Source organism: Bufo gargarizans, chromosome 1, assembly GCF_014858855.1.
Source record: "Bufo gargarizans isolate SCDJY-AF-19 chromosome 1, ASM1485885v1, whole genome shotgun sequence".
Taxonomy (NCBI): Eukaryota; Metazoa; Chordata; class Amphibia; order Anura; family Bufonidae; genus Bufo; species Bufo gargarizans.
The window spans coordinates 149,698,373-149,842,551 of NC_058080.1; positions in this window are offsets into that span (position 1 = coordinate 149,698,373).

A 144,179-nucleotide genomic window follows, 5' to 3' on the forward strand; every position below is an offset into this window, starting at 1 on the left:
CTCAGCTGCTTGACCTTCTCCCAAACCTTCCTCATCAGATGTCTGTGAAGGTTCTCATTTATCCAGGTCATGGTATATATCTGTAAAGAATAATTCAAGGCAACTGGACGTACTGTAGATTTCTTGAAAACGTTTCACTCGTTCTTCCAACGAGCTTTCTCAATTCTGAGTGATTGTACAAAAATTCTGGGAATAAATATGTAACTGAATCCACATCTGGTAATTATACCCAGCATTGGGTCAAAGGTGTTGATTCCATTATACAATGCTGTCTTGACACCTTTTTCTGGGAAGTCTTTATCACCTACTGACTCCAATTAGGATAATGGAATCAACACCTTTGACCCAATGCTGGGTATAATTACCAGATGTGGATTCAGTTACATATTTATTCCCAGAATTTTTGTACAATCACTCAGAATTGAGAAAGCTTGTTAGAAGAACGAGTGAAACGTTTTCAATAAATCTACAGTAAGTCCAGTTGCCTTGAATTATTCTTTACAGATATACTTCCTCATCAGACATACCAAATGTGAGCGATTATCTACAAAGGGTGCGCCTAAACTCTCCAGTATCCACAATAACTCCTTACCCCCCAATGCATGTTTCAGTATTTGACCTGTCATGTCCGTCATGTCACTTTCTATCCAGACCCTAAAGTGCAGACATTGTGCCACTGGGTAATATAACCATGGGTTGGGTAATGCCAGACCCCCTGCTGCTTTTGGATATTGTAAGGTCTCTAGTTTGATTCTGGGCTGACCTTTCTTCTATACCAGGTCCCTAAATATAGAATTAATTTTCCAAAATCTGTCCAGTGGGATCCACGTCGGGGCATTGTGTAGTACGTATAATAGCTGGGGCATCATGACCATCTTGATCAGGTTAACCCTGCCAATCACTGACAAAAACAGTTTGCACCATGTCGTGGAGCGAAGCCTGAATTTTGCCAGCATTGGGGACAAGTTCAACTCCTCAAAGTCTGACAGTTTAGGTGATATGTTGATCCCTAAGTATTTAATAGTTTTAACGCAGGGAATATTGTTTAATGTAGCTATTGCCGACGATACCTGCCCATCTAAAAACTTAAGAGCCGATTTTTGCCAGTTTATAGTCAGGCCTGATAGCCCTTCAAAGCGTCTAAGCAACGACATAGACTCAGCCAGAGATGTCGACGTGTCTCCCAGAAACAACAAGGTGTCATCAGCATACATAGCCACCTTATTGTGGACAGAGCCATATTTAAACCCCGTGATCACCTGTGAACACCTGATCGCAGCTGCTAGGGGCTCAATCGCAAGTGCAAACAGCAAAGGAGACAGTGGACATCCCTGCCGCGTCCCCCTAAACAGCTTGAAACTTGATGACAACTCCCCATTGACTCTAATACGCGCCCTTGGCATTCCCCAAAGCCCATTGTCCGCAGTGTACACCATAAATAACCCCACTCCATGCTATCAAACGCCTTGGCCGCGTCTAGTGATAGAATCGCTCTGTCTCCCTCATTATCTGCTGTACACTGTATACTAGCAAAGACTCTTATGTTAATGGAGGTGGATTTCTGAGGCTTGAACCCAGTCTGGTCAGGGTGCACTATTGTCAGAATCACCTTTGATAATTTCACTACCAAAACTTTAGCTAATAATTTAACATCCGACGCTAACAGTGAGATGAACCTATAGGAATCAGGTAACTTGGGGTCCTTTCCTATACCACTATAAGAGCATCTTGCATTGAAGCTGGAAGGGAACCTGCTTCTAAGGACTGTTGGAGAACCTTTAGCAACTCCGGGAGCAGAATCCCCCTACATTTTTAGTATATCTCCGCTGGGAGCCCATCTGAGCCCGGGGCCTTGTCATTTGCCATGGAATCTAGCGCTACATCCAGTTCCTCTAAGCTAATAGGGGCATCTAGCATTGTTCTGTTCTCAAGGGACAGCTTAGGGAGCTCAATGCCATGCAGGAAATCTCCACTTTCTGACTCCACACACCTCGTCTTGGATGTGTAGAGGTGAGAATAGAAATCCTCCATAACCTTCAAAATTTCCCCTGTAGTCCGTTTACTCTGACCCTGCTAATTTACTAACTCTGTTATACACGCTGATCCCTGTTGAGCTTTTTAAATAACCGAGAGTAGATGTCCCACACTTTCCCCTTCTGCAAAGAACTGTTGTTTGTAGAACTGCCTCTTCCTATCTGCCACCTGAATCAAATGGCATCTTAAATCTTCCTGAGCTAACTTTAAGTTCCGGCTTGCTACCTCTGACGGATCAAAAACAAATGTCGCTTCTGCATCTTTGACAGCTGCGTGCATACGAACATCAGTCTCCCTAGAGAGAGATTTATGTCTGTTAGGCCTCATGCACACAACAGTATTTTTTCACAGTCCGCAAAACGGGGTTCCGTTGGTCCGTGATCCGTGACCAGTTTTTTCTTCCGTGGGTCTTCCTTGATTTTTGGAGGATCCATGGACATGAAAAAAAAGTCGTTTTGGTGTCCGCCTGGCCTTGCGGAGCCAGACGGATCCGTCCTGAATTACAATGCAAGTCAATGGGGACGGATCCGTTTGACGTTGACACAATATGGTGCAATTGCAAACGGATCCGTCCCCATTGACTTTCAATGTAAAGTCAGGAGTCCCTTTTATACCATCGGATCAGAGTTTTCTCCAATCCGATGGTATATTGTAACTTGAAGCGTCCCCATCACCATGGGAACGCCTCTATGTTAGAATATACCATCGGATTTGAGTTACATCGTGAAAACTCATATCCGACAGTATATTCTAACACAGAGGCGTTCCCATGGTGATGGGGACGCTTCTAGTTAGAATATACTACAAACTGTGTACATGACTTCCCCCTGCTGCATTGCAGCACCCGATCTCTTACAGGGGGCTGTGATCAGCACAATTAACCCCTCAGGTGCCGCACCTGAAGGGGTTAATTGTGCGTATCATATCCCCCTGTAAGAGATCAGGGGCTGCCAGGCAGCAGGGGGCAGACCCCCCTCCCTCCCCAGATTGAATATCATTGGTGGCCAGTGTGCTGCCCCCCCCTCCCTCCCTCTATTGTATTTATATCATTGGTGGCACAGTGTGCGGCCCCCCTCTGGCCCCCCTCCCTCCCTCTATTGTATTTATAACATTGGTGGCACAGTGTGCGGCCCCCCTCCCTCCCTCTATTGTATTTATAACATTGGTGGCCAGTGTGCGGCCCCCCCTCCCTCCCTCTATTGTATTTATAACATTGGTGGCCAGTGTGCGGCCCCCCTCCCTCCCTCTATTGTATTTATAACATTGGTGGCACAGTGTGCGGCCCTCCCTCTATTGTATTTATAACATTGGTGGCCAGTGTGAGGCCCCCCTCCCTCCCTCTATTGTATTTATAACATTGGTGGCACAGTGTGCGGCCCCCCCCAGTCCCCCTCCCTCCCTCTACTGTATTTATAACATTGGTGGCACAGTGTGCGGCCTCCCCTCTCCCCCCCTGATCATTGGTGGCAGCGGAGTTCCGATCGGAGTCCCAGTTTAATCGCTGGAGCTCCGATCGGTAACCATGGCAACCAGGACGCTACTGCGGTCCTGGTTGCCATGGTGACTTAGCAATATTAGAAGCATCATACTTACCTGCTGGCTGCTGCGCTGTCTGTGACCGGCCGGGAGCTCCTTCTACTGGTAAGTGACAGATCATTAAGCAATGCGCCGCACAGACCTGTCACTTACCAGTAGGAGGAGCTCCCGGCCAGTCACAGACAGCGCAGCAGCCAGCAGGTAAGTATGATGCTTCTAATATTGCTAAGTAACCATGGCAACCAGGACTGCAGTAGCGTCCTGGTTGCCATGGTTACCGATCGGAGCCCCAGCCATTGAACTGGGACTCCGATCGGAACTCCGCTGCCACCAATCATCGGGGGGGGGGGAGAGGGGAGGCCGCACACTGTGCCACCAATGTTATAAATACAATAGAGGGAGGGGGGCCGCACACTGGCCACCAATGTTATAAATACAATAGAGGGAGGGAGGGGGGCCTGGGGGGTTGCACACTGGCCACCAATGTTATAAATACAATAGAGGGAGGGCTGGGGGGAGCGCACACTGGCACCAATGAAATTGAAACTGGGGAGGGAGGGGGATCTGCCCCCTGCTGCCTGGCAGCCCCGGATCTCTTACAGGGGGCTATGATACGCACAATTAACCCCTTCAGGTGCGGCACCTGAGGGGTTAATTGTACGGATCACAGCCCCCTGTAAGAGATCGGGTGCTGCCAGGCAGCAGGGGGCAGTCATGTACACAGTTCGTAGTATATTCTAACTAGAAGCGTCCCCATCTCTATGGGAACGCCTCTGTGTTAGAATATACTGTCGGATCTGAGTTTTCACGAAGTGAAAACTCAGCTCTGAAAAAGCTTTTATGCAGACGGATCTTCGGATCCGTCTGTATGAAAGTAACCTACGGCCACGGATCACGGATGCCAATCTTGTGTGCATCCGTGTTTTTTGACGGACCCATTGACTTGAATGACTTGACAGGTCCTATTTTTTTGACGGACAGGATACACGGATCACGGAGGCGGATGACAAACGGTGCATTTTCCGAGTTTTCCACGGACCCATTTAAAGTCAATGGATCCGCAGAAAATCACGGAAAACGGAACAACGGCCACGGGTGCACACAATGGTCGTGTGCATGAGGCCTTAATCTGTTGGATTAGTACATCTCGTAAGAAGCCCTTCATAGCGTCCCAGACAATGTGTGAAGGGGCTGTACCCGTGTTAAAGCTAAAATACTCCTGCAGCGCCCATTTCACATCCTCCAGCCCACCCAGCGTCTGCAGCCAAAAAGCATTACATTTCCACAGTTTGGAACCCATTCTAGTGTTTCTTACTAAAGCCAATTCTATTTTAAGAGGAGAATGATCTGAGAGGGATCTAGGGAGATACTCTGTGGAATGGACCAGAGGAAACGCAGCTGTGTTAATCAAGGCCCTGTATCCTCCAGATGTCCAGCAGTCCCACTTCCGCCATTATGTTATTAAGAGAAGACGCTCTCTGATACCTGCCACTGTCGTGAACTCTGCATCTATCTATTCGCTCATCCGGAACATTATTAAAATCCCCAATTATCAACCAAGGGACACCAGCATACTGCACTAAAATATCAAATATTTTCCTCAAAGGGACCACCGAAAATGGAGGGGGAATGTAGACTGATACCAGAACCATGCGCACTCCATCTATTTCGCAAAATAAACATATAAACCTGCCCTCCTCATCTACATGTTCCTGCAAACATAAGAAATGGATACTTCTATGCACCATTATGCTTACCCCCCTGGAATGTGAGGAGAACACTGCATGCGACGAAAACCCCGCCCAGGCCTTACTCACCGTGTGCAATGATTGTTTAGTCAAATGAGTTTCTTGTAAGCAGCATATAGCAGGGTGGAATTGCATCAGATAATTAAACACACATTGGCGTTTTTTCGCATCAGCTAGTCCCTTCACATTCCAACTAATTATTTTAGCCACTTGAGTCATTGACAATTATGTTTTTAGAACTATGCAACACATTTGTTTGAGCTTGTAGGTTCACTGGTGTCTCTCCTCGCCGCCATTGCCATTCAGTGCTGAACCTCGATAACCCCCCCTCCCCCACATGTTAACTCCCCATTCCAAAAACAGGTAAATTAATTTCTTATACTGAACATCATTTCCCGCCCTAAGTGGGCAGCTACAGCCAACACTGCCTTATTTGCGATGCAGCATAGCCTAGCTCTGCGTTAACGCTCACACAGGCTAGAGTCCTTAGTAAGGTTCTGCACGCTGCTCGTGCTCCTGCTATCAAAATGTCACCATCACCATAGAAAAAAAAATAAAATAAAAAATTTAACACTGAAACTGAACAGGATCCGCACTCCTTGATAACAATCTTCATACTCCCAGCGTATCAAGAAGAGTAGAGAGGGAAAAACTACAATCAGGCAGCGTGGGAGAAACAGAAAGAGACATATCAGAAGACTGTTCTCTCCATAGCAAGTACGGGTTCTCCCCAACCGTAGGGGAACAAGGAATGCAGGAAAGAAAAAAAAAGGAAGAGTTGGACAACATTACCACCATTCGCCGGCTTTTGCAAGCTTTTGAACATTGTCCCCGCGTTCTTACGGCTGTCACACCGCTGCAGAGCGTCGATATTTGCTTTATTGGTGACTTTTGTAGGATACCCGGCAGGAGCTCTTCACATGTGCGCCTTACTCCATGCCGCACTAGGCCACGCCCCGCTGGAATGGTTTTTGGACACCATGTCGTATTTGAAAACACCTTGAAGTATCCCTTCAGTCAAAACCTCTAATAAAGGACCTCATTTTGGAAACAATACCCTCAGTGAATTTATTGTGGGTTGTAGTGAGTGCTTTGACCTCACATGTGTTCCATAGAAATTAAAGACAATTGACTATGAAAATGAAAAATTACATTTTTTCCAGTAAAATGTTGCTTTAGACCCAAATTTTTTATTTTCATAGGGGTTACAGAAGAAAAAGATTCCCACAATTTTTTTACGCATTTTTTCCCCAGAATATAGCAACACGTCATATGTGGTCATAAACTGCTGTTTGGGCACAGCACAGAGCTCAGAAGGGAAAGAGCACAATGTGCATTTGAGGCCTAGTTTGGTAATTTATACAGCACTGGCAAATAACTGTAGTGGCTCTGAGGGGAAGTATAAAAGAGACCCCCAAGAAATGACCCCATTTTAGAAACAAGCCTTCACATAATTTGCCAAGCAGTGTAGTGAGCATTTTTACCCCACCAGTGTTTTGCAAAAATTAAATAATCATTGCAGACTCTATACTGACAGGGAATTTCCCACAGGATTGGCGCATAGCAAATGTGGTGCCAATATTCAAAAAGGGTCCAAAAACAGAGCCTGGAAACAATAGGCTGGTAAATTGAACATCTGTTGTGGGTAAACTGTTTGAAGGTTTTCTAGGAGATGCTATCTTAGAGCATCTCAACGGAAATAAGCAAATAACGCCATATCAGCATGGCTTTGTGAGGGATCGGTCATGCCAAACTAATTTAATCAGTTTCTATGAGGAGGTAAATTCTAGACTTGACAGCGGCGAATCAATGGATGTCGTATATCTGGACTTATCTGGAAAGCATTTGACACTGTACCACATAAAAGGTTAGTATATAAAATGAGAATGCTCGGACTGGGAGAAAATGTCTGTATGTGGGTAAGTAACTGGCTGAGTGATAGAATACAGAGGGTGGTTATAAACGGTACACACTCAAATTTGGTCACTGTCACTAGTGGGGTACCTCAGGGGTCAGTATTGGGCCCTACTCTTCAATATATTTATTAATGATCTTGTCGAAGGCTTGCATAGTAAAATATTAATTTTCACAGATGACACTAAACTGTGTAAAGTAATTAACACTGAAGAGGACAGTATACTACTACAGAGGGATCTGGATAGATTGGAGGCTTGGGCAGATAAGTGGCAGTTTAACACTGACAAATGTAAATTTATGCACATGGGAAGGAATAATGCAAGTCACCCGTACATACTAAATGGTAAAACACTTGGTAACACTGACATGGAAAAGGATCTAGGAATTTTAATAAACAGCAAACTAAGCTGCAAAAACCTGTGTCAGGCAGCTGCTTCCAAAATCAATAAGATAATGGGTTGCATCAAAGTGGCATAGATGCCCGTCATAAGAAAATAGTTCTACCACTTTACAAATCGCTAGTCAGACCACACATGGGGTACTGTGTACAGTTCTGGGCTGCTGTGAACAAGGCAGACATAGCAGAGCTGGAGAGGGTCCAGAGGAGGGCAACTACAGTACCCTGAAATATTATCAAAATTAGGGTTATTCACTGACTGAGGGGAGATCCTATTACTATGTATAAATATATCAGGCGTCAGTACAGAGATCTATCCCATCATCTGCTGTGACGAGGTGACATCCTCTGCGTCTGGAGATAAGAAGGTTTGTGCACAAACATAGAAGAGGATTCTTAAGGCTGAGTTCACACGGGCGAGATTTCCGCGCGGGTGCAATGCGGTAGGTGAACGTATTGCACCCGCACTGAATCCTGACCCATTCATTTCTATGGGGCTGTGCACATGAGCGATTTTTTTCACGCATCACTTCTGCAATGCTTTAAAATCGCAGCATGCTCTATATTCTGCGTTTGTAACGCAGGACAGGCCCCATAGAAATGAATGGGGCTGAGTGAAAATCGCAAGCATCCGCAAGCAAGTGCGGATGCGGTGCGATTTTCACTCATGGTTGCTAGGTGACAGTCTATTCACTGTATTATTTTCCCTTATAACATGGTTATAAGGGAAAATAATAGCATTCTGAATACAGAATGCTTAGTACAAGGTCAATTGAGGGTTAAAAAAAAATAAAAGAAATTAACTCACCTTGTCCTCTTCATCGCGCAGTTCCCGGTCTCTTCTGATGAGCTGTCGGCTAAAGGACCTTTGGTGACGTCAGCAGATCACATGCTCCAATCACATGGTACATCACCACGGTGATGTACCATGTGATTGGAGCATGTGATCTGACGTCACCAAAGGTCCTTTAGCCGACAGCTCATCAGAAGAGACCGGGAACTGCGCGATGAAGAGGACAAGGTGAGTTAATTTCTTTTATTTTTTTTTAACCCTCAATTGACCTTGTACTAAGCATTCTGTATTCAGAATGCTATTATTTTCCCTTATAACCATGTTATAAGGGAAAATAATACAATCTACACTACAACTAACCCAAACCTGAACTTCTGTGAAGAAGTTCGGGTCTGGGTACCACAGTCGGTTTTTATCACGCGAGTGCAAAACACATTGCACCCGCGTGATAAAAACTGAACATCGGAACGCAATCGCAGTCAAAACTGACTGCAATTGCGTACCTAATCGCGCGGGTTTGCCGCAATACACCGGGACGCATCCGGACCTAATCCGGACACGCCCGTGTGAACCCAGCCTAACAGTAAGAGCAGTGAGACTTTGGAACTCTCTGCCTGAGGAGGTGGTGATGGCGAGTACAATAAAGGAATTCAAGAGGGTCCTGGATGTATTTCTGGAGTGTAATAATATTGCAGGCTATAGCTACTAGAGCGGGGTCGTTGATCTAGGGAGTCATTCTGATTGCCTGATTGGAGTCGGGAAGGAATTTTTTATTCCCCTAAAGTGGGGGAAATTGGCTTCTACCTCACAGGTTTTTTTTTTGCGTTATGCAGCCAGCCAGTCGCAGGGGCAACACGTGAGGTGCACGGTGGACTGATGAGGGGCCAAATAATATAACACACAGTTCATCAGTTTACTCACGGTTAGCAGAAAGCCTCCCTGGGCTGGCAGCACAGTGTTGAGGTGGACAGCACGAAATCCTCCGGGGCACGCTCTGTGGTAGGGAAGCATCAGCCAAGATGGTGGTTGAGGTACCCTCAATGTTAGGGGTGCTTAGGGTGCTTGTTGCGGCTGAGTCCCTTGATGTTTTTTGTCGTGATGCCAGTACCGTTAATGGTGGTACAACCAATAGTGGTAATAAGGAGGTAGACAGTGGAAAGACGCAACTCACAACTTTTAATTTAGATATCTTTGGTTGCAGCAGTACAAATATGCAGTCTCTTGATGGTACAGAGTTAATTCTGCAAATCCACTGTGTCTAGGCTTTTCAGGTTTCTAGTTTTGGAAGCAGTGGGTTATCTTCAATTGCAGTGCAATTTGGTGAGGTTGCCGGAGGCTAGGGTATCCTTCACCTGAATATCTCAGAGGTCCTGGATGCCTGGTTCGCGGCTTTTATCCTTTGAATGTATATAAGTCATTTTTCTCTTGTCCCTTTCTGGACTAAAACTTTTCCTCAGAACTGAAGTGCTGGATCTGCACCTTTTCACTCTTTCAGCATCAGTCTACTTACTGATCTCCACACTGACTTGTCTCCACTAATCCGAACTCTGGTCCCAACTGGTCTGCACTGCCTCACTAGGCCTGACCTGTGTATATATATATAAGACCTGAACTATATCCCCATCTAGTTGTGGGATGTATAAATTACACCTAATCTGCCTGTTAACAGGGATTTTGCAGATACATAAATACAAAATCATACAATACAACATAAGGCATTGTTAAGAACAAAAAGTGCTTTTGTGCAGTGCCCACACACATGTAGTGGGACGCTGCACTTCCTCTGGATCAACTTGCAGGATGACAGGCCGAACTGGATGGACAAATGTCTTTTTTCGGCCTTATGTACTATGTTACTATGTTACTAATCTTATTGATTTTTTTGATTAGGTGACTAAAATAATAGATGGCGGAGGTGCAGTAGACATTGCTTATCTGGACTTTAGTAAGGCTTTTGATACTGTCCCACATAGAAGGCTTATCAATAAATTGCAGTCTTTGAGCTTGGACTCCCATATTGTTGAATGGATTAGGCAGTGGCTGAGGGACAGACAACAGAGGGTTGTAGTCAATGGAGTATATGCAGACCATGGTCTTGTTACCAGTGGGGTACCTCAGGGATCTGTTCTGGGACCCATATTGTTTAATAGCTTTATCAGTGAAATTGCAGAAGGCCTCGATGGTAAGGTGTGTCTTTTTGCTGATGACACAAAGATTTGTAACAGGGTTGATGTTCCTGGAGGGATACACCAAATGGAAAAGGACTAGAGGAATGGTCAAAAATCTGGCAACTAAAATTGAATGTTGATAAGTGCAAGATAATGCACCTGGGACATAAAAACCCAAGAGCAGAATATAAAATCAGTGATACAGTCCTAACCTCAGTATCTGAGGAAAGGGATTTAGGGGTCATTATTTCAGAAGACTTAAAGGTAGGCAGACAATGTCATAGAGCAGCAGGAAATGCTAGCAGAATGCTTGGGTGTATAGGGAGAGGCATTAACAGTAGAAAAAGGGAGGTGCTCATGCCGCTCTACAGAGCACTAGTGAGACCACATTCGGAGTATTGTGCTCAGTACTGGAGACCATATCTCCAGAAGGATATTAATACTTTGGAGAGAGTTCAGAGAAAAGCTACTAAACTAGTACATGGTTGGCAGGATAAAACTTACCAGGAAAGATGAAAGGACCTTAACATGTATAGCTTGGAAGAAAGACGAGACAGAGGGGATATGATAGAAACTTTTAAATATATAATCTTGCGGACCATGCGACTAGATCCGTCACAGCAAGCCACATTAAGGACACAACGTGGTTTACAGGTCCTGCATTCCTTTATCGTTCAACGTCTTGCAGTACCAGAGCCAACACGTTTGAATTTAAGAAATCCGACCTGAAGTATCTGTTCTACCTACTGTGACTTCGGACCACCAACTCAAATCCCATAATTTCAACAGGTTCTCCTCCTGGATGTTGCTAATTTTTGCTTTAGCCTGTGTAGTTTATATAACTCAATCTTAGTAAGTCGGCATTACCTGTGAGACAGAAGCCCTGCAAAGGTTGGCATCACTGCAAACACGCCTTTACTGCTGCTAATCTAGGAAAGGCCAAGCACATAATTTACACGATACAACGTGAATGTCATGCTAAAAAAATAGACTACTTCAGCTAAGGCCAAACAGTCTCCAAGGATAGTGCTTCGAAGAAGCTTGATCCCATCATTGACCAAAATCAGTTGCTAAAAGAGAAGGATTCATTAGTGGCATCTGTTGACGCCAGATGGGGAGTGTCCTGCCCAGCAGGGATAGGGAAAGTCATTACAGATCACGTCGGCCAGAGTTTTGGTATTTCTGTAGTGATTAGTGTGGTTATAGCACCATCTGGCAGTGTTAAGTTGTATTACACTTTCTTTTTCCTATTACAAAGACTGCTGCATTGTGGGTGGTGCAAAGCATTGTGGGAGCGCAAAGCATCCTGGGAAAGAGAGGTCTCCAGGACACAGTACAGAGCTGTCCTATGCATGTCTCCTTCTCAAACTCCACCATCCTTGTAAAAGCATATCTGTTTTACCAATCAAACAATCCTGTTTTGCCAATCAATTACACCTGTTTTGTCAATCAAATACTCCTGTTTTACCAACCAATCGATCAACTGTACAATCTCTTACTCATGCGCACCGCACAGAGAGTACAACCTGTTGACCAATAAACAAGTTAGACTACAAAGAACAGTCCTCTTATTTGGAAGACAGGAATGGTTTATACTGAATGTCAGACTGCACACTGTGCGAACGTGTATCAAGACAGAACAAGAAATGTGTTAATTTTACCCTTTGGCTCCTTCTTTTAAGAGCTGAAGAGGTTGGGAACATGATTGTGTGTGTAACTATCTGATGAAAAAGCAGTGAATTCTGAAAGCAAACGCTAGGAAACGGTATTTGACTAGCGTTATCATCAGTTGATTGAGGAAGAGATATTATTAGCTGAAGAAGGCACGGCTGACAAGTCAGAAGTGAAAGAATAATGTACTTATGAGGAGAAGAAGGCAGTTGTCAAAAAAGATGTATTGGACACAGTTGATTTCTTGAGCAACACTGATTACAGAAGAGTTGGTTAAAATCAGAAAAAGCTGTGACATAGTTGTTATTCTCAAGAATAAAGCAAACATCTCTGCAGGGTGTAGCATAGTATCTATGGGGCAAGTTTAACTTATTCTCCAACTAGAATAATCCACAGCCTAGGAAATAGTAGTTTTTAATATTCTTTTAAATGATGTAGTCTGGTTGAGAGATGACCGTGTAAGATTTGTGTGCTTATGTTAGTGCCTGCTACCTACTCATAACCCAGGACAGCAGAATCACTGAGGGTGACAATCATTCTTTTATTGCTAATGAGGTTTGTAGTAGGTTGAGTTCACATCATACCCTTTCCATCCTTTCTGTGAAGTGTTTTCTAATTGTGCCCTACTGTGTCTGCAACAAATATATCACTGTGGAATGCTAAAAGGGTTCTCCCATCTTAGACATTTATGTAATATTCAGAGAATATGCTCCACGACCTGCACCCTTCTCCAGAATAGGTGATGCTGTATTCCACTCTGAATGAAGAGTTGGTTGTGTATGTGCATCTCTCTCCATTCACTTCTATGTGAGTTCTGAAAACAGCCAAGCAGTTTTCAGAAATGAGGGACCTCTGTTTTCCAGATAGATCTGGGTCCCAGTGGTGGAAAACATGCCTATTAGACATTTACGGCTCATGCACACGAACATTATTATTTTTTCACTTTAATGGGGCCGCAAAATAACGGAAAGGACTTTCCGTTGTATGTCTGTTCGACTAAAAAATAGAACATGTCCTATTATTGTCTGGATTACGGAAAATGATACAACTGTTCTATTAGGGGCCAGCTGTTCCATTCCAAAAAATACAGAATGCACATGGCAGAGCCATAATTTGCGGACAGCAAAACATCCAACGGTCATGTGCATAAGCCCCTATCCTATTGATATGCTAAACATGTCTAAGATAGGAAACCCCTTTAATTGACCCTCAAGATATTTTAAAGAGAACCTGGCACCTTCACAAACCCTATTAAGTTCAGGAATACCTGAATAGTACTGCTGCTGATGATGATCTTAGGACATTGTATGTGTAAACTCACCACATATCCTGTGCCTGAGAATCCCCCCCCCCCCCCCCCCATGCACTCACAAACTGGCCCTGGAATGCATTGAAAGGACGTCATCATCATATATAGGCGTGCTCATGAGTCCTCTAAACACATTCCAAAGCCGACTCGGGTGAATATCCACATTTAAATTGCTAATCCAAAGTCACAAGCTGTTCATTTAGTATTGTACTTAGCTTTGGGCTACAATGCAACTTTTTGTAGCACAACTGATTGATTTTAACTATTGAACTACAGCTACAGTCCAAATAATTGCATTCAGTTGAATGCAATCTTGTGGACTTCAGCTGTTGTTCAATAATTAAAATCAATCAGTTGCGCTACAAAAAGTTGCAGTGTAGCTCAGGTCTTAAAGAGGACCTTTCACCTCCTGACATACTGTACCTGTTTTAATAGCTTAATGCATTCCCCATGTAATAAAAATTCTGGAACATCTATTCTTATGATTCAATGTTATTAAGATATTGGGGTTGTCCAAGATTTTTAATTATCTCAGACAACCACTTTAACCACTTCAACCCCCCTAGCTGAAACCCCCTTAATGACCAGGCCACTTTTTACACTTCTGCACTACACTACTTTCACCGTTTATTGCTCAGTCATGCAACTTACCACCCAAATGAATTTTACCTCCTTTTCTTCTCACTAATAGAGATTTCATTTGGTGGTATTTCATTGCTGCTGACATTTTAACTTTTTTGGTTATTAATCGAAATATAATGATTTTTTGCCAAAAAAATGAAATTTTTCACTTTCAGTTGTAAAATTTTCCAAAAAAAAACTACATCCATATATACATTTTTTGCGAAATTTATTGTTCTACATGTCTTTGATTAAAAAAATGTTTGGGCAAAAAAAAAGTTATAGCGTTTACAAACTATGGTACAAAAATGTGAATTTCCGCTTTTTGAAGCAGCTCTGACTTTCTGAGCACCTGTCATGTTTCCTGAGGTTCTACAATGCCCAGACAGTAGAAAACCTACACAAATGACCCCATTTCGGAAAGTAGTCACCCTAAGGTATTCGCTGATGGGCATAGTGAGTTCATAGAACTTTTTATTTTTTGTCACAAGTTAGCGGAAAATTATGATTTTTTATTTTATTTTTTTCTTACAAAGTCTCATATTCCACTAACTTGTGACAAAAAAATTAAAACTTCCATGAACTCACTATGCCCATCACAAAATACCTTGGGGTGTCTTCTTTCCAAAATGGGGTCACTTATGGGGTAGTTATACTGTCCTGGCATTTTAGGGGCCCGTATGCGTGAGAAGTAGTTTGCAATCAAAATCTGTAAAAAATGAAAGGTGAAATCCGAAAGGTGCACTTTGGAATGTGGGTCCCTTTGCCCACCTAGGCTGCAAAAAAGTGTCACACATCTGGTATCGCCGTACTCAGGAGAAGTTGGGGAATGTGTTTTGGGGTGTCATTTTACATATACCCATGCTGGGTGAGAGAAATATCTTGGCAAAAGACAACTTTTCCCATTTTTTTATACAAAGTTGGCATTTGACCAAGATATTTATCTCACCCAGCATGGGTATATGTAAAATGACACCCCAATACACATTCCCCAACTTCTCCTGAGTACGGCGATACCACATGTGTGACACTTTTTTGCAGCCAAGGTGGGCAAAGGGGCACACATTCCAAAGAGCACCTTTCAGGTTTTCACGGGCCATTTTTTACGCATTTTGATTGCAAACTACTTCTCGCACATATGGGCCCCTAAAATGCCCAAACAGTATAACTACCCCACAAGTGACCCCATTTTGGAAAGAAGACACCCCAAGGTATTCCGTGAGGGGCATGGCGAGTTCCTAGAATCTTTTATTTTTTGTCACAAGTTAGCGGAAAATGATGATTTTTTATTTATTTTTTTCTTACAAAGTGTCATATTCCACTAACTTGCGACAAAAAATAAAAAATTCTAGGAACTCGCCATGCCCCTCACGGAATACCTTGGGGTGTCTTCTTTCCAAAATGGGGTCACTTGTGGGGTAGTTATACTGCCCTGGCATTTTAGGGGCCCATATGCGTGAGAAGTAGTTTGCAATCAAAATCTGTAAAAAATGACCGGTGAAATCCGAAAGGTGCTCTTTGGAATGTGTGCCCCTTTGCCCACCTAGGCTGCAATAAAGTGTCACACATCTGGTATTGCCATACTCAGGAGAAGTTGGGGAATGTGTTTTGGGGTGTCATTTTACATATACCCATGCTGGGTGAGATAAATATCTTGGCTAAAGACAACTTTTCCTTTTTTTTTTATACAAAGTTGGCATTTGACCAAGATATTTATCTCACCCAGCATGGGTATATGTAAAATGACACCCCAAAACACATTCCCCAACTTCTCCTGAGTACGGCGATACCACATGTGTGACACTTTTTTGCAGCCTAGATGCGCAAAGGTGCCCAAATTCCTTTTAGGAGGGCATTTTTAGACATTTGGATCCCAGACTTCTTCTCACGCTTTAGGGCCCCTAAAAAGCCAGGGCAGTATAACCCCACATGTGACCCCACTTTGGAAAGAAGACACCCCAAGGTATTCAATGAGGGGCCTGGCGAGTTCATAGAAATTTTATTTTTTGGCATAAGTTAGCGTAAATAGTTTTTTTTTTTTCTCTCACAAAGTCTCACTTTCCGCTAACTTGGGACAAAAATGTCAATCTTTCATGGACTCAATATGCCCCTCAGCGAATACCTTGGGGTGTCTTCTTTCCAAAATGGGGTCATTTGTGGGGTGTTTGTACTGCCCTGGCATTTGAGGGTCTCCGCAATCATTACATGTATGGCCAGCATTAGGAGTTTCTGCTATTCTCCTTATATTGAGCATACAGGTAATGAGATTTTATTTTTCTCCGTTCAGCCTCTGGGCTGAAAGAAAAAAATGAACGGCACAGATTTCTTCATTCGCATCGATCAATGTGGATGAAAAAATCTCTGCCCAAAAAAAAAAAGGAGGGGAAAGGCATCTGCCAGGACATAGGAGCTCCGCCCAACATCCATACCCACTTAGCTCGTATGCCCCTGGCAAACCAGATTTCTCCATTCACATCAATCGATGTGGATGAATAAATCATTGGCGGGATTTTTTATTTATTTTTTTATATACAAAGTGTTTGCCAAAGCATAGGAACACCGCCTCCTCAGCTCATATGCCTCGGCAAACTTTTTTTTACTGCAGAGGAGAAATCTCGTCTTGCAGCGCCGCATACACCGACTTGTGTGTAATCTGACAGCAGCACAATGCTTCTGTCAGAATGCACATCAGTGCTGCGGCTAGTCGATCGGTTGGTCCACCTGGAAGGTAAAAAAAAAAAAAAGAAAAAACCAGGCCGCAACGCAATAATTTTATTAACTTTTGAACAGAACATATAAACTTTAACTTTTTGAACTGAACATTAACCTTTTTGCTTACTGGTGATTTATTTTTATTTTTTTACCTTTATAGGACAAACCTCTCCTTCCCCATGGGACAATGTGCAAAGCGCAAATCGCCCAAAGATGTGGCGAAGTGCGTTATGCACTTTGTCCCAGGTGAAAGGAGAGGTTTGCAGCAGCTCTGTGTGAATGGGCCCTAATAGCCCTGTGTGCCTGTCCTGGTGAGATGTGATCCCTATGCTAGTTGTACCTGTGTGTGGTACTTCCGGAAACACTCCCCTAAGCATAGGGCAGGGTGGTCAGGGCAGTCAGGACAGAAATAGCGGGTGTCATGCCTTATTCCACTCCTGCTACAGACACGACATCTTTTTCGGGGTGACGGTTGGGTTGAGGTACCGGCAACGACATTGGGGAAATGTCGCTCGTGTAGACGGCTAACTACACTGGTGGATGGGGCCACGTAACCTCCTGGGTACAGAAGGTTCTCGATGATCTCTTCCTGAAATTTGAGGAAGGATCGTGTTCTCCCAGCCTTACTGTAGAGAACAAAACTATTATACAGAGCCAATTGAATTAGGTATACAGACACCTTCTTATACCAGCATCTGGTTCTGCGGGACACTAAATACGGAGACAACATCTGGTCATTGAAGTCCACCCCTCCCATGTGAAGGTTATAGTCGTGGACTGAGAGGGGCTTTTCAATGACATGGGTTGCTCACTCAATTTGGATTGTCGTGTCTGCGTGAATGGAGGAGAGCATGTAAACGTCACGCTTGTCTCTCCATTTCACTGCGAGCAGTTCTTGGTTACACAAGACAGCCCTCTCCCCCCTTACAAGACGGGTGGTAACGAGCCGTTGGGGGAAGCCCGCGCGAACTAGTGCCACAGCAGCCAATCTGTTCTAGAAACAAATGCCTGAAGAGGGCCACACTTGTGTAGAAATTGTCCACATAAAGTTGGTACCCCTTGCCGAATAAGGGTGACACCAAGTCCCAGACTGTCTTCCCACTGCTCCCCAGGTAGTCAGGGCAACCGACCGGCTCCAGGGTCTGATCTTTTCCCTCATAGACACGAAATTTGTGGGTATAGCCTGTGGCCCTTTCACAGAGCTTATACAATTTGACCCCATACCGGGCGCGCTTGCTTGGAATGTATTGTTTGAAGCCAAGGCGCCCGGTAAAATGTATTAGGGACTCGTCTATGTAGATGTTTTGCTCTGGGGTATACAAATCTGCAAATTTCTGGTTGAAATGGTCTATGAGGGGCCGAATTTTGTGGAGCCGGTCAAAAGCTGGGTGGCCTCTTGGACGGGAGGTGGTGTTGTCGCTAAAGTGCAGGAAACGCAGGATGGTCTCAAATCGTGTCCTGGACATAGCAGCAGAGAACATGGGCATGTGATGAATTGGGTTCGTGGACCAATATGACCGCAATTCATGCTTTTTAGTTAGACCCATGTTGAGGAGAAGAAAATTTTTTATTTCGGAAACTTGGACTGGTTTCCACCGGAAAGGCTGGGCATAAAAGCTTCCCGGGTTAGCGGTTATAAATTGTGTGGCATACCGATTTGTTTCTGCCACAACTAAGTCTAAGAGCTCCGCAGTCAAGAACAGCTAAAAAAATCCCAGGGCCGAACCGATCTGAGCTGTCTCAACCCGAACTCCAGACTGGGCGGTGAAAGGGGGAACTACAGGTGCGGCTGAAGTTGGGGACTGCCAATCAGGGTTTGCCAGTACCTCAGGGATTCTAGGGGCTCTACGGGCCTGTCTGTGCGGTGGCTGCGACGGGGTAACTACTGCACGTGCCACCGTACCAGCTTCAACTGCCCTTCTGGTGCTCACCACTTCACCATGTTGTACGGCAGTGCTGGTACTAGGTCCAGGATGGGCTGCGCTGCTGGTGTATGCCTCACCACGTAATCCGACAGCGCCAGCCCCACTCTGCTGCCCTTGAAGCGGATCCTGCACAACCTGTGGTCTAGCGACAAGGGGCCGGGTACGCCTGGTGCTATCAGGGACCTCAGCCTCCTCGTCCGAACTTTGGGTCAGAGTGCCACTGCTTTCTACAGGTTCATATTCTGACCCGTTAGATTCATCAGATGAGGGTTCCCATTCCTCATCCGACTGGGTCAGAAGCCTGTAGGCCTCTTCAGAAGAATACCCCCTGTTTGACATTTGGGCAACTAAATTTAGGGGTATTCCCTGAGACTACCCAAGAAAAAAAGCAAGCCTGTCTTACAAATGGGAGGCTAGCGAAGTACCGGAGGCCGCTGCGGTTGATAAAAAATATCAAAACTGATTTTTTTATCGCCGCAGCGCTTGTAAAGTGATTGTGCAGTGATCAAAAAAATAATAATTTTTTGTCACTGCGGTGGGGCGGGCGTGGGCGAACGCACGTGTGGGCGACCGATCAGGCCTGATTTGGCAAACACTGCGTTTTGGGTGGAGGGCGAACTAAGGTGACACTAATACTATTATAGATCTGACTGTGATCAGTTTTGATCACTTACAGATACTATAAAAGTACAAATGCTGATTAGCGATACGCTAATCAGCGAATCAGTGACTGCGGTGCGGTGGGCTGGGCACTAAACAATCGCTAAACTACCTAACCAAGGGGCCTAAACTATCCTAAACCTAACAGTCAATACCAGTGAAAAAAAATGTGACAGTTTACACTGATCACTTTTTTCCCTTTCACTAGGTGATTGACAGGGGGCGATCAAGGGGTTAATTGGGGTGATGGGGGTGATGGAGGGTGATCTGGGGGCTAAGTGAAGTGTTGGTGGGTACTCACAGTGATGCCTGCTCCTTTGCTGAGACCAACCGACGAAAAGGACCAGCAGAGGAGCAGGGAAGCCATATAACAGATCATATTTACTAATATGATGTGTTAGCTGGCTTCTGATTCGATTTTTAAAAAATCAGCAACCTGCCAGCAACGATAATTGGCTGGCAGGTTGCTGACGAAATACTCCTTGAACTTTTGCCGGCCCGCGATGCGCATGCGCGGGCCGGCTCTGACCAAAATCTTGCGTCTCGCGAGATGACGCACGGATGCGTCCAGGAGGAATGAATCAACCACCTTCCGGATGCATCCGTGCGTTAGGTGGTCGGGAGGTGGTTAAAGACGAGCTTTCACCACTCCTGACATGCCTGCTTTAATAGCTTCATGCATTCCCTATGTAATAATAATTCTGGAACATCTATTATTATGACTATGTTGTGCCATTCCTGTGTTATTTCTACTAGAAGTTATGAATGAAATGCTGCAGTAAGGTCACAGAGGGGAGGTAACAAGTAAAAATGTAAAAGAAGAAGAAAAGACAGGAGGCAGCGCCTTGTGTGTGTTGCCGTTTGACAGAAAATCGCAATAAATAATAAGTTGCGCTTACCATTTGATGTTGTGATGAGTCACAACACCTTTGTCTCGCCTTGCTGGTATTTTCCCGGAATGTCTGCACTGTTGCCAATGTCTTTACCCGTCCCCTAGAAGTGTTTTTTGGGATGAAAACAATCGTAGAGTAGAGAAGAAAAAACAGGACCTTTGTAATGGCGCTAATGCAGGAGACGTGGGATCATAGTTCCGTGATAGCAGAGCACGCAGGCTGTCGACTCACGTGACCTAGGGATGTCACATAATATTGTTATTTCAAATTGGTATCTCTGTAATTGTGCTGACCATCAGAATAAAGATTAAATATCACTTTTCACACACAGAGTATGCAGTAATAACAAAACCCAAAATTCATGGGCAGACTTAAATACTCTTTTTTTATCCTGCTTCCCAATTTTTTTTTATAAAAAGTGATAAAAAAGTTGTACTTACCCCAAAATAATACCAATAATAATGGCAACTCATCCCACAAAAAAATAAGCCCTCGCACAGCTCCATCGAGAGTTAAAAATAAAAAAAAAGTATGGTTCTCAGAAAATGGTTGTACTGGTATCTCAGAGTCTGCTCAAAAGCAACATGGCACCTGTAAACCAATCCATCAAAATTTGTGCTACAAAAGCCAAATTACCCCCAAATAAATGCCAATAATAATGGTAACTCCTCCCGCAAAAAAATAAAATAAAAAAAAGTATGGTTCTCACAAAATGGTTGTGGTGTTACCCCAGAGGCTGTTCAAAAGCAAGATGGCCCCAGTAAACCAATCCATCAAAATTTGTGCTGCAAAAGCCAAAAGGTAGTCTTTCCCAAACCCTGCAGTGTACTGTACCCAATACAGCAGTTTACTTCCACATTTATGGCATTTCAGTACACAGGAAAACCTGCCTAACAATTTACAGGAAGTGGTGTGTATCAAGCCGGCAACCACATATTGGGCACTGAAATGCCATATATGTGAAAAAACTTAGCATTTTCACTTTGCACAGTCCGCTGCACATTCATTCCTGGAAAAAAAAAACTGTAACGTCAAAATGCTCACTCCCCCAGTAATACCTTGAGAGGCAGAGATTCCAAAACGTGGTCACTTCTCAGGCATTTCATTTATTATTTCACCCCAGAGCCTCTACAATTGTCAGCACAAGATGCACAAATCACCACTAGAGATGAGCAAATTTTTCAAAAATTCTATTCGCCGTTTCGCCTAAAAAAAACATTTTTTTATTGTTTTGATCCGAATATATTTGCCATGAATTACATTAAAAAACGTCTATTTCCTGGCTGCAGAGAGCATTTATAGTGGTGTTGAACATTGTGCTTAGCAGACACACACATAGGGAGCCTGCATTGGTAGCGAAATAAAACTGTGAGTCCATATGACATGCAGATGACAGGCGTCGCACTTAGAATCACTGCACACGTCACTTTTTTGCGCAGTCACGGGGCCAAAACTTACCCAAATAACTCAAGTATGAACTCAGCGTTACAGGTCGATGTTAGCGCCAAAAAGAAGTGCACTCCTTTTACACTGTCATCAGCTGATTCCACATAGATGTCTACAGACCCTGTTCTATTAAACGCTTATACAAGTAGAGCCCCCCAGACAGAGTGGAGAGGATGTCAGAAGTAATATTGTGTTGACGTCACTGATAATTTTGCCCTTCCTCTGATCCGTCAGAACAATAACCCACTAAAAACTGATCCCATCTGTGGAGCATTCGCCTTCACTCGGTCAGCATTGGGTCAGTAATCCATCAGTATTGCTAATGCCATAGAAAAAAAAAAACAGGAGTGAATCCAAAACAGAGATGATATGTGAATGGAATAGTTGCATGTCTTCTGTGTTTTGTACCCACTCCTGATTTTAGCTATTTAGCTGATTTTTGAACGGGGGGAAAAACTTTATTTAACAAACAGGACATTAAGACACATAAAATACAACACAGAAGGGGCAAAGCCACAAGATCTAAAAGACAAACTGGAAAAACAAAGTGCTTTATCAACAAAAATGGATTGACGACCAGTGTCGGGGTGACCACAAGGGTAATGCATATGGATCAAGAAATGTATAGGGTTATGGCTGACAACTGGAGGACAGTCCATCAAACAAGTCGACTGCAGCTCATTCCGTGACGAGCTCGGTTGCTGATAAGTGGATTCAAAATTTCTAAAGTGTCTAAATAAATGCTAGTAAAGACATTGAAATAAATTGTCCACTTCTTCCAACGTGACCTCGTCCTTTGATTTATGAATATCATTCCATAAAGTCTTGAAGTTCTGTCTGTGGATGGCATAAGAAATGTACATGCGAGGTTCGACGTGCACAGAGAAAACAAGCTCTGTGGCCGACACTGATCCAGACACGTCATACCCGGTCCACATCGCTGCTAGCCAAGTAAGGTCCTGAGAACTGATCACCAGCTTACCCAAACAACAGTCAAAGTTTCTTTGGAACCACGTCCCTACAATAGCCGTGAGCCCCTCGGAGCTCTTATACAGGAAGAGCGGGAGGCAAGAAAATGTCTTTGGTAAAACCTCCAATAGATCGTCCTCTGTACGTCCAGCAGAACCAACTTGTGCACACAATCTGATCCTCTGTGCTTGCCTTGGTGAGTGGAGGCTTTGATAAAATCTGTATGAGCACAGCCAGTTGATCTCTGTCCTTTGCTTAGTTAATTTGTCAACCAAAATTGTAACTGCAGTATTAACTGGTTGTATTTGACTGTGACAAATGTAGCAAAGGACCCAGATGTTGGGTCTTGCTCAAAATGGGTGTTTTTTTTAACCCAGACTATAACTGCAGTGTTTAAGGCTTGTATTGGACTGTCAGATATGCAGCAAAGGCCGCAAATGTATTATCTTGCAATAAAATGTGTGTTTTTTTATTACCAGAATTCAACAGCAGTATCTAACGCTTGTATTGGACTGTCAGAAGTTCAGCAAAGGACCCAAAATGTATCTTGCAAAAATTGGGTGTTTTTTTTAACCCAGAATATTACTGCAGTATTTAAATAATGTATTTGACTAAGACAAATGCAGCAAAGGCCCCAGATGTAGGGTCTGGCAAAAAAAATTGTGTTTTTTTAACCCAGAATATAACTGCAGTATTTAAAGCTTGTATTTCACTGTGACAAATGCAGCAAAGGCCCCAGATGTAGAATCTTGCAAAAAATTGGTGTTTTTTTTATACCAGAATATAACAGCGGTATCTAAAGCTTGTATTGGACTGTCAGAAATTCAGCAAAGAACACAAAATGTATTATCTTGCCAAAAATGGGTCTTTTTTTAAACCCACAATATAACTACAGTATTTAAAGTTTGTATTTGACTTTCACAAATGCAACAAAGACCGCAAATGTATTATCTTGCAAAAAAATTTATGTTTTTTTAAACCCAGAATATAACTGCAGTATTTAAAGCTTGTATTTCACCGTGTCAAATGCAGCAAAGGCCCCAGATGTAGGGTCTTGCAAAAAATCTGTTTTTTTAAAACCCAGAAAATAATTGCAGAATTTTAAGTTTGTATTTGACTGTCACAAATTCAGCAAAGCACCCAAAATGTATTATCTTGCAAAAAAATAGAGTTTTTTTTTCAAACCAAGAATATAATTGCGGTATTTAAAGCTTGTATTTCACTCTCACAAATGCAGCAAAGGCCCCAGATGTAGGGTCTTGCACAAAATGGGTGTTTTTTTTTTATCCAGAATATAACAGCAGCATTTAAAGCTTGTATTTCACAGTGACAAATGCAGCAAAGGCCCCAGAAGTAAGGTCTTGCACAAAATGGGTGTTTTTTTGTATTTGACTGTCACAAATGCAACAAACGCCGCAAATGTATTATATTGCAAAAAATTGGTGTTTTTTTTAAACCCAGAATTTAACTGCAGTATCTAATGCTTGTATTGGACTGTCAGAAATGCAGCAAAGGCCCCAGATGTATTATCTTGCAACAAAATGTGTGTTTTTTTTATTACCAGAATATAACAGCAGTATCTAACGCTTGTATTAGACTGTCAGTAGTTCAGCAAAGGACCCAAAATGTATTATCTTGCAAAAATTGGGTGTTTTTTTAAACCCAGAATATAACTGCAGTATTTAAATAATGTATTTGACTAAGACAAATTCAGCAAAGGACCCAAAATGTATTATCTTGCAAAAATTGGGTGTTTTTTTAAACCCAGAATATAACTGCAGTATTTAAAGTTTGTATTTCACTGTGAAAAATGCAGCAAATGCCCCAGATGTAGGGTCTTGCAAAAAATTGGCTTTTTTTAATACCAGAATATAACAGCAGTATATAAAGTTTGGAGAAAACTAGTGTGAATCAGTGACTCACCTATAGACCGAATAGATAAGGGTGCTCACCTCTCGGTCCACCCAGACCGCACAAATAGATCAGAGAAAATGGTAGGTAAACGAGGGGCACTCCGTATGAGGGAATATAAGCAGCAAGTTAATAATGGCTGGAATTTATTATTCCTATACACAAGCCAATGCATCAAACAATAACAATGTTAAAAACATCCATAAAATATGATAAAATACATAAAATAAAATAAATACCCAATGAACAGGGGCCCTGAGGAAAATTCGTCAGACAAGCATGAGAGTCCATAAATTCGTATTCACGAATAATCAGCAGTCCCCACAGTAGAAATAATGGCACCGGGTCTTTAGACACTTGAAAAATTCAAGCCTGTGTCAGGCTCCAAAGGGATCGCATCCACAATCTGACTATGTCAGAAAAATCGTATTCGGTACTGTCCGATTAAATGCTCCAGTAAATTTGAATAGTCAGATCTATTGATAATCGTGAGGGGAATCTCTTACCCTGTTCTGTCGCTGGCTCGATGTAATGGATCGCAAACTCAGCCGATCTTACCCAAACGCGGGTAATTCTTTTCTGTGTTTCTGTAATATATCTGGCCTCATGGTCCCGCAGAAGTCCCGCCGTCACTCCCTTCTCACAGAGCGTCCTCAATTCCCTATGGTATTCCTCTGTGGGATCACCTTTGAGTTTTCAATAAGTGATCTCATCACTCAGCTGTCTCAAACATTCTCCCCTATATGCTTCTGTATCTAAAATCACCACCGCTCCTCCCTTATTGGCAACAATATATGGTCAAATCTGGTCAAAATAAAGGCAAACTCCCCGAGATGCTATCTGGATCCCTTAGGAGGAGGATTTTAATATTTTGGGAAAAAAACGCATCAAAAACGCATGTGACCGCATGTGCGTTTTTTGTGCGTTTCTTACAACCATTACATCCTGATTGTTATTTATATGTTTTTAACATGTTCTTATTATTATTTTTGTTTATATGATGTTATATTGCATATTAGAATACTCTATGGACTAATGTTATAATATGGGAGCTGGAAGTGACTGTTGCTTTAAGAATTTGGCTCCTATATAGACATAAAGGACAATAGGATTCCATTTCGGACTTTCATGATGTTTCAATTAGATCAGTCCCACCCATGGCTGGTCTTTTGGGAAGGTATAAAATGCTGCAAAGTGCTCACTGTCTTTACCACTGATGAAGGGGTGTATACCCTGAAACGCGTCTGGGCCAGTTGGGACAGTGATGTCACGAACTATGGATCCGATCGCTCCGGATCCCACAGCTGTGACGTAGTGGTCTGTGACGGAGTCTGCGCACACAGAGACCTCACGTGACCGGGGTATTACCACTCGGCTAACACCCCCCCCCCCCACTATACTTCGGTAACTGCCACCACGTGGGTTCCCGGTCCACGAGCCGACTATCCGGGTCATTCACTATCACACAGATCAGTGGATGAACCGGATATCACTTACTGACCAACCGCAGTCAATCACCCCCAGCTACAATTCCTAAATGCAATTGAACTAACTACCTGGTAACGTCTCTTCAAAGGCAAGGTACGTTGTTCAGCAGCTTAGAATATGGAACACTTGGCCACTTAGATTTTATAACCTTTAATACGAGGTAAAAAGCAGTGCACACAAATCTAATGAAAATGACTATAAATCTACAGAATAATAATAACAATATAAATAATCACGACAGTTCAAATAAAAGGGAAAAAGATGAAAGAATACTTAGTTTCTCTGGAGGGTTTCAGATGGTCGTTCATATGTCCTTTTTGAATCCTTGCAAACCCCTTTTCAGTATGTATCAGGGGACACCCAAAGAAGTTCTTCTGATACAGGGATATGCCGTCAATGTCCAATTAAGTGTCTGGTGATGTTCCATGGGTCTCTCTCCTCTGTCCTTTTTATGAACTCTACCATGGGCAGGAGACTTACTCCTGTCAGCCAATGGCAGCAGAGTGACTGTGAAGCCTAGGAATGGCCTCCAAGTGTTTTATGACCCCATCAAAGTTCAGTTCCTACAATGAGGATTATACTTAAGCTCGTATCTCCCTGATACATCGGCATATTTTTATACAGAATACATATTTGCTATCCTTATTTATTTACATACTGAATGAGACCACACACGGTAATGCTGGGACCTGTAGTTCTTCTACCACCCATAGGTCAGCTACAGAATCACATCCTCTAGTCATATTTGATACCCAATTAACCACAATACTCTGTAGAGCCTGGATCTGGTGTCAGAAAGGGCATAAGTTGATTCATAAATGAAATATGAAAGTGGACTGGTTTTATGCCCAGAGCTAATTAAGAGCTATTAGCTCTCCTCAAACCAGACCTGGAAATTAATGACGTCACGCTCCAGCCAGGCTTGACAGCGAGCTGATCTTATCTTAAAGGACAGGATGAGCTGGGCCTGGTATAGCCTTTATGACCTTTTATAGCTGGCCTCACAGAGTAGTGGTAATAAAAGTGTCCATCTATATCATAGGTGACCCAGGCTTCAGGAAGATGAGAGTTCACAGTTTTTTTTTACATATGCCAGAAGCATATAAGATGGTTACCCAGAGGAATTATGTATGTATGCCGGCACACATCCCTCTTTTAAAAGGTTGCCTGGGGAAATGGCCACAAGCCTATTCCACAGCAACCCAGCCGTCTCCGGCCGATTCTCCCTGCCGCGACAACCCGTCAGCATTTCCATGTAAACTACCTTTTCTGTGCTGCACGGTGAAGTTGTACTGCTGCAAAATCAGGCTCCATCTCAGCAGTTTCGCATTGTCTCCTGCGAGACGTGCCAACCAGCTGAGGGGATTGTGATCAGTGATCACTGTGAAATTGCGTCCATACAGGTAGTGTTGTAGCTTTTGCAGGGACCACACAATAGCTAAACACTCCTTCTCTATTGTGGAGTAGCTGGTCTCCCTGGCCAGTAACTTACGGCTCAGGTATAGTACAGGATGCTCCTCCCCGGCCTGGTTCACCTCACTCAGGACTGCACCCAGACCAAAGGCGGAAGCATCCGTGTGGACCACAAACTTCCGAGTGAAATCTGGGGCCTGGAAGCCTTGCTTGCATTCCGGCTTCCATGACACCATCCTGGGCAGCTTCTTCTTGGTCAAGTCTGTCAGAGGCTTGGCCAGGGCGCTATAGTTCGGGATGAACTTCCTATAGTACCCGGCCGTTCCCAAGAAAGACATGACCTGCTTCTTGGTGAGAGGTGTTGGCCTGTCACGACCCCTGGTCATGGTCGTGACTCCTTGGGTGCCGCATGCTGTTGCCCGCGGTTTGGGAGTTCGTCAACCGCAGCTGGGGCACTTAGTTGTTTGCCTCAGGTGCGGTTGCCGCGGACAACAAGTGTGCGTGCGGTTGCCCTTGGCAACGTGTTTTATGTGCACTCCCTTTGTCGTTTGGTGGTGCACGAGGTTATGTATTATGTGCACTTCCCCTTATATGTGTGTTTTCCCTTCTGTGTGCTGGAAGGGTTAACTTCCTTCCCAGTGTGTGTGATGTCACTGGGTGTGGTTGATCGTTGGGTGGGGCCTCTTGGCCTATAAAGCCTCAGTCCCTGGCTGGGCTCAGTAGGTTGCTCTCAGCCATGCTGGCTGGAGCAGCCTCCTGTCTCCTCAATCTGCCTGGTGAGGACCATCCTTCTGGTCATAAAACCTGTGTTGGGAATTTCTATGTTTCTTGGTGTTATCTAGGTGTGTGTGGGGTTATCTTGTTAGTGCAGCTTATGGTTTCCTGGTTTCCCTTGTATGTCTGGTGTGTGCTGTGTCCTTTATGTTGCTGTGGACATCAGCACTTGTTCATGGGTTCCAGGTTTGTGTGTCTGTGGCAGGTAAGTGCAGGACTAGTCTTACTTACCTGTCATTTCCATATGTCTGTTGATGTTTCCCCTGTGTTGCTTGGCCGTTGAGACTCCTGCTCCCCCGTGCCTAGGAGGAGCAGGTCGTCTCACTCTGTCCCCTAGTACAGGGCCGACTTGAGGGCTCGTAGGGACTTTAAGGTTCCGGCGTATGAGTCCTCCTACCACCAAGGTCGGCTCATACAGATAGGAGACAGGGTCAGCGTTAGGGATGCAATAGGAGGTGACCTGCTCCCTAACTCTGTGGTCCCGGCCAAGGGGTAACCCTACCATTTCCTGGCACCGCACGGCTGGGGGTTTTCCCCACCGCCAGCCGTGACAGTATGACCAGAACTGGCACCTCACCTGGTCTCCCTCGAAAGAGGGTGAAGCATGCATCCATTGACCGTTGGGGTGCATGCGCGTTCTCCGGAGGGAGAGCGTTACGGGGTTCACCGTTAACGGCGCGGTTGGTGGCTTTTCCCCGCCACCTTGATAACCGTGTCCGTGTTGGTGACCCCTCGTCCCTCTCAGGGTTCCTATCTCTGGTCGTCTGCTGGCAGCATTCCTTCGGTGTTCCGGCAGGTGTGCTGGTTGGGGAGTGTCTGCTGGCAGCGACCTGGAGTAGGAACGTCCTCCTGAGTTGGACGCGGTGTCCTGTTTTCCTCCTCCAGACTGCTTTGTTGGCTGGCGACCTGGGGACTGTTGTGTACGGTCCAGGTCTGTTGGCGGCAGTTCTGGGGGGAGATGCGGGCATCGGTCTGGTGTCCTGTGTTCCTCCTCCGGACTGCTTTGTTGGCTGGCGACCTGGGGACTGTTGTGTACGGTCCAGGTCTGTTGGCGGCAGTTCCGGGGGGAGATACGGGCATCTATCTGGCAGTGCCTCTAGTGTTCTCTCTTCCAGTCTGCTCTGTTGGCTGGCGACCTGGGACTGTTGTGTACGGTCCAGGTCCGTTGGCGGCAGCTCTGGAGGGAGACACTGGTGGTTATCAGGCATTGCCCCTCCCCCCCTCCCTGTTGTTTTGGTCCCACCAGCTTCCCTTTTCGGTTGGAGGGGGCTTTGAGGGGAGGGAGTGTCACGACCCCTGGTCATGGTCGTGACTCCTTGGGTGCCGCATGCTGTTGCCCGCGGTTTGGGAGTTCGTCAACCGCAGCTGGGGCACTCAGTTGTTTGCCTCAGGTGCGGTTGCCGCGGACAACAAGTGTGCGTGCGGTTGCCCTTGGCAACGTGTTTTATGTGCACTCCCTTTGTCGTTTGGTGGTGCACGAGGTTATGTATTATGTGCACTTCCCCTTATATGTGTGTTTTCCCTTCTGTGTGCTGGAAGGGTTAACTTCCTTCCCAGTGTGTGTGATGTCACTGGGTGTGGTTGATCGTTGGGTGGGGCCTCTTGGCCTATAAAGCCTCAGTCCCTGGCTGGGCTCAGTAGGTTGCTCTCAGCCATGCTGGCTGGAGCAGCCTCCTGTCTCCTCCATCTGCCTGGTGAGGACCATCCTTCTGGTCATAAAACCTGTGTTGGGAATTTCTATGTTTCTTGGTGTTATCTAGGTGTGTGTGGGGTTATCTTGTTAGTGCAGCTTATGGTTTCCTGGTTTCCCTTGTATGTCTGGTGTGTGCTGTGTCCTTTATGTTGCTGTGGACATCAGCACTTGTTCATGGGTTCCAGGTTTGTGTGTCTGTGGCAGGTAAGTGCAGGACTAGTCTCACTTACCTGTCATTTCCATATGTCTGTTGATGTTTCCCCTGTGTTGCTTGGCCGTTGAGACTCCTGCTCCCCCGTGCCTAGGAGGAGCAGGTCGTCTCACTCTGTCCCCTAGTACAGGGCCGACTTGAGGGCTCGTAGGGACTTTAAGGTTCCGGCGTATGAGTCCTCCTACCACCAAGGTCGGCTCATACAGATAGGAGACAGGGTCAGCGTTAGGGATGCAATAGGAGGTGACCTGCTCCCTAACTCTGTGGTCCCGGCCAAGGGGTAACCCTACCATTTCCTGGCACCGCACGGCTGGGGGTTTTCCCCACCGCCAGCCGTGACATGGCCATCTCGTAATGGCTTTCACCTTCTCTATTTCAGGCCTCAGTGTGCCTCCTCCTACTCTGTGGCCTAAGTAAGTGACCTCATTCATGCCCAGCTGGCACTTGCTAGGCTTAACAGTTAGTCCAGCCGCAGCAAGTTTGTCCAGTACTTGCGACAGGTGCACCAGATGCTCCTTCCACGTGGGGCTATACACGGCAATGTCGTCTAAATAGGCGAATAGCACATTCTTCTAGTCCTTCCAGCAAGTCATTCACAAGCTTTTGAAAGGTGGCTGGCGCATTCTTCATCCCAAACGGCATTACAGTAAATTCGTATAAGCCGAAAGGGGTGATGAAGGCCGACTTCTCCTGAGCCTCCGAGGTCAGGGGAATCTGCCAATACCCCCTGCTCAGGTCCATGATTGTCAGGTAGCTGGCTCCTGCCAACTTATCTAACAGTTCATCAATCCTGGGCATGGGGTAAGCATCCGAGGTTGTGATGGCATTCAGTTTCCGATAATCCACACAGAACCTGGTTGTCTGATCTTTCTTCGGGACCAGAACCACCGGTGAGGCCCAAGCGCTGTGGGATTTCTGAATGACCCCGAGCTGCTTCATCTCCTCGATCTCCCTCCTGAGGTCTGCCTGGACCTCCATTGAGACACGGTAGGCGGACTGCTTTGTGGGAGCATGTGTACCTGTGTCCACATGATGGACTGCAAGGTGAGTTCTCCCGGGTTTCCCTGTAAAAGTGTCACGGTGAGCCGTCAACACTTCTAAGAGCTGAGATCTCTGCTGGGACGAGAGTTGAGGGTTGAGGGTTAAGTCCACCTCCAACTCTCGAGTGTCAGCTAGCAGATCTAGTAGGGGGTCGGCCTCCTCCCTTTCGGGCAGGCTGCAAACCGGCATAACATGTGCCGTTCTCTCGTGATGCTCCTTGAGCATGTTGACGTGAAACGTCTTCTGTCTCTTACCTCCCTCTCCAAGGCCCACCACATAATTTACCTTACTCAGACATTTGACAATGGGGTACGGCCCTTCCCATGCAGCTTGCAGTTTGTTTTGCCGCATTGGCAGCAGGACATAGACCTTTTGCCCCTCCTGGTAGATTCTCTCTCGGGCAGTGCGGTTATACCACTGCTTCTGTTTGCTTTGGGCCTGCACCATATTCTTCTGTACCAGACCTACAAGCGACTCCATTTTGTCTCGGAACCTGAGGACATAGTCTACTACAGAGACTTCAGTTCCGGCAACCTTGCCTTCCCAAGACTCTCTGATTAGGTCTAAGGGACCTCTTACTCGTCGACAATACTGGAGTTCAAAGGGCGAAAACGCGGTTGACTCCTGGGGAACCTCTCTGTAGGCAAATAGCAGGTGAGGTAGATATCGTTCCCAGTCCTTCCCTTGCGCCTCCACGAACGTCTTCAGCATCTGCTTCAACGTCCCCTTGAAGCGCTCACAGAGGCCGTTTGTTTGTGGGTGGTAAAGGCTGGCTACGATATGGTTCACCTGTATTTTCCTACAGAGCCCCTGCATTAGTTCAGACATGAACTGAGGTCCTTGGTCGCTGAGAAGCTCAGCTGGGAACCCCACTCTCGTGAAGATCCCCAGCAGGGCGTCCGCAACCTTGTCCGCCCTAATGGAGGATAACGCCACTGCTTCCGGGTAGCGCGTTGCGTAATCCACCAGGGTTAATATGAACCGTTTACCCTAACTGCTGGGGATGGCCAGTGGACCAATGATGTCCACGGCCACCCTCCTGAAGGGTTCATCAATTATCGGTAAGGGATTCAATGGAGCTCGGTGACGGTCTCCTGCTTTGCCAACTCGCTGACAGATGTCGCAGGACCTGCAGTACTTGGCGACATCTGCCCCGAGGCCAGGCCAGAAAAAATTCTGCATCACCCGGGGACTTTGTTTTGGTTATTCCCAGGTGACCAGCTAAGGGGATCTCATGAGCCACTTGCAGTAATTGTTCCCTGAACTGCACTAGTACAATGAGCTGCCTCTTGAGTGGCCCCACCCTACTGTCACTGTGGGAGATGTCCTCCTTATACAGTTTCCCATTGTCCCAACACACTCGGTATTTGTCTCCCTCAGTGGGAGGGCTGGCAGCTAACCCTCTTAGCTGCTCCAAGGTAGGGTCATCTCGCAGGGCCTGCTCAAAGGCGGCACTACAAGTCCCAGCCAGCTGTCCTGTGGCGAACAGGGACAGTGGCTGAGGCTCTGACGCGGTTAAGTCCACAGGGTCCGAACCGGTGGAAGGGGACACTTCCACTTGCTCTTCCCCAATGGAGCGTTCCGCTGCAGCTTTTGCAGCCCTGCGAGTGACGGGCAACACAGGCACAATAATGTCATCACATTTAACATTTGCACAACTTGAATCAGTTAAACACATGTCCGCTACCTGCGTACATACACCCGCCATACCCTCTACATATCCTGTCATAGGAGAACTGCTCCCACACACCCCACCTCCCGCGATCCATCCCCAAGGTTATCTGATGTTACGCAAACATCCTTGCACAGTACCTCGGTATGTCCAGGGACCTCCATAGGGACGGGTGAGTCCTGTGTGCTTCCAGGGGGCACGTAGCACGAGACCAATCGTCCTAGGTCAGTGCCTAATAAAACATTTGTGGGGATCTCCGCAGAGACTCCCACCTCCCTTACTCCACTCCCAGCCCCCCAATCAAGGAAAACATGAGCTAGGGGAACATTAGGGCTCACCCCCCCAACTCCCGTGATGGTGAGGCTTTTGCCGGGAATAAGGTCTGCGTCATCCACTAGTTCAGGCCGAACTAGTGTGACTTTGGCTCCTGTATTGCGGAAGCCTGTGGTGCACCGGTTGCCCACAGTAACCGACTGTAGGTTGTCTGCGGTGTGTCTTGCAGCTCCATTCACCAACAGCACAGATGATGGGTTGCGGGCAAGCTTGCCAGGGGGTGCTGTCTTCTTCTCCGGGCACGAGTGGCTGAGGTGTCCTGGCTTGCCGCACGCATAGCACTTGCGCACGTCTGTCGGTGCTGGCTTGACTCCTTAAGGTCTTTGTGCAGGCCTGTGAAAGGGTCGCTGGACAGGAACCGACAAAGCTGGCCAGGAGGAAGAAGCAGATGAAGAGGTTCCTCCCAGGCGGGACAGAGTGTCTTTGAATGCCCGAGTGCTGGGCATGGCGACGTATTCATCGGCTAGCTCGGCCACCTCTCGCGCACTCATCGGCTTGTGCTCACATACATATTTTTGCACATCCGTGGGGCAATTGGAGATAAACTGCTCTCGGACCATCAGATCTGCCAGGGATCCGCCAACTTGCCCAGATGGTCCATAAAAGTATCTCCGGGCCCTCTCCGCAGGGACCGGAACCGTAAACGGTAAGTCTCTGGAGTCAGCTGGTACTTGACCAGAATAGCCTTTTTGATGACCGCATAACTGGTACGCTCTGCTAATGGTAGTCCGACCAGGGCCTCCATAGCTTTGCCCTTCAGTGCGGACATTAGATGTCCCGCCCACTGTGGCTCTGGTACCTGGTACTGCTGGCATGAGGTTTCAAAAGCATGCAGGAAAAGATCAATGTCACAGTTCTCAGACTCCATCACAGGCAGTTTTGGCTTGACCATCAGGGATGGGCCTGTGGATGTGGCATGCCGGTCGGACCCCTGAAGCTGTACTCGGGCCATGTCCAGTTCATGCCTGCGGACAGCTTCCCGTTCTGCAGCCTCGCGCTCAGCCTGGCGCTCTGCCCGACGTGCCTCCAGCAGCCGAAAATATAAGTCCGGGTTACTGAGCATTAGTTGGTCCAGACCATTTTGGGATGGCATAGAGACAGAGTTATGTCCAGCTAGAGGACTGCAAGTCCCAGCAGGATGTCCTCCTCCCAGTTCATAATCCTCATTCTGGAAGGGGTCACCTGGCTCAGGGGCCCCTGAGTGTCCTCCATTCTCTGAATCCTGCAGGGATGACTCTTGACTCCTCCGTGCACATAACTCCTGGATAAGGACAGTCTTATTTTTCCCATATACTTGGATGCCTTTGTGCTCACACAGAGCTGTGATATCAGCCACGTTCATGACGTCATAATTCACGGATTCGGACAGTATTGCCAAATAAAAGATAGGACAGAAAACAAGAGAGAGGGGAGGGTACTGTCGTGAATTATTATTCTATCAAAACTAATGCACTGTGCTTTGTCTTCCAGAATTTTTCAATCCTTTAGTACAGAGTTATGGACATAACTTCATGCACTAATATTCTAAGCATACAGAATCCCGTAAACTGCCACCAGAAAATGTCACGAACTATGGATCCGATCGCTCCGGATCCCACAGCTGTGACGTAGTGGTCTGTGACGGAGTCTGCGCACACACAGAGACCTCACGTGACCGGGGTATTACCACTCGGCTAACACCCCCCCACTATACTTCGGTAACTGCCACCACGTGGGTTCCCGATCCACGAGCCGACTATCCGGGTCATTCACTATCACACAGATCAGTGGATGAACCGGATATCACTTACTGACCAACCGCAGTCAATCACCCCCAGCTACAATTCCTAAATGCAATTGAACTAACTACCTGGTAACGTCTCTTCAAAGGCAAGGTACGTTGTTCAGCAGCTTAGAATATGGAACACTTGGCCACTTAGATTTTATAACCTTTAATACGAGGTAAAAAGCAGTGCACACAAATCTAATGAAAATGACTATAAATCTACAGAATAATAATAACAATATAAATAATCACGACAGTTCAAATAAAAGGGAAAAAGAATACTTAGTTTCTCTGGAGGGTTTCAGATGGTCGTTCATATGTCCTTTTTGAATCCTTGCAAACCCCTTTTCAGTATGTATCAGGGGAGACCCTCAAAGTTCTTCTGATACAGGGATATGCCGTCAATGTCCAATTAAGTGTCTGGTGATGTTCCATGGGTCTCTCTCCTCTGTCCTTGTGCACAGATTTTTATGAACTCTACCATGGGCAGGAGACTTACTCCTGTCAGCCAATGGCAGCAGAGTGACTGTGAAGCCTAGGAAATGGCCTCCAAGTGTTTTATGACCCCATCAAAGTTCAGTTCCTACAATGAGGATTATACTTAAGCTCGTATCTCCCTGATACATCGGCATATTTTTATACAGAATACATATTTGCTATCCTTATTTATTTACATACTGAATGAGACCACACACGGTAATGCTGGGACCTGTAGTTCTTCTACCACCCATAGGTCAGCTACAGAATCACATCCTCTAGTCATATTTGATACCCAATTAACCACAATACTCTGTAGAGCCTGGATCTGGTGTCAGAAAGGGCATAAGTTGATTCATAAATGAAATATGAAAGTGGACTGGTTTTATGCCCAGAGCTAATTAAGAGCTATTAGCTCTCCTCAAACCAGACCTGGAAATTAATGACGTCACGCTCCAGCCAGGCTTGACAGCGAGCTGATCTTATCTTAAAGGACAGGATGAGCTGGGCCTGGTATAGCCTTTATGACCTTTTATAGCTGGCCTCACAGAGTAGTGGTAATAAAAGTGTCCATCTATATCATAGGTGACCCAGGCTTCAGGAAGATGAGAGTTCACAGTTTTTTTTTACATATGCCAGAAGCATATAAGATGGCTACCCAGAGGAATTATGTATGTATGCCGGCACAAGCCGTACCCCAGGATCTACGAGGGAGAAATAACCACTATCGGGTTGATCTTCGCATCTGGAGCACTACCCTGTCTCGAATTAAGAGACTGTATCTTTAAGAAGGATCGATTGCTTTACTACCTTTCCAGCCAAGGAGTCACGTCAGACGTGATGTTCGAAACTCCATACCACGTGGGACGCCGCATTTGGGTAAGATCGGCTGAGTTTGCGATCCATTACATCGAGCCAGCGACAGAACAGGGTAAGAGATTCCCCTCACGATTATCAATAGATCTGACTATTCGAATTTACTGGAGGATTTAATCGGACAGTACCGAATACGATTTTTCTGACATAGTCAGATTGTGGATGCGATCCCTTTGGAGCCTGACACAGGCTTGAATTTTTCAAGTGTCTAAAGACCCAGTGCGATTATTTCTACTGTGGGGACTGCTGATTATTCGTGAATACGAATTTATGGACTCATGCTTGTCTGACGAATTTTCCTCAGGGCCCCTGTTCATTGGGTATTTATTTTATTTTATGTATTTTATCATATTTTATGGATGTTTTTAACATTGTTATTATTTGATGCATTGGCTTGTGTATAGGAATAATAAATTCTAGCCATTATTCACTTGCTGCTTATATTCCCTTATACGGAGTGCCCCTCGTTTACCTACCATTTTTTCTAGTATATAAAGTTTATATTTGACTGTCACAAATGCAACAAAGGCCGCAAATGTATTATCTTGCAAAAAAGTGGGTGTTTTTTTAAACCCAGAATATAACTGCAGTATTTAAAGCTTGCATTTCACAGTAACAAATGCAGAAAAGGCCCCAGATGTAGGGTCTTGCAAAAAATTGGTGTTTTTTTAAAACCCAGAATATAATTGCAGAATTTAAAGTTTGTATTTCACTGTCACAAATTCAGCAAAGGACCCAAAATGTATTATCTTGCAAATAAATTGGTGTTTTTTTTAAACGCAGAATATAATTGCAGTAATTAAAGCTTGTATTTCACTCTTACAAATGCAGAAAAGGCCCCAGATGTAGGGTCTTGCAAAAAATGGGTGTTTTTTAAATATTAGAATATTATATTAAAATAACATAAATAAATTAATATACAGTTTGTATTGGACTGTCAGAAATTCTGCAAAGAAACCAAAATGTATTATCCTGGTAAAAATGGGTGTTTTTTTAAACCCAGAAGATAACTGCAGTATGTAACGCTTGTATTGGACTGTCAGAAATGCAGCAAAGGCCGCAAATGTATTATCTTACAACAAAAGGCGTGTTTTTTTATTACCAGAATATAACAGCAGTATCTAACGCTTGTATTAGACTGTCAGAAGTTCAGCAAAGGACCCAAAATGCATTATCTTTTTTAAACCCAGAATATAACTGCAGTATTTAAATAATGTATTTGAGTAAGACAAATGCAGCAAAGGCCCCAGATGTAGGGTCTTGCAAAAAATGGGTGTTTTTTTAATACCAGAATATAACAACAGTATCAAAAGCTTTTATTTCACTGTGAAAAATGCAGCAAAGGCCCCTGAAGGGTCTTGCAAGAAATTGGTGCTTCTTTAATACCAGAATATAACAGCAGTATCTAACGCTGGTATTGGACTGTCAGAAATTCAGCAAAGAACCCAAAATGTATTATCTTGCCAAAAATGGGTGTTTTTTTAAACTCAGAATATAACTGCAATATTTAAAGTTTATATTTGAGTGTCACAAATGCAGCAAAAGCCGCAAATGTATTATCTTGCAAAAAAAAATGTTTTTTTAAACCCAGAATAAAATTGCAGTATTTAAAAGCTTGTATTTCAGTTACAAATTCAGCAAATGACCCAAAATGTATTATCTTGCAAAAAATGGGTGATTTTTTTAAACCCAGAATATAATTGCAGTATTTAAAGCTTGTATTTCACTGTGACAAATGCAGCAAAGGCCACAGATGTAGGGTCTTGGAAAAAAATTGGTGTTTTTTTAATACCAGAATAAAACAGCAGTATCTAACGCTTGTATTTCACTGTCAGAAATTTAGCAAAGAACACAAAATGGATTATATTGCCAAAAATTTGTGTTTTTTAAACCCAGAATATAACTGCAGTATATAAAGCTTGTATTTCCCAGTAACAAATGTAGCAAAAGCCCCAGATGTAGAGTCTTGGAAAAAAATGGGTGTTTTTTTAATACTAGAATTTACCAGCCTAATTGAGTAGATATGAGGGGCACACCTACAAATGAAAATCACATGGACCGCCAGCCAATACATATGTATAATTAATTATTTATTAACACCACACTATAAAATAAGGTGAGGATCCTCAATGATTACAATAAAACATGCACATTTGTTTAAAACACATCGAATAACTTGTGAGTTATTAAGTTGCAATGTCACTGATGGATAGTGGCTTTATGTAGACTGGATCGTATCGTGTTGGTCTATGTATACAGACTTTAAAATGTTTCAGATGCGCAGGGTCTAATGCCCAATATCTCTATTAGGATCTGAAAGTTCAGGCCGTAGCCAGTATTTTTAAATGCATAGACAGTCTTGGTCATAGATTATCTTCACAGCATGTGTCACTTAGTCTGCTGCTAAACCGCACTGTGTGTGAACACACTACTCACTGTTCTGATGCGATGGAATGACCGATCACCCATGCTTGGTGTGGCGTCCCACGTGTTACAGCATCGGTGGTCTAGGCTCCGGTCCGTTCTTTTAAACAGGTGAGTAGATTGCCGAGACAGGAAAAACAATAGTTTAGACGCCGGGGTCGAAAGTAGTCAGGACCAGATATATTGTTCGGCGTTGCTTGGTGTCTTTTAATCGAGACACAACAAAGCTTATGTTTCTTTCTGTCCGCTCTGTGAGAAAGCGCTTCCGGAAATTCAAAGATGGTGGGCAGATAATCGGCTGCGGTTTCTTTCTTTACTCAAGACTTGTGTACACCAGACGCGTTTCGGAGTTGGCAGTGACTCCTTCCTCAGTGGTCAAGTCTCGTCTGTTGTATAGGGGTTTATATAGGGCTAAGTCCGTCCTCTCATTATGGATTGTTTCATCGTCACAGGGAAAGTTAGAAAATCTGGGTATGGATTCCCTGATTATTTACCCTTCAATCGTAACGATACAAGTATGTGCACATGTAAAATCCAAGGGTGTGCATAATAATATATATAATATAATAATAATAACAATTCTTAAAACATATGTATTGGCTGGATAAATAATTGTAAACTTTTGTTTAAAAACTATGCTTTACATAAATAAACTCCTGTATCAATAAGATATGGCTTTGTGTGTAATACGATTTGAGGCAGCATACATTTTCAAATTAGTTAATAAATCGTATATTGCATGTGCATGTGCATTTTTAACTTATATTCACATTTATGCTATTGCAGTATATGTGCGCCATTCTCTCGCTATGTGCGCATATGCAACTGTATGGAAATCGAATCTATATAGATAAAACGCATAATAACCGCACCTGATGGATATGCAGACATAGTGAAATAATACTTCAATAAAAATTGCATCAAGCGACATAAGGAATGGTGACTCAACACGCACATGCAATATACGATTTATTAACTAATTTGAAAATGTATGCTGCTTCAAATCATATTACACACAAAGCCATATCTTATTGATACAGGAGTTTATTTATGTAAAGCATAGTTTTTAAACAAAAGTTTACAATTATATACAATTATATATAACTTTATATAGAAAACTTTGCATAAAAAATAAATAAATAAATACTATACAAATAACAATATAAAATGCATATAAAAATACATATAAAAATACATGTAAAAATATCTAGTGGAATTCTACATTGAGATCGGATATCAATAACATAATGAAATATCATAGTAAAATGTCTTAAAAAATATCTATATATTATTCTGATTCTTCCTTCTTGATTTTTCATACAGAATATGTGATGAGCATAAATGACACCAGTAAAGTCAATATAAACACATTCATCGTAAATGGGTATGTATACATGAATTTAATTTTGTTGTATTAATGACATATATCTGTAAAAAATTGGGAGGCAGATTATTTGAATTTGATCTATCTCCACCATATTTATAAAAAACCCAAAATCTCCATTTCTGCATTTAAACCTCGAGGGAGGATGGAATCGAATTCCAAAAAATTTCTGGATTCAGTTCTAGACATCTTACTTATATGGTCTCCTCCTCTCCAATGTATATTAACTTTCTCTAAGGCTGCAAAAACCATTCCTTGCGGGTCTTGATTATGTGACATCTTAAAATGGAGTGACAAAGTATGTTTGTCATATCCCTTTTTAATATTTGAGATGTGCTCAGCAATACGTTTTTTCAAGGTTCTTTTAGTTCTGCCCACATATTGTTTCTTACATGGGCATTGACTAATGTATATGACACTCTCTGTATTGCATGTCATGAACTCTCTAATTTTATGTATATGGGTGTTGCTGGTAGATTTGACCTCAATGGTTTTTTGGGGGAATGTGGTAGATTTACATCCCATACACGAGCCACATCTATAAAAACCGGTTAAACCTATCCATTTTTGAATTGATGGTTTTTTCATGGATTTATTACTGATAGTAGGTGCTACCAGTAAGCCCAAATTAGGAGCCTTAGAGAAAGTGATTAGAGGTTTATTTGGTAAAATGTGGCCAATTGTCCTATCTTTGACAATATGGTGCCAATGTTTGTTGATTATGTATCTAATCTTTTTGTATTGGGAATTAAATGGCAATATTATTCTTACATTGTCATTTACGTCAGTTTTTGGTATTTCCAATTTATCTGAAAAGAAGGTGTTCTAATTTGCGCACTGTTTCCAGAGAAGATTCAAAAATTTGCAATGGATATTTCTTCTGTAAAAATTGATCCCTTAAATTTAAAGCTTCTTCTTCAAACGTTTCTTGTTTTGAGCAATTCCTTTTGATCCGTCTGAATTGCCCTGAAGGAATATTCACAAGCCATTGTGGCAAATGGCAGCTATCATATAATATATAGCTGTTTTTGGACGTGGGCTTCTGATAGGTACTACATAATATTTTTTCTTTCTCTATATTAATTTGCAGGTCTAAAAACTCAACGGAGAAAGTACTTGTGGTAGCTGTAAAGTGCAAGTTCAGTGAGTTATTATTGATATCTTCCAAAAAGAGATCAAGTGACGGTTGATCACTTCTCCATATAAACAGTATATCGTCTATATAGCGATTCCAGAGTACCAGGTCTGTCCCCAGTTTTGGGACAATTATATCCTGTTCCCACTGTGCCATAAAAAGATTGGCATAACTGGGGGCAAACCTGGTGCCCATGGCTGTACCTTGCACTTGTACATAAAACTCTGTGTCAAAATAAAAATAATTGTGGTCCAATATAAATCTCACTGCCTCCGTTATATATTCTATCTGCTGAATCGGTAGTTGTCTATCTTGTATCAATTGTTCTTTCATGGCTTGGATCCCCTGGTCATGGTGAATTATCGTGTATAGGGACTGTACATCTAATGTACCTATAATCCAAGTTGGGTCCCATTTAATATTTTCTATCGTTTTGATTATTTGGGTCATATCCTTAGTGTAGGATCTAGTTTTTTTCACTACAGGTTTTAGTAATCTGTCTATATATTGAGACAAATTCGCTGTAAGAGCATTTATGCCCGAAATAATGGGTCGTCCAGGTGGATCAGTATGGCTTTTTGGTGTAATTTTGGGATGCAATAAAAGACCGGTAATCTTTGTTGGGTGCTCAATATGTATTTGTGCTCCTCCTTTGTTAAAATTTCTTGTTCCAGACCCTTATTGCACAACATAGTTAATTCTAAATAGTAATCTTGTGTGGGGTCTGATTTTAATTTTTTATATGTTTTGATATCCGATAATTGTCTCTTACATTCATTATTGTACTTGTCTGCTTCTAAAATAACAATGGCCCCGCCTTTATCTGCGGGGAGTATTACTATGTTGTTGTCCTTCTGTAATTGTTTGACTGCTTGTATTTCCTGGCGGGATAAATTGTCATTATTCGCATTTTTTTTATAACAATTTATCCCGCCAGGAAATACAAGCAGTCAAACAATTACAGAAGGACAACAACATAGTAATACGCCCTGCAGATAAAGGCGGGGCCATTGTTATTTTAGAAGCAGACAAGTACAATAATGAATGTAAGAGACAATTATCGGATATCAAAACATATAAAAAATTAAAATCAGGTTTTTTATCTTCACATTTCTTCATCTAATTGCTATATGTCACTTTACATTTTCATAATTTTTCTCTTTTCACCACCACACTCACATTTTCATATTCATGTTTTTTCATACTTTCCTGCCTTTTTTTTCCTTGCCTTTTCTTTTATACACATTTTTTTGTGTTATTCTTTTGTGCTTTATTTATTTGTTGCCTCACATTTCACTCATTTCTATATAAGGGGTAACTCATGCTTGGTCTTATATTGAACTAATTATTGGAGTTTTGCCCTTCCCTTTTTTCAGTACTGGATCTGATACTGTTATAAATTTGGACCTCATTTTTATAATATTGTTATCATATAATCTTGTGGGTCTAAATGGATATTGTTTGTTTGGGCAAGACTTCCTTAAATATCCTGATGACATAATGTATCTTTAGTCATACCATAAATAAGATGGCCACCATGGTGCACATTGTTTTCAGCACATGCACCAGCTTCTAACGCACTCCGTGATTCTGTGATGACGCGTACTACGTTTATGACATGTGCACTCCGCATCTTCCAGATGCCGTGGGCTTGTTGGAGCAGCAGCTTGGACAGCAAAATCATATGTGCCATGTATGGAGCAGAGGTAATCATTGCTTTAGTGACTTCAGGTATGTGAAAACTTTAGTCATGTATGATAATACAGGTGACACAATCACTGTACTGTATACGAATGAAGTTGTGAGTTGCCCCCACGGTTACATTTTTTTGGTCTTTTTTTGTTCGATACCTTCAATTATCTATCTTTTTCCCACCCCTTAAACATGATATATATATATATATATATATATATATATATATAAAATAGAAAAATTCCACAGCACATCCAAATTGTAAAAAAGTTATAAAAACGGCTTTATTCACCAGACACGCAACGTTTCGATCCGCTTACTGGGATCTTTCTCAAGCAGTATCACTGAATGACGCGAATATTCGAATAGCAAAATATTAATTGCGAATATCGCAACTTCGCTGATTCTCAAATATTTTGAATATAGTGCTATATATTCGCTATTTCGAATATTCATCTTTTTTTAACATCTGAAAACATGATTCCTCCCTGCTTCTTTCATGTGGGTCAATGAGTCATTGGCCCACAAGCAATTTAAGCAGGAAGGAATTATGACATATGGCAAAAAAAAAAAAAAATATTCTAAATAACGAATATATTCGCTATATTGCTATAACTTTGCTTTTTAGAATATTCGTAATATTCTAAAACAAGAATATATTGCAATATAGTGAATATTTGTAAAATACACATATAGACTGCAATTTAGCTAATATAGTGCTATAGTATTTTGTTTTTAACAGGGTTAGTTTTTTCTAAATCTGAAGTTCAGAAGAGACAAAAAAATTAGACTATAAAAAAAAGATTTTAGCACTATATTAGTTAAATTGCAGTCTATATGTGTATTTTACGAATATTTGCTATATTGCTATAACTTAGTTTTTTAGAATATTCGTCATATTCTAAAACAAGAATAAATAGCAATATAGCGAATATTTGTAAAATACACATACAATTAGCAAACCAATAGGAAAGTTGCACTATACAGTTAAAAATCACAATACGCGAATAATTAAATCGCATATTAATCGCGATAAATAGAAAAATAACGAATATTCAATTTAGAAGAATATAAGACAAATATTCAATTGAATATTCGCGAAATATCGCGAAATCGAATATGGCACCTCACGCTCATCACTATGCAAATCTTGCCAAAGTGATGAAGTTTGGTGTATACAGTCAGAGGCCTGGAGCAGCTGGGGAGCTGAACAGCCTTATTAGTATTCACTTCAGGGAATATTAATTAAACTGTGCTGGATATTGGGTGGGGAGGGGGGGGGGGTCCTCTACAGCACATCGAATTTTACTAAAAATGTATTTACAGGCTTTGACAGGGACTTGAACCCCAGACCTTCTGTGTGATAGACAGAAGAGTTACCATTACACTACAGACCTGCCCCTTTTGCACTTAAAAAGCTATTTTCTTAACAGGCATCATATTAAACCCTTAAAGGGGTTACCCAAGACTATAAAATACTCCCCCATATGCCAGGCCCTTCACAGTGAATATACTTACCTGGCTCCCCACGCCGATTCTGGTCCCCGCACCGCCAGTGTTGCTTTTACCCGCGTGCGGATGAAAACATCAGGTGTCGGGGTGGGGTGGGAGCAGCTAACAGCAGGCGCTGACGGGAGTGAGCGTCCCTTGCGTCTTGTCTTGGATAACCCCCTTTAAGGACACACATGTATAGCAGAAGTCCATGCTTTACAAATCGTGCCTACTCCAGAACGCAGCGGGCACCATAGCAGCCGGGTTTCTGCTGTTTTAAAGAGTAGACATGCAGGGCTAATGTCTGTAATCAGCGACAATGCTGATCACAGATATTTAACCCTTCAGATACCTGTATGGGGCCCTTAAATTCCTGATAGCAGCCCTGCATACAGTTTACATGGACATCAGAGATATACTGGCCAAATGGTTCAGATACTGCCAACCTCCAAATGGAAAGGTGATTTCCAGGCTATACAGGTGAGGACAGATCCGCATAGTGATGAGGAGAATCACAATGCATAAGGTATAAGAAGCTCGACTGAGACACACTGGTAAAAATGTGAATGTAATTTAATTTAGAAAAAGACCATAAAAGATATTTCCATTCCAGTAACCTGGAAGAATAAATGTGAAAATGTCTACATGGAACATTAATAGCATAATGGTTGAGTGACGCTTGCATTACAATAAGCCCATTTTATGTTCCCTAATTTTCACAGTATTCCATGGTAATATTCACATCTTTTACCTGCTTCTATGTTTGTGGGGCAATAAACTTCAGATTACATTCTCTAAATCATAATTAAATAAAATCTAAATTATATTTAATTAGAATAAGCCCCCCATCCCCCCACAAATCTGTTTTATAACATTTGAGGGTAATTTGTAAAGTGGAGCAGTTGCTGATTTTAAACAAAAAAAGAATAAATCTGCCTACTATTAGAGATGAGAGAATTGATTCTATATTAGAGATGAGCGAAGTTTTGAAAAATTCGATTTAGCGATTTGAAATTTGATCGGTTACGAATTAATTAATCAAGTATTGCTATAAATCAGGTTTCCTGTACGTCATGGTGGCTGAAGGAATGTATGGCACGGGCTGCTGCAGCGAGCCTGGTCCATACGCGGCGGGTGCCAGCTGTACCATACAGCAGACATCTGGCCGCAATGACAGGGGATGGCGATCCCGACTAATTGTCATTTAACTCCTCAGATGCCACAATCAACACCGATCACAACATCCGTGAGGTAAGGCAGAGAGATGCAATTCCCTCTGCTTTCCTATCACAAAAATTGTACCAATAAAATATGATTTTCATCCTGCAAAAAAAAAGTTATGGCTAAATTTAGAATTTTTCAAAGGTTTTAATTTTTTTAAAGTAGTAAAACAAAATAAAACAAATATGCAATATGTATCGCCATATTCATATAGACCTGCAGAATAAGGATGTTCTGAATGGTGCCCTTAAATAGTACAACTTATCCCCGAAAAAATAAGCCCTCATATGACTATATTAATGGAAATTTAAAAAGTTATGGCTGTTGGAACGTTGGGAGGAAAATACGAAAATGAAAAACCAAAGAATAAATATAAATATGTACACATTAAAATTGTAAATGGCTCTTCTCTGTCAAATAGAGAACTACTGAAAGAACAGAAATTTGGGGGGGCGTGGCCGGATGCCGAGAGGAGAGGGCGCATAGTGTGAGAGCTCCGGCTGTGGAGTCTCGATAACGGCTCATAGCAGCATACCTACAGAGAATATACCTCATACTTACCTACCCCAGGACAGCCCTCGATACAGTAGTCCTGCCGATGATGACCAGGGGACGGAAGAAGGGATCGCAGCCTCAAAAGATGACGGCGTTTTTTCACCCAGCTCCTGGGTCTTCCCAAGATGGCGCCGGTTCCCGCCACACAGAGGGAGAGCCCTGTCCAGTCTCAGCAGCGGCACCCGTCCAGCGATCTTCTGGATCTCCCTCCTCAGCAGGATCCGGTTCTCCACCGCCACAGGAACCTAAAAAACAAAGAAGGGTGAGTGAGCAACAGCCATATAGCTCTCCCCTTGATACTTACCCTACCTCACCAGGCATAGATCCTGGGCTAACAGTCACTACTATGCAAGACATGCTGACAGATCTAAAAAGATCCATACATGGTGACTTTAAAGAGACAATCTCTATTATACATGCAGATATAGTCGCTATAGGGGAAAGAACCGCACACCTGGAGGATAAAATGGAGGAATTTGTCACAGCGCATAACTCGCTAGTAGATAATCATAATGCGGTTGAAGATGACATAGCTACCATGAAACTTAAAATTGCGGATCTGGAGGATCGCTCCAGAAGAAACAATATAAGATTCAGAAGCATCCCTGAAAGCGTTTTGGACTCTCAGTTACAAGATTTTATTACGGATCTTATAGCGTCATACTTACCAGACACTCCAGGGTCAGAATTAATCATAGACCGGGTACACCGGGTTCCTAAACCCAAAGCTTTACCAGCCTCTATTCCCAGAGACGTACTAGCTAGAATCCATTTCTACCATCTAAAGGAATCCCTGATGAGAGAAGCCCAAAAAAAGAGGACGGACATTCCTGACAGATTTTGTAATGTCCTTCTGTTTACCGACCTCTCACCAGCAACGCTGAGTAGAAGACGTGAATTTCAGAAGTACACTAAAGCACTAAGGGATAATAATATCCCTTATAAATGGGGCTTCCCTGTTAAACTGATTGTAAGATATCAAAACTCTTCAACTGTACTAGTTTCTCCTCAGGAAGCGTCAAATGCCTTTATCAAATGGAACATCACTGTGCCACCAGAGGGCGCCAAAGACAAAGACAAGGACAAAGCAATGAACTCTCCAACTCACAGGCCTTCCTCAGATAGAAGCCACCTGAACCTGACTCCAGAATGGACGAAAGTAGGAAGAAACCCTCCATGATTTATATTCTGGACAATATCTATATTGAATTAGGTATGCTTTCGTGCTACACTAATTTTTGCGGGGCTCCACACCCGCTGCTCTACCTCTCAGAACACATATTCCATCTCTGTGTTCACATTCTCTAATCCACTGTTTACTTAACGTCTCCTATACTAAGTGAGATACATCACAACTTGTGGTCATTGTTAGACCAGTGTTATGTTATTGTTATTTAATATTCAATTTATTATTTATGTTTTAATTTACTGTTTTACTAGGTTACACAAAAAGGGTCTATACCCACGTACTCAAATATTTGTCTCTAAAGGTATAATTCTACGATCCCCACAACCGAAATATAGTAACAATTGGGCACTTTACTACGTTATTCATATATGGTTAACCGATCATTTCAGATTGGGAACCCAAGCATGCTACCTTAAAATTCAAAATGTCCAGTAAAGGCATAAAAATTTTCTCTGCAAATGTTAAGGGTCTCAATAATCCCTTTAAGCGTTCAACATGTTGGAACGAGGTGCGGAAACAGGGAGCTGACATCATCTGTATTCAGGAATCCCACCTTAATGAGGAAGACTCATACAGATTTTCTCACCCCTCCTTCCCGCATATTTTCTTCTCCCCGGCCACGAAAAAAGAAAAGGTGTGATTTTGGGTTTCAGGAATTCTGTTGCTTTCCATTGTCATGACACAATTATAGATAAGGAGGGTAGATATATCATCGTAATATGTGATATAAACAATACCAGATACACAATAGTAAACCTGTATGCCCCTAATGCTGATCAGATTAGTTTTATTAAACGCACCATTAAATTAGCTCAAGATTCTAAGCAAGGATCCTTATTGATCTGCGGAGATTTTAATATGTGCCCTGACTCCTCAATTGATAAGCTTCCCCCTCCTATCCTGTCTCCCAAAAACTCACAATTTAGAGATTTTCTATTTCAGGAAGGACTCCTAGATATCTGGAGGGTGCATCATGCCAATGAAAAAGATTTTACTTTTTTTTCACATCCACACAATACTTATTCTAGGATCGACCTCTTTCTTTCAGATAAATGGCTTCTTCAAAAAGTGATAGAAGTAAAGATATCTAACATAACGTGGTCTGACCATGCATTTATTTCCCTTACACTAGATGACACATACAGCAATAGAATATATTCCCCGTGGAGACTTAACAATTCCCTACTCCAGAATGCTTCTATCCGCACAGACGTAGAAAATTCGTTACAAGAATATTTTAAGACAAATGACAATAATCTGGTATCAGATATTACAATATGGAGTGCGCACAAAGCATTTATAAGAGGTGTATTGCTAAAACATGCAGCTATTCAAAAGAAAAAAAGAAGGGAAGTTTTAGATAAACTATTAGCGAACATCAAGGATCTAGAGGAGTCTTCTAAGGCCTCTCTGGACCCAAAAGCCATTAACAAACTAAAAACAGCTAGACACCACTTATATCTTCACCTCCATGAAAAACATGAATTCCACCTTCGAAAACTAAAATCAGATCATTATTCTCAGGGCAACAAGGCATCAAAAATCTTAGCTAACAGAATTAAAAAGAGAGAAGTCAAATCCAGGATTCCCTTTTTATATGATAGCCAGAATCAAAAGTTGTATAACCCCAAACACATAGCAGAAGAATTTGCAAAATACTATGAAAACCTATATAATCTGGAAAAAACAATTGACATAGTTCAACCTACCCCTGAATATATTAATGACTTTCTCAAGGGCATCTCTCTTCCGTCCATAACCTCATCCCAAAACCAATCCCTTAACGCTAGAATCACACATCTAGAAATAACTGAAGCGATCCAATCCCTCAAAAACAATAAGTCCCCAGGCCCTGATGGACTCACAAATGAATACTACAAAAATTTCTCCCACATCTTAAGCCCCTTCTTGAATAGATCTTTCAATTTGATAGCAAAGCAAAATTCAATCCCCAAAGACATGCTAAATGCACTGATAATAACCCTTCCAAAACCTGGTAAACCCGCAGATAAACCGGCTAACTTCAGACCAATATCACTATTAAACTCTGATGTGAAGATATTTGCAAAAATTTTAGCAACAAGACTATCTAGCATTCTACCTTCCCTGATAGCTAATGATCAAATTGGGTTTGTCCCCAATAGACAATCTTCAGATGGTACTAGGAGATTCATAGATCTTCTGGATGTAGCATATTCCTCCCGAACGCCTTCTTTGCTCCTTTCCCTAGACGCAGAGAAGGCGTTCGATAGAATACACTGGAAATACATTCAAGCTACTTTGGAAAGGTTTGGATTTAAGGATTTCTTCTTATCAGCAGTAATGTCATTATATTCAAATCCATCTGCATCTATATATTCATCCAGCTTTCTGTCTGCTCCATTCAATATAAAGAATGGAACCAGGCAAGGATGCCCCATGTCACCCTTGATATTTGCCCTGGCAATGGAACCCTTTGCGGAACACATTAGATCCTCTCCTCTTATTAATGGGATAACAGTGGGTGATACAGATCATCGCATTGGTCTCTTTGCTGACGATGTACTAATATTGACATCAAATCCAACTACTGCTCTAAGTGCAATTAATGATATTATATCTAATTTTGGCAAAGCTTCCTTCTATAAAGTCAATATTAATAAATCCCAAATTCTTGATATGGGGCTATCTCAATCTACCAAACGCTCAATATCCAACTTGTATAAATATCCCTGGGCAGAGGAATCACTGACTTATTTAGGCATCCAGCTTGCCTTCCCTGCTAGTAAACTATTTAAAGTCAACTTTTGGCCTTTATACAATAAAATTAATGACTCCTTGAATAATCTAAGAATAGACTCACTTTCATGGTTAGGAAGAATTGCTGCAATAAAAATGGTAATTTTACCTAAAATTATTTATATGTTCCGCAATATTCCTATTATTATCCCCAAAGGATATATCACGAAATTACAGGCCTTAATCAACAAGCACATCTGGGGGAAATTTAAACCCAGAGTTAAAGGGCTTATCCTTAATAAATCACTTAGAACAGGAGGCCTTAATGTACCTTCTATTAAACATTACTATATATCCTCCATACTCGATCAAATGAGATATCTGATTAAAAATGACACTTCGAAAAAATGGGTTGCACTTGAAAAGAATATAATGGGTTCTTATGACTTAAGCTTGCGTCTCTCTGCAACAGCAGCCTTTGGAACCAAGAATACTACTCCACTCTCAACCCTAAAAGCAATTCATAACATTTGGTACTCCATTGCTAGAACAGAAAAATTAGTTTCCACCTCAATACTTTCTCTCCCCCTGAAAATTTGTGAGCTGGTAATACCAGACCTCAAGATTGATAATTGGATTTCCTTGGGTATCACTAATATTGATCAACTAAGGAAAGATGATGTTTTTGTGGACTTTGCTTACTTAAACAAAGAGTTCAATATTCCCAATACAGATTTTTATAAGTACCTAAGAATAAGACATTTACTACAATCCCCAAGGATTTTTCATTTCACTTCAATTAATCAATATTTAACAGAGTGGATACATATGTCACATAGATTAGATAAAGGTATTACTAAAGGGTATCAAATATTGAAGGAATCAAATACAAATCCCTTACAGCATATTTTAGATATGTGGAATGAAGATCTGGGTGTTGCTCTTTCAGACTCAGAATGGACTGAAGTCTTTACCTCTGTTTCTAAACTTTCTAAATGCTCTGATCACCTAGAGGGAGCAAGGAAAATACTGTACAGATGGTATAGAACACCTGTTTACTTGAATAAAATTTTTCCAGAGGTCTCCCCCGCTTGTTGGAGGTGCGGTCACGTTTGTGGATCGTACCTTCATATGTGGTGGAATTGCCCTACAGTAAAATCTCTGTGGAATTCAATCTTTAAGTACATTTCGACTCTGGCTTGCTATACTGTAGACCCTTCTCCCAAGATGGCCTTATTATCGGTAGGTCTCATAGATCTTCCTTATCATTTTAGGACTATTGCCAGTCATTTAATATTTGTCACCCGTCTGAAAATTGCTGCTTGCTGGAAAAATGGTTCTCTACCTAATATACATAGAATTTTTAGAACGCTTGATAATAATTGCTTATATGAGGGCCTTTGGGCATCGGCTAGGAATTCTAAATCCAGATTTCTAAAAAACTGGGAAGTTTGGCTAGCCAGCATTAAATGCAACATACCTCCCAATGCATCCATTAGAATGTAATATCACTTGCGCTTTCTTCTCTTACGCCAGTGTTTCCTTGTATTTCCTCTTACATCTACATACCTGTTTTGATTTTGTTTGATATTATTATATTTATAATATTAAGCTGTTTCGTATATGAAGTGTAAATTTCTTCCTCATTATCGGCTGTAATAAGTGCCTTAATTACTCCTCTATTATGACTTTTTACATGTGATTGAACTCATTCATTTGTAACCTACTATTTTTTTTATTTTTTTATTTCTTGAAATTATTAATAAAAACTATTGTTCAAAAAAAAAAAAAAAAAGAACAGAAATTTTTTTTTTAAGACTGTAGACATGAATCCCTTTAAAAAAAAAAAAATTAATGATTTTCATATTTCAAGTGTAAAATCAAAAACTATACAAATAAATACTATGAACTGGGTGTATTATTGATATAAGAAATAGGAGCCTGAAAGCTAGCAGCTGCTACATAATATGTTAGCCAAACAGGGGCTATTGCTGGTATGAGGTTTGTCTGGTTAGGTGCATGCTACAGTATGCAAATTATTGCTGTTCTGGACTGCAATCTCTTGAAATTACCCTTTTTTGTGTGAGAATTACATAAAGCGGCCACATGGGGCCAATAGTTGCCAATTTATATACATTTTACCTAATATTTAAAGTTACACTGACCTCTAACCATTAACCATTGCATCCGGGAACTAGATATGAAGAGTACCTCATGGTGCAGCAGGTGACTGGCAGTTGGATCCAACGATCGAATAAAAGAGGAGATAAATACAGTCATGGGGTATTGCAGGAGTGACATAAGAAAAAATGCTCCCCCCCCCCCCCCGTGAACCTACTTATCCAACCCCTATTGGTCTCCTGCCCTACAGATGGCAGACCCATCTTCTGCCATCTGCTTTTCCTCCTTTTCCACATTATCTATTACTGATGATAACGTTATCAGGAATATCCAGCTCCTCCTCTCTCTGAATCTTGCTGACTTTTCTCAGCCCCCTCTTCACCCGGCTCCCACGAGGGATTGGCTACATCATCTACATCTAACAGACGGAGTAGCAAAAGGAAGCAGAAGTTCCTGGGCCATGCCAACTAAGCGGGGTGTCTGACTGATTGCTGGCTGTGTGTATCTGTTGTAACTTGAGATGATTTTGAAGAGCAAGTCAACCATTAAATTTGGGTTATTCACTTTACAAAAAAGACGACTGAGAGGAGATCTAATTAATATGTATAAATATATCAGGGGTCAGTACAGAGATCTATCCCATCATCTATTCATTCCCAGGACGGTGACTGTGACGAGGGGACATCCTCTGCGTCTGGAGGAAAGAAGGTTTGCACACAAACATAGAAGAGGATTCTTTACGGTAAGAGCAGTGAGACTATGGAACTCTCTGCCTGAGGAGGTGGTGATGGTGAGTACAATAAAGGAATTCAAGAGGGGCCTGGATGTATTTCTGGAGCGTAATAATATTACAGGCTATAGCTACTAGAGAGAGATTGTTGATCCAGGGATTTATTCTGATTGCCTGACTGGAGTCGGGAAGGAATTTTTATTCCCCTAAAGTGAGGAAAATTGGCTTCTACCTCACAGGTTTTTTTTGCCTTCCTCTGGATCAACTTGCAGGATGACAGGCCGAACTGGATGGACAAATGTCTTTTTTCGGCCTTATGTACTATGTTACTATTAGTACACCTGGATTGTTGGTCAAAACACTACCGCTAGGTGACAGTGGCACCTCTAGCCTGTTGCTGCAACTGCTGCTACCACCACCCCTTCTTATGCTACTACTTGTGCTGGCTACACCATCATTTTGCCACTGCCCATTCCTTTGGAGGGCCCAGGCAACTGTCTGTTGGCTGTAGTGTATAACAACTGTATTGCTAACGGAAGGCATTCGCTATGATAACTGTCACTCCACTTCACACATGTACAGGACTAAATATTTAACCGTTTTGTCATAATGACGCTATGTAACGCAACGGCTAACAGAAGGCATTAGCTATAATCAATTTAGTTCCACTGCATGAATGTACATGGAGAAATATTTAACCATGGCCTAATACTCATACGATGTAACGCAACAGTCAACAGAAGGCATTCACTATAATCAATTTAGTTCCACTGCTCACATGTATAGGGCGAAATATTTAATCGTGACCTAATATTGACGCTGTGTAGCGCAACAGCTAACAAAAGGCATTTATTACAATTTATTTCATTCCATGCACACATTTACAGGGCAAAGTATATAGCCGTGGCATCATACTGACATCTATGTAACACAACTAACAGAAGGCATACGCTATAATCTTTTTAGTTCCACTGAACACATGTACAAGGCAAAGTATTTAACCGAGGTGTCATATTGACGCTATGTAATGCAACAGCTAACAGAAGGCATTCACTGTAATCATTTTCGCTCCACTGCACACATGTACAGGGCAAAGTTTTTAACCGTGGCATCATACTGACGCTATGGAATGCAACAGCTAACAGAAGGCATTTGCTATAATCAATTTAGTTCCACTGCACACATGTACATGGGAATGTATTTAACCATGGTGTCATACTGATGTTACGTAAATAAACAGCCAACAGAAGCATTCTCTGTAATCAATTTAGTTCTGCTGCTCACATGTACAGGGCAAAATATTTAACTGTGGCCTAATACTAATGCATAGATAAATTTCGCTACACTGCACACATCTACAGGGCAAAAGATTACAACGTCCTAGAATACAGAAGCAACGTAACTGTATCACAAATAAGGGATTAACTCTGAATGTATGTGCACTAGTGATGTACGTGATGTACATGGCAGTTACACTCAACTTGCAGTCTCCCTTTGCTCTCCCTACGATCTCCCTGCACTTTCCCTGCACTCTGCCTCTCCAATATTCCTTTCTAAAACGGTTTTCTGCAACACTGTACCTACTGTATGAGCGCCATGTCTCTCCCGATGCTAGCTCACAGTGAAATTGCAGCGACCGCACAGGTTCAGGGTTTTATAGGAGGATCACTATTTGCAGCTTTGCTGGCTGCACGGTATTATGGGTGATCTCGCATGGCTTATTACTTTTGCTTTGTAACACGTGCAGCCGACGTTTTAAGAAAACCTGATTCGTTACCACAAAGCACATTGTGAATCGAAAGTTTCTTGAACTTCGGACCGAATTCAACTTCAAATACTTTGCTTCACTCAATACTATTCTACATTAATCAAATTTGTTCTGAATTTGCCAAATGATTCAAATTTTAATGCATCTGAAACTTGTTATTGGTTTCGCTTGAAATGCTTAAAACAATGGCCACCTGTTACAGATGAGAAGACAAAGAAGTCGGTATCTGCCACCTAAAAGGTCTAATTTTAGGACTGGTTTAAATAAAATAAAAAAAATTGTTACCACCCGCTACCATCCACTTACCAATAGCCATATAGCCTGCTGTCACTTTGTCATTACTAAGGCTGTCTTGGCATTAAAGAGCTTGTAAGGGGTTGGATACAGTCTTAGGAGTCCCCAGAGTCTCAATCACAACTTTTCAGGACAATTGGGGCAGTTTCGATTTTGGTCGAATTTATTTGGACCAATTCATGTCAGAACGCCAAATCGAATTTTGAGAAATTTGGCTCATCTGTAGCTTTTCTTTCCACGCGCCCTAGTTTTGCTACATCTTCCCCATTGTATCACTTGCTTGAAAGTTTTTTTATGAATGTTTAGAAGAAACATCATGCAATCAATTAATTTTGTTATTTGCTGTACTAGCATCGGAAACAATAAAAATGCAACATCAACATAAATCTCTAGGAATGCAATTCAAGCCACACTGCTCTAAACTATGTACATTGTGTTCATTGCCATTCTAGGAAAGTACATTCAGTAATAAAACTTTGCATGAATAAACTATTCCTTTAGAAATAAACTTTGATAACGTTATATAATCAATGCAAAAACCACACAACAAATAATCCTTCTGGACTTTATACCCACGGTTAACCTAGGCAGTGGGATTCCATCTGCTTTGTTTCCTTTCTTTTGTGTTTGTTAACTATTAATAGCAGGTAAACATCTGGAAGCACGATAGAATTTGCCTGAGAATTGTTTGCAGCTAAGATATCACAAGCTAATTGCATTATCAATCACAGCAAGATGAACCTTTTAACAAACGGGGTATGTGCAAAACAAAATACTACAAAGTCAATTATTTTACATTTTCTATAGTTTTTCTTTGCTATTTTCCTCTGGGAGTCGTATATGAGTAAAATGCATAATTAGCATAATAAACGAGCAATCAATCCTTAGAAGACAATTTCATTTAATGTAGTTTTTGTCTATATGCTTAATTTGCATCAGAGATTGCTAAATACATTCAGATGAACACGCTCAGATGCTATCGCTCAGATTTTATTTACATTTCATTACAATGTACAGGATATCAATTAAGATACTGCAGTGCAAACTATGTTGAGCATCTCCAGTACTAGTTTACTGCCAGTTCAAGGTCTACACATCTCAAGGCCAGAAAAGGTTTTATAAACTTATAAAAGGTGATGTTGCAATTATTCAGCAGGGAGATATTCAGATACCCTAATTATCATTTGGCCAGCATGTTCATTAAGTGACAGTTCTGCCATCAGTTTCTGGAAAGCTAATTCAAAAGTAATCAATATGGAGGTATATGCATGTTTGCAGTTGATTTTCTTTATTTATTTTTATTTTTTTTATCAGATGTATGTTATATCATAAAAAGCAGTCAACAGTCCCTATGTTACAGATACAAACAAACTCTGTGTAGTCAGATCCCCAAGCCTTAAAGGAAACCTGTCACCAGGATTTTTTGCATAGAGCTGGGGACATGGGCTGCTAGATGGCCGCTAGCACATCTGCAATACCCAGTCCCCATAGCTCTGTGTGCTTTTATTGTGCTAAAAAAACGTTTGGATCGATATGCAAATGAACCTGACATGAGTCCTGTATCCGGAGATGAGTCCAGCGGAAAGGAGTCCAGCACCGCCCCGCGTCCTCCGAATCTCCTCCTTGCTGGCTGACGTCACAGAGCTCGAGCGCCGAAATCTCGCGATGCGCGAGCTAGCGCATGCGCAGTGTCAGCATCATGTTCATTCCCTTGTGCTGGCATCAGCACAGGGAACGAACTGCGCATGCGCTAGCTCGCGCATCGCGAGATTTCGGCGCTCCAGCTCTGTGGCGTCAACCAGCAAGGAGGAGATTCAGAGGACGCGGGGCGGTGCTGGGCTCCTTTCCGCTGGACTCATCTCCGGATACAGGACACATTCCAGGTTAATTTGCATATCGATCAAAATGTTTTTTTAGCACAATAAAAGCACAGAGAGCTATGGGGACTGGGTATTGCAGATGTGCTAGCGGCCATCTAGCAGTCCATGTCCCCAGCTCTATGCAAAAAATCCTGGTGACTGGTTCCCTTTAACGTCTCAGTCTGTCCTCAACGTCTTGCTAATTTTCCAAAAGTAAATTAGCAAGGACTGCAGGATTAGGCTATACAGGGTTTGTTTGTAGCCTCTAACAATTAAGACACATAGGTCAGCCAAGGAGCTGTAGACAACAAATTAGTAGAATATTTTATATCAAGATTTGTAAATTTTGTTCATTCATATATAGCTATGAGTAAAAGCATGTTTGTTGTTAACAAACAGCCTGTTTAAAAACACACTTCCCCATAACATTTATTATGCTTTTATAGAATTGTCCCTAATTTGGAGAACATGCCTGCGGGGATTTATAGATACAAGGTAGTATCGGAAAAAGCAGTGGCTTGGTTGAGTACTGCCTAAAATGTATTTGGGAGCAGCAGCAACAGAACAGTGCAGAACATCATGAACAAAGCGGAAGATGTGCAGCCATTAAAGAGAAGTAGTAATAGTGGCAGCAGGGGGAGTAGCAGCTGTGGTAGCCGTAGCTGCAGTACAGTATGGAACTCAACAGTGTCAGTTACGTCATTGACCCAGCGATAAATTGCCTTTGGCAACAATGGCAGATCTCTGAGTAGATACTGAAGGCTGGACCAGACAGCACAGTGATAGCAAACTGCGCCACTTCCAGCCACTGTTTCAATCTACCTCCCCAGAAGTCAATGGGGCCAGGAAACAGGGTATGTACAGGAGAAAGGGCACAGTCCAGGTACGACTGAACCTAGTTGTTCAGGCGGATCATGTCCATTTGCTTATGTGTGGCAGGTTGGCACGGTAGTGGAATAAATTGTTCCATCATGTAGTAAACTGAACCAGCTGCTGTGGCTTCTTGTTGTAGCACAGACAGCAAGAGACTGGTGACTTACATTTTGGTGAAGGCATGGAACTGCACCATATTTGGAGGATACATTTTACAGATGGACAAAATTTTACAGATAGACAAAATTAATATTGTCTGCCTGTAGAATTAAATTTGGGTGAAGGTGCGAAACTGAGCCCATTTGTAGAATGATGAGATGAGTTTTACAGACAACTGTCCAGAGGTACAACTGCCATAGAACAGAATAAAATTAGCGTGAAGGTGCACAACTGCACCACATTTGTACAATGACAAGACAAGTTTTCCTAACAGCTGGCAAGAAGTAATAATGCTTGCTCAATTAAATTTTGGTTAAGGAACATTACTGCACAACATTTACCACAACTAAGTGATACAGAAGCAATTGAACCACCAGCAACTTGGCCAGGTTGTACTTTAACTTGCACACAAGGTAATTGCTAGTTACGAATAGTTTGCTCATGGCCACACATTCCATTATGGATGTCTGACATCGGGAAAACACCACATCGAGCATTGGAGGGAAAGGGGATACCGGAATAAGGCCTGGAAACTAGGGAAGGAAGATAGACACCTCCTAGAGAAAACTCTAACTCCAGTCCTGACAGACTTCCAGTATGAACAGGCCCCAAAGGTAGACAAGTGCATACACCGGATAACTAGAATCCTATCTCACCCTATCAGGACCCTGGAACTAATGTCAGGACTGAGTCTACCTGTTCCTCGAAAGGGAAAGACGAACAGGAGTCTCCCTTAGGCCTAATGACAAACAGGGAAAGGCAACACACACATACATCAAAACAAAATAGAAAAGGGAACGGAAACACTTATCTTCAATGAAGCTTTGGTAGCACCAGGAACTCAGCCGAGAACCAAACACAAGCTAACCACAAGTCCAACAGAAGCTATAAACCGCATAGCATGGTGGAAGAAACAATAAATAAAGAAGGTTAAATTACCACAATAGCAACACCTGGGGATAGAAGGTGGTGCAAGCACCAGAAACAACACAGACGTTATTTGATCCAAAAGGAAGCAGTAACTGATGATGATGACAAGGACATTGTACTACTTGAGAATGCAGCCTGGCTGGCACAAAGAAGGCTAAGAGAAGAAAGACAGACTTGTTCTGAATGTTGTACTATTTTTTAATTGGATCTGGAGATACCGCATCACATTCTTTAATAGAGCTCAAGTACCTATGTTTGTGTTCAAACTCCCAAAGTATATTTTTATCCTGCAGATCTTGCAGGTGGCAGTGGTTTGGTGTGCCAGCCTTGTGGAGAAAACTGCCATACAAGAGATATTCACACAGATCTAGCAACAGCTGAGCTTGGTCTAGGTCTAGCACATCTTGAGCCTGCGCCCATAGTATGAGTGACATCACTAGTTCCTGGGCTAACCACAGTTTATGTTCCTTTTTTATATAGGGCTGGACTGGAAATACATAGAGTAGCAGCAGGTATTAGTGGAGGTATGGTGGCTTGTTGGATAGCTGAAGTTCTGCACTTAGGGGATGCTGGCCTAATGATGGTTTGGTGATGGGTGGCTTGGCCGTTGTTCCTCACCTTGCAGCAGTGTTTATAGATGTTCATATAGCAGTTCACTCTCCTGTCTGTAATCTCAAGGCTTCACTTGAGGCTGTAGTTAGCTGTCGTTTGAGCAAGAGAGGGATATCTGAATCCTGAACTTCAATATAGTTCATGGGAGTGGGTGCTCTACGAGCACTATAAGAGCAGCTCTCATTCCCTCTTCTCCTAGCACTTCCTAGCTCTCTCCTCTAGACTTTCCTCTTGTTTTCAGACAAGCCCACTCTACCAGGAGGGGCAGAACAGGGTGTTTAACCCTGCTACACCCAGCCATTGCCAACCATTACCTCCCCTGCTGTATAAAATGACATAGTACATGCAAAATAAATAACATCCCATATAAAATATATAAAATGCAGCAGTTCAAGAACATAATAGTAGTACCCCCAGGTCTGGGGTACTACACATGGCCTGTTTTTGACTCTTCTTAGGAATAAAGAAGGCACCCCATACATAGGAGGAAGCATGTGCAGCCGGTTCAGTTGCACAAGGGCCCAGAGCAGGAGGGGGCCCCTTGTTACCGGTGGCAGGGGGAGATGAGCGCTTCCATTGTGGAAGCGCTCATCTCTATTCATCTGTATCGCTGTCCTTAGGACGGCAATACAGATGGATGCTGCGGCCGGGCAGGGAAGAGGTGTATCCCTTTCCCAGTCCTCTCATAGGCTATAGGCACTAGGCCTGAAACCTATCAGAGGCCGGCGCAGGCGGCGCAATGACATAATCGCGCTGTCTGAGCCGTACAGCGCAGGACACAGGCCGGAAGAGGCCTGCATCGCATTGTTGAAAGCAGCAAGGAGGTAAGTAATACGTTTATGTGTTTTTGTTTGTTTGTTTGTTTTTTACACTTTGCTAGGGGCCCTATCTGGCACTCTTGGGGGCATCTACTTGGGCTCTGTGGACCTGTATTAGGCTACCTTCACATCTGAGTTAGTGATTCTGGCAGGCTCTCCCAGAAGAGAACAGCCTGCCGGAATGCTCCAGCACTGCACTGCTGAATGCAGACTGAATGTCCGCCGGCCCTATTAACTATAATGGGGTCTGGCAGAGATCCGGCCACAATCTGGCAAAAATGCTGAGAATCAGCGGGACACAAACCGCTGCATGTCTGAGTCTGTGTCCGGCCATTTTCTTGCATTCTTTGCCAGATGAGGTGGCCGAATCGTAGTGCTGCAGGTGTGAAAGTAGCCTTAACCTGTATGTTTTGTATTGCTATAAGTAATGTTAGGACAGAATTGGTTATGTTGAGAACTTGGCTTGGAGGGGAGGGGGCCCAGGCACATTCTTTGCACAGGGGCCCTCTGTTGTCTGTGTCCGCCCCTGGGAGTGAAGCTAATTCATTAGCTGCAAGTTCTACCTTCAAGTACTACATTAAGTACAGTGAAGAGATATTGCAGGAGACTGAAGAGATTGAAGAGATACTGCAAGAGATTGGCTTGGAGTTTGCAACTGGCTCATCTGTGTTTCTTTTGCTGACCATTGCTTGAGAAGAGGTAAGGAATTTGGTCTGGTGTTTGCTATTGTGCGTTTGCTAATGAGCCTAGCTCATTGAGGTGTTACATTTGTTGCTGAGGGAGGAGCTTGTGAAGGAGTGTGTGTATATATAGAGACAGACTCATTAGCTGAAATAGAAATGTGGGCTGGCTCACAGTATTTTCGCATAAAATTTTATTAATAACTAGCAAACAGTCTTTGTGTCATCATATCAGCATATATAAACATATATAAACATGTAATTTACATAGGTATGTGCGGAGCTCACGCACAGACTTCAATAGCTGGAGTACTCCTAAGTATAGGACCAGAATGGCTATATTGGGGCTGCAAGAAATGGTTACTTATACCGCTTAAATGTCCAGGACGTAAGGTGATTGAGACACAGTTGTAACACAGTGGCTACAGCGATTGCGATACGTCCTTGATGTAATATTTACAAGAAAGGTTTCTCTGTACGGGTATCCTGTAGTAAATCTAGACCGCTTTTGTTGTAAGCAATATCCCACTTACTTTTGGCTGTCAGCTTGCAGCACAAGACCTCAGACCCGTTCGTTCACTCAGCGTCCCACGTGTCCAGCCAGGTAGTTGATCGCTGGAAGATGACGTAGGTGCCCGTGGCCGTCAAGCACACGGAAGGTGGTTGAGCTGAGCTGAACTGGTGGTTGGTTGGGCCTGTCTGTTCGGCAGTCGAGGATACAGCACAATTTGACCTTAAATTTATGATGATAATTGAATATAGCAGCATAAGTTTTAGTCCATTTGGTAGATGGTTGATGAATACAAAAGGCTTTCAGATGGTTTGTAGCGTCTTCAAATCCTTGTAGATGTTGTAAAGGTTGAAGATTAAAGAAAGTCCTTTTCTTGCATATTAAATGAAAAAACCGCACCTGTAGCCTTGGTCTCTATACACACTAGACGCGTTTCGGAAACAAGTTCCTTCCTCAGTAGACAATCATAGAATGCTGCATGTAGACACAAGACTTGACTTAAATACCCTTTTGGGGTTAACATAAAAGCTGGACCGGATTGTGGACTGGGCTGATTATACAGCCTCATTACGCATCTTCACAATATATACAATGGATTTCCACAGATTAAATACGATATAGATCTCACTAGCATATTTATATATTACTGTGCATAATCTTTATTGAGTATACTGGACAACCATGACACATACTAAATTATATCATAATAATCCGTATTGCAATATTGTAGGTTCAATGGAAGACATGAATCAAACTATGCATGAAGCTGTTCTTATGTCTATAGCTTTCTTCATGTATTACATTGATCCACACACTTCGGTACATGTTTGCATTATTCAGAAAAATATATTGTAAAAATAAAAATAAAACTACATATAAAAATAGCATTAAAATAAAATGAAAATAAAATACATCTAAGAAAAATAATAGATATACTTTAAAAATGTATTAAATATAGACCTATAAATGAAAACATATAGATAAAAAATATAGATAAAAAACATAAAATAATCTCATGCTGGGACAGTTATGTGTGGCTTGAAGGAGAGAAGGGGAGGGATGCAGGAGGGGTCGGTGCGCTGGTAAACAGCCCAGCACCGACTCCCCATGTAAGCCAACCCATCTCTCCTAGAGGAATCCAAAGATTTCAATCTCCGAGTTTAGACCCTGTGGCATCAAGGACCCAAACTCGAATATTTTCTTGGATTCCAATCTGGACATTTTAGCCACAAAATCTCCTCCTCTCCAGTCTTGTTTTACAGACTGGATGGCCATATATCTCATTTTACTTGGATCACCTGCATGGAATAGTTTAAAATGTTTGGATAGAGGATGCGTTTCAGATTGCTTTTTGATATTATTAATATGTTCAGATATTCTGGTCTTGAATATCCTTTTTGTACGACCAATATACTGTTTTGGGCATGGGCACTGAATGATATAGATTACTGACTTACTGTTACATGACAGAATATCTTTTATTTCCCATTTAAAGTTATTGGATGTTGACACTATTTGTTTTGTATTTTTGTCAAAGTGTGTCTGTCTGCAATTCTGACAGCAGCCACACCTATAGAAGCCTTTTAAATTATCCCAAGGAGTTATCATTGATTTAACTTGATATTTTCTTATGGTGGGAGCCACTTGTAATCCCAAATTGGGGGCCCGAGTGTAAACTATTGGCGGATGTGCCGGAAGTATAGGGCCTAAAACTTTATCATCTTTTAGTAGATGCCAATGATTATGGACTATATTGCTCACCATTTTATAATCTTTATTGTACGGTAATATTATTTTAGCCGTGCTATCTTGCTCTTGTGTGGTAATAGATGCTTCTTTGGGTTTAAAAAATAGGGCTCTGTCTAGTTGCCTTACTCTTTGAATTGAGTTCTCCAACAAATTAATGGGATACTCTTTTGCCAGAAATTGTACTTTCATATTCTGTGCCTCTGCCTCAAATTGTTCCTCTGCCGTACAATTCCTTCTCAAACACCTAAATTGGCTAAAAGGGACATTCAAGAGCCACCTAGGGAGGTGACAGCTTGTATTTAAAATAAAGCTGTTTTTGGCCACATCTTTTTGGTACGTGCTGCAGACAAAAGTTTCATTCTTCTTTTCAATATGCAAATCCAAAAAATCCACTGTGTTTGGATCAACATTAGCTATAAATCTCAAATTTAACTTGTTGGTATTTATATTTTCAATAAACTCCAACAATGATGCATGGGATCCCTTCCAGACTAACAGAATATCATCAATGTAGCGCCGCCATAGGACCAGGTCCGCTCCAAGCTGTGGGGTAATGATGTCTTTTTCCCAAGATGCCATGAATAAATTGGCATAACTCGGAGCGAACCTGGTACCCATGGCGGTGCCTGTAGTCTGTAGATAATAATTGGATCCAAATTGGAAATAGTTGTGGTTTAGCACAAAATTGATCCCGTCCAGTATAAATTGAAGTTGTTCAGTTGCAAGGTTCCCCTTATAGCTCAGGATTTTAGACACTGCCTGTATACCCTGATTGTGATTGATGCTTGTATACAGAGAGCTCACGTCCAATGTAGCAAGCATCCAATCTGGGTGACAGTACATATTTTCCAACAGTGTCACTACTGTAGAGGTATCCCCAAGATACGAAGGAGTGTCTCTGACATAGGGTTGTAGAAACCTGTCCAGATATTGGGACAGGTTAGATGTTAATGATCCTATGCCAGAGACTATAGGCCGTCCCGGAGGGTTGGCCAAGTCCTTATGTATCTTGGGGATACAATAAAAGATGGGTAATCTTTTCTGTGTGCCTAGAATGAAATTATATTCTTTATCGTTTAAAATTCCCATTTCTTTAGCTTTATTGCACAACGATGTTAGTTGTTTGCAATATGATGTTAGGGGATCCTCTTGCAACTGCATATACGTTGAAATATCAGACAACTGTCTGAGGCACTCTTCATTGTATTTTACAGTGTCCAAGATCACAATTGCCCCTCCCTTGTCGGCTGGGCGTATTGTGATCTCTAGGTCTTCCTGCAATTGCTTAATCGCCTGGATTTCTTGTTGGGAAAGATTTACATTTCCCTTCTGTTTTGGATTCAATTTTCTTATGTCTGCCTCAACGGCTCCTCTGAATGTGACCAATTCCTTACTTAGTTCTTGTTTGGGATACATCCTTGATTTGAGTTTTACATCAACATGTTGATAATTAGTTGTCACTATTTCAGGCTGATGTAAACTTTTCATAAAATATTTTTTACAACATAATTTTTTGATATATTTTTCAATTCCAATATATGAATCGAATTTGTTGAGTTTAGCACTAGGGGCAAATTTTAACCCTTTGGACAACAGTACTTTTTGTGAAGGGGTAAGTTCCTTTTTGCTCAAATTAATTATATTATCTCCTACGATTTTACTAACTTTTGTTGTGGACCCTCGTTTATTTCTACTTCTTCGTGTTCTCTTTTGCGTGTGGTGGTGTTCGATTGTGTGAAAGGATTGTGTATTTGTGCTTGTGCTGTGAATATTCTTGGTCGCATGTTCAGTGGTGGATCCTTTGTGTGTGTTTCTAATGTTAGTTCTTTGGACAATGTTGGTGTTGGGTCTAGTTCCTTGGATAGGGAAAAAGACCAAGGAATCTTGGGCTGTGGTGTCTGTTTCTCTATAGTATTCCTGTGGTGCTGTGATTGTGAATAGGCCCCTTTCTGCTGTTGTTTCAGATTTTGATAATTTTGTTTGGGTTTGTATTTTTGATATTCTTGTTTTTTCAATCTCGGACTTTTTACTAAAAAAGACGATGTACTATAAGCTCCATTTGATGTTACACCTATATCTGACTTATTTTTATTCTTTGAAGAATTAGGATCATTTTTTAAAACATTTTTTAAATGATTTTTTGTGTCATTGAGAACATTCCTAACTGGGATGGATACATCATTAGCTCCTAGTTCATTACTACCAGATTTTAAAATTGAGTTTTTATGAGTATTACTCTGTTTTCGTGATGTTATTGTAAATTTTTTAATTTTTTTCTCACTAATCTCCTGTTCTATTTTATCCAATTTCATAAATAATTCATTTTGGAGTCTTAAATATTCATCGTCCTTCCTAAAAGTATCCATAATTGTCCTTTTCTCTTTATTAGTTGCTCTAACTCAACTATCAATTCTTCTCTTCTTTGTATTACTAGTTGTACTAGGTGCAGTAGACTGTATTTTGAAAAAACATTCCCATTGGGAGTCAAATTTTTCCCCACATAAATCTGAAGCGGGAGTTTTAAACAATGTCAACCCTTGTGGGGTGATTCCAGCTTTCAGATATTGGGTTAATGATCTGACCTCCCACTGGTGTCTTAATTTTCGCATTAGTACTTTTTCTAGCGTTTTAAATGTATCATACATATTTGGTTGGGATGTCCCTATCTGTTTAGATACATTATCTGAACCATCTAAAAAAACAAATTTCTCAATTTTTTCTTCTTTTAACGCCATATATTGCCAAATATCCATTTTTATAAACGAGTACACAGTAATACACTCAAATATTGTAAAATAATAAACCACTAAACACTACTAAAAATGATGCAAAACTGCTGGGAGCACTTTCTATATGGTAAGAAATATACTACTAACAAATAATTAAGAAAGGCTCTACCAGCAAACTACTGGAGCTCTGCCCTTCAGTTACCAGCTGAAAAATAAGAATAGATAAAATAGAAATGTGGGCTGGCTCACAGTATTTTCGCATAAAATTTTATTAATAACTAGCAAACAGTCTTTGTGTCATCATATCAGCATATATAAACATATATAAACATGTAATTTACATAGGTATGTGCGGAGCTCACGCACAGACTTCAATAGCTGGAGTACTCCTAAGTATAGGACCAGAATGGCTATATTGGGGCTGCAAGAAATGGTTACTTATACCGCTTAAATGTCCAGGACGTAAGGTGATTGAGACACAGTTGTAACACAGTGGCTACAGCGATTGCGATACGTCCTTGATGTAATATTTACAAGAAAGGTTTCTCTGTACGGGTATCCTGTAGTAAATCTAGACCGCTTTTGTTGTAAGCAATATCCCACTTACTTTTGGCTGTCAGCTTGCAGCACAAGACCTCAGACCCGTTCGTTCACTCAGCGTCCCACGTGTCCAGCCAGGTAGTTGATCGCTGGAAGATGACGTAGGTGCCCGTGGCCGTCAAGCACACGGAAGGTGGTTGAGCTGAGCTGAACTGGTGGTTGGCTGGGCCTGTCTGTTCGGCAGTCGAGGATACAGCACAATTTGACCTTAAATTTATGATGATAATTGAATATAGCAGCATAAGTTTTAGTCCATTTGGTAGATGGTTGATGAATACAAAAGGCTTTCAGATGGTTTGTAGCGTCTTCAAATCCTTGTAGATGTTGTAAAGGTTGAAGATTAAAGAAAGTCCTTTTCTTGCATATTAAATGAAAAAACCGCACCTGTAGCCTTGGTCTCTATACACACTAGACGCGTTTCGGAAACAAGTTCCTTCCTCAGTAGACAATCATAGAATGCTGCATGTAGACACAAGACTTGACTTAAATACCCTTTTGGGGTTAACATAAAAGCTGGACCGGATTGTGGACTGGGCTGATTATACAGCCTCATTACGCATCTTCACAATATATACAATGGATTTCCACAGATTAAATACGATATAGATCTCACTAGCATATTTATATATTACTGTGCATAATCTTTATTGAGTATACTGGACAACCATGACACATACTAAATTATATCATAATAATCCGTATTGCAATATTGTAGGTTCAATGGAAGACATGAATCAAACTATGCATGAAGCTGTTCTTATGTCTATAGCTTTCTTCATGTATTACATTGATCCACACACTTCGGTACATGTTTGCATTATTCAGAAAAATATATTGTAAAAATAAAAATAAAACTACATATAAAAATAGCATTAAAATAAAATGAAAATAAAATACAACTGTGTCTCAATCACCTTACGTCCTGGACATTTAAGCGGTATAAGTAACCATTTCTTGCAGCCCCAATATAGCCATTCTGGTCCTATACTTAGGAGTACTCCAGCTATTGAAGTCTGTGCGTGAGCTCCGCACATACCTATGTAAATTACATGTTTATATATGTTTATATATGCTGATATGATGACACAAAGACTGTTTGCTAGTTATTAATAAAATTTTATGCGAAAATACTGTGAGCCAGCCCACATTTCTATTTTATCTATTCTTATTTTTCAGCTGGTAACTGAAGGGCCGAGCTCCAGTAGTTTGCTGGTATAGCCTTTCTTAATTATTTGTTAGACTCTTTAGCTGGCCTAATTCATTAGCTGAAAGTTCTACCTTCAAGTACTACATTAAGTACAGTGAAGAGATATTGCAGGAGACTGAAGAGATACTGCAAGAGATTGGCTTGGAGTTTGCAACTGGCTCATCTGTGTTTCTTTTGCTGACCATTGCTTGAGAAGAGGTAAGGAATTTGGTCTGGTGTTTGCTATTGTGCGTTTGCTAATGAGCCTAGCTCATTGAGGTGTTACATTTGTTGCTGGGGGAGGAGCTTGTGAAGGAGTGTGTGTATATATAGAGACAGACTCATTAGCTGGCCTAATTCATTAGCTGCAAGTTCTACCTTCAAGTACTACATTAAGTACAGTGATGAGATATTGCAGGAGATAGCCAGGAGGTAGGCTGGAAGGTGGAAACAATACAAAAAAAAAGGTAAGATTTGTTTGATTTAAATTGACAATTTTTTAATTTATTTTTTTCTCCTCTTTAAAATGGCAGACTTCGTTCAGTGCAGGAATTGTTGTGCATTTATTTCATGTTCCACTCTTTGGAGATTCGGATGCTGTCAGATCTGTAGACAGTTCTCCTTACTGCAGCAGGAAATTGCATTTTTGAAATCTGAGATATTTAAATGATCTGTTAAACAAACTCCAGCTAAAACTGCTGCAATGCCACTGCCACAGAGGACCCCCAGAAATGGCAGATGGGTTACTGTAGGTTCTGGAAGACTTAGAGTGGTGGATAGAAGACATGTCCCACAGTCGGTGGTTCTCCATAATTCATTTGCAGCACTCTCAGAATGTAAGGACAACATGGATATGGACTCAAGCACAGAGGGTGAGAAACCATCGACTCCTATGTCTAATGTATGCAAGACTGCAGCCAAGGACAAAAAAGATAAGTGAAGTCTCAAAGGAAGCAGCTGTTGCTGGGTGATTCAATCATAAGAAGTGTGGAGCTTAAAGAAAATGGTTTTGTGAGATGTCTCCCTGGGGCTACTGCTAGAAGAGATAGAAGACATATTATTAATATTGTTAAGCAAGCAAAGCAGGAAGGGGACGTGGATGTTCTTGTCCATCTAGGGACAAATGACCTGGCTTGCAATGAAGTGTCAGAGGTGAAAAAATCTTTTATCACACTTGGTAATGACGTACAGGATTTTGCATCCACCATTTCATTTTCTGAAGTTCTGCCTGTGCATAATGTTCAGAATGATAGGCAGAGGCGCATAAAGGAGTTCAACATATGGCTTGGTAAATGGTGTCAAGAGCAAGGATTTGGCTTTGTTTCTCATGATAGCTCTACTTGGAATAGAAAGGAACTGTACAAAAAAGATGGTTTGCATCTTTCTCTCAAAGGAACAAATGTACTTAGTGAACAACTCCAAGAATTTGCGAAAGAGTATTTAAACTAGGAAGGGGGGGCAAAAGAGTGAAAATAAAAGAGTCCAATTGCCCCCCGAAACAATGCCAGAACAGGTCAGAAGCACAGAGGTTAAGAAATGATAAGCTCAGAGTCCTGTCTACAAATGCTCGCAGTTTAGGTAAAAAAATCAATGAACTTGGGTCAATAATGGCATCTGAGAATGTAGATTTAGTGGCTGTTACGGAGACATGGTTTAATGAAAGAAATGACTGGGACATAACCATACCAGGGTACTCTTTATACAGAAGAGACAGAGAAGGCAAGAAAGGAGGAGGAGTGGCCCTGTATGTGAAAGATAGCATGAAATCTAACCTAATACAAGTTGGTGAGGCCAACATAGAGTCAGTTTGGGTTACGTTGCAGTTTGCTAATCATGCAGTAACTCGTGTAGGTGTGATATATAGACCACCTGATCAAGTTAAAGAACTAGATGATCTACTAGTTGAAGAAATAGCTAAAATGACAATGAAAGGAGAAGTTATCATTATGGGAGATTTCAATCTTCCAGATATAAACTGGAAAACCAAAATAGCAAGTTCTACCAGGAGTACAGATATTCTAAATTCCCTACTGGGGTTATCCCTACAACAAATGGTTGAGGAGCCAACCCGGAGGGAGGCCATTTTGGATTTGATATTCACAAATGGGGATTCGGTATATGATGTCATTGTAGGCGAAACCTTGGGATCTAGTGATCACCAGTCAGTGTGGTTTAATATAAGAACTGTGAAAGAGTCCCACCACACAAAAACAAAAGTTTTAGATTTTAGAAAAACAGACTTTTCAAAAATGAAATTAGTCATAAATGAGTCCTTATCAGACTGGAACAGATTACACGGAGTCCAGGAGAAATGGGACTACTTAAAAGGTGCATTATTGAAGGCAACAGAAAATTGCATTAGACTTGTCAGTAAAAGCAAAAAAAGGAAGAGACCACTGTGGTACTCAGCAGAAGTGGCCCAAATCATTAAAAATAAAAAGCTAGCATTTTGTAATTATAAAAAAAAACAGAGCAATGAAGATAAGGAAATCTACAAGATTAGGCAGAAAGAGGCCAAGCAAGTTATAAGAACTTCTAAAGCTCAGGCAGAATAAAAACTAGCTCAGTCTATGAAAAAAGGGGATAAGACATTCTTCAGATATATAAATGAAAAAAGGAAATTAAAACAAGGAATAACTAAATTATAAACAAAGGACGGAAGGTATGTAGAAGAGAATAAAGGGCTAGCCGACTGCCTTAATGAATACTTCTGTTCAGTTTTTACAAAAGAAAAAGGAGAAGGACCTCCACTAGAAAGGATGACTAATAAATCGTTTGATGCATGTGTCTTTACAGAGGAAGATGTTCTAAGTTTGCTGTCTAAAGTGAAGACAAATAAGTCACAGGGGCCTGATGAGATACACCCAAAATTATTAAAAGAGCTTAGTGGTGAGCTGGCAAAACCGTTAACAGATTTATTTAACCAATCATTAGTAACAGGAGTCGTCCCGGAAGATTGGAAATTGGAAAATGTCGTGCCCATTCACAAGAAAGGTAGTAGGGAGGAATCGAGCAACTATAGACCAGTGAGTCTGACATCAATAGTAGGCAAATTAATGGAAACCCTATTAAAGGATAGGATTGTGGAACATCTAAAATCCCATGGATTGCAAGATGAAAAACAACATGGGTTTACTTCAGGGAGATCATGTCAAACAAATCTTATAGATTTTTTTGACTGGGTGACTAAAATAATAGACGGTGGAGGTGCAGTAGACATCGCATATCTAGATTTTAGTAAGGCTTTTGACACTGTCCCACATAGAAGACTTATCAATAAACTGCAGTCATTGAACATGGACTCCCATATTGTTGAGTGGATTAGGCAGTGGCTGAGTGACAGACAACAGAGGGTTGTAGTCAATGGAGAACATTCAAAACAAGGTCATGTTACCAGTGGGATTCCACAGGGATCTGTACTGGGACCAATTTTGTTTAATATCTTCATAAGTGATATTGCAAAAGGCCTCGATGGTAAGGTTTGTCTTTTTGCTGATGACACAAAGATATGTAACAGGGTTGATGTTCCTGGAGGGAAACGCCAAATGGAAAAGGATTTAGGAAAACTAGAAGAATGGTCAGAACTCTGGCAACTGAAATTTAATGTGGATAAGTGCAAGATAATGCACCTGGGGCGTAAAAACCCAAGGGCAGAATATAGAATATTTGACACAGTCCTGACCTCAGTATCTGAGGAAAGGGATTTAGGAGTAATTATTTCAGAAGACTTAAAGGTGGGAAGACAATGTAATAGAGCAGCACGAAATGCCAGCAGAATGCTTGGATGTATAGGGAGAGGTATAAGCAGTAGAAAGAGTGAAGTGCTTATGCCGCTGTACAGAACACTGGTGAGACCTCACTTGGAGTATTGTGCGCAGTACTGGAGGCCATATCTCCAGAAGGATATAGATACTCTAGAGAGAGTTCAGAGAAGAGCTACTAAACTAGTACATGGATTGCAGTATAAAACTTACCAGGAAAGGTTAAAAGACCTTAATATGTATAGCTTGGAAGAAAGACGAGACAGAGGGGATATGATAGAAACTTTTAAATACATAAAGGGAATCAACTCGGTAAAGGAGGAGAGCATATTTAAAAGAAGAAAAACTACAACAAGAGGACACAGTTTTAAATTAGAGGGGCAAAGGTTTAAAAGTAATATAAGGAAGTATTACTTTACTGAGAGAGTAGTGGATGCATGGAATAGCCTTCCTGCAGAAGTGGTAGCTGCAAATACAGTGAAGGAGTTTAAGCATGCATGGGATAGGCATAAGGCTATCCTTCATATAAGATAGGGCCAGGGACTATTCATAGGATTCAGATATATTGGGCAGACTAGATGGGCCAAATGGTTCTTATCTGCCGACACATTCTATGTTTCTATGAAGATTGTGTAGATGAAAGACTTCTCTGGAGCTGCAAGGAGGCGTAGCAGGAGGAATGTGCTCACCCCTGGCTTAAAGACACAATCTCAAACTCAGAGGTGACATTGACATCATGCTGGTGTGACTGAGAGGAGTGAGCCATCTAGTCTACAATGCCATTCTCTTTGTCCTCAATAATAATATGGTGCATACTGAAAAGGGAGAACTGTGGCACGCTGCTACTACTACTACTGGCCATTCTTGTGCTGCTGACTGTGCTCTGCTGTTTGCACTATATAGCCAACAACATTCTCACTTGCAGATGATGAGGCTTGAGTCTTTCATTTCCCATTCTGTTTACCAAACGTTTTATTATGACGCCTATTTAAACAATGACAAGTGACCAGTTTGGTATACTACTGATTATTAAACAGTAGTAAAATTGCAGATTTTTGGGGGGTAATTAACAGAGGTGCAATTCCCCTACAATAAACACACTGGTAATGAAGAATTAAATAGTGCTGCACTGCTGAAATATAAATGGTAACAAAATAGCAGGTATTTTATCAGATATTAAGAGATGCGCAATAAGGAGCCTCTTTCTGCATAGGCACTGGTACTTACAAACTGAAAAGTGCTGAACGGCTCAGGGCTCTTTCACACTTGCGTTCTTTTCTTCCGGCATAGAGTTCCGTCGTCGGGGCTCTATGCCGGAAGAATCCTGATCAGGATTATCCCCATGCATTCTGAATGGAGAGAAATCCGTTCATGAGGCATCAGGATGTCTTCAGTTCAGGACCGGAACGTTTTTTGGCCGGAGAAAATACTGCAGCATGCTGCGCTTTTTGCTCCGGCCAAAAATCCTGAAGACTTGCCGCAAGGCCGGATCCGGAATTAATGCCCATTGAAAGGCATTGATCCGGATCCGGCCTTAAGCTAAACGTCGTTTCGGCGCATTGCCGGATCCGACGTTTAACTTTTCCTGAATGGTTACCATGGCTGCCGGGACGCTAAAGTCCTGGCGGCCATGGTAAAGTGTAGTGGGGAGCGGGGGAGCAGCATACTTACCGTCCGTGCAGCTCCCGGGGTGCTTCGGAGTGACGTCATGGCGCCCCGCGCGCATGGATCACGTGATCGCATGGCACGTCATCCATGCGCATAGGGGGCTCTGACGTCATTCTGGAGTGCCCCGGGAGCCGCACGGACTGTAAGTATACTGCTCCCCCGCTCCCTGCTCCTACTATGGCAACCAGGACTTTAATAGTGTCCTGGCTGCCATAGTAACACTGAACGCATTTTAAAGACGGATCCGTCTTCAAATGCTTTCAGTTCACTTGTGTTTTTCCGGATCCGGCGTGTAATTCCGGCAAGTGGAGTACACGCCGGATCCGGACAACGCAAGTGTGAAAGAGCCCTAAATCATAAATGGCTGCAAAATTGCAGCATTTCTTGTTGGGCAATTAATAGAGGCAGACTTAAATTGTAACTATTGTTTCAGTGTATTTTTAATAATAGTCTAGGGAAAGGGAGGTTAAACATTTTTTTTATATTTTTTAGTAGGGAAAGATGTTTCTTTGTATGAGAAGACATGGTGTAAAGAGTCTCCTTAGCAAAGTTATTACTACTGAGTACTGAAGAAGCCTGTGTGTAACCCTAGTACCTGACTGTGTACATATGTGCTAACTATCACTGTCCATGACCCTGCCTCCATAACGTATTACACATAGGCATCTCCAGAGCTCAGCAGAATCCTGAAGACAGACAGAACTGTGCAACTGTGCAACAGTAGCAATAAGCCAGCCCAGTGCCCTGACATCACGGACTCTGCTCTCTGAAATCCTGCGACAGCAATGCTCTAGGGATGAACAAGCAATGCTCGGAAAAATAAAAATACAGAAAAAAATATTTAGCGATTATTGTCTTTTCTAGTTGTACATCTTTTAAATGGAAACTACTCACTAAATCATCACTTGCCTTTGTTAATGAAAACACATTTGCCCATTAAAGGGTCCCTTCACTTCATTTTGTTGCAGATATTTCTGTAACTGAAAATTTGTCACAGGAAGCACATTAATTTCTGTAAGCCCCACTCAAATGAATGGAATTGATTTTCAGCTGCTAAATCTTTAGTTTATGAAGGCATCTTCATAGTACCTTAAGTATATGAGATATCTCAAAGATAATGTCCTTAATATCAGACATCAGTAAAGAGGATATAGGAGATGTCATTCTAGAAATGTGTTATCTACCATAAGCATGACAGTGATGTATGTTCTTCCAACATTTACTTTGATATCTGCATCTATAGGTTATAGATTTAATATGTACCTAAAACACAAGGTACAGTATCTTGCAAGCTGACATTTTTTTTTTTTAATTCCACACATCAAAAGGAATGGATGGATTGTATTGACCTCTAAAAACATCATTTATCATGACTCCAAATGTAACATTGTATTTGTATGTGTGTGTTCAGAAGTTTGGGCAAGTTAAACTAACCAGTATTTGAGAAAATAGAAAATATGCATTCAATGACAAAAAAAAAAAATGTCTCAGGTAGATTTGAAAATGATTGCAGGTAAGGTCTGATTAGACACTGGGTCTTACCACAAAAGGACATAAAAGTGCTTCCTCTGCTGCCCTATAAAAACACTTTCTAAGGTTACTTTTGGGTTGTGTATCTCTTGGTGAGAGATTGTTGACTAAAAGACATGCCTATCACGACCGGCGTGCCTATCACATACGTGACACAAAGGGAGGGAAAAGGGAAGGCCCTGCCCAAGGGAGAGGGAAAGGTGGTGACCCCTGACTAACCTTGCGGCTGGCACCTGACTGCCCTGACGTCCCTAGACGTTCCTCACCCGTACGCCGATCGCGTGCCTAAAACCCTGGCTTTCCCTAAGATGAGCCCTAGATAGTGAATAGGGCGGTGGGAACACTAGTCCGCACCACTAACTCTAAAGGAAAACACCAAGGGGAGGACAGACAATACAGACAACATATAATCCCAGGTGGGCGACAACAGAAGACAACAAAAAGCCCAACAGGGATCCGGAGGGTAACACTCTGGAACAACAACCAGGATTCACAGCTCCAGTGGGTCAGTATAGAAGTCCAAGCAGGAAGCTCTATATCTGGCAACCAGAGAAGTGTGAGAGGGGAATATAAGGAGGTTGGGAGTGACAGATAAGAAACAGCTGAGGAGGGGAAGCTACGGATCCCTGAGTGAGACAAAAAGGATAGTAAGGCAAACACAGAAAACTATCATTAAGAAACAGTGTGATCTTTAGACATAGAGCGCGCAGCCACCCGCTGCGACTTCCTGACCCCGGGTATAATGGAGTCAGATGTGGCTCTTGACACCCTCGTGACAATGCCTCTACAACACACTTGAAGACAGTTTGCCCAATTGAGAGACTTAGAGAGGGGGCGAATCATTGGACTAGGAGAAGCAAGATAGTTATTTTGATTAATTGCCTGTCATCTATGCTGGCTTGACCGAGCTGTTAGGAGGTTTTGGGGGCAATTGCTACATGATGGCACGCACACCTGGCGAACAGGCACCCAACGGCCCAGACAGACCACCAGTAGAGAGGATTGTTTGATCTGCCGACAAGCATGAGCAGCTCCTACAATCCAGACACAAGTGGGACCTTCATTACACACCCCTGTCTCTGTCCAGACCATGTGCAGGCAGCTAGCAGAAGGAATTGTGTTGCCATGGTGCCCATTATGTTTCCTACCATTGACAGCCAGCCACCATCGCCTTTGTTTACAGTGGTGTTGTGAACCAGAAATCTGGATTGCTACAGACTTGAACTGTATCATCTTTAGTGTTGAATCTAGGTTTTGTTTGGGATCCAACAGTGGTCGAATTTGAGTCTGGAGGCATCATGGTGAGCCAGTTATTCCTTTATTTGCTGTGGAGCAACACACTACCCAACTGCTGGTGTGATTGCAGCGGCCCACTGCCAGTGTCCGGGGTATCCCTTGCCCCTTAGGAGGTTTCTACGAAATATGTCCCTCTTGTAGAGCAAGTAATCGTGATGCCAGTTGCAGTAAAGCAACAAGGACATGGAGTTGCCTTTGTAGATGGTATAAATGTGGGTATCCAGATGTAGTATTTCGAGAGTGGTGTAGAGTGGCCTACAATGTCTCAGTAGATGTTGTATGGACGTGTCACAGTGCTCCAACCTGGATATCCTTGGATCCCAAACGTGGTGTAGTCCGAAGCAAGTGCAAAAGGGGGTTGTTGAACTTGGGTGATGAATAAGTTGAATAAATGGAGTCCAGACTTTGTATTAACGTAGACCACAACTTTACTTGGCATAAACGGAGATCCAAACAGTTTTCAAACGGTATCTTGGTCATAAGCAGGTATTGGCTTAACTTTGGCAGGCAATCACTACTAGCTTTCTCAGCTCTGCTATGCTAGCTTTCTCAGCTCTGCTATGCTAGCTGGGTAAAACAGGAACTTTCCTCTTCTGCTGGAACTTAGCTTAGTGGTCTGTAGTCTGCCTCTTACTTTAATCCTAGGAACTTCTTCCTGGCATCAAGCATACTTAGTTTGGAGTTTAAGGCAATGCAAGCCCAGGAGGGGACAAACAACCATGTAGACTTCAGAGGCTGGGCCTCTGGGTCTAGCAGAGAAGACAGTGCTCTGCTAGCCAACACACAACCTTTCCCCAGGAGGGGGTAGGCTAGACTGACCCACACTAACTAACTCCTCTCTCTCTAGAGAGGGCTGGAAGGGAACTAGAAGGTTCCTCTCCAGGGAAACGATCTCTGCCTTAGATGCCTCCATCTGCTGGTAGCCCAGGCATATTACAGGTTAAGATAACAAGTTTCACAGGAATAAATATGCACATTATTCAGGGGTGACACAAAATACATTCTGGTGACATAAGTTTGCATATTGGAAACAGTAGCAAGGTGCCAAAGAGTGGTAATGGCACTCTTGATCATTACTTGATGATCTGGGGAGCATATGCATACAACAGTTGATCACACCTAGTAGTGATACGAGGGGCACTTACAGCTCAGCGATATGTGCAGGACAACCTTCAGCCACATGTGTTGTCTCTCATGTCAGGGCATCCTACTGTCATTTTTCAGAAGGATAATGCTCACCTACACAGAGCAAGGGATTTCCACGGATGTCTCTTCCAGATTACAACATTCTCTTGCACTGCCCGATCAGTAGATTTATCTCCAATTAAGTATTACTGTTAACCTATAAGTGTGCAGAATCTATAATCCCAGCTACAACATCTGTGGGCAAATGTGCTGCAGGATACCATAGAGCAGTGTTTCGCAACCAGTGTGCCTCCAGCTGTTTCAAAACTACAACTCCCAGCATGCCTGGACAGCCTTTGGCTGTGCGGGCATGCTGGGAGTTGTAGTTTTGCAACACCTGGAGGCACACTGGTTGGGAAACACTGCCATAGAGAAACCTGCATGCTTCCATGTCCAACCGTGTCTCATCTTGTATCCAGGCTAAAGGCAGATGAACAGGTTTTCCCCAATAATATTATCCTTTACCTCTAATATTCAATCACTTACATACAGCATATCACCATTAAATCCACACATATAGTTTCTTTCAATTCTAACAACTCTTTCTTGATACGCAATTTTTTTGTCAATGACTGTAATTTAAAAAATTTCAATTATTCAACAATTATGTGTCACACGTTAACCCCCTTTCCAAATAACATGCCTCTGTCACAGACAATGGCCTCTGTATGTGTAAAAATATGACTATAATATAATGATATGGAAAAAAGTTAGAAAGTGGGGGAAGCAAAAAAAGATTTACTTCTATAGATGGTACTATTTATTCACTGCACCGTGGTGTTTGAAAGTTTGTGAATCCCACCGAACTTTCTATATTTTCTGCATAAATTTGATCTAAATCAGATTTTTACTTAATCCTTTCTCTCAATAAATAAATGAGCAGGTCTATATCTTTATCTACTTTTAGGACTTCTATGAAAACCTGATTTAGTTTTAGGTTAAATGTATGCAAAAATATAGAAACTCCTGGAGGGTTCACAAACTTTCAAGCACCACTGTATGTCCCAGAATAAATGAATATGGTACAGAACCACTCATATGACAAACAACTATGATGTCACTATTCCCAATCTAAGCTGCCATTATTATTTCATTGTTGCCATGACAGCCATGATACTGTTGTTGCTGTTGCCATTCGTATCAATTATAAGTGCAAACACAGACTCAACAATTTTGATCGGTTTAACTTGTATTCGTGCACACATCACATAATATAGTATACAAAGGAGCACAGTATATGACTGCTGTTTGACAGTTAGACTATCCCTACTTTAACAGATTCACTTTTACATGTAGAGAATTATAGTATTTTTTGGACTATAAGACTCACTTTTTTAACATAGAAAAATGTTGCTTAAAAGTGCTTGTGTCTTATGGTCCAGCAGTGTGAGACCTCCCTGACTGCTTCCTTAAGCACTTCACATCTGGGCCATTGGCCCCCTTCCTGACCAGGCCTAATTTTGCAAATCTGACATATTTCACTTTATGTGGTAATAACTTTGGAACGCTTTTACTTATCCAAGCCATTCAGAGACTTTTTTCTCGTGACACATTGTACTTCATGCTAGTCATAAATTTGAGTCAATATATTTCACCTTTATTTATGAAAAAATCCCAAATTTACCTAAAATTTAGAAAAATTAGCAATTTAAAAAAATTTCATTTCTCTGCTTTTAAAACAGAAAGTGATTAAAGATGTCCCGAACTATTCGCCGGCGAATAGTTCCCAGCGAACATAGCTTGTTTCGTGTTCGCCGCAGCGGGCAAACATATGCGATGTTCGGTCCGCCCCCTATTCGTCATCATTGTGTAAACTTTGACCCTGTACCTCACAGTCAGCAGACACATTCCAGCCAATCAACAGCAGACCCTCCCTCCCAGACCCTCCCACCTCCTGGACAGCATCCATTTTAGATTCATTCGGAAGCTGCATTCTTAGTGAGAGGAGGGACAGCATAGCTGCTGCTGATTTAATAGGGAAATCGATAGCTAGGCTAATGTATTCAGTGTCCACTACAGTCCTGAAAGACTCATCTGATCTCTGCTGTAAGGACAGCACCCCAAAAAGCCCTTTTTAGGCCTAGTACATCAGTCTGCTTTTTTTCCCTGTGTAATCTGATTGCAGTTGCCTGCCAGCGTGTGTGTCAGGCTCACAGCGTATACTGTGCCCACTTGCCCAGTGCCAACACTCATATCTGGTGTCACAGTAGCTTGCATTTAAAAAAAAAATAAACTTTTTTGACTGTAATATAATAGCAGTCAGTTGCTTGCACGCGTGTGTGTTTCATGGCCTGCAAGTGCACAGTGTCACCAGTGCAACTCATATCTGGTGTCACAGTAGATTACATATTAAAAATAAACTACAATTTTGACTGTAAAATAATAGCAGTCAGTTGCCTGCACGTGTTTTTTTTTTTTACAGGCCCTGCAAGTGCACCGTGTCACCAGCGCAACTCATATCTGGTGTCACAGTAGATAACATTAAAAAAATATATACAATTTTGACTGTAATATAATAGCAGTCAGTTGCCTGCACGTGTGTGTGTTTTAGGCCCTGCAAGTGCATAGTGTCACACCATTGCAACTCATATCTGGTGTCACAGTAGATTACATTTTTAAAAAACTACAATTTTGACAGTAAAATAATAGCAGTCAGTTGCCTGCACGTGTGTGTGTTTCAGGCCCTGCAAATGCACAGTGTCACCAGTGCAACTCATATCTGGTGTCACAGTAGATAACATTTAAATATAAACTACAATTTTGACTGTAAAATAATAGCAGTCAGTTGCCTGCATGCGTGTGTGTTTCAGGCCCTGTAAGTGCATAGTGTCACACCAGTGCAACTGATATCTGGTGTCACAGTAGATAACATTTTAAAAAAAAACTACAATTTGACTGTAAAATAATAGCAGTTAGTTGCCTGCACGCGTGTGTGTGTTTCAGGCCCTGAAAGTGCATAGTGTCACCAGCGCAACTCATATCTGGTGTCACAGTAGATAACACTTTTTAAAAAACTACAATTTTGACTGTAAAATAATAGCAGTCAGTTGCCTGCACGTGTGTGTGTGTGTGTTTCAGGCCCTGCAAGTGCATAGTGTCACCAGCGCAACTCATATCTGGTGTCACAGTAGATAACATAAAAAAAATATATACAATTTTGACTGTAATATAATAGCAGTCAGTTGCCTGCACGTGTGTGTGTTTCAGGCCCTGCAAGTGCATAGTGTCACACCATTGCAACTCATATCTGGTGTCACAGTAGATTACATTTTAAAAAACAACAACAATTTAGACTGTAATAGATTGAATAGCAGTTAGTTGTCTGCAAGCGTGTGTCAGGCCTACAGCGTCTACTCTGCCAACTTCTGCGAGTGCACAGTGCCACTCATATCTGGTGTCACAGTAGCTTGTACGCATAGTACAACTAAACTAATCTAAAAAAAATGAAAGGCAGAGGCAGGCCACCCCGCAGGGGACGTTGTGGTCGTGGTGCTGTGACTCCCTTTAGCCCTAGAATAATGCCCAGTGTTCAGAGGCCACGTACCCTGAACTCGAAAAGTTCTGAGGACATAGTTGACTGGCTAACACAGGACACCCAATCTTCTACAGCTTCCGCTCAGAACCTTGACGCACCATCCTCCTCCAGCTCAGCTTCTGGCAAGCATGTAATGCGTGGCTCTGCAGAGTAGTTGGTGACACCGCCACAACTTGCAGGCAGGCCTGCTGCCACCTCCTCTACTCTTCCTACTCCATCCTCTTTGATGACCTCCTCAGCTGAGTACTCTTCTGCTGCTGCGTCTTGCTCCACATCAACTGCACCCCCAGCTCCCCAGGGGCTATTCCACATCCCGGATACGACAGTGTCACACCGTCTTGGGGTTGACTAGCCTGAAAGCAGAGAGTCACACCGGACCAGCACTCCTGTCCGCCCTGAACGCACAGGTGGATCAGTGGCTGACTCCACACCAACTGGAGATCGGCAAAGTGGTGTGTGACAACGGAAGTAATTTGTTGGCGGCATTGAATTTGGGCAAGTTGACACATGTGCCAATTTTTTTGCCACGTTACTGGACGCTCATTCGCAATGCCTGTAGGCTCATGCGTCCTTTTGAGGAGGTGACAAACCTAGTCAGTCGCACTGAAGGTACCATCGGCGACATAATCCCAATTGTTTTTTTCCTGGAGCGTGCCCTGCGACGAGTGTTGGATCAGGCCGTAGATGAGCGTGAAGAGGAAGAGTTGTGGTCACCATCACCACCAGAAACAGCCTTATCAGCATCGCTTGCTGGACCTGCGGCAATGCTGGAAGAGGAGTCTGAGGAAGAGGAGTCAGAGGAGGAATGTGGCTTTGAGGAGGAGGAGGAAGACCAACCACAGCAGGCATCCCAGGGTGCTGGTACCCGTGGTGTTGTACGTGGCTGGGGAGAAGAACATACCTTCAGTGAGATCAGTGAGGACGAGGAACGAGACATGAGTAGCTCGGCATTCAACCTTGTGCAAATGGGGGTCTTTCATGCTGTCGTGCCTGTTGAGGGACCCTCGTATAAAAAGGCTGAAGGAGAACAACTTGTACTGGGTGGCCACACTACTAGACCCCCGGTATAAGCAGAAAGTGCCTGAAATGTTACCGAATTACCGGAAGTCGGAAAGGAAGCAGCAGTTCCAAAATAAATTTAAAAGTATGCTTTACACAGCGTATAAGGGTGATGTCACAACACAACGGGAATCTAACAGGAGAAGAGGTGAAAGTAATCCTCCTCCTACCACGACCACACCGGCAAGGACAGGATGCTTTACAGATGTGTTGTTGATGGAGGACATGCGCAGCTTTTTAATTCCTACGCATCGCCAAAGCCCTTCGGGGGGCAACCCTCAGAGAACGACTCAACCGACAGGTAGCAGACTACCTCGCCTTAACTGCAGATATCGACACTCTGAGGAGCGATGAACCCCTTGACTATTGGATGTGCAGGCTTGACCTGTGGCCTGAGCTATCACAATTTGCGATAGAACTTCTGGCCTGCCCCGCTTCAAGTGTCCTTTCAGAAAGGACCTTCAGTGCAGCAGGAGGTATTGTCACTGAGAATAGAAGTCGCCTAGGTCAAAAAAGTCTAGATTACCTCACCTTCATTAAGATGAATGAGGCATGGATCCCGAAGGGACTGACAGTGGGTGATACATTTGACTAAAAAAGGCCTGATGAGATGAGCTGCCTTAGGCTAAAAATGGTCCACCCGCTGCTGTATTTTATCTCTGCATGCCGGATGACTTGCGTGACTTACCACTTAGGGTTCAAGCCGCAATGTTTTAGTGCACTTTCTGCCTGCAAAACATCAATTTTTCTGGCTGCTGCTACAGCAGCGACTGCAACAATACCTAATTTCTCTGGCATGTGTACATGCCTAATTTTTCTGGCCTCTGGTGTTGCACTGTGGCTGAAAAAACAAAACAAAAAAAAAGGCACATACATGTGTCAATTCCCCTTCGTGATCGTTACTTTGTTGTGGTGAAGGGGCTTGCGTATCACAATGAAACGACCACCTCTATGAGTGTGTTGGCAATGGCAATGTTGGCACACCCCAAATGATGTAAGGTCGTTGCTTCTTTGTGAACAGACCAAAAGCGATCGGCTGGATAATTTTGCATAGAAAAAACATAAATTTTCTTTGTGATCATCTAAGGCGGGGGTGCACAACCTGCGGCCCGGGGGCCACATGCGGCCCTTGTTACCATTCTGTGCGGCCCCCAACCATCTGGTAACAGACATGTGTGCCTATGTCTTGTGGCTGCTCACATGTATTTTTCATGTATTTCTCCCATTAGATGGGAGTCCTGGAAATGTAACTAGACATTAATGTTATATAATGTGTGTTCAATATGCCATAAGTGCAAGGATATAAAATTTATGTCAAGAGGAATAAAATTTATGTCAAGAGTGTGTCAACTATTGACAACTCTTTGCGGTTGTCTAAAATCTATTCCATAGACCGGCCCCTGATAGGGGACGTAACAGGGATTAAACTGATAGGAATAGTACTACTTAACACACCACTTATATCTGGTGGCACAGTACATTGCAAGGCGTACGCACAATGCCCCAAATTGGAAGTAGGAGGACCAACCAAGCATCTTTTTCCATCTCCTGGTTCCTAAAATCTATTCCATACACGTCCCCTGAAAAGGAACGTAACAGGGATTAAACTGATAGGAATAGTGCTACTTAACACACCTTATTATTATTATTATAATAATAATAGGGGACATAACAGGGATTAAACTGATAGGAATAGTTCTACTTAACACACCACTCATATCTGGTGGCACACTAGATTGCACGGCGCACGCGCAGTGCCCCAATTTGGAAGTAGGAGGACCGACCAAGCATCTTTTTCCATCTCCCGGTTCCTAAAATCTATTCCATAGACCGGCCCCTGCCCTCATAGGGGACGTAACAGGGATTAAACTGATAGGAATAGTACAACTTAACACACCACTCATATCTGGTGGCACAGTACATTTCATGGCGCAACGCGCAGTGCTCCAAATTGGAAGTAGGAGGACCGACCAAGCATCTTTTTCCATCTCCTGGTTCCTAAAATCTATTCCATACACGTCCCCTGATAGGGGACGTAACAGGGATTAAACTGATAGGAATAGTACTACTTAACATACCACTCAAATTGGGATTGCACAGTACACTACACGGCGCATGCGCAGTGCCCCAAATTGGAAGTAAGAGGACCGACCAAGCATCTTTTTCCATCTCCTGGTTCCTGAAATCTATTCCATGCATGTCATCTGATAGGGGACGTAACAGGGATTAAACTGATAGGAATAGTACTACTTAAACACACCACTCATATCTGGTGGCACAGTACATTGCAAGCCGTACGTGCAGTGCCCCAAATTGGAAGAGGACCGACCAAGCATCTTTTTCCATCTCCCGGTTCCTGAAATCTATTCCATGCATGTCATCTGATAGGGGACATAACAGGGATTAAACTGATAGGAATAGTACTACTTAAACACACCACTCATATCTGATGGCACAGTACATTGCAAGCCGTACGTGCAGTGCCCCAAATTGGAAGTAAGAGGACCGACCAAGCATCTTTTTCCATCTCCCGGTTCCTAAAATCTATTCCATACACCGGCCCCTGATAGGGGACAAAACAGAGATTAAACTGTTAAGAACAGATTTTTTTTAATTAAAAAAAAAAAGAGGACAGCCTCTGTGGAGCTGGGTATTTTTTGGCCGCGTTACTGAATACTCATGCACAATGGCAGTAGGCTCATGCGTCCTTTTGCGGATGTGAAAAACCTGGTCAGTCAAACCCAAGGCAACATCATCGACCTCATCCCATATGCGTTTTTTCTGGAGTGTGCCCTGCGAAGAGTGCTGGATCAGGTCGTAGATGAGCATGAAGAGGAAGAGTTGTGGTCACCATCACCACCAGAAGCAGCCTTGTCGTCTTCGATTGCTGGACCTGTGGCAACTCAGAGAGAGAAGTCTGAAGAAGAGGAGTCAGAGGAGGAAGGTGGCTTGAGGAGGTGGAAGACCAACCACAGCAGGCGTCCCAGGGGGCTTGTTGTCAGCTTTCAGGGACCCTTGGTGTTGTACGTGGCTGGGTGGAGGAAGAAACCTTCAATGACGTCAGTGAGGACAAGGAACGGGACATGGCTAGCTTGGTATCCAACCTTGTGCAAATGGGCAGTTTGCGGTTGTGCAAATGGACTGTTTGCGGTTGTTTGCGGTGCGTTAAACAGGGAGTTTGGTCTGTCATAGTTTGGTCTGTCACTGTGAAGCGGGTGTAACCCTTACACTACCTGATCGATACAACATCATACCTGATGTTTTAAAGCACATTATTCCAAACAATTTAGGAATGTTAGGTGATTTATGCCCTTAAAGGATTAAAACCTGACACTGCGTCAACTACGTAATTTTCCATGGGAGTTTTGCCATGGATCCCCCTTCGGCATGCCACAGTCCAGGTGTTAGTCCCACTTTTCCATCACTATTGTGGCCAGAAAGAGTCTCTGTTGGTTTTAAAATTCTGCCTATTGAAGTCTTTGGCGGTTCGCCTGGTTCGCCCGTTCGCAAACATTTGTGAAAATTAGCATTCGCAAATGGAAAATTTTATGTTCGCGTCATCTCTAAAAGTGATACCTCATACATTATTTATTATTTAACATTCCCCTTATGTCTACTTTATGTTGGCATCATTTTGGAAATGTCATTTTATTTTTTAGGACGTTAGAAGACTTAGAAGTTTAGAAACAATTCTTAAAATTTTTAAGAAAATTGCCAAGACCAGTTCAGGTCTCAAGTCCCTTTTGGATAGCGGATACCCCCATAAATGATGCCATTGTAGAAACTACACCCCTTAAGTTACTTAAAACCGATTTTACAAACTTTGTTAAGCCTTTAGGCGTTCTACAAGAATTAAAGGAAAATGGAGATCAAATTTTTTAATTTCACTTTTTGGCAGATTTTCCATTTTATTTCCAATATTTTCTTTAACACATCGATGGTTAACAGCCAAACAAAACTCAATATTTATTACCCAGATTCTGCGGTTTACAGAAACACCCCACATGTGGTCATAAACTGCTGTATGGGCACAGGGCAGGGCGCAGAAGAAATGGAGCGCTACATGGTTTTTAGATGCCATGTCCCATTTGAAGCCCCCCTGATGCACCCTTAGAGTAGGAACTCCCAAGAAGTGACTCCATTTTGGAAACTAGGGGATAAGTTGCCAGTTTTATTGGTACTATTTTTGGGTACATATGATTTTTTTAAATTAATTATAACACTTTATGGGGCAAGGGGCATTCACCTGAGGTGTTCGGTCAAGTGACATTTTTATAGAGCAGATCGTTACGGACGTGGCGATACCTAATATGTATACTTTTTCTTATTTATTTAAGTTTTACACAATAATTGCATTTTTGAAACAAAAAAATATGTTTAATGTATCCATGTTTTAAGAGTTACTTTTTTTTATTTTTTGAGTGATTTTATTATGTAGGGGCTCATTTGTTCCGGGATAAGGTGACGGTTTTATTGGAACTATTTTGTGGGACATACGCCTTTTTGATGACTTGGTGTTGCGCTTTTTGTGATGTAAGGTGACAAAAATGGCTTTTTTTCACACCGTTTTTTTTTTTACGGTGTTCACCCGAGGGGTTAGGTCATGTGATATTTTTATAGATCTGGTTGTCTGGAAGCGGCAATACCTAATATGTATACTTTTTTATTTATTTCACCTTAACACAATAATAGCATACAGGGAGAGCAGAATTATTAGGCAAGTTGTATTTTTGAGGATTAATTTTATTATTGAACAACAACCATGTTCTCAATGAACCCAAAAAACTCATTAATATCAAAGCTGAATATTTTTGGAAGTAGTTTTTAGTTTGTTTTTAGTTTTAGCTATTTTAGGGGGATATCTGTGTGTGCAGGTGACTATTACTGTACATAATTATTAGGCAACTTAACAAAAAACAAATATATACCCATTTCAATTATTTATTTTTACCAGTGAAACCAATATAACATCTCAACATTCACAAATATACATTTCTGACATTCAAAAACAAAACAAAAACAAATCAGTGACCAATATAGCCACCTTTCTTTGCAAGGACACTCAAAAGCCTGCCATCCATGGATTCTGTCAGTGTTTTGATCTGTTCACCATCAACATTGCGTGCAGCAGCAACCACAGCCTCCCAGACACTGTTCAGAGAGGTGTACTGTTTTCCCTCCTTGTAAATCTCACATTTGATGATGGACCACGGGTTCTCAATGGGGTTCAGATCAGGTGAACAAGGAGGCCATGTCATTAGATTTTCTTCTTTTATACCCTTTCTTGCCAGCCACGTTGTGGAGTACTTGGACGCGTGTGATGGAGCATTGTCCTGCATGAAAATCATGTTTTTCTTACCTTGCAGACTTCTTCCTGTACCACTGCTTGAAGAAGGTGTCTTCCAGAAACTGGCAGTAGGACTGGGAGTTGAGCTTGACTCCATCCTCAACCCAAAAAGGCCCCACAAGCTCATCTTTGATGATACCAGCCCAAACCAGTACTCCACCTCCACCTTGCTGGCGTCTGAGTCGGACTGGAGCTCTCTGCCCTTTACCAATCCAGCCATCTGGCCCATCAAGACTCACTCTCATTTCATCAGTCCATAAAACCTTAGAAAAATCAGTCTTGAGATATTTCTTGGCCCAGTCTTGACGTTTCAGCTTGTGTGTCTTGTTCAGTGGTGGTCGTCTTTCAGCCTTTCTTACCTTGGCCATGTCTCTGAGTATTGCACACCTTGTGCTTTTGGGCACTCCAGTGATGTTGCAGCTCTGAAATATGGCCAAACTGGTGGCAAGTGGCATCTTGGCAGCTGCACGCTTGACTTTTCTCAGTTCATGGGCAGTTATTTTGCGCCTTGGTTTTTCCACACGCTTCTTGCGACCCTGTTGACTATTTTGAATGAAACGCTTGATTGTTCGATGATCACGCTTCAGAAGCTTTGCAATTTTAAGAGTGCTGCATCCCTCTGCAAGATATCTCACTATTTTTGACTTTTCTGAGCCTGTCAAGTCCTTCTTTTGATCCATTGTGCCTAATAATTATGCACACCTGATATAGGGTGTTGATGTCATTAGACCACACCCCTTCTCATTACAGAGATGCACATCACCTAATATGCTTAATTGGTAGTAGGCTTTCGAGCCTATACAGCTTGGAGTAAGACAACATGCATAAAGAGGATGATGTGGTCAAAATACTCATTTGCCTAATAATTCTGCACGTAGTGTATTTGAAACAAAAAAAAAAAACATTAGCCTGCTTAGTCAATACCCCAGCAGGTTGCTGCACTTATCAATCTAAATACAGTACCAGTGGTTCTGATAAAATGCTAATATACCAGGCTAGAAAATGAAAAAGGTTCATTGTCACCTACCTAGCCATATACTGTGATACCTAACCCTATATTACTACTTACAACCCATAGTGCTCACTTTGTAAGAGAAACTATGATTGCCCTTAAAAGTCAACCCCAACAAGAACTTACTGTATCTCTATGAGCCCTAGTACAATAAGCACCTGTCCATACAGTACTTACAGTTGTGTTCAAAATTATTCAACCCCCAATGCTGTAAAGGGTTTTAGGGAATTTAGTGTACATTTGTAATTGTGTTCAGAATGAAATCTTACAAGGACTTTTTAAAGAACCAAATGCAACTAAAATGACATCAATTGTTTTTGTAATATAGTATTAAATGTTTTTTTTTGTGATTTCTTTATTGACACAATTATTCAACCCCTTAAAGACTACCACTCTTAAGAACAGAGGTTCATTCAAGTGTTTTCGATCAGGTATTGAAAACACCTGTGGATGTCAAGGAGCAGCAATCAAGCATAATAAGCACCAATTAGGCAGATTTAAAAGGACTGTGATACTCAGCTCCTTATAGACATTTACTGATGTGTTTACAAACATGGTGAAGTCAAGAGAATGGTCCAGGAAGACAAGAGAAGAGGTGATTTCTCTTCACAGGAAGGGCAATGGCTATAAGAAGATTGCAAAGATGTTAAACATACCAAGAGACACCATAGGAAGCATAATTTGCAAATTCAAGGCAAAGGGCACTGTTGAAACGCTACCTGGTCGTGGCAGAAAGAAGATGCTGACTTTGACTGCTGTGCGCTACCTGAAGCACAAAGTGGAGAAAAGTCACCGTGTGACTGCTGAGGAACTGAAAAAAGATTTGTCAGATGTGGGTACTGAAGTTTCAGCTCAGACAATAAGGCGCACACTGCGTAATGAAGGCCTCCATGCCAGAACTCCCAGGCGCACCCCCTTGCTGTCTCCAAAGAATAAGAGTCGACTGCAGTATGCCAAAAGTCATGTGGACAAACCACAAAAGTTTTGGGATAGTGTTCTGTGGACTGATGAAACAAAATTAGAACTGTTTGGGCCCATGGATCAACGCTATGTTTGGAGGAGGAAGAACAAGGCCTATGAAGAAAAGAACACCTTGCCTACTGTGAAGCATGGCGGGGGGGTCAATCATGCTTTGGGGCTGTTTTGCTTCTACAGGTACAGGGAAGCTTCAGCGTGTGCAAGGTACCATGAATTCTCTTCAGTACCAGGAGATATTGGATGAAAATGTGATGCAGTCCGTCACAAACCTGAGGCTTGGGAGACGTTGAACCTTTCAACAGGACAATGATCCCAAGCATACCTCCAAGTCCACTAGAGCATGGTTGCAGATTAAAGGCTGGAACATTTTGAAGTGGCCATCGCAGTCACCAGACTTATATCCAAATGAGAACCTCTGGTGGGACTTAAAGAAAGCAGTTGCAGCGTGCAAGCCTAAGAATGTGACTGAACTGGAGGATTTTGCCCATGAAGAATGGGCGAAGATGCCTGTAGATCGCTGCAAGACACTTGTGTCAAGCTATGCTTCACGTTTAAAAGCTGTTATAACTGGAAAAGGATGTTGTACTAAGTACTAAGATTGAATGTCACTTGGGGGTTGAATAAAACTGATAATGATGTGAGCACAGAAAATACATTTGTGGTTATTTCATTATAAATGTTATGTTATATTTGACTTACAAGTGCCTCTTTGATTTAATTGTAAACAAGATGACTGAAATGATCAAAATCAATGTCAAACTGGCCAAAACGCTCAATTTCAGTGGGGGTTGAATAATTTTGAACACAACTGTACATCCTCTGTGGGCTCCGTCTGGATTCGAAAGAAAAACAGATCACAGCAAAGTGCTGACTGTCCAGTGCAAGCACTAGGGACTTGGTCACACAAATATGCATATCACATAAAACTGCAATTCCTTCAATAATATCATGTTGCTATTCCTGCTGTTGCTTATGTTGCTTAAATGAGTATTTTCACGACGGCTAAAAGCCTTCAAAAATGAAGGTACATTTCCCAGCGTGAGAACTATATTCTGCATATATTCTTCTTTGAAACTTGTTTGTTTTGCATAGTCATATGGTAATTAAGAATCTTTAAGAAGCCATAATATTGCCAAAGAGACATCTTCAAAATGCAAAAATGTAATTACATACTCAAACATCTCTGTGAGCAGATGCAGTCATTGAAAAAAAAATCCATTGCTTATCAGCTTTATGTGATATATTATTTAAAATTAGATTTATATTTACAAAAAAATTGAAAAGTCATAAAAATAAATGTGCACGTATTAAATATGCACTGTAAATGTTAACATTAGGAGGAATAAAAATCCAGTATATGTCAAGCTGGGCCATATTGAAAACTTAGAGTTGCACTGGAAAAAAATGTAAAAGTGAACCCATGTTGTAGCTGGGTCCAAATCAGCAGAAGATTGGACCAACAAATCTACACAGGGTCAACACCATTACCCAAATAGTTGGTAGCTGGGGCTAATGCAAAAATACCATGCTATAATTAGGTGTGTAATTTGAGCAGGGAGATAGGATGGACATGGTATAGGACAAAACTAATAGAGATTTCTATAGCTTTTACCTACCTTTTGATATGTGGCCATTCAGAACCTTTCAGACAATCAGCACCTGTTTTTCTTTGCCAATTCAGCATTCAAAGATGGCTGCTGTAAAGATGGCTGCTGAGGGAGCGGACTAAATAATCACATGAGCATGCACAGTGAGAAAAACGGATCAAAACGGATCCGGCACAAACTGAGCCATTATAAACAGATCCGCCACCCATTGACAATCATTATTGGATGATGGATCCATTTGGATCCGCTTCGTCATCCTGCAAGCAGCGTTTTGGTGTCCGTCTCCAAAGTGTAAAGCTGACGGAAGGGAAGCAAAGTATTGCATTCTGTACGGATCCTTTTATATTAAGAATGCATTAGGGCAAAACTGATCTGTTTTGGACTGCTTTTGAGAACCTATGACGGATCTCAGAAATGGAAATCCAAAACGCAGATGTGAAAGTAGCCTCAGATAGTAGACAGACCTGACACCTTGCACCCCTTTCTCCACCACTGCGAACTAGGAAGCACTCTTAGAATTTGATGATGCCATTCCCGACTTCTTTTGAGTAGAAGGCTGGCAGCAAGACTGACGCAGCAGCTTACACACAGATCAGAAGATCAGGTGCTGTAACCCAGAGGGGAGGGTGGTAAGAGTGATTAATGGCTATGTTGGTGGTAGTAATACTCACAGTTTACACTGGCAGTCCTCACCCTGGCTCTCCCTGGGCTGCACAGTGAATGAAGGGTGCTTGTGCCTGGTGGTAGCTGGGGTGCGGAAACGGATGGCAGATTCAATAAACAGGTCCAGTTTGGCGATAACAAAAAGCAATCCTTTTTACTATGGATGATGTAGTGCAAGCATAAATCAGGCACAATTCTGGGGTATTTCACAGTGTTTGCTTCTAACAGCTGTGTATAGGCAACAATGATGGTAGTAGTAGTCCATGAGTCTCTTTCTAAACACTTTACAGTCTTCCCTAATTGACCATAGCTGTGCAAAACTGTCATAATCAGTACTGCAATTCCTACTGTGGGGTGCACATCTTCAAACGGACAGCCAATCCGTTTCAAAGAGTGGTGACGAAATAAACCTTCCCTAAAAAGCAGTGCAGTCCATAGCCATAAGCAAACATTACCTTTGTTAACATGCACAGTCCTTTATGATCCTAGACAGTCTGTGGATCTCTTTCCTGCTTTCTCTGAAGGTTTACTCCTCCCAGGAGTTTGGTACTTGTCCTCAGCATAGAGAAATGGAGAACCTTTGGAGCAGGCTTCACACTGCATAGGCAAGGCAGTTTCTTAAAGGGGTTCTCTGGAAATTGAGTATGGCCTGAGCAGTTGAAAGTCAAAGGGGTTCTCCAGGGTTTAAGAAATTGAAAATACTTAAATATTACTTTATTATAAATATATTCTCAAATACCTTTTATCAGTTAAATAATGGTTAATTCTATCTGGAGAGCAATCAGGAGAAATAAATTGGCCGCCCTCTTATTAGCACAATAGAACAAAACCTGTCCTAATCACACAGGAGGACAATTTATTTCACAACACTGAGCCAAAGAGCTGCCTTATCCTTCTCTCAGCTCTACTTGTCAGGGATTATGATCCTGAATGCAGTTTAATCTGATCTTCAGTTGAATCTCTGTAGGAATGGAGTTCATGACAAAGAGGAGGGTGGGGATGTGGATAATGAGCAGCGGCACTTGTATGCTTTCTCCATTACCACAGTTTGTCCTGTCCGTCCTCTCTGTACTTCACGTCTCCTCATGAGCTCCATTTCTACAGAGATTCAGCTGAAGATTTTATGAGCTGTATTCAGAATCATAATCCTGACAAGTAGGAGAGGAGGATGAGGCAGCTCTTTACCTCGGTGTTGTGAAGTAACTTGTCCTGCTGTGTGATTAGGATAGGTTTTGTGTGTACTAATAAGACGGCAGCCATTTTATTTCTCCTAATGATTTCTCCTAGACAAAACGAGCCATAATAACTAATGAAAGATATTTGGGAATATATTTATAATAAAGTAATATTTAAGTATTTTCATTTTCTTAAACCCTGGAGAACCCCTTTGACTTTCAACTGCTCAGGCCATACTCACTGGCTGATGTAATCAGACTTCTCTAACTCCTCCTTCAGAGGGAAATGTCCAGTTTCCATCCCACTGTGCAGGGCACAATACCTAAGCCGTGCTTCTTATACAGCTCTTTGGATCACATACAAAAAGCATTAACTCTTTTAGCACCAAATTAGCTATTTTCAGTGATCCATTGGGGCACTGCACAAGCATGGGGGAAGAGAAGAGGACTCAGTAGGCTAAACCAACATTCAAAGGGCTTGTCAGGATCAGTGTTGGACCCCAAGCGATCATCAACAATTTAGTAATGAGTGAATTTAGGAACTAAGGGTAGCCCCCTGTATAAATAAGTAGACCAGTCCACCAGGAAGTTTCCCAGTAGGGTTTATCGCTAGTTTGACCCTGATAATTAGGAAAACAACCTACTGTTAAAAAGAAAATAATTGTAATTTTTTAATACTCTGTTCTGCCTTACGTATTCATACAAGATACCTTTCTCCTCTATTTTGGGGAAGCATTTGTACAAGTTGTTAATGTTATATTGCTTGAATATGTCATAAGTGCATGATTACTGGGGGTCTGCCTACTAAAGGTTTGTGACAGGGTTGATGTTCCTGGAGGGATACACCAAATGGAAAAGGATTTAGGAAAACTAGAGGAATGGTCAAAAATCTGGCAACTAAAATTTCATGTTGATAAGTGCAAGATAAGCACCTGGGGCGTAAAAACCCAAGAGCAGAATATAAAATCAGTGATACAGTCCTAACCTCAGTATCTGAGGAAAGGGATTTAGGGGTCATTATTTCAGAAGACTTAAAGGTAGGCAGACAATGTCATAGAGCAGCAGGAAATGCTAGCAGAATGCTTGGGTGTATAGGGGAGGCATTACTAGTAGAAAGAGGGAGGTGCTCATGCAGCTCTACAGAGCACTAGTGAGACCTCATTTGGAGTATTGTGCTCAGTACTAGAGACCATATCTCCAGAAGGATATTGATACTTTGGAGAGAGTTCAGAGAAGAGCTACTAAACTGGTACATGGATTGCAGGATAAAACTTACCAGGAAAGATTAAAGGACCTTAACATGTATAGCTTGGAAGAAAGACGAGACAGAGGGAATATGATAGAAACTTTTAAATACATAAAAGGAATCAGCAAGGTAAAAGAGGAGAGAATATTTAAAAGAAGAAAAACTGCTACAAGAGGACATAGTTTTAAATTAGAGGGGCAAAGGTTTAAAAGTAATATCAGGAAGTATTACTTTACTGAGAGAGTAGTGGATGCATGGAATAGCCTTCCTGCAGAAGTGGTAGCTGCAAATACAGTGAAGGAGTTTAAGCATATGATGTATAAAACCGCAGCACTCGGGTAAGTAGATAAATAATGCTTTTTTATTATTTTTTATCCATCTAGGAAAATTAATAAAGAGACTAAGGCCAACGTTTCGGTCTCATCCCGAGACCTTGTTCACGGCCTGAATGAAGGGGACGTCTGGTGCGCTGGATGGCTTGTTTCCTTGAAGTTCTTGATGATCCTATAAATTGTTGATTGAGGTGCAATCTTAGTAGCCACAGTATCCTTGCCTGTGAAGCCATTTTTATGCAACACAATCATGGCTGCACGCGTTTCTTTGCAGGTCACCATGGTTAACAATGGAGGAACAATGATTTCAAGCATCACCCTCCTTTTAACAGGTCAAGTCTGCCATTTTAACCTAATCAGCCTGACATAATGATCTCCAGCCTTGTGCTCGTCAACATTCTCACCTGAGTTAACAAGACGATTACTGAAATGATCTCAGCAGGTCCTTTAATGACAGCAATGAAATGCAGTGGAAAGTTTTTTTTGGATTAAGTTCATTTTCATGGCAAAGAAGGACTATGCAATTCATCTGATCACTCCTCATAACATTCTGGAGTATATGCAAATTGCTATTATAAAAACTTAAGCAGCAACTTTTCCAATTTCCAATATTTATGTAATTTTCTAAACTTTTGGCCACGACTGTATGCAGTCCTGGAACAATCATTTGAGGGTGCATATATTTGTTCAAAATGAGAGCAAATTGTCCGTTTGGAATCACACATAGAGTATCTAACTGGGTGAATTTCAACACTGAGAAGCGTTAACAATTTGGAAAATAGTTTTTGCTGCTTACTGAACAAGTACACTATGGGGTAGATGTGGGGTAGGGTGGTAGCGAGGAGGCTCAGGAAGGTGAGGTAGCTAGCTGGGTAACAGTTAGAAAGTGGGGTAGAGGGAATTGTGTCAGGGAGGGTAGCCCTGACACACCCCAACAAATTTGTACGGTTGGCAGATGAGGGGGATGTCAGTTCAGGGAGAGCACTGCTGCAGCCAGACACTTCCTCTGCCAGTCAGGAGAATGTCAACTCCAGTAAGCAGGGGACCAGAAGAGCAAGGTAGGCCAGACAGGTGCTGGTAGTGGGAGACTCAATTATTAGAGGTACAGATAGGGCAATCTATTACAAACACCGGGATCGTCGAACAGTGTGTTGTCTTCCTGGCACTCGAGTTCAACACATCGCGGATCAGGTTGATAGATAACTGGGAGGGGCTGGAGGAGATCCAGTGGTCAAGGTCCATATCAGAACCAATTTAGGTCAAAGTTTAGGGCAAGGACCTCAAAGGTAGTATTTTCCAAAATACTACCAGTATCACAAGCCACACAAGAAAGGCAGCAGGAGATTAGGGAGGTTAACAAGTGGCTCAAGAACTGCTGTAGGAAGGAGGGGTTTGGGTTCCTGGACTGGGCCATCTTTTCTGTTGGCTACAGGCTCTATCGTAGGGACGGGCTGCACCTCAATGGGGAAGGGGCAGCTGTGTTGGGGGAGAAGATGGCTAGAAGGTTGGAGGAGTGTTTAAACTAGGGACTGGGGAGGGTAATTACGTTATAGGATGGGAAGATGCAGATAGAGACCGGGGCAAGGTAATGGGACTGGGGAAGAAATGGAAGTAGGGACTAGAACAGCTAAGAAGGAAAAGTGTAGTTTACAAAATATACATAAACCTCTTAAATGCATGTATACTTATGCCAGAAGCCTGACTAATAAAACTGGGGAACTGGAATTAGTGATGTGTGAGGAGGACTATGACATAGTGGGAATAACTGAGACATGGCTGGATGATAGCTATGACTGGGCGGTTAATGTACAAGGTTACAGTCTGTTTAGAAAGGATTGTCAAAACCGGAGAGGGGGAGAGGTTCTCCTTTATGTAAAGTCCTGTCTAAAGCCCACACTCCGTGAAGATACAGGGGGACATGAACAGGTGGAGTCACTGTGGGTAGAGATACATGGAGCTAAAAACAATAATAAATTACTAATAGGAGTTTACTATAAACCACCTAATATACCAGAGTCCACAGAAAATCTACTACTAAACAAGATAGACGAGGCGGCAAATCATAATGAGGTGGTTATTATGGGGGACTTCAAATACCCAGATATAGACTGGGAAACTGAAACTTGTATATCTCATAAAGGAAACAGGTTCTTGGCAATAACCAAAGACAATTACCTTTGCCAACTGGTTCAGGACCTGACTAGAGGGACTGCCATACTGGACTTAGTATTAACCAATAGACCTGACAGGACAACAGATGTGCAGGTTGGGGGACACCTGGGAAATAGTGACCATAAAATAATAACCTTCCAATTATCATTCAAAAGAGTGTTTCTTCTGGGAGGAACAAAAATACCAAACTTCAAAAAAGCTAAATTTAGCCATAGAAAGGCCATAGACCTAACTAACCGGGACAAAGTCCTCAAAAATAAAAATACAGCCACAAAATAGTATATTTTTAAAAACATTCTAAAATCTAATTGTGAGGTACATACTTTATGGGAATAAAAGGTTAAGGAACAAGAAAAAAACTATGTGAATAAAACTGTAAAGAAAGCAATTAATGACAAAAAGAAAGCATTTAAATCACTAAAACAGGAGGGTAGCAAAGAAGCACTGAATAACTATAAAGAAAAAAATAGAATATGTAAAAAAACTAATAAAATCTGCCAAACTAAAGACCGAGAAATTTATTGCCAAAAATAGCAAAACTAACACTAAAATGTTTTTCAATTATATAAATGGTAAAAGGTATAAATCTGAAGGTGTCAGCCCTTCTACAGAGTAATGAGGAGGGAGTTGCAGAGAGCGATGATGAGAAAGCAAAGCCATTAAATATTTTTTCTCCAATGTATTCACTGAAGAAAATAAACTATCAGATGAAATGCAAAATGTAAAAGATAATTCCCCATTAAAAGTGTCCTGTCTGACCCAGGTAGAAGTACAGCGGCATCTTGTAAAGATTAAAATATACAAATCGCCAGGACCAGATGGCATACACCCCTGTATCCTAAGATAATTAAGTAATGTCATAGCCAGACCCTTAATTCTGATATTTAAGGACTCTATACTGACAGGGAGTTTTCCACAGGATTGGCGGATAGCAAGTGTAGTGCCAATATTCAAAAAGGGTCCAAAAACAGAGCCTGGAAACTATAGGCCGGTAAGTTTGACATCTGTTAAATGCCATCTGTTAGATGCTATCTTGGAGTACCTCAATTGAAATAAGCAAATAACGCCATATCAGCATGACTTTATGGGGGATCGGTCATGTCAAACTAATTTAATCAGTTTCTAAAAGGAGCTAAGTTCTAGACTTGACAGCGGCGAATCAATGGATGTCGTATATCTGGACTTCTCCAAAGCATTTGACACTGTACCGCATAAAAGTTTAGTATATAAAATGAGAATGCTTGGACTGGGAGAAAATGTCTGTATGTTGGTAAGTAACTGGCTCAGTGATAAAAAAAACAGAGGGTGGTTATTAACGGGACACACTCAGATTTGGTCACTGTCACTAGTGGAGTACCTCGGGTGTCAGTATTGGGCCCTATTCTTTTCAATATATTTATGAATGATCTTGTAGAATACTTGCACAGTAAAATATAAATGTTTGCAGATGACACTAAACTGCGTAAAGTAATTGACACGGAAGAGGACAGTGTACTGCTACAGATAGATCTGGATAGATTGGAGGCTTTGGCAGATATGTGGCAGATGAGGTTTAACACTGACAAATGTAAGGTTATGCACCTGGGAAGGAATAATGAAAATCACTCGTACATACTAAATGGTAAAAAACTGGGTTACACTGACATGGAAAAGGACCTAGGAATTTTAGTGAACAGCAAACTAAGGTGTAAAAACCAGTGTCAGGCAGCTGCTGCCAAGGCCAATAAGATAATGGGTTGCATCAAAAGGGGCATAGATGCCCGTGATGAGAACATAGTCCTACCACTTTACAAATCATTAGTCAGACCACACATGGAGTACTGTGTACAGTTCTGGGCTCCAGTGAACAAAGCAGACATAGCAGAGCTGGAGAGGGTCCAGAGGAGGGCAACTAAAGTTATAACTGGAATGAGGGGACTACAGTACCCTGAAAGATTATCAACATTAGGGTTGTTCACTTTAGAAAAAAGACGAGTGAAAGGAGATCTAATTACTATGTATAAATAAATCAGGAGTCAGTACAGAGATCTCTGCCATCAGCTATTTATCCCCAGGACTGTGACGAGGGGACATCCTCTGCGTCTGGAGGAAAGAAGGTTTGTACACAAACATAGAAGAGGATTCTTTACGGTAAGAGCAGTGAGACTATGGAACTCTCTGCCTGAGGAGGTGGTGATGGTGAGTTTACTAAAAGGGTTCAAGAGTAAAGATGGCCTTGCGGTTTGCCCGGCGGTCGTTTTGCACCAAACATGCGCACATATGGCGACATTCGCATACACCATATTTTTTTGCTTAGCACCGAACTTTGACCCATGACACATCCATCAGGTGAGACAGGACAGCCAATTGAGACGTTTCAGCACATGGACACACCCCCTACCCTACAAATAAACCCGATCTGGACGCCATTTTACATTCAGTATTTTGCCAGTGTAGGGAAAGGTTGCTGTATGGAGCAGGGACAGACTGTTAGGGACACCAAACGCTAGCTAATAGGGCCACATAAGTCCTTTTAAGGGCTGGTATAGGTGTGCTATAGATAGGTGTGACATCCTGGGGGGTGTGATATACTTGTAATATACTGCTAGCCCAACAACTACTGCCATATAAACTGGTGGATTTGTGGGCATTGGCACACCGCAATGGAGAGCTATATGGCCATGTTCAGTGGCAAGTGAATGTATCTCTTGCATGGTCTAGCAAACACGGGCAAGGAATGTACATAACTTTTACTGCCCACCGGGTGAACCTTCTGATGGCTGTCAAGCATGCAACCCGTGGCACCCGTGTGGATTTGGTGTTACCGCCACGGATTGCATGCAGGCCTGCCTCTTCTTCTCCTTCTCCATCCTCTGTCTCCTCCTCGGCTGACTTCTCCTTTTCCACTGCTACCGCCTCTTCCACTGCACACCCCCCCCCCCCACCACTCCCAAGAACCTATTTGACATGCCAGGTGAGACGTTGCCATGTTGTGCTGCGGCTGTTGTGCCTGGAAGCCAAGAGCCACACCGGTCCTGCACTGCTTTCAGCTCTGCGGTCACAGGCTGATCAGTGGCTAACCCTGCTCAATTTGACAGTGTGTAAAGTGGTGTGCGACAACGGTGCCAATCTGCTGAGCGCGCTAAAACAGGGCAAAATGACACAAGTGTCATGCATTGCAAACGTCCTAAACTTAGTTGTGCAGCAATTCGTCGCCAAATACTCCAGGGACAGGGCGTCTTGCAGCAGGAAAATCTCTGGCCATTTTAGAAGATTTTACACCACCAATGCTCGCCTTGCTGACGTTCAGCTGTGACACCACTTGTCCGTCTGATTTGTGACTGCCTGACGCACTGGAACTCCACCTTGTATATGCTTGATAGGCTACTCTAGCAGAAACGTGCCATTAACGACTACCTGTATGAACTCTGCGGCAGGACAGGTTCTGGGGAGCTTGTTTTTATTTCACCGTGCCAGTGGCAGGCTCATGTTCAACGCATGCAGACTTCTGCGGCCATTTGATGAGAGCACCAAACTGGTCAGTGACAGCCAGGGCACCATCAGTGACATCGTACCTTATGCCTTCTTTCTGGAGCATGCATTGCGTTGTGTCATTGATCAAGCCATCGAGGAGCAGGAGCTGGAAGATGAGGAAGTCGCAATGCTGAATGAATTCCCGGGGGGGGGCTACTCCATCTGAGACAAGTCAGCAGGAGTCTGAATAGGAGTCAGAGGAGGATGGTGCCTGGGGGAGCAGGAGTAGGAGGAGTAGCAAGAAGAGCAGGCTTTAAACTTTACTGGGATCTCTGGTGTTGTCTGTGGATGGATTTTGTCTCCTGGGCAATGAGCAGATAGGGCAATCTGTTACAAAGACCGGGGTCAGTGCAAATGGTGGCCTTCATGCTCCAGTGTTTGTATACGGTGGTCCCTCTTCAAAGCATAAAGGGCAAGGACCAGTATTGGGTGACAATGTACTTAGACCCCCGGTACCAACAGAAAATGGCGGACATGTTACCAGTAACACACGGGGCTGTCAGAATGCAGCATTTCCAGGCCTTGCTTCGAGAGATGCTGCATTCTGCTGTTGCGGGCGCTGGCAGAGATATTCCACCCACAGAGAAACGGTTAAAGGGTACCAATCCTACCACGCATGCAAAGAAGAGGGCAGTTTGAAGATGTGTTGGTCACTTCGGATATGAGATCATTCTTGCAGGCAACCCATCGACAGCCGCCCTCCGGATCCAGCCTCAGGGAACGCCTAGACTGACAGGTGTCCGACTACATCGGGTTAACGGCCGATGATGTTTTCTGTCCACTGGCCTGCAGTAAAATTGATATCCATTGACCGTCTATTATACCTCCAGCCACATAATCACTTGATCTTTTCTGTATGGTGAATGCCTAATTGTTGGGGCCTCTGAGGAATTCAACACCTGTGACGACCACGTGTTATCGAATTTCACCTATTATAATTTGGGGTTTATTCAAGAGGGGGGATTTTGTTAGCCATGTTTTTAGTTCAATTTTATATTTTTACTTATTTTAAACATATATATTTGACATGTATTTGTGATGGCCTGCAGTAAAATTGTTATACGGTGACAGCCTAATGTACCTACAGCCACATTATCAATTGTGAGTTGGGGAAACAGCTCTCCTTGTCTGAACACTGTTTGTGCAGATTAAATTATATGTTCTGGACTGACATTCTGCTATTTGGCCACAAGATGCGCTGTTTCCTAAACACAGTTACAGACTGCATATATACAGCGGGATGCTAAATTTGGGCAACCTTGTTAATCGTCATGATTTTCCTGTATAAATCGTTGGTTGTTACGATAAAAAATGTCAGTTAAATATATCATATAGGAGACACACACAGTGATATTGAGAAGTGAAATTAAGTTTATTGGATTTACAGAAAGTGTGCTATCATTGTTTAAACAAAATTAGGCAGGTGCATAAATTTGGGCACTGTTGTCATTTTATTGATTCCAAAACCTTTAGAACTAATTATTGGAGCTCAAAATGGCTTGGTAAGCTCGGTGACCCCTGACCTACATACATAGGTGAATCCAATTATGAGAAAGAGTATTTAAGGGGGTCAATTGTAAGTTTCCCTCCTCTTTTAATTTTCTCTGAAGAGTAGCAATATGGGGGTCTCAAAACAACTCTCAAATGACCTGAAGACAAAGATTGTTCACCATCATGGTTTAGGGGAAGGATAAAGAAAGATGTCTCAGAGATTTCAGCTGTCTGTTTTCACAGTTAGGAACATATTGAGGAAATGGAAGACCACAGGCTCAGTTCAAGTTAAGGCTCGAAGTGGCAGACCAAGAAAAATCTCGGATAGACATAAGCGACGAATGGTGAGAACAGTCAGAGTCAACCCACAGACCAGCACCAAAGACCTACAACATCATCTTGCTGCAGATGGAGTCACTGTGCATCGCTCAAACATTCGGCGCACTTTACACAAGGAGATGCTGTATGCGAAAGTGATGCAGAGGAAGCCTTTTCTCCGCCCACAGCACAAAAAGTGCCGCTAGAGGTGGGCTAAAGCACATTTGGACAAGCCAGCTTAATTTTGGAGTAAGGTGCTGTGGACTGATGAAACTAAAATTGAGTTGTTTGGCCATAACAAGGGGCGTTATGCATGGAGGAAAAAGAACACCGCATTCCAAGAAAAACACCTGCTTCCTACAGTATAATATGGTGGTGGTTCCATCATGCTGTGGGGCTGTGTGGCCAGTGCAGGGACTGGGAATCTTGTCAAAGTTGAGGGACGCATGGATTCCACTCAGTATCAGCAGATTCTGGAGACCAATGTCCAGGAATCAGTGACAAAGCTGAAGCTGTGTGAGGGCTGGATCTTTCAACAAGACAACAACCCTAAACACTGCTCAAAATCTTCTAAAGTATTTATGCAGAGGAACAAGTACAATGTTCTGGAATGACCATCTCAGTCCCCAGACCTGAATATAATTGAAAATCTGTGGTGTGACTTAAAGAGAGCTGTCCATGCTCGGAAGCCATCAAACTTGAATGAACTAAAGATGTTTTGTAAAGAGGAATGGTCCAAAATACCTTCAACCAGAATCCAGACTCTCATTGGAACCTACAGGAAGTGTTTAGAGGCTGTAATTTCTGCAAAAGGTGGCTCTACTAAATATTGATTTCATTTCTTTTTTGTGGTGCCCAAATGTATGCACCTGCCTAATTTTGTTTAAACAATTATAGCACACTTTCTGTAAATCCAATAAACTTCATTTCACTTCTCAAATATCACTGTGTGTGTCTCCTATATGATATATTTAACTGACATTTTTTATCGTAACAACCAACAATTTATACAGGAATATCATGACGATTAACAAGGTTGCCCAAACTTTCACATCCCACTGTATCTATATATTCATGAGAGGTGGGGTTACACACAGAGCCTGGAGAGGAAGAGAAAGACAGAGCAACCATCTTAGAGGGAGGTGAAAACTAAGGAACTGTGTGAGCAGAGAATCTGATGGCATCCAGGTGTGAGAGCATCCCTCAGATATCAGAGCTGCAGCTAAGTGAAGTTGATCATGTCCAAGACCCTGATCCTGTCCAGAGGAAGAAAGATTGCGGCCAGGAATGCTGATGAGAACAGACGAACAAAGCAACATACACTGCAGTACCGCATGCTTGTGTCCCGGTCCCTCCTGTAAGAGAGGTGAGAAGATCGAATAGACTTGCTGCACGTGAGGCTGTCTGATAGGTCTCTCTGTTTTCCTCTATGTATGTTGTTGTTTTGCAGGATCTCACCTCTCCTTAGGTGCCGCTCGTTATCAGTGATGAGGCTTCTATTTAGATCCGCCTCACACTGATGACCATGCGGTTGATAGTTTCTGATTGGAGTTGCAAGTGCTGGTTTTTCTTGGATCTCCTGCTTCTTCATACATCTCTAAGCTAAGTACTTGTTGCCTTCGCTGTTTCTTATTATCTGAGGTGTGTTGTTTTTAAGCCTCAGGGAGATGCAGGTTCCTTCATTCTGGAAGGAACCAGCTGTCTCATCCCCTGCTACCTATTCTAGGGCTCGTCCTTTCCACCATCAGGATCTGCTCATACTGGCAGGAGTTAGGGAAAGGCCTAAGGATTACTAAGAGGTCACCATCCCTCTTCCTTAGCTTTTGAGGCCTAAATTGTTGTCTATTCATTGTGGTGTGTATTTGGTGTTTTCCCTTCCCCTTAAACTGTGACAGCTTGTTGGGGAGACGTTTGTTACCAGCGGATGCAAAGCAGACCCGGGTGAGTAAGATCGTGCACGCACCTCATCACAGTGTTGGCGCATAGGCACTGAAACCAGGCCCATAGTTAGTTAGTTAGGGTTTCTGTTTGTGTCAGGCCACAAGTGTTACTCCTGTTCATTTCAAGGACTTCATAACTTAAAGCGACATTTCACATTGGGGAGCTGATAAAATTCTCACGAACTCAAGCCAGGCTGGCATTTTCTTGCTCAGTAGGAATACTCAGGCACGTGCTACAGGACCAGTTATGGGAGGGGGAATACAATAGACACAGTGGTTCTTGTTTTTAGGGTAATAACAGGTAAGGTGTGGCAGTTTAGTTGTGCCCACCAACAGGTAAATTACTTCAGGTTTCTCCTTCATCTATCGGAGGGTGCCGTGCTGTGCAGAACAAGGGTATCAGCCTTTGGGTTGGATGTATGTAAATTGATTGTATGTTCTTAGCATTTGTGGTTGTGTTTATTGCCATATTTAAGTAAAATTCTGTTTTGGCAAAAGATGGTGTTGGGGTTGCTTTCCTCATTCGTGACTTTACTGTATCCTGGGGAGCCCAATGGGGACTGAGCGGCAGTCCGGCGGCACGGCAAAATAGCGACAGGACGGATCCGACAGGGTGAACAGCCTGTCAGATCCGTCCTGCCGCTGGTGTGAAAGTAGCTTTACACAATTATAAATGTTGCTGTTTTGTCCTGGTTACTTCACTTCACTGCATATGTCCAGTTTTGCTATGGCTGCTGCGTCTGGCAAAGGATCCGTATTCTTCATCTTGATAAGTTACTTACATATTCTTTATGTTCCTATGCTATAATCTGATGACTGTATTTTCTATCTACAATAAACAAAATATTAACCAAAACAATTGCAATTCGTTTGAGCTACCATGAAGCACACACAGTTTGCTGTACACTACAAAATCAGCTGTTTTCCAGGGAGTGAGATTCTCAGTCATCAGCTAATCACTGCAGTATCTACGATAACCCCTTTAAGAAGTGGGATTGCAATGCCTTTTTGCACATATATTACACATGCTGAAGCAAGACATATGGTATTATACTTTATTGCAAATCATGTCTTACTGATTGTAACTTTCTAGCTGATTGATACCAACTGTATTCATTAATATACACAGATCAGCAATAACATTAAAAGTGAATAACACTGATTATTTCATTGTAATGGCACAGTGGCTAATGGGTGGGATATATTAGGCATTACGTGAACAGTAATTTTTGCAGTTGATACACTTAAAGGGAACCTGTCACCACCAAAAGAAGTGCAATCTACAGGCACCAGGTTATTGAGAAAATATTCAGTAAAACGTATAATTTATATATTCAAACCGCTTCTCTTTCTGAACTTAAATCTGCCCCATGTACAACTATCAGTGACTGACAGCTATCTATCTATATATACTAAAGGTCCTTTTACATGGGCCGAGAATTGCACAGATTATTTATTGCTAATGAGCGTTCATAATAATGCTCATTAGTAATGACCGAACTGAATAAATGCACCGCCAATTACCCAATGAATGAGCAAACGCTCTTTCATCGGGTAATCCGATCTTTGGTGCACTGCACACACAAAAATGATTGTTTACCGGAAGCAGATCGAGTGATCTCCTTCCAACAAATAAGTCCTGTATACGCACTTACATAGAGAATGCTATCAATAACTGATAACCCATCCCCCATGTACAACTATCAGTGACTGACAGCTACCCGTGTATATATATACCAACACACAGAATGTAATCAATCACTGATAACACCTCCACTATGTACAGCTATCAGTGACTGACAGTTATCTATGTATACACACTTACACAAAGAATACTACCAATCACTGATAACACCTCCCCCTGTACAACTATCAGTGTCTGACACCTATCTATGTATACACACTTACACAGAGAATACTACCAATCACTGATAACACCTCCCCCTGTACAACTATCAGTGTCTGACAAATATCTCTGTATACACACTTACACAAAGAATACTACCAATCACTGAAAACACCTCCCCATGTACAACTATCAGTGTCTGACAAATATCTCTGTATACACACTTACACAAAGAATACTACCAATCACTGATAACACCTCCCCCTGTACAACTATCAGTGTCTGACACCTATCTATGTATACACACTTACACAGAGAATACTACCAATCACTGATAACACCTCCCCATGTACAACTATCAGTGACTGACAGCTATCTCTATATACACACTTACACAGAGAATGCTATTAGCAATTCGAAGTTGGGTTTGGTACCGGTTAGTACCTAGGTACCAAACCTGACTTCGAATTGCTATTTTAAAATGTTTTTAAAGACACAGAAGTGATTACAAAATTCATTCACCAAAGTCTCATGGGACTTTGACTGAAATATATTTTGCCACCACGGAGGCAATATATTTAATGCTGTACAGACAAAGAATTAAAATCAAAGTGTGTGACTGAATTAACTTTGGATCTATGATCCAAAGCTCGATTCGCTCAACACTAGTGGTGGCACAAGGGCAACCTACCCAATTTTAGGCATAATGTTGTGGCTGATCAGCGTATTTGTGTTTACTATCCTTTTCTCATATTTCACATATTTTCTGAATATGCTAAGCAAGAATTTATAATTATGACTGTGATACAAAGTGTCAGAAACAGTATTGCTGATTGCTCTATAGTGCATTTTCATTTTTAATTACATCGTGAACACCAGCAATGCTTCTTGTCACTGAGCAGGAAGCAGCGTATTCCCTTACCTAAAAGCTTTTAGAATGAGATACAAGCTTGTGAAAACTTGTCATGTAAACCAGGCTGGTATTAAATGTATACTTTCAAATATTTTTTTTTGTCCGTAGTTGAAATGCCCACTGGTCTAGTCATTTCTTTTTCCTACATATTCAATGAAATGAAGGCCATGGGCAAACTCCTTTATTATTCATATATGAATTATTAATACAATCATGCACAAAATTCAACAATTCACTTCTACCATACATCTGTACTGTATGCCTCTAATTTCATACAAATTCAACAGAAAAATGGTGGCATGTTCTATCCTGGGAAGCGTTGCTTGTAGAGGAGATACTTATACAGGGAGTGCAGAATTATTAGGCAAATGAGTATTTTGACCACATCATCCTCTTTATGCATGTTGTCTTACTCCAAGCTGTATAGGCTCGAAAGCCTACTACCAATTAAGCATATTAGGTGATGTGCATCTCTGTAATGAGAAGGGGTGTGGTCTAATGACATCAACACCCTATATCAGGTGTGCATAATTATTAGGCAACTTCCTTTCCTTTGGCAAAATGGGTCAAAAGAAGGATTTGACAGGCTCAGAAAAGTCAAAAATAGTGAGATATCTTGCAGAGGGATGCAGCACTCTTAAAATTGCAAAACTTCTGAAGCGTGATCATCGAACAATCAAGCGTTTCATTCAAAATAGTCAACAGGGTCGCAAGAAGAGTGTGGAAAAACCAAGGCGCTGAATAACTGCCCATGAACTGAGAAAAGTCAAGCGTGCAGCTGCCACCAGTTTGGCCATATTTCAGAGCTGCAACATCACTGGAGTGCCCAAAAGCACAAGGTGTGCAATACTCAGAGACATGGCCAAGGTAAGAAAGGCTGAAAGACGACCACCACTGAACAAGACACACAAGCTGAAACGTCAAGACTGGGCCAAGAAGTATCTCAAGACTGATTTTTCTAAGGTTTTATGGACTGATGAAATGAGAGTGAGTCTTGATGGGCCAGATGGATGGGCCCGTGGCTGGATTGGTAAAGGGCAGTGAGCTCCAGTCCGACTCAGACGCCAGCAAGGTGGAGGTGGAGTACTGTTTTGGGCTGGTATCATCAAAGATGAGCTTGTGGGGCCTTTTCGGGTTGAGGATGGAGTCAAGCTCAACTCCCAGTCCTACTGCCAGTTTCTGGAAGACACCTTATTCAAGCAGTGGTACAGGAAGAAGTCTGCATCCTTCAAGAAAAACATGATTTTCATGCAGGACAATGCTCCATCACACGCGTCCAAGTACTCCACAGCGTGGCTGGCAAGAAAGGGTATAAAAGAAGAAAATCTAATGACATGGCCTCCTTGTTCACCTGATCTGAACCCCATTGAGAACCTGTGGTCCATCATCAAATGTGAGATTTACAAGGAGGGAAAACAGTACACCTCTCTGAACAGTGTCTGGGAGGCTGTGGTTGCTGCTGCACGCAATGTTGATGGTGAACAGATCAAAACACTGGCAGAATCCATGGATGGCAGGCTTTTGAGTGTCCTTGCAAAGAAAGGTGGCTATATTGGTCACTGATTTGTTTTTGTTTTGTTTTTGAATGTCAGAAATGTATATTTGTGAATGTTGAGATGTTCTATTGGTTTCACTGGTAAAAATAAATAATTGAAATGGGTATATATTTGTTTTTTGTTAAGTTGCCTAATAATTATGCACAGTAATAGTCACCTGCACACACAGATATCCCCCTAAAATAGCTAAAACTAAAAACAAACTAAAAACTACTTCCAAAAATATTCAGCTTTGATATTAATGAGTTTTTTGGGTTCATTGAGAACATGGTTGTTGTTCAATAATAAAATTAATCCTCAAAAATACAACTTGCCTAATAATTCTGCACTCCCTGTATACTGCATGCTAAAGAGCATTGTAGTATACTGTGGTACCATTCATGACTCCATGTGCCATCTTACAGCCTCTGTGTTGTGTATATAAGGCCCAAACTTGTCTTCAAAAATACTATTGTAAGCAGGGAAGGCCTTGGGGGTGTTGCACAGGGCTCATCACCCTTCCTTCCTAAGGGTACACCAGACGGTCTCCTCTCCTGGTCAACAGGTCGATTCATCCACTTTCCAAGCACTTTTGCACTCAATTGTATCTGTGTCCTGTGGAGGTGTGCATACGTGGCAGGAAGACGGATCCATTTGTTCTTTGCCCTGCTATTCGGTACTTTGTTGTGATGCTGGCGGCACAATGACACCATTGCGCTATCTGCGATGTTCTGCAAATGACGGCCTTTAACCGCCTCCGGACCGCCTAACGCAGATGTGCGGTCCGGAGGCGGCAGCGCTGCGCACAATGACGCATATACGTGTCATCTCGCGAGACGCGAGATGACGCGATATGCGGCCCGCGCATGCGCAGTTCGCGCCGGCATTTCGAAGAGGACCATTTCGTCATCAGCTTGCCAGCCAATGATCGCGGCTGGCAAGCTGATGATTTTCAAAAAAGCCAATCACAGAGCCATATATCAGATCATATTTGTAAATATGATCTGTTATATGGCTGCCTGCTCCTCTGCTGGTTCTTTTCGTCGGTTGGATCCAGCAGAGGAGCAGGCTACACAGTGAGTACACCAAACAGCACACTTTAGCCCCAGATCACCCCCCTGAACCCCAATTAACCCTTTGATCACCCCTTTGTCAATCACTAGTGAAAGGAAAAAAGTGATCAGTGTAAACTGTCACTTTTTTTTTTCACTGGTATTGACCGTTAGGTTTTAGGTATAGTTTAGGTCCCTTGGTTAGGTAGTTAGCGATCAGTTAGCGCCCAGCCCACCGCACCGCAGTCCGTTATTCGCTGATTAGCGTATCGCTAATCAGCATTTGTACTTTTATAGTATCTGGAAGTGATCAAAACTGATCACGGTCAGATCTATAATAGTACTAGTGTCACTTTAGCTCGCCCTCCACCCAAAACGCAGTGTTTGCCCGATCAGGCCTGATCGGTCGCCCACACGTGCGTTCGCCCACACCTGCCCCACCGTAGTGACCAAAAAAAATTTTTTTTTGATCACTGCACAATCACTTTACACGCACTGCGGCGATAAAAAAATCAGTTTTGATATTTTTTATCAACCGCAGCGGCCTCCGGTACTTCGCTACCCTCCCCTTTGTAAGACAGGCTTGCTTTTTTTTTCTTGGGTAGTCTCAGGGAATACCCCTAAATTTAGTTGCCCAAAATGTCAAACAGGGGGTATTCCTCTGAAGAGGCCTACAGGCTTCTGACCCAGTCGGATGAGGAGTGGGAACCCTCATCTGATGAATCCAGCAGGTCAGAATACGAACCTGTAGAAAGCAGTGGCTCTCTGACCCAAAGTTCGGACGAGGAGGCTGAGGTCCCTGATACCACCAGGCGTACCCGGCCCCGTGTCGCTAGACCGCAGGTTGCGCAGGATCCGCTTCAAGAGCAGCAGAGTGGGGCTGGTGCTGTCGGATTACGTGGTGAGGCATACACCAGCAGCCCAGCCCTCCCTGGACCTAGTACCAGCACTGCCGTACAACCTGGTGAAGTAGCGAGCACCAGAAGGGCATTTGAAGCTGGTACGGTGGCACGTGCAGTAGTGACCCCGTCGCAGCCACCGCAAAGACGTGCCCGTAGAGCCCCTAGAATCCCAGAGGTGCTGGAAAACCCTGATTGGCAGTCCCCCACTTCAGCCGCACCTGTAGTTTTCCCTTTCACCGCCCAGTCTGGAGTTCGGGTTGAGACAGCTCAGATCGGTTCGGCCCTGGGATTTTTTGAGCTGTTCTTTACTGCGGAGCTTTTAGACATAGTTGTGGCCGAAACAAACAGGTATGCCACACAATTTATCACCGCTAACCCGGGAAGCTTTTATGCCCAGCCTTTCTGGTGGAAACCAGTCCAAGTTTCCGAACTTAAAACTTTTCTGGGCCTCCTCCTCAACATGGGCCTGACAAAAAAGCATGAATTGCGGTCATATTGGTCCACAAACCCGATTCATCACATGCCCATGTTCTCTGCTGCTATGTCCAGGGCACGTTTTGAGGCCATCCTGCGTTTCCTGCACTTTAGTGACAACACCGCCTCCCGTCCCAGGGGCCACCCTGCTTTTGACCGGCTCCACAAAATTCGGCCCCTCATAGACCATTTCAACCAGAAATTTGCAGATATTTATACCCCAGAGCAAAACATCTGCGTAGACGAGTCCCTGATACATTTTACCGGGCGCCTTGGCTTCAAACAATACATCCCAAGCAAGCGCGCCCAGTATGGGGTCAAATTGTATAAGCTCTGTGAAAGGGCCACAGGCTATACCCACAAATTTCGGATCTATGAGGGAAAAGATCAGACCCTGGAGCCGGTCGGTTGCCCTGACTACCTGGGGAGCAGTGGGAAGACAGTTTGGGACTTGGTGTCACCCTTATTCGGCAAGGGGTACCATCTTTATGTGGACAATTTTTACACAAGTGTGGCCCTCTTTAGGCATTTGTTTCTAGAACGGATTGGCGCCTGTGGTACCGCGCGAACTAGTCGCGCAGGGCTTCCCCCAACGGCTCGTTACCACCCGTCTTGCAAGGGGGCAGAGGGCCGCACTGTGTAACGAAGAACTGCTTGCGGTGAAATGGAGAGACAAGCGTGACGTTTACATGCTCTCCTCCATTCACGCAGACACGACAATCCAAATTGAGCGAGCAACCCGTGTCATTGAAAAGCCCCTCTCAGTCCACGACTATAATTTGCTCATGGGAGGGGTGGACTTCAATGACCAGATGTTGTCTCCGTATTTAGTTTCCCGCAGAACCAGACGCTGGTATAAGAAGGTGTCTGTATATTTAATTCAATTGGCTCTGTTCAATAGTTTTGTTCTCTACAGTAAGGCTGGGAGAACTGGATCCTTCCTCAAATTTCAGGAAGAGATCATCGAGAACCTCCTGTACCCAGGAGGTTCCATGGCCCCATCCACCAGTGTAGTTAGCCGTCTACACGAGCGACATTTCCCCAATGTCGTTCCTGGTACCTCAACCCAACCGTCACCCCGAAAAAGATGTCGTGTCTGTAGCAGGAGTGGAATAAGGCGTGACACCCGCTATTTCTGTCCTGACTGTCCTGACCACCCTGCCCTATGCTTTGGAGAGTGTTTCCGGAAGTACCACTCACAGGTACACTATTAGCATAGGGATCATCTCACCAGGACAGGCACACAGGGCTATTAGGGCCCATTCACTCACTGCTGCTGCAAACGTCTCCTTTCACATGGGACAAAGTGCATAACGCACTTCGCCACATCTTTGGGCGATTTGCGCTTTGCACATTGACCCATGGGGAAGGAGAGGTTTGTTCTATAAAGGTAAAAAAAAAAAAACACCAGTAAGCAAAAAGGTTAATGTTCAGTTAAAAAAGTTAAAGTTTATATGTTCTGTTGCAAAGTTAATAAAATTATTGCGTTGCGGCCTGGTTTTTTCTTTTTTTTTTTTTTTTCTTTTTTTACCTTCCAGGTGGACCAACCGATCGATTAGCTGCAGCACTGATGTGCATTCTGACAGAAGCATTGCGCTGCTGTCAGATTACACGCAAGTCGGTGTATGCGGCGCTGCAAGACGGGATTTTCTCCTCTGCAGTAACAGATATGTTTGCCGAGGCATACGAGCTGAGGAGGAGGCGGCGTTCCTATGCTTTGGCAAACACTTTGTATGAAAAAAAAAAATAATAATCCCGGCAATGATTTATTCATCCACATCGATTGATGTGAATGGAGAAATCTGGTTTGCCAGGGCATACGAGCTAAGTGGGTATGGATGTAGGGCGGAGCTCCTATGTCCTGGCAGACGCCTTTCCCCTCCATTTTTTTTTTTTGGCAGAGATTTTTTCATCCACATTGATCGATGCGAATGAAGAAATCTGTGCCGTTCATTTTTTTCTTTCAGCCCAGAGGCTGAACGGAAAAAAAAAATCTCATTACCTGTATGCTCAATATAAAGAGAATAGCAGAAACTCCTAATGCTGGCCATACATGTAATGATTGCGGAGACCCTCAAATGCCAGGGCAGTACAAACACCCCACAACTGACCCCATTTTGGAAAGAAGACACCCCAAGGTATTTGCTGAGGGGCATATTGAGTCCATGAAAGATTTAAATTTTTGTCCTAAGTTAGCGGAAAGTGAGACTTTGTGAGAAAAAAACAAAAAAAAAAATCTATTTCCGCTAACTTATGCGAAAAAAAAATAAAATCTATGAACTTGCCAGGCCCCTCATTGGATACCTTGGGGTGTCTTCTTTTCAAAGTGGGGTCACATGTGGGGTATTTATACTGCCCTGGCTTTTTAGGGGCCCTAAAGCGTGAGAAGAAGTCTGGGATCCAAATGTCTAAAAATGCCCTCCTAAAAGGAATTTGGGCACCTTTGCGCATCTAGGCTGCAAAAAAGTGTCACACATCTGGTATCGCCGAACTCAGGAGAAGTTGGGGAATGTGTTTTGGGGTGTCATTTTACATATACCCATGCTGGGTGAGATAAACATCTTGATCAAATGCCAACTTTGTATAAAAAAATTGGAAAAGTTGTCTTTTGCCAGGATATTTCTCTCACCCAGCATGGGTATATGTAAAATGACACCCCAAAACACATTCCCCAACTTCTCCTGAGTACGGCGATACCAGATGTGTGACACTTTTTTGCAGCCAAGGTGGGCAAAGGGGCACATATTCCAAAGTGCACCTTTCGGATTTCGCAGGCCATTTTTTACAGATTTTGATTGCAAAGTACTTCTCACACATATGGGCCCCTAAATTGCCAGGGCAGTATAACTACGCCACAAGTGACCCCATTTTGGAAAGAAGACACCCCAAGGTATTCCGTGAGGGGCATGGCGAGTTCCTAGAATTTTTTATTTTTTGTCGCAAGTTAGTGGAATATGAGACTTTGTAAGGAAAAAAGAGAAAAAAAAATCATCATTTTCCGCTAACTTGTGACAAAAAAAAAAAATTCTAGGAACTCGCAGTGCCCCTCACGGAATACCTTGGGGTGTCTTCTTTCCAAAATGGGGTCACTTGTGGCGTAGTTATACTGCCCTGGCAATTTAGGGGCCCAAATGTGTGAGAAGTACCTTGCAATCAAAATGTGTAAAAAATGGCCTGCAAAATCTGAAAGGTGCACTTTGGAATATGTGCCCCTTTGCCCACCTTGGCAGCAAAAAAGTGTCACACATCTGGTATCGCCGTACTCAGGAGAAGTTGGGGAATGTGTTTTTGGGTGTCATTTTACATATACCCATGCTGGGTGAGAAAAATATCTTGGTCAAATGCCAACTTTGTTTAAAAAAAATGGGAAAAGTTGTCTTTTGCCAAGATATTTCTCTCACCCAGCATGGGTATATGTAGAATGACACCCCAAAACACATTCCCCAACTTCTCCTGAGTACGGCGATACCAGATGTGTCACACTTTTTTGCTGCCAAGGTGGGCAAAGGGGCACATATTCCAAAGTGCACCTTTCAGATTTTGCAGGCCATTTTTTACACATTTTGATTGCAAGGTACTTCTCACACATTTGGGCCCCTAAATTGCCAGGGCAGTATAACTACGCCACAAGTGACCCCATTTTGGAAAGAAGACACCCCAAGGTATTCCGTGAGGGGCATGGCGAGTTCCTAGAATTTTTTATTTTTTGTCGCAAGTTAGTGGAATATGAGACTTTGTAAGGAAAAAAGAGAAAAAAAAATCATCATTTTCCGCTAACTTGTGACAAAAAAAAAAATTCTAGGAACTCGCAGTGCCCCTCACGGAATACCTTGGGGTGTCTTCTTTCCAAAATGGGGTCACTTGTGGCGTAGTTATACTGCCCTGGCAATTTAGGGGCCCAAATGTGTGAGAAGTACCTTGCAATCAAAATGTGTAAAAAATGGCCTGCAAAATCCGAAAGGTGCACTTTGGAATATGTGCCCCTTTGCCCACCTTGGCAGCAAAAAAGTGTGACACATCTGGTATCGCCGTACTCAGGAGAAGTTGGGGAATGTGTTTTGGGGTGTCATTTTACATATACCCATGCTGGGTGAGAAAAATATCTTGGTCAAATGCCAACTTTGTATAAAAAAATGGGAAAAGTTGTCTTTTGCCAAGATATTTCTCTCACCCAGCATGGGTATATGTAGAATGACACCCCAAAACACATTCCCCAACTTCTCCTGAGTACGGCGATACCAGATGTGTGACACTTTTTTGCTGCCAAGGTGGGCAAAGGGGCACATATTCCAAAGTGCACCTTTCGGATTTCACCGGTCATTTTTTACACATTTTGATCGCAAAGTACTTCTCACACATTTGGGCCCCTAAATTGCCAGGGCAGTATAACTACCCCACAAGTGACCCCATTTTGGAAAGAAGACACCCCAAGGTATTCTGTGAGGGGCATGGTGAGTTCCTAGAATTTTTTATTTTTTGTCGCAAGTTAGTGGAATATGAGACTTTGTAAGAAAAAAAAAAATAAATCATCATCATTTTCCGCTAACTTCTGACAAAAAATAAAAAGTTCTATGAACTCACTATGCCCATCAGCGAATACCTTAGGGTGTCTACTTTCCGAAATGGGGTCATTTGTGGGGGTTTTCTACTGTTTGGGCATTGTAGAACCTCAGGAATCATGACAGGTGCTCAGAAAGTCAGAGCTGTTTCAAAAAGCGGAAATTCACATTTTTGTACCATAGTTTGTAAATGCTATAACTTTTACCCAAACCATTTTTTTTTTGCCCAAACATTTTTTTTTAATCAAAGACATGTAGAACAATAAATTTGGCAAAAAATTTATATATGGATGTTGTTTTTTTTGCAAAATTTTACAGCTGAAAGTGAAAAATGTCATTTTTTTGCAAAAAAATCGTTACATTTTGATTAATAACAAAAAAAGTAAAAATGTCAGCAGCAATGAAATACCACCAAATGAAAGCTCTATTAGTGAGAAGAAAAGGAGGTAAAATTCATTTGGGTGGTAAGTTGCATGACCGAGCGATAAACAGTGAAAGTAGTGTAGTGCCGAAGTGTAAAAAGTGCTCTGGTCATGAAGGGGGTTTCAGCTAGCGGGGCTGAAGTGGTTAAGCAAGAGCTGTGCACTCTTTTCTCCATAAAATCTGTTCCATTTCAAATTTGATGCTACTAATGTAATACTTTTAATTCTCCATAGTGTGGACATGTGTGTGGGCACTAAAAAGACTTCCCGCACAGGGTACCATGTAACATGAGGCCAGCCCTGATTGTAAGGTTGCCTATACACATTCAGGTTTTCTAAAGCAGTTTTGAAGCTACAGATGTAGCAGGGGTAACACACAAACTCTTAACTCAAATTTCTTAACTCATCGCGTTATCTTGAAACAAAAGCCATTGAAAAGCAATTGAAGGTGTTTACTTAACGCATTTGGTTTAGATAACACGTCTCCTAAAGCATGTGTGTTAACTCTACTACATCTGTAAATACAAGTGTAGATCCTAAAAGGAGAGAAGTTATTAAATGGATTATCCAGGATTTGGATATAGATGGCTGATTATCATGATGATTGACCATCAATATCTGATTGGTCCAACACCATGAACCCCCACCGATCAGTTGTTTCAGAGTAGCTCTGGTGCCAGAAAGGTTGTGTTACTTCAGCAAGTGCGATTTATCATGTAGAGAAAGTTAATACAAGGCTCTTACTAATGTATTGTGATTGTCCATATTGCCTCCTTTGCTGGCTGGATTCATTTTTCCATCACATTATACACGGCTTGTTTCCATGGTTACGACCACCCTGCAATCCCACACACTATAGGAAAATTACCGGCCTCTATGGTGACTGGGACCATGAGAGCTCACATAGGCTGGTGCTTTTTCCTATTGTGTGCAAGCATGGCCACCGCTGATGGATTGCAGGATGGTCGTAACCATGGAAACAAGCAATGTATAATGTGATGGACAATGAATCCAGCCAGCAAAGGAGGCAATATGGATAATAACAATATATTAGTAAGTGCCTTGTATTAACTTGTATCTACACGATGAATGCTATATGCTGAAGTGAGACGACCCCTTTAAGGTCCAGATGCTCCAATACACAAATAATACGTACATTAGAGTTCACAGTTTGAGGAACAGCTTCTTTTCCCTCAGTTGTGCTTTTAAAACTGCAATGTCTTCTGCAACAGTAAAAAGATAATTTACAAAGACACATTTGAAACAGAGAAATGGAAAGAACAAGTTTCAGGTTTGCTAAAATACAGTTTACGGGTTTTTTGTCACATTACAAGTTCTGTTGATTTTCTGTGTGAAAAGGTGTCATGTAACCTCTGCAGGTAACATACTTAAATATGATTGCGCAAATGTAACTGTTCATATGATGAGTCTGTATCTGCTGAAAAATGAAAGCATAAAACATGATGTGCTTGTTTGAAAACCATTAGATTTTAGAAAAACTAAGTTCCAGGAAAATGTATTTTAAAAAATGAATCAAAAGGATGGAAGACAACAGCAGAAGTATGTGCCCAGCCACTTCCAATAAAATGGCCATCTCTAAGGTAACGAAACTATATAAGACAAACCAGTAAAAGTGAAAGGAAGAGGAAACCCCTGTGGATTACTGAAGAATTGAGGCTTGTTTCACACGTGAGACCGTGACGTGGTGCATGATGGGCTCCGATGTGTTCCTGACAGGAATATATTGGCAAAAGTCTCAGCTTTTAATATCTGCTTGTATGACTAGCTAGTATAGTCAGTGGCATATCCGTTTGGTGCATTTTTTCTGTGATTTATATAATTATATTTTCATCCGCACAATGCTCCGTTTTGTGTAGGATGCCTTTGTGGTGCATGTGGACCACGCCGGCAGCCTCCATTGTACGCATTTTTTGCTAGCTATGCTCGTTTGCTGCGGTCCACATGCGGTGGGACTGCTCCCCCAATGAGAAACACGCTACAGTGTTTGGGGTTTGAGCAGTTCCCCCAGATTTGCCACTATATTTCTGTGATTTTGTTTCACACTTGCATGAAAGAGATCCAGCAGGCTGCTCTGACCGGGAACAGTCTGTCGGAACCGTCCTTGCCGGGCGCAGCCATGCGCTGCTAGCGTTCCATCCGGCCCCATTCACTATCATTGTGGCCGTCGGAAATACAGCCACAAAAGGTATAAAAAGACTGGAAATAAAGCTGACAGCTGTGCAAAATTTGAGAACAAAAGAATTGTGGGTGGGCACTCAAACTATGGACTAGGCAGAAAGCAATTTAATATGAGGTCAATAAAATATAAATGATGTCATATACACCACAATATACTTAAATTAATAACAACAAACATCATAATTTGTAAATCAAATTCATTTTATTGAATAACTTGAACATTAAACTTTGTTGGGAATTTTAGGCCGCAATGCTTATTATGATAAACTATTAATTAATTTTATTAATTCTCAATTCCATATAATAATTCAATCTTGTAAATATAATCAAGTAATCACAAAGTCCACTCAACGGAGTGACTTAACCCCTCATCAATAAGCAAAGCGACAATTTTTATTATATTATTTAAGGGAGGGAGGGAAGGGAATTTGATCAATATACTTACGTGAATGCGCATAAACAGTTGGACCTCTTCTTTTATAGGATCAGAAAAGCCGTTAAATATTTTCCACCAATCCAGATGCTTTGAATTGCCACCTGCCAATTACTACAGTTCCCTGGAGCGTACCACCTCATCCTTTATAACAGGTAAGTGTATATAAATTTACTGAATATTAAATATATACAATGATAGGTGTCATGATATCATGGCTCCCCTCATTGTATTCACAATATGTCTCGCTCCATGATGTCATATACACCACAATATACTTAAATTAATAACAACAAACATCATAATTTGTAAATCAAATTCATTTTATTGAATAACTTGAACATTAAACTTTGTTGGGAATTTTAGGCCGCAATGCTTATTATGATAAACTATTAATTAATTTTATTAATTCTCAATTCCATATAATAATTCAATCTTGTAAATATAATCAAGTAATCACAAAGTCCACTCAACGGAGTGACTTAACCCCACCGCCACATCGCAAAGCGACAAGGCCAAGCCATTGCAGCCTAAATCCATACTAATTAAATATTTTATCTATCATATTTTGAACATCCACAATAAATATATCAAGTCCAATATCAGACAATTGTTCCTTCTGTGGGTGATAAAGACCTCTGGTGAAACCGTTTAATTCCCAGTGCCTGTAAGAATTTTCTCCAATTTTCCTCATAAATTTTTCCATCTGCTTATTAATTCTTCTTCTTATTTTTTCTTTGAATGCCAACTCCTTATAAGACCAAGAAAATCTTGGAATAAATTCTGAAAATATTATTTTTGTATCTCCGAGTAAATTGCGAATTTGGATTATATTTTCTTTCAATTCACATATTATTTCATGTGTTTTTATTCCACCAATGGCATTTTTGCCAAAATGTAAAATGACTAAACTAGGTTTCGGCCAAATATCTAGCAGTCTTTTACATTCATGAAACGTATTGTTATACTTGACATCTTGAAACGACCTCCAATATAAACAATAGTTCTCTGGAAATCCTAAATTATAGGAAGACTTTCTGACATACGATCGTCTATGAGCCAATGCAATAGTGTCATGTCCTAGTATCCAAATTATTCTCAATTTTCCTAAAATTAATGAACAATTAGATTAGGACGAATGTATAACTTGTAACAATTGGATTTCCATCTCTCCAGTCTTTTTATGACACTATCATTAATTCCCAATTGAGCAGCATAAGTGGCAGCTCCAATTCTGAACGAGTGGGCAGTTATTTTATGTTTATCTAAACCAATATTTTTTAAACACAATTTGAGAATATAATTAAATTGGTATATTGTCAACGGAGTTCCATCCAAATGAATAAATAAAGAATCATTAATATTGTTCCTAGCTTCTAACCATTTTATCATGTTCTCAACTGGACAAACTGAACTAATATAGAATTTATTAAGATGTAAGCTTGTTCCTGTTCCAAACTGATCTGTTTTGGATTTTTTAATTTTAATTTTTAATGAACTACTGCTACAATTTAAATCGGAAATTAATAAAGGAGATTCTGTTATTTTATTTTTTGCAGCTATCTCGCTAATTCTAAGCGCTGCGAAGAATGCAAGAGAATAAACTGAAGAAAAAAGGTAAGTTTCGTAAGCAGAGTTACAAACATTGGGTAATTGAGAAATTATTTTTTGTAATAATTGTATAGAAATAGGCCTCGTTTTATCTGTTATCACTGAATTCTTATTAATACCTTTTAAAATTTGTTTTATTTTAAAATGACTAAGTAAAGAATTATAGCCTTCCAATTTTAGAAAAAATGATATACCAGATAATTTTTTCGAAATGGCACCAGCATTAACACCTTTTTTGTAGAGATACAGAATAAAAGATATAACATTCTCAATATTCTCAATTAGAATTGAATTGTTGATATTATGTAGTTTGCAAAATTCCTTCCACTCGAACCATGCGGCGGCATACGCTGCCCATGTATTTGTAGCTAAAGAATTTTTTATTAACTCGTTCGTTAGTCTTCTGTCAAATTCCAAAGTCGAGTCGGACAAGCAATTCCTATTCTTGGAGCTTGTGGTACCATCTCGAAGAAATCCTTGAAACGCTGTCGAGATAAAGCGTCAGCAAGTATATTATTTTTTCCTAGTATATGTTTTGCCTTAATCCATATGTTGTTTTTTAAGCAAATTAAAACTAATTTTCGCAATAGTAAGTTTACTATCTCAGATTTAGAGGAAAGACAATTTATAGCATAAACTACACCAGTGTTGTCCGTATGTAAAAGAATTCTTCTATTCTGAAATTCGAAGGACCAAATTGTTAGCGACACTAAAACTGGAAATAATTCTATAAAAACTAGATTTTTTGTGTACTTATTCAAAACCCAATCTATAGGCCATTTTTCTGCTGACCAATTTAAATTGAAGAAGGCTCCATATCCTACAGCTCCTGCAGCATCCGTGTATAAAGATAGAGAATCAGAATCTATGAAATCTTTTTGCCAAATAGTATGACCGTTAAATTCATTTAAAAATTTTAACCAAATAGATATATCATTTTTTATTTCTTTTGATAAACGTATATGAGAATTTGGAGATTTTTTTACCTGCCGTTGCTGCGTACATTCTTTTCGAAAAAACTCTCCCCATAGGTATTACTCTTGATATGTAATTTAGAGACCCTAGGAGTGACTGTAGTTTTTTAAGTGTTGTTTTTTCCTTTTTTATTAAATCAGATAACAAATTAATAATTTGACAAATTTTTTCTACAGGAATGCTGAATTCCATGTTTAATGTGTTTATATGAATACCTAAAAATTTTAACTGAGTAGTGGGATAAACTGTCTTGTCTGTAGCTAAAGGAATATTAAAATAATGTGCTATCTTAAAAAATGTGTCTAACAAAACTGCGCAAGCATTTGAATCTTTATCGCCTATGAATAAAAAATCGTCCAAGTAGTGCAGAATAAAACCATCTTTTGAATGGATATCTAACATCCAATGAAGGAATGTCGAAAAGGCCTCGAAGTAATGGCAAGAAAGAGTAAAGCCCATTGGGAGTGCCATATCGTAGAAGAATTTGTCTAGTATTTTAAAACCTAAAGAATTGTATCCAATGGGGTTAATTGGTAAAAGTCTAAACGCCGATTTAATGTCAGCTTTTGCAAGCCAAGCATTTCTTCCTGCTTTTTGAAGATATAGTAATGCTTGGTCAAAAGAAGCATACTTCACACTTGCTTTACTTTTGTCAATTGAGTCATTTAATGACTCGTTTTTCGGGTATGATAGATTATGAATTAGTCTGAACGAATTTTGCTCTTTTTTCGGCACTAAGCCTAAAGGGGAAATCCTGAAATTTTTAAAAGGAGGATAATTAAATGGACCAGCTATACGACCTGCAACAATTTCTGATTGAATCTTTTCAATTACAATGTCTAAATTATTTTTTACAGAACGAAGATTATCAACAACCTTACAGCCCGGTCCTTCAAATTCAGGTATGAAGAAACCATGATAAAAACCTTCAGTTAATAGCATGGCCATCTGAGTGTTTGGGTAAAATTTTAGCCAGTGAATTAATTTTGCTGTATTCAGTGGAGTCACCATGTTTATTTGCATGTTGCTCTTTGACTGAATGTGCGAAATTAATTCCTTGCTTCCGAAAGCACTTTGAAACTGGATGTGGTCCTGAACAGAAAGAACATTCGTGTCTATATTTGCAATTGTTTTGCCATTTACAAAAATTGTCGTTAAAGGCAAAACATTGTTTGTTTGTTGACGAAATGTATGACTCCTCTGAGGCAACATCAAATTGAGCCACAAACCTACGTCTTTGCTACCCCAACTAAGGTTTTTGTAAATCGCCAATTTTTGTCTGAAAGATTCATGGTAAAGGAGCCATCCATATCCTCCAAAATTTTTGTATGCTTCAAGAATTGTGTCAATATGAAAAAATAAGCCAGAGCACAGCTCATGATGTTTTTCGCCCAGTACTGCGGCATAGATGCAAAATGCTTGCATCCAATTAAATATAGATCTTTGATGTTTCTTTTTGTCATCATCTGACTTTTTCTCTTTATCCGAATCTGCTCTCAGATTTTCTCTACCCGAAGGTAAAAGAGAAAAAATATCTATATATTCCTTTTTCCATATTTTTTCCTTTATATTTTGCGTTAAGTGAAAACCCAGTGGTGAAACTTGGCAAGGTAAAGCTTCCTTGAAAGAAGTCTCTTTTATACCTGAACCAAGTTCCAGCACTGGAATAATATTGCTTACATTACTGAAATTTTCCTGATTCATATTACCCATGGAACAATTGATATTATCAATTTCAGAATTGTAACTATTGAGGATTTTTGTAGGGTGATCTGTATCAGAAGCATCATGCCATACGAAACCTGTATGATCTGAAGCTTCTTTTTTAGACAACAATTGTAAGAAATCTTTAAATAATTTGTCCTTGTCTAATGAACTGTGTTCATTAACAATTGAAGAATTCCTTACTATAGTGCACTGTTCAGAACAGTCACTCTGTTTCAATAATTGTGATGTCTCACCTATATCAGATGACACTGATGCTAAAGTGACAGTTGCAGGCAAGGATGCAACCTTTTTTGATGAGCTGCAGTATGAACGTTGCTCAGGCCTGGTAGCGATGTCGTTACTAACTGTCATATTTCTTTTGCCTCGTTTAATCATCGGAGATGCTGAGACTTGAGAAGGGGAATAAGCCCTTTTTTCCTTCCTTCTTCTTTTTGTAGCTTGCGGAATCGATTCTTTATCCGAGCATAAGATTTCGCCAGAGATAGGACGAACATCGATCACATCTGTGCTCGCGCTGGTTCCTGCGTAGCGGACTGAATTAGATGAATGCCGATGCGTGACCGTATCTTCGGGTTCCTGTTCGGATTGAAGGCATCTGCGCAGCCACTCTTCTCCTCCTTGGGATTCAGCCTTGATGATTAGCTGCTTTAGAAGATCTTCCATCTCGGATGTAAGTGCAGGACTGCTTTTGATCAATATACTTACGTGAATGCGCATAAACAGATGGACCTCTTCTTTTATAGGATCAGAAAAGCCGTTAAATATTTTCCACCAATCCAGATGCTTTGAATTACCACCTGCCAATTACTACAGTTCCCTGGAGCGTACCACCTCATCCTTTATAACAGGTAAGTGTATATAAATTTACTGAATATTAAATATATACAATGATAGGTGTCATGATATCATGGCTCCCCTCATTGTATTCACAATATGTCTCGCTCCAATGTTGCAATAAAATACAAACATAAACAGTCCTAGTATTGATGGGCAAATAGCATGTATATTACATATAAAATCCTAGTAAGCTAGGCAATGCAAAATGTATATCGAGACCTGCAACATGTACAATCCTAAAGTTGCAGGCAATGCAGATCGCAATGTGTGTACTAGGACCTGCAACAGTATAGCAATGGGACTGAAACTTGCAGCAATGTGAAGATTAAGTTGCTTGAGACATCCAAACAGTCAGTGAGGACCAGTCTTAGTGAACGCTATCCCAATGTCTCTAGTCATAGAGTTCAGCAGTGGTAAATTATGACCCAATGTCTCTGGTAATATGTGCAAGGCTAAACAACCATCAAAGGAATTCCTTCTGGATGAAATTCCATATGGATCAAATAGCCAGCCTATATGTAGGTAGATATAAGAGGGAGTGTTACAACTTATGTACCGATATCTTCCTGTGCAGCGACCCGCATCAGCGTTACAGTGGACTCACCTCTATGTCCATGTATTAGATATTGGAAGCTAGCTACCCTCCTCTCTGCCGAAAGTTCAGCAGTTTCAGTTGTCAGTGGTGGCGGGGGAGCAGGCTGCAATCACTGTTCAGCTGGTCTATTTTCATGCACCAGTCTCACTATAGTTTGCAGTGTTGGTTTGGGCTATATGCTCCAGCTGGAAAATTTCCTCAAACAAATTCTATCTATATTTCCACGCCAAACGCGTTTCGAAACAACTAGTTTCTTCCCCCGTGGCTAAAGTTTGCTGTTTCTCATGATACTTTTATAGAGCACCATCTTGGGATATTGGTAACTCCGGGGTTGGAATTCTTCATTGCATCATCCGACAATTTCATTCACAATAGCACTGAAAGTGTCTATCTGCGGTTTATTTGCGATTTTCTCAAATTGCGATTTTTCTATACGATTTTTCTTCACATGCGATTTTTCTTCCAATGATTTTTCTTTATGCAGTACGATTTTGTTGCATTTTCCTATGTACATACTGTGCAAATCTTTATTTTAATTTTATTTTTAATACGATCTTATTTAAAATTACATTCTCAGCAAAACCATGCAATTTTTTAATTAATTTTTTTGCATATTTTTCTATTGCATTTTTTCTATCTATACGATTTTGTTGTATCTTTTTTATTTTTTATTAAAACATATTTGGGATGTCTCTATGGGGCACATCAGATTACATCCCTGACAACGCCATATATATGTGTGTGCGATTTTCTTGCCTTTTTTCTATGCCTGTTTTTCCCATGTATGCAATTATACTGCTTTTTCATGTATATATATAGCATTCACATTTTTGAGAGAAAATATATAAAATCTATCAAACCATAAAATCATACAATCTATCATATACAATCATATAAAAACATATAAAAAATATAAAAGAAAAAATGGCAGAATTTTTTTTGAGATGTTTGCACTGCTGAACTCTATGACTAGAGACATTGGAATAGCATTCATTAATATTGGTCATCACTGACTGTTTGGATGTTTCAAGCAACTTAATCTTCACATTGCTGCAAGTTTCAGTCCCATTGCTATACTGTTGCAGGTCCTAGTAGACACATCGCGATCTGCATTGCCTGCAACTTTAGGATTGTACATGTTGCAGGTCTCGATATACATTTTGCATTGCCTAGCTTACTAGGATTTTATATGTAATATACATGCTATTTGCCCATCAATACTAGGACTGTTTATGTTTGTATTTTATTGTAACATTTTATATTTTATATTTTATTGACCTCATAATAAATTGCTTTCTTCCTAGTCTATACTTTGAGTGCCCACCCACAATTCTTTTGTTCTCAATTCTATTTATACTGGCAGGGTGAGCCAGGTCGGTTGGTTGCACCTACATCCATATATATTGTCAGACCTTGAGCCGTCCCTTTGTTGGATCCATAGCTGTGCAACATTTGTCAGAGATAAGTGAAATATATTATAGGTGCTATCAAACAAACAGATATTAACCTACTGCTGAGCTGCTTTAACTATTGGTTGTATTCATCTTATAATCACCTGAGTATACACGGCGTGCTGAATCGTCCATGTATACTACTGTTGTAGCTGCTGGGCGATTCAATAGTAACCTGCCGGTACTTAAATAAATTACTGACAGAATGGTTGTATCACCCGCGCTTACTTGTGATCACTAATCTCTTTCCTCTATGTAATACTAATTGCTCTATTTGATACTTGTTCCACGGTTCTATAAACAATTGGTACCTTTTTGTTATAGTTGAAAACCATACAAGTATAAATAAAAATCAGATGTTCCAAAATAATCAAGAATATGTAGTCACTTGCCTTGTATTCATTTGTATCAATCCTGTTATATGTATTTCTCTGTATCGGTAGCTGCAATGCTCAACCAAATTCACTTGAATCTTCGGCTTCAGCGTGTGGCGACACCCCGGCCGGCGGCGTTCGCTCGTGTCTCTGAAGTCAAACCGGCTTCCTGAAGTGCTTGTGTGACATCACACTGATACGGCAGCCACAGGGGGACAAAAGAAAATCTTTATTTTCAGATAGTACCTTTCAGCTGATATATTTGGGCAGGACATTACATCTAGTTCTATGGGCTCTGCTTCAATGTGTTGGAGCAAATATGTAGCCACAGGATGAGAAAGGCGCTAATAGGATAAATAAGTAAAGATGAATCAGCGTCCTTCAAATTAAGGTGGATATGTGATGCTCACTTGTTTTGTTTAGGTTGCACCGAATTGGGTGCAACCGTGATAAAGGTCCTCTGGATGAACTAGGTATCAGGTTGGAGCTGCCTTGTCCAAAAGAACCTAGAGCAAGGGCCCAGTTGCCACTTGGTTGATTACTAGAAATAATGACAGTGCACCAGGAAACAAATTTAAACAAGCGAATTGGTCCAGATGACTTCTACCCCAGTTTTTTTTTTTTTTTTTAAAGCAGTTTGTTTTTGCTATACCTCTCACTTATCTGTTCAATCAGTCCCTTCTAACAGATGATGTTCTGGTCTGGATGATTGGAGATTGGCCAAAGTTATATCCATCCGTAAGAACGGTAGTAGAAAAGAAGTAAGTAATTACAACTGGCCCAGTATTTTGGCCTTTACACTGCCTGACCTTGAGTGTGACATCTGTAGTAGTAAAAATAATGGAATTGCCCATGAAAATAACCGAGCCAGCACTCAGCAATTAGTTTTCAAGTGAGGTAAGACACTGGCAGAGGTGTCTGCTAGCAGTTTATTCCACTCTCTCTATTGAGAACACATGCATGCTCAAACAAGGGCTTCTTCTCTCACACACAAACACATGCGCTATATTTTCACAGTTTTTATCGGCTTGTAAAACTGCTGTGCATTTCAATATATAAAAACCACCAAAAACCAGAACTATTTATAAGTAATGTATTTTATACTTTACTGCAGTCTTTAAAGTAACATCTGACCACAAAAACTGCACATAAGAAAGATGTTTAAAATTCAGCAAAATGCTCATCAGAAAGTCATCAATCAGAAAAAATGGACAACCTCTTTAAGTTTTTGTACCTCATTCAGTTTCCACAGGTTTCAATTTGATTAAAAATCTACAAGTAGGTAAAATAACTGTAAAAGATGTGCATAATAAAATTATAAAATAAAAACTGTTTAAGAGGGCTAATAAAGCTTTAAATCTGATCTGTCATCAGACTACACTGCCTTATGTAAGGACATAGTATAAGGACAGGTCCACTCTCCTATTAGCCAAAACAGCACCGAAATTGCCATTTGGCTAAGAATGATCAAAGAGCACATTGGACAAATAGTAATGATTCTGGTTTATTGGTGAGTCCAGTGTATTGGCGGAGTTCTTTCCCCACCTGACCCTGCCCTCTTCTCAGTTATTGATAGGCTAATTGTTGTGATAGACACACAACAGCCGGTTGTCAATCACCGCTGTCACGAGGGTGTCAAGAGCCATGCCTGACTCCGTTGTACCCGGGGTCAGGAGGTCGCAGCGGTTGGCTGCACGCTCTATGTCAGATAGGGAAGTTTCCTTATTGTAGCTTTCTGGGTTTGCTTTACAAACCCTTTTGGCTCACTCAGGGATCCGTAGCTCCTTCTCTCAGCTGTTCCTTGTCCAGCACTCCCAATCCTCCTTATATTCCCCTCTCACACTTCTCTGGTTGCCAGATATAGAGCTTCCTGCCTGGACATCTATTCTGACCCACTGGAGCTGTGTTGCTGCGTTCTCTGAGTGTTGCCTTAGAACGCTACCCTCCGGATCCCTGTTCGACCTTTGTGGACAATTGTTGCCGTCCACCTGGGTGTTTGTGTTTGTCTGTGTTTGTCTGTCCTCTCCCTGGTGTTTCCCTCTTAGTGCAGTGGTGAGGACTAGCGATCCCACTGGCCCGTTCATTATCTAGGGCTCATTTCAGGGAAAGCCAGGGTTTAGGCACGTGATCGCCGCACGGGTGAGGAACCCGTCTAGGGACGTCAGGGCAGTCAGGTGCCAGCTGCAAGGTGAGTTAGGGGTCACCACCTTTCCCTCTCCCTTGGGCAGGGCTTTCCCTGTTTTCCTCCCTGTGCGTGTTGCCGGTCATGACATTATATCTGGCCCTTATTTTTGTGTAGGTAAAAAAAAATATAAAAAAAAAATTTAAAAATAAAAATATATTTTTTTTATCTACTTAGAATCCAGTATGGATCCAATTGCTGCTCTGTCCGAACAATTTCATGGCCTGTCTTTGGAGGTGGCAGGATTGAAGGCGTCGGTCCTCCAGCAACAGCAGCAATTACAACAGACCGCAAGCCCAGCGGTTGCTACTGGTAACCAGGTTGTTGCGGAACCCAAGGTCCCTCTCCCTGACAGATTTTCTGGGGGAAGGGACAAGTTTTTGACTTTTCGTGAGGCCTGTAAACTATACTTTAAACTGCGTCCTTACTCCTCTGGTAATGAAGAACAGCGGGTGGGTGTTGTTATTTCCCTGCTGCAGGGGGACCCGCAGTCCTGGGCGTTCTCCTTACCTACTGATTCCCAGGCTCTTCGGTCAGTGGATGAGTTTTTCGGGGCCTTGGGTCTCATATATGACGACCCTGACCGAGTCGCACTGGCTGAATCAAAATTACGGAGACTCCTACAAGGAGAGCGGCCGGTAGAGGAGTATTGCTCTGACTTCCGTAGGTGGGCTACGGATACCCAATGGAACGACCCGGCTCTCAGGAGTCAGTTCTGCTCTGGGTTATCCGAAAGGGTTAAGGATGCGCTTGCATTGTATGAGACCCCCTTTTCCCTTGATGCAGTTATGTCCCTTTCTATCCGTATAGATAGACGCCTTAGGGACAGGTTGAAAAAACCGGAGCCATTGGTAACCCCTCCCAAGCAGCAGTTTGACTTAGACGAGCCTATGCAGCTAGGAGGAACTACTCGTCAGGTCCGTCCTCCTGAGGTTCGCCGTAGGCGTGGGGGTTGTTTTTTTTGTGGGGAGAGGGGTCATTTCATTAATGTCTGTCCTTCTTTCCTCAGAAACAAAAAAACGTCGGAAAACTACTAACCCCAGGCTGTGTGGAGGATGTCAGCCGGGGGGTATACGTTTCCTCCATACGTACATCGCAATTTGTGTTGCCAGCGGTTATTGTTTTTGGTGATAAGACAGAGACTATTTCTTTCTTTCTAGACAGTGGAGCAGGGGTAAATTTGATAGATGCCCATTTTGCCCGCACTATGGGTTTGTCTCTCTGTACACTACAGAGACCTATTCCCATATTTGCTATAGATTCTGCTCCTCTGTCTCAGAGAAACCTCACCCACATCGTTCATAATTTACACCTTCGGGTAGGGGACCACCATAACGAGATGCTCTCATGTTTTGTTCTGGAGGGGCTTCCCGCTCCGGTAGTGCTGGGTCTTCCCTGGTTGGTAGCGCACAATCCAGTGGTGGATTGGCAGGCCAGGGAGATATTGGAGTGGAGTGAGCCGTGCAGAGAAAATTGCTTAAATAGCAATTGCTTAGTCGCCTCCATAACTACCCTACCTACATTTGTTTCGGACTTTGAGGATGTTTTTTCTGAAAAGGGTTGTCAGAAGTTACCACCTCATCGTCCTTATGATTGCCCGGTTAACCTTATTCCCGGCGCAAAATTACCCAAGACCAGGTTATATAATCTTTCAGGTCCAGAGAGACAAGCCATGAAGGATTATATCTCCGAGAGTTTGGCTAAGGGACACATCAGACCCTCTTCTTCACCCGTGGCTGCAGGGTTTTTCTTTGTTAAAAAGAAAGATGGGGGCCTGCGTCCTTGCCTAGATTTTCGTGAATTAAATCGGATAACCATCCGAGACCCATACCCTCTTCCTCTCATTCCTGACCTGTTTAACCAGATTGCGGGTGCTAGGTGGTTCTCCAAACTCGATCTTAGGGGGGCCTACAATCTGATTCGTATTAAAGAGGGGGATGAGTGGAAAACAGCTTTTAACACCCCTGAGGGGCATTATGAAAATCTAGTTATGCCTTTCGGCCTGACCAATGCTCCTGCCGTCTTTCAACATTTCGTTAATGACATTTTTAGTCATCTAATCGGCAGGTTTGTGGTAATATACCTAGATGATATCTTAATTTATTCGTCTGATCTGAGAACACATGAGGAGCATGTCAGACAAGTACTACAGGTCCTACGGACGAATGAATTATATGCTAAAATTGAAAAATGTGTTTTTGCCGTTCAGGAGATACAATTCCTAGGTTATTATTTATCTGCGTCAGGTTTCCGTATGGATCCTAGGAAGGTCCAGGCAATTTTGGATTGGGATCTTCCTGAGAACCTCAAAGCACTACAACGGTTCTTGGGCTTCGCGAATTTCTATAGGAAATTCATTAAAAATTATTCGGTGATCGTAAAACCCCTTACTGACATGACTAGGAAGGGGACTGATTTTTCTAAATGGTCTGACGCCGCTAAAGTTGCTTTTTCCTCTCTAAAAGAGAGGTTTACCTCAGCAACTGTACTAGTCCAACCTGATGTCTCTCAGCCTTTTATTGTTGAAGTCGATGCATCAGAGGTGGGAGTGGGGGCTGTACTGTCTCAGGGTCCGTCTCCTGGCAAATGGCGTCCTTGTGCTTTCTTTTCTAAAAAACTATCTGCAGCAGAACAGAACTACGATATTGGCAATAGGGAACTGTTAGCTATTAAACTTGCGTTTGAGGAGTGGCGTCACTTTTTAGAGGGGGCAGTCCACCCCGTCACTGTGTTTACGGACCACAAAAATCTGCTGTACCTCGAATCAGCTAAGCGTCTCACCCCTAGACAGGCTAGGTGGTCGCTATTTTTTACCAGGTTTAACTTTGTGATTACCTATCGTCCTGGGGTAAAGAATACCAAGGCTGATGCACTATCTCGTTGTTTCCCTGGAGGGGGTAATGTGAGTGATCCGGTACCCATTCTACAAAGAGGAGTGGTTGTCTCTGCGGTACACTCTGCTTTGGAGGGGAAGGTGTTAGAGGCCCAGGGGGACGCCCCGGTCTCTTGCCCCTCAGAGAAATTGTTTGTACCGTTGAACCTACGTCTCGAATTATTAAAGGAACATCATAATTCGGCACTTGCTGGGCACCCGGGTAGTAAAGCAACCTTAGAGCTATTGTCTCGTTGTTTTTGGTGGCCAAGGTTGCGTCAGGATGTATTGGATTTTGTGTCTTCTTGTTCTACCTGTGCGCGCGCAAAAGTTTCACATACACGTCCTGCAGGGTCTCTATTACCACTCGTCATTCCCAATAGACCATGGACACATATGTCTATGGATTTTATCACTGACTTACCTTTGTCTGCGGGTAAAACAGTGATTTTGGTAGTAGTGGACAGGTTTAGCAAAATGGCACACTTTATTGCGTTACCCGCACTACCTAATGCTAAAACTCTTGCTCAGGTATTCGTCAGTGAGATCGTGAAGCTTCACGGGGTCCCCTCCGATGTTGTTTCGGATCGGGGAACCCAGTTTATTTCTAAATTTTGGAAAGCTTTTTGTTCCCGTTTGGGGGTTCACTTGTCCTTTTCCTCAGCTTTCCATCCTCAGTCGAATGGACAGACTGAGCGTACCAACCAAAACCTGGAGACATATCTAAGATGTTTTGTGTCTGAAAACCAAGAGTTGTGGTCGTCATATTTACCGTTAGCTGAGTTTGCCATAAATAATCGCCGTCAGGAATCCACTGGCAAGTCACCATTTCTTGGTGCATATGGTTTTCATCCCCAATTCTGTACTTTCAAAGAGGGGGGGTCTTCTGGGGTTCCCGAAGAGGAACGATTTTCGTCATCTCTTTCATCAGTATGGCAGAAGGTGCAAGCTAACTTGAAAAATATGGGAGGTAAATACAAATGCATGGCTGATAAGAGACGGTCGCCAGGTCCGGACCTAGGAGTGAATGACTATGTGTGGTTGTCTACTAGGAATATCAAGTTGAAGGTTCCCTCTTGGAAACTGGGTCCTAGGTTTATTGGTCCTTACAAGATTGTAGCCATCATCAACCCCGTGGCTTTTCGCCTGGAGTTACCTCAGACTTTTAAAATCCATAATGTCTTTCATAAGTCGTTACTCAAAAAATATGTTCCACCTCTAGAACCGTCACCGCTGCCACCCCCTCCTGTTGTCGTGGATGGTAGTTTGGAATTTCAGATATCCAAAATTGTTAATTCTCGTCGGGTCCGCCGCTCTCTCCAATATCTGGTGCACTGGAGAGGTTACGGTCCCGAGGAAAGAATGTGGGTTCCTGCGTCTGAGGTAAACGCCGACAGGCTAGTTCAGATTTTTCATGCCTCTCATCCTGAGAGACCTGGTCCTGAGTGTCCGGAGGCCCCTCGTAGAGAGGGGGGTACTGTCACGAGGGTGTCAAGAGCCACGCCTGACTCCGTTGTACCCGGGGTCAGGAGGTCGCAGCGGTTGGCTGCACGCTCTATGTCAGATAGGGAAGTTTCCTTATTGTAGCTTTCTGGGTTTGCTTTACAAACCCTTTTGGCTCACTCAGGGATCCGTAGCTCCTTCTCTCAGCTGTTCCTTGTCCAGCACTCCCAATCCTCCTTATATTCCCCTCTCACACTTCTCTGGTTGCCAGATATAGAGCTTCCTGCCTGGACATCTATTCTGACCCACTGGAGCTGTGTTGCTGCGTTCTCTGAGTGTTGCCTTAGAACGCTACCCTCCGGATCCCTGTTCGACCTTTGTGGACAATTGTTGCCGTCCACCTGGGTGTTTGTGTTTGTCTGTGTTTGTCTGTCCTCTCCCTGGTGTTTCCCTCTTAGTGCAGTGGTGAGGACTAGCGATCCCACCGGCCCGTTCATTATCTAGGGCTCATTTCAGGGAAAGCCAGGGTTTAGGCACGTGATCGCCGCACGGGTGAGGAACCCGTCTAGGGACGTCAGGGCAGTCAGGTGCCAGCTGCAAGGTGAGTTAGGGGTCACCACCTTTCCCTCGGGCAGGGCTTTCCCTGTTTTCCTCCCTGTGCGTGTTGCCGGTCATGACAACCGCTCTACGCACTTTTTTTCTAGGTTATGAATAATGTTCAGTAGCGAGTGGTTATTATAAAGCCATATGTAAGAAAAATAATTTGTGCCAAACTTTCTTCTCCAAGGGTATTAACTTATGCAGCTTATAGTGTTAAATCAGCGGCACAGCTCCAGTTTCCTCCCTTGGTGCACAAGCTGTACGGAAAGTAATCAAAAAGTAAACAAAATGTAACAATGGAAATATCAAGAGAAAACAACAATATCAATATTAAATGTATCTTTGTATAATAGTACAACTGCCTGAAAGTAGATGAGATAGACAGTTCATGATCTAAATGGCACTCTGCAACAAGATTGCATTAAGGATAGTACAAATTAAACAGGTTAAGTCAAGCATGAACTGAGGCATTCTAATGTCTGCCGGGAAATTAATATATAAAGGCAAGACAAAGGAAATCATAGCTTGAAATATTGCAAGACCATAACCATCATGGATAACAGCCAAAGTTTTGAAGCTTTATGATACCATATATGTTGGGAATATACTGTAAAAATATTCTTTATATTTCCTTTGTCTAAAGAAAACATGACATAGAAAAGACGATTATGTCTGATGAGATTTGAGAGGAAAAACATGGTGAGCAGAATAGGATTTCCCTTTTTGCATATACCGGTTTTGCAGGACTGAAGATGAACTGTCAAAATAATATATGTAAATAATAATGTGTTTATTCAACGGCAAAATGAGTTGTCACCTAATGCACAGAAACTTGACAAGAACAAGGAAAGACTCAATAAATATGCTACCTTTGCCAACACGTAATTACTTTTTGCAAGGTTGGTTGCATAGAAGTTTGCTGGCCAGCAAACAAGTGAAGAATATGACTGATATTTTAGCTTTTATATGCTATTATTGTGTTATTACTTTTTAACCATACCTATATAGATACTTCCTAAAGGGCTGTCTTAGTAAAAAAAAAAAAAAAAAGTTTACTCCAGCCTCCCTCCAATGCTAGTTAATGGGGTTCTTTCCAAAAGAAGATGCAAATATTATAAAATAACAAAAAAGAACGTTACTTCAGTTCCCTTCCGGTCCCGTGTAGATTCTGTGGTGATCTATTGCTAGTCTTTAATAATGAAGGATTGAAGATGGGAGCCATCTTTTTTTGTTATTTCATCACAATTGTCTTTTTTTCCAAGAAGCACATACTATGCCTTTAATATACAGTCAGTTCTTCTTTATTGTAAGAATCAACATAATTATTTTTCAATTGTGAACACAAAAACAATGTTTATTTTTACAGTAAATCACTTTTTATTAAGAAAACAATATTAACAATATAAATCAAAATGGCAGAGCAAGTTAAGAACTTGCATAAGGTATATTCCAAAAATGAATCGTAAAACAATTGGTAAGGTGAATGCAACAAGATATAGTGAATATATATATATATATATATATATATATTAGTGCACTCATTTAGGGTCCATTCACATGTCCACAAAATGGGTCCGCATCCGTTACGCAATTTTGCGGAAGAGGTGCGGACTCATTCATTTTCAATGGTGCCAGAATGTGCTGTCCGCATCCGCTTTTGCGGATCCACACTTCCGGATCCGCACTTCCGTTCCACCAAAAAATAGAACATGTCCTATTCTTGTCCGCAATTGCGGACAAGAAAAGGCATTCTCTATGAGAATGCTGGCGATGTGCGGTCTGCAAAATGTGGAACGCACATTGCCAGTGTCCGTGTTTTGCGGATCCGCAAAACACATACGGACGTTTCAATGGACCCTAAGAGAAACAAAATAAGAGTATTGCAGCTGTGATACCTTTTAATGGCTAACAAAAATAGAAGCAATGATGTAACATAGCGAGTTTTCGAGACATCACCAGTCCCTTTATCAAGCTTATATATATAAGTTTTATATGTTTGGTCCCTTAAGATACAATGGCCTCAGGATACAATATTTTCAAAATACAATGGTCTTTTCTGACCCATCGTAAGTTGAAACCAGACTCAACATACGATTCAGATCCAACCAATCAAGGCCACTTCTTTGGTAAAATAGCTGTATTACTTGCAAGTTAGCATCTGTTATATGTAAGGACTATTTTTATCTGTTTTATTTATCTGATTATTTTTCTTAAATCTTCATCTCATTTTCTTATCTTGGATGACATTTTGGGGCTTTGAAACCGATTCAACTTACAATGGTTTCAATATATAATGGTCATCCTGGAACCAATTAATATTGTAATTTGAGTGACACACACATACACACACAAAAGCTTTATTACCCTTCCATTAAAGAAAGAAAAAACACAATAGTCACTGAAATAACTTGAATAACTAAAAAAAAATATGAAATGAAAATCAGACATTGCTTTTGTGGATCATCAGAATAATTTTAAAAGATAAACTAATGAAAGTGGCCTGGACAAAAATAACCGCACCCCTTAACTTAATATTTTGTTGCACAACCTTTTGAGGCATTCACCTGTTCTGTGTAACTCTCAGTGAGACTTCTGCCCCTGCCAACAGGTATTCTGGCCTCCACTCCTCATGAGCAAACTTCTCCAGCTGTCTCAGGTCTGAAGGGTGCATTCTCCAGACTACATGTTTCAGCATCTTCCACAGATCTTCTATAAGGTTTAGATCAAGGCTCACAGAAATCCACTTAAGAATTGTCCAGTGCTTTGCTCCAGTGTGTTTTGGGTCATTATCCCGTTGGAGCATCCATGACCTGCAACTGAGAACAAGCTTTCTGACACTAGGCAGCACATTGGCCCATGGTTGGTATTTAACTATAAAAGGGATCTGTGACTTTTTTTTGGTGGTATTGTTATGGACTATTGATACAAAATGGATACTTGCTTGTTGAGCTAAGATGGCGGCCAGGCATTCAGCCTACACCTATAAACTAGAATCTTACTTTGTGTTTTTATCATGTGTTTCTTTGTGGTTTCCGTTCAGCTCAAGCAAGCAGTTACAAAGAAAGAAAGAAGTAACGGTTTCACCCAGGAACAAGTGGGGGAGGGAGAAGGAATTTCCTCTGGCCGTCAAGGTTACAGAAAAGTAGAGAGTTCATAGCCAATAGAAAATATATACTTTATCTTTCACCCCCCCCCCCCCCCTCACTCCCTCCTCTCATGAAACCCATGTTGTTTTCAGAAATAAACCAGAGATACTGATTAACTCCATGTAGTGAGTTGTCTGTCTGATCTCTCCGTGCACGTATCTTAATTAATTTGGAGCAGTACATCAAATCAAACTGGCAGCTTTGTCAGAACCAGAACAATTTTGGCGCCAATCGTGGGGCTCGAGGATTGGACCCTCTGTTCCCGTACCCCCAGAGACCAGACGAGGAGAGGCGCACTAACGGACACCGGGATCGCAACCCGTGATATGAGGTAGGAAAATTGAGTCATCTTGCCTATAAAGTGTCCCCTGGTGTAGCCTCTTGGTGTTCGTCTGAGGGAGGGGTGCGGAAGCAGTCTGGGACGTCCTCGAGGGCATGAAAGTAAGAACCCCATATGTTTTTTTAAAGTCTTGATGTACTGTGTTGTGCCTATAAGTTGTGAAGACCCTGTTGACAAGTATCACTGACTGGAGACACGGAGTTCTCCTGTGTTCCTGTATCGGAGTTCAGCCCGGTGTCTGACTCAAATCTCCATAAAGGGGACGATCACAGATGGGTGGAGAGCGGTTCGCGGTAGCCCAGAGTGTGCTGACCGGGACTCAAAGGTCTTCACGTCCAGTGATTACTCTATGCAGAGGTCTTTAGGCGGCTTCAGTAGGTACGAGAGATAATGGGAAATGAGGAAAGTGTCCCGAAGGGTTACTGTTCACCTGAACAGTACGTGGCGGACAGGAGAGGCAAACGTTTCATAAAAGGATTAAGTAAGTTGGAGAAGAGTTAAAGGTGTCTGTAAAGGAGGCATCCTATGTAGTGCCACCTGGCAAGTGTTGTTAAACGAGAAGAGAGGGAAGTTAGAAGATGATAAATTGACAGACATGGTCCGTGTGTGGTTGGACTGTAGTAAAGAATTTGAACAGACCGGGGGGAACTAAATTTTGATGAGAAAAGACAGAGATATTTCTGTAAGCCTGGTGTTGCATTGATACATGAATTGCCACCACCCTATAATGGCGCCGGGAAGAGAGCAGGTGGGTGGACCTGCAAAACATGTGGTCAACAGAATCCCTCCTCCCGTGATACGTGCCTTCCCTGTGGGGTTCCCCACCCACAAAACCACACCTTGGTAACTACTCCCCGGCACGTCCCATCACTTCCCGTGTTAGCTACAGCGCCATCTTGTCCCCAGGCAACGCCCATGAACGGACCTTTAATATCATTCGGTCCGGACCCCCCCCGTCACTCCTATGTCACCCTTGCCCCTTCCTACTACCTTGTACCCCATGGTTAACCCGGACGGTACATTCATGCTACCCCACTCACCTGCCACCCTTACTCCTATAATGGTAGGGGGGCAACCTGATGAAGCAGAACAGGGGGATGCAGACGGTGCTGCAGAATCCACAATGGGCATACAAAATGCACCGGGTAATATGCAGACTCCTTCGCGGGGTACCCCGACAGACTACGGGGATCCGCCAACTTTACCCCTGGCACCACAGTGGACTGTACCCATGACCGTGCGCCCATCACGACGTTCACAAGATCAAATACTGCAGGGTCAGATTACAGAGTTACAAAAGAACTTACAGAAAATTGAGCAGGGAAACCTTGAGACACTGAAAGAAGCCCTAGCACTTAACCGGCCACAGGTACCACCAAAATATGTGTCTTTCACCCCACAACAGTTATTCACCATAGTGAATTTACTGCCTGACCCTGAGACCCATCCCATGCCCTTTTTCAGGAAACTGTCCCAAGTGCATCAAACCTATGGGTGCACATGGTCGGACCTGCAAAGTATAGTGGAAAACAAGACAGGTGAATACTCCTCATTGATAATGGATCAAATCCACATCCCTGAACTTAAAGGTGCTAACTTTGGCCCCCGGGATCATGAGTCTGGAGAATTCTTTATAGAACATCTACAGAAATGGACAAAAGCTAAAATAGCAGATCATTTCACCACATTGCAGGACAGCTGCGGGGAATCAGTTGACCCCCACCTTTTTTATTTTCACAGAAATGTTAGTTTCTGCTGTGTTAGTTTAAGCTCCTCTTTCTGATAAGAAACTGTCTCGCTTCTTGGTCTTTGTGGTTTTCACTCAAATTATGTGACACCCACGGCTGCCGGATGTCTGACAATAAAATTCTGCACTGATTTATATGAGCAAGGGGATTCGCTGCAAACCATTTTGCACCTCATCCCCAATACTCTCTGGGCCAGAGGACCCCAGGATATTGGATACCTCAATGTCCCACCAGTCACTGTGACCCTGAAGGACCCCAAAGTCCTACCATACAAAGAGACTGGACCCAGTAGCCAGAGAAGCCCCTTCCTGTGTCAGAGCTATCCATGCTGCCAGCTCTCTTCTAAACGTCATATCTGACGTTGTGCTGGGTCATCCCCTCACTATTCTGGATCCCCATGACATTTCTGCCATCCTCCAGCAGACTCAACCTGAACACCTCACTGCGCAGCGCCACCTCCGGCTTCCGTGTAGTTTGCTTCTGCCAGATAATGTCACCATTCAGAGGTGCCACATCCTCCATCCTGCTGCACTCCTTCCTCTTCCAAGGGGGGAGTATACTGGAGAATCTGAAGATTTTATTGATCTACAGGCACACTCGAGCTGACACCTCTGAAGCCAGAGGAAAAGCCCTAGCTGATCAAGCAGCATAGGAAGCAGCAGTGAAAGAGGAAAGAGTCCAGTCAGACCAGATTATGATAACACAGGAAGACCTGGAACAAGAAGAAATCACATGGGACCTCCTGAAACAAATACAGAAACAGGCCACGCCACAAGGAAAATTGGATTGGCTAAAAGAGTCAGCCCAAGAAGAGAAAGAATCTGGACTGTGGACCCAAGGAAGGAGAGCATCTCTGCCCAAAGCTCTCTATCCTCTGATAGCTTCAATAGCTCATGGGCCCACCCACCAATCTAAGACCATCATGAAAGAACTAATAGACAATGGCCCCAGGGATAACCCCTGTCCTGGTGAGGCATACTCAGTCTTGCCTCATCTGTGTGCAGTGCAACCCGGGAAGACCTGAGCCTACACCAACCAAATGTCTCCCCAAAGCCCAGTACCCGTTCCAACGGATTCAAATTGACCACATCCAGATGCCAATGTGCCAAGGGTTTCGATATGTGCTAGTAGTGATAGACTTGTTCTCTGGGTGGCCAGAAGCCTACCCCATCCGAAACCAGACAGCAACCACTACTGCAAAAAAACTGATGCAGGAGCTTGTCTGTAGGTTCGGAGTACCTGAGGTCATTGAGAGTGATCAGGGCCCAGCATTCACTGCTAGATTAACCCAAGAAGTCTGGAAGATGGTAGGGTCACACTTAGCCTATCACACACCCTACAGACCCCAAAGCGGCGACAAAGTCAAACGACTGAACGGGGTACTGAAGTCCAAGATGCTGAAAATGACTGGGGAGACAGGGCTCAGTTGGGTACAATGCCTGCCAATAGCACTATTTTCAGTTAGACACACCCCTAGGCCTCCACACCAAATTTGTTTAGGACACGGCCTAGGATGGGACAGTACTTCCCACAGCAATTGCAAATGCATTATGAATCTGTTGCTAAATATGTGATTGCCCTGAGTAAACAATTGTCTAACATATGTGCACAAGTTTTCTCTTCCATTCCAGATCCTGACTCCCTAGAGGGAATACACTCTCAAACCTGGAGAGTGGGTGGTGGTCAAGAAACACATCAGAAACACCCTCGAACCACGATACGAGGGGCCGTACCAGGTGTTGCTGACTACCCCGACCTCTGTGAAACTCGATGGAGGCTTACCTGGATCCACGCCTCACATTGTAAAAGAGTAAAAAGGCTGTCCCGACGACCCTGGAACAATAAGCCATGAGGATTCACATACTGATCATGACTTTGACAGTGGGCATATCTGCAGTGTTCACGCCACTGGGTAATGAATGGGACAATTCACTGACACGGCACCATCAAATTCTAGTCCAGGGGTTGAGACACTCAGAGATTGTTGGATCTGTACCCACAGTCCTGTGAGTTCAACCAGTATGCCTTATTTTGCAATACCCGTGGACCTTTCTGAACTGATTGACCTGTCTAATTCTACCATCTTTCTCACTAGTATACACCAAGTTAAATCCAGTACAAACAAGGACAGGGAAGTAGCCTTACCTGTTGCAGGGTGGGCAGATGCCCCATGGCTCATGATAAACAGATCAGGACCCTCGGTAGATTATAGCTCCACTCCTTGGCAAGAGGGACACTGGGCTAATGTCACATGTTTTCCAAGCTGGACACACTGATATTGTCTCCATGTACAAACCAAAGGTATGACATTTAGTCCACACATACACTCAGGTTGCAATGATTCAAAAACAGACAGCCACGTACAGTGTATTGGTGTAGATGCTGAGAACGGAAAGGATCTGCCCTGTAACAACCATACTGTACAGGATCTCCTGACAGGTATATTAGCTAACGACACCGAAAGTCAGTCAAAAGGATATGAGTTGGCGAAAGGGACACAATTAGCCAAACTAATTACCCGATTATTCAATGGCACAGCAGTAGAAGTTCCAGAAGACATATACTTAGTTTGTGGACACAAAGTGTACAAATGGTTATCCGAGAATGTCACAGGCCTGTGCACCATCGCCAGGCTTACTCCTGCCACCTTTATAGTACCACACTCTGAAATTGACATAAATGCAGTACCTAAACACACCTTGTATCGTAGGGCCAAAGATAACACACCCAGACCAAATGGCAAGCCACATGTAGTAGAGATGAGCATTACCAACAAGATTGTTAGTTCCATCTTCATATATCCCATGATAGCGCAGATGTGGGATCATCTGGTAGTAGCAACAGACTACCTGGATGACCAAATATGGGGAGTGATGAGACTTATGAATACCTCAAACATTGTGCAAAACCAGTTAATCATTGTCACCAACCAACACACATTAGTTCTAGATTATGTCACAGCTAAAGATGGAGGTATGTGCCAGGTTGTGGGACCCTCTTGTTGCCATTACATAGACCCGCAGGGTAATTTGCAAGTTAAGGTGGGTATAGAGAAGATGGCGGATTTAAGAGATAAATGGCTGGACGCACATAAAGCTGGTAAAGATACATGGTGGTCTGATACCTTCTCTTCCCTTAACCCCAATAATTGGTTCAAATGTATTGGGGGTTGGCTCATGGGAATTGTCCAAGTAATATTGCAGGTAGCCCTAAAAATATTGGTGATATATGTAGTCATTAAGCTCGTTCTTATTTGTGTGACCCGCTTTTCAAAAAGAATGAAGAAAACTGATGAACGACCTATTATGCTCCTCTACGATGAGGAAGGACAGAAGGAAACATCGTTCAACACAGCTCCCCCTCCTCACAATGATGCCTCGCTGAGATAGGGTGAGATGAATCCCAGGGTATTACCACAAGTCCGAGCAACCGGGAGCCTACCTATAAGGGGTAGGTTGTCGCCACTGCGGGTGAAGAGGATACGAATGGTATGCCCAGGGGATTCGCTAGGCGAAGGGAAAGTCTACAATCAAGTCTCCAAGGGGGGACTGTTATGGACTATTGATACAAAATGGATACTTGCTTGTTGAGCTAAGATGGCGGCCAGGCATTCAGCCTACACCTATAAACTAGAATCTTACTTTGTGTTTTTATCATGTGTTTCTTTGTGGTTTCCGTTCAGCTCAAGCAAGCAGTTACAAAGAAAGAAAGAAGTAACGGTTTCACCCAGGAACAAGTGGGGGAGGGAGAAGGAATTTCCTCTGGCCGTCAAGGTTACAGAAAAGTAGAGAGTTCATAGCCAATAGAAAATATATACTTTATCTTTCACCCCCCCCCCCTCACTCCCTCCTCTCATGAAACCCATGTTGTTTTCAGAAATAAACCAGAGATACTGATTAACTCCATGTAGTGAGTTGTCTGTCTGATCTCTCCGTGCACGTATCTTAATTAATTTGGAGCAGTACATCAAATCAAACTGGCAGCTTTGTCAGAACCAGAACAGTATGATGGTTTTATTCTCCAATTTAACCCATTCTTGTTGTAGTAGAGAATCAGGATATCCTCTTGCTGTACATGTTTGTGTCATATCATTGATTCTTGTCTCCCTGACGGTGATATCTGAGACTATTCTGTCTACCCGTTGATATTGCGAGTGGGTTAATGTATCGGGCCTATGAAATTAGCTGCTTTTTATGATACAATATCAGTAGCATTATACCTTGCATAGCAAACTTTTTTTCTTTTTTTTCCTTCTTCCTTACAGAAAACATGAAGGACATTGTGATCTTTGCCCTCCCATATACTTCCATAGCGTTTGGATGTATCTTTTGTCATGATATTTGACCGGATAGTGGAATGCTATTATACAGCTCTTTGTCCTACTGTGCCTTTTATATTTATAATGATGTATTCCCTTGAGCTCTCACATATATAACATTGCTCTCTTCATCTCACTCAAGCTTGACGCTTAACCTTCTTTTGTCTCTCATTTTTGTTACCTAATTTCCCATCTGGTTCGGACCCATTTTTATATGATGCTGCTATTGTGTTTTTGTCTGTTTGTGTCTGTCCATCTATGTGCTTTAATTAGGGTAGGGACCGTCGTCCAGTTGCGGTTCTGCCATTTAGGGCTTATACTGCAAGTAGGTAGGAAAAGCGTGCTGGGTTCTAGTTAAGGATTCACTGTTCATGTCTGTCCCTAACATAAAGGAGTTACCGAGACTCCTTTTTTAATTTTTCACTATTTCCACTGTATCTGGGGCATTCACAGAAGCCCCAGTTACCAATCTCCTGCGGGGGCTTTTTATAAAGGCAAAACTGATCAGCTCTGCCCTCCATTGCCCCTGAGACACCCGGCGATCATGTGATAATTGGGTCCAAACTGCATAGCGCTTATTGAGTGCTATACACCTATAAAGAGAAGGCAGAAGCGGTAATAAATTGCTTCTGTCTTGCCCTCGAGTCCCCCGCTGTCACTAACAGCCAGGGACCTGACCTGCTCCTGCTAGACTGCAGGAGCTGTTATCCTTTGTCGTGCGGTGCTCCCAGCAGCTCTGTTTCTGTCCTGCAAGATGGGGGTCACAAACCTTGGCTCTGCGGGCTCCATGCGGCCCGTGGGTTGTGCACCCCTGCTCTAGATGTTAAGCATGTCCTCTTACCATGGTTACTGACCTATACAAACTTTTTTAGTTGCAAGTAGTATTTTTACACTGCCCTCCCCAGGTTTCTGAAAAAAGGGTCACAGAGGGGTGTGGTTGGGACCACTGGCCCCAACACATTCATCATTATTTTTAGGCCAGAAACTAATGTAAATAATGACTGAAATCTACAGCAGCTCACTCTGGTGCACGGGCTGCCAGAGGAGGCCTGATTCTGATAAATTGCATGCCTTCTCCTGCAGTGCAGGCCCTATCAAGACCAGTGTGGCACATTGGCAAGCAAAGGCTACCATGCAGCCGAAACATTGCTACTGTTGTGTACACATTCTTTTCAGTACAAGTAATAAAGATGGAACCGGAGATGCTGCTGTGACCGTGTTTTGATTACTGATCTGTGGACCGCTGAAGATCTGCGGCCGTGGTTGGGCTGGTGCATCCGTGGGTGCTGCTCTTCAACTTTTTATCTTATACTATCCTGAGGATAGGTCATCAACATCTGTGCACTGCACAACCACTTTAAGGCTGTTCAGTTCCTTTAAGAGGCTGCGACGTTCCAGTAAGAGTGCTGCTTCCACTTCAAAATTACCTGCGTGTCATCTTAAATTGTAGAAGAGGCGCAGTGTAATTATAACTGCTCATCCAATTCAATTGAATAGGGACAGGCAGTTGTAATTACACTGCAACGCAGATCATTTTGATATGAAATAAGTGCTCACAATGGAGTGGTGTGGCCTCTTCAAGCAGCTGATCTGATATTAATTACCTATCCTAGGGACAGCTCATCAATAACTGTGCACTACACATCCCTTTTAAAGGGAATGTGTGATCAGAAAATGACCTATTGTTAAAATCACATTTTTATGTAAAAAATATTTATTTAAGAATTTTTGATGATATTTTTGACATTTTTCCATATCACTATCTATATAATATATAATCCTGCAATGTTAAGACTTCCTATTTTTTTACAGCAGCTAAATGGACCGACCATACAATGAACAGGAGGGACCCGATTGACTTATATGAGAAAGTGTTCTGGACATGCTCTTTGATCTGTGCAGAGGTCAGGAGGGA